The sequence below is a fragment of the Thamnophis sirtalis genome, unplaced genomic scaffold, assembly GCF_051295495.1.
Source record: "Thamnophis sirtalis isolate CommonGarterSnake01/CBP01778 unplaced genomic scaffold, rThaSir2_p1.2 scaffold_6, whole genome shotgun sequence".
Taxonomy (NCBI): domain Eukaryota; kingdom Metazoa; phylum Chordata; class Lepidosauria; order Squamata; family Natricidae; genus Thamnophis; species Thamnophis sirtalis.
This window is the reverse complement of record NW_028261386.1, coordinates 118128645-118271829: the sequence shown is the minus strand read 5'-3', so window position 1 is coordinate 118271829 and position 143185 is coordinate 118128645. Positions and strand designations below refer to the sequence as shown.

The following is a 143185-nucleotide window of genomic DNA, read 5'->3' as shown; positions in this document are numbered from 1 at the left end:
GGTTAAAGTCTTGGATTAAGATTGAGGAGAGATTTATTTCAGTCGACAGCGAAGAAACCTTGATGAGTGATTTTGGGCCAGGCACTCTTTCTCAGCCAACCTACTTCACAGGATTGCAGCTCAGAATAGAAGATGGATTCAGAGCAGGGGTGGGATTCAGCTAGTTCGCACCTATTCGGGAGAAACGGTTGTTAACTTTCTAAGCTGTTTGGAAAATCGGTTGTTGGAAGAAATCTCATTTTGTTTTTTTCCACTTTACAGGGCTAATCCTGTAAGGAAGGCAGGAAGGAAGGAAGGAAACATTCTGGTGTTATTTCTAGCCTAATCTTTATTGCCCTGCTTACAGAAACTGACCCTCTGGTTAACCCTTATTGCATTGTAACAGCTAAGGCGAAGCACCCATCGACATGAGTGGTATTGAGGAGTGATGTTGAGTTGGCTACACCCACACAGTCACATGACCACTGAGCCCCGCCTACCCAGCTGGTCATTAGGGCAAATAACCGGTTGTTAAATTATTTGAATCCCACCACTGAGTCAGAGCCCCACATAAGACACCTTGTAGTCCTGAAGAAAAGCAAGGATTTATTTAAAATGTAACTTTTTTCTAATACTGCACAGTAGAAGTGTAGAGAATCATATGGTTATAAGAAGATTTTAAAAATTATCAATAAATAAATATTTCTGGCTTTGTTAGCCACATGAGTGATGTGCTTAAAGATTTGTATATCTAAGATGCAGGATAAAATTTCAAAACCTAAAAGGGAAAAGAAAGTTGCGGTTAACTATTTGAATACATTACTTTTATTATATTTATTGTCTTTGTAGCTCAACTCCATCCAGTCACCCTTCCGGGAATAAGCAGCACCAGATTGTAAAGAGGGAGTTCTTTATAGGGCCATATTTAATGGTACTGTGACACAAAGTTACTGGTTTATAGAAGCTTTTGTAAATTTATGATAATTAAAATAATATTTCTCTCACCCCCCCTTTTTTTGTTTCCAAAACAGAAGCAGAGCACATGATGGCCTTAGTTCTGCTAATTTCCACTCTTGCCTTCAGCTTCGCAAATGGAATAAAACTACAAGATTTCAGTTGGCAGTTTAAAAAAATACCAAAGATTGTGAAGGAAAAGACGTTCTTCCTTGACACTCCTAAATATGAAGCCAGTGCCAAATTAGAACTGAGCGGAGTGTGTGGGATTGAATGCCAAAGGACATTGCCAGTGCCACATGGGTCTGATCTGAAGGAGCTGCTTTCCTATGAGACAGTCTTTGAGAATGGCACGAGGACCTTGACAGAAGTGGAGGTTCTTGGAATGGAGCCCGATGCAGTTGTAAACATTACTAAGATGCCAACAAGAAGGAAGAGACAAATCTATGGCACAGACAGCAGATTCAGCATTTCAGACACTCAATTTCTGACCAACTATCCTTTTAACACCGCCGTAAAGATCTCCACGGGCTGCAGCGGCATCCTTATTTCTCCAAAGCATGTACTAACTGCGGCCCATTGCGTGCATGACGGTAAAGATTATATTAAAGGCAGCAAGAAACTGAGAGTGGGGCTGTTGAAGCTGAAATCCAAAGGCAGCGGCAAGAGACACAGGGGGGCCAAGAGGAGTAAGAGGGACTTGCCAGAAGTCAAAGAGGATGAGGTTGACTCCAAACTCCAGAAAAGGAGATCTGGCAGTAGAGCTGGGAGAAAACAACAAAAGACACCTGCGTTGAATGAGAGGAAGTCAGAGCGTAAGCCCTCCTTCCAGTGGACCAGAGTTAAAAGTACTCAGATCCCCAAAGGCTGGACAACGGATGTGACAAGAGATGTTGCGGTTGATTATGACTATGCTGTTTTGGAACTCAGGCGTCCCCACAAGAAGAAATACATGGAACTTGGCATCAGCCCGAATAGCAAGATGATTCCTGGAAATATGATCCACTTTTCTGGATACGATGCAGATCGAGCTGGCCAACTGGTTTATCGCTTTTGCAGCATATCTGATGAATCCAATGATCTCTTCTATCAGTATTGTGATGCTGAGCCTGGTTCTACTGGTTCAGGAATCTACCTCCGCCTTAAAGAACCGAACAAGAAGAAATGGAAACGCAAAATTATTGCCATTTACTCTGGTCATCAGTGGGTGGATGTTAACGGAGAACAACAGGATTACAATGTTGCAGTTCGAATTACACCCCTCAAATATGCTCAGATTTGCCTCTGGCTAGGGAACAATGACTCCTGTGCACAGGGCTAATGATAATGCAGGATCACCTAATATCTAGTAGTGTTAGGCATTGGAAAGTCATACATTGACTTGCTTTGATTGTATTTGAACACGACGCCAGAAATTAGATTTTTTTTTTGTATTGAGGAACAAAAAGAAACAAACACCTCAGCATTTATGAGAATTTCTCTGCTAGGTTAATTAAGTTAACCATAGACATGAGGTGCACTTAAATCCCAGGTTGCGTATGTATGTACCGTATTTTTCAGAGTATACGACGCACTGGAATATAAGACATACCAAGGTTTTGAAGGGGCAAATTTAAAAAAAAAGTTTTTGCACTCTGCAGAGCTCCCAAAAATAGTCCATTTTTTTCAAAAATGGGCCTGTTTTTTGTCAAAAAAACATAGTCTTTAGGCGGCCCGTTTTTCGCTCATTTTTGCCCTCCCCAGCTCCCAGGAGCACTCTGGAAGCCTCCTAAAAGCTATGCATGGCCATTTTTGCAAAGAGGGCGGAGTTTCCAGAGGCCAAAAATGTTGTATCCAGTGTATAAGATGCACCCAGATTTTCACCCCCTTTTTTTGAGGGGAAAAAAATCCATCTTATACTCTGAATATGGTATATATCTCTCTGTGTGTGCACACAAATATAGGTAGGTTTAAATCATTCATAGTAAAAAACAAATATTCTTTGCTTTTTCAGTTTGTTACCCAGGTAACAATTTAAAGATAAGTTTCTACTCTGGAAACTGGTATTATTAAAACGTTTATTATTTTATTTCCAACATATTAACTTATCTCAGGGTTCTGCTCAAGTAAGCATCACACATTCATTAATAAAACATAGAGGTAAGACAAGAGGAAAACAAAATAATCCTCACACTTTGATGGTCCTACCAAATTAGTATTTATGAAAATGGAAAGCCATTTTCTTGAATTCTAAACCAATAAAATGAAGCTTAATCAAAGAGCACATTCCCAATTTGAAGAAAAGAGAACCATGTAAGTTAAATGCCTTGAAATCATATTTAGAAAATAAACAAAACTGGGAGTATTAAAATTGTATTTGTTTTATTCAGCCACTACAAATCCCTGCTTTTTAAAATGGTTATTAAGGTGCAATAGTGACAAGTATGCATTGTAATTTTTAAAACTATCGAACGCTAAATGTATCATCCTATCAGACGTAGGAGATAACAATAGCCCAAGAAGCCATATATATGCTCCTAAGCGTAAGGGTAGCTTGACAAAGAAGAGAATGGCTCTACAGCAGTGTTTCTCAACCTTGTCAACTTGAAGATGTCTGGACTTCAACTCCCAGAATCCCCCAGCCAGCGAATGCTGGCTGGGGGATTCTGGGAGTTGAAGTCCAGACATCTTCAAGTTGACAAGGTTGAGAAACACTGCTCTACAGTCTAAAATTTAAACAGATGTAATTGTCACATATATTGAAGTGTAAATAAAAGGTAACATGAGATGCACAGGTTGTACTGTTTCCCAACCTCAACAACATGGAGATTCCTAAAATTCTTAGCAGTGGTTATGCTGACCGAGGATTTCTAGGAGTTGAAGTCTGCTCACCTTAAAGTTGCTAAGATGGAAAAAAACCGTGTATTAGGATTTATTAGTGAACCTTTCTTTCTTCAATAGCAATAGCAATAGCAGTTAGACTTATATACCGCTTCATAGGGCTTTCAGCCCTCTCTAAGCGGTTTACAGAGTCAGCATATTGCCCCCAACAACAATCCGGGTCCTCATTTTACCCACCTCGGAAGGATGGAAGGCTGAGTCAACCCTGAGCCGGTGAGATTTGAACAGCCGAACTGCAGAACTGCAGTCAGCTGAAGTAGCCTGCAGTGCTGCATTTAACCATTGCGCCACCTAGGCCGCATTGTGGCCGCATTGTGGAAACAGTTCTTCAGACTTCCACCACAACTACCAAAGCCAATAATTATTTGTTAATTAATCATGACCTAATGTTTACAGAATTCGTAGGTTAACATTTATGTAAATATATTACTGATTTCTTATGTAGCAAGAATTCTGATGGGTTCTTTTACTAGAAAAGGATTTAAAGTCGGCTTGTTATTTAAAATGTACACATTTCAGTAGCTTTTCATAATAACCTCTCCTGTGCTTTCCCGCTTCAAGGGTTGTTGTGTATGTGAAGGCCATTTGGAGAAAAATCATCAGAACTCTATTTAATACGTAAGACTAAGGTGAAATATTCCTGGCCATATGTAATCTTGGTTTTATTAATATTACAATAATTTCATTTTAATTTGAATTAATCAACATTTTTGTAAAAAAAATGTAATAAGAAACACAGTTTTAAAATATATGTATAAATGTGAAAAGCACTAAATTCGTAAAAGCCCTTCAGTTTGAATAAAATATTCCCAAATTCCTTTTTTTTTGCTATAGCTTTTGAAAAAGTATTAAATGTAGACATGCAAATACATTTCATTATATCTCTGAACTCTGCATTTGAAAATATTTCATATCAGATTATTATAATCAACAAGCCTTATTCAGAAGTATTCTTACTTTGAATTATTTTTATGAAATAATGTACTTAATATTATAATATCCATAAGAAATGAAATATATAGAAGGTATTTGTACATCATGATGTTATCAAAAGACTTCAAGATATAAAACATACTGAAAGTATCTTACAATTGCAAGATTGTATTTTAAAAACAAAAACTAAATTTTATTTATCTGGAAAATGGGTTCGAGCTGCTGTTATATTCAACAAAATATTAAGCACAATTCACAGGCAATGGATATTCCAATTCCATAATATCACAGGTTTCCTGCCATTGGCTTAAGATCCCAAGCAATCATAGGACATCTCTCTTCAAAGAGCTATATGTTCTATGTCAGAAAGTATGAATTGGTATTAAATTGGTAGTATGAAAGTAAGAAAGTGAAAGTTACATGTTATACTGCTGGGAATGCTGATCGCTGGATTCACTGAATTGAACAATCGGAGATGAATTGGGAGGAAAATTATATAATATTTTGAATCGATGGGAACCAGAGGAAGAAAAATTCTAAGTATCATAAGCAATAGCAATAGCACTTAGACTTATATACTCCTTCACAGTGCTTTATAGCCCTCTCTTTGTGGTTTGCAGAGCCAGCATATTGCCCCCAACAATCTGCCCCCAACCCAGATCATTTTACCCACCTCAGAAGGATGGAAGGCGGAGTCAACCTTGAGCCAGTGAGAATTGAACTGCAGCCAGCAGTCAGCAGAGGTAGCTTGCAGTACTTCATTCTAACCACTGCGCCACCACAGTGTGAATGGGAATAAAGAAAAATGCACGCCCATTTAGAGACCCAAGAATGGGTTACTATTTATACAATATCTCTTTAATATGGGATTTAAGCAGAAGCCAGCTCATAGGTACCCAGGGCAAAATAATAAATAAATATAAAAGCATTATTTGATGACAAGAACAGAAAATTAGTGAAGGACAATGTAAGAATGATAAACAGAGATGTGCAGACTACTGCACAAACACAAATTGATAGCTTTTGGACAATATATGAATAGAGTGAAACATGCATACATAATATTGTTTGCTGTAATTGGAATCTGATATGCTTTGGATAGTATCCAAATTCCACCCCACCCCGAGATTTGGATAGCTCAACCCTGTAAACTTTTTGCAAGGTATAGAAATTTAGTTGTTTTCTATATCTTGTCCCGGTATGTGGGGAAAGACCTAGGACGGGGGTGTCAAACTCAAGACCCGTGGGCTGCATCTGGGCCACAATGTGGTTGCATCCGGCCCATGGGGCCATCCTGGAAAATGTAAGGGGCCATCTTGTGTTTTTTGACCCAGTCTATCCAATGCAAAGAGGAAATATTGGGCCCACGTCACTTCCGCCCGGTCTACCCAATGCGAAGATGAAATATCGGGCCACCGTGGTGTCAGCCCGGTCTACCCAATGCAAAGAGGAAACATGCCAGCGGTTCGGGGAATGGCGTCAAGCTAGCCATGCCCACCCAGTTGGCCACACCCACCCAGTGACCACCAAGCCACCCGACGTCAACCGCAACCCTGATGTGGCCCTCAATGAAATTGAGTTTGACACCCCTGACCTAGGAAGATGGAGAGAACAGGTGCTGCCTAGGGAACAGTCAGATAAGAGGCAGCATAGCCCACAGTTGTACAGAGGGAGGAGTAAGAGACTCAGAAGGCAACTTCCCTAGGTTCTTGGACTACAAAGATGATATTGTACATTCAAACTCTCAAAATATCTGGTTGTGTCTCTTGTTTTGTCTACCCAATAAAGATGACAGGCCCCTGGTTCACGTAGATAGATGACCTCCCCTATTAGTAATGTATCTTTTCTGTTTATCATTGGGCATCTACAGTTGTTTATTGGGTTTTTGTTTCTGTTAATCCTTATGAGTAACCCAAAGTTACACAGTTAAATAAATCTTACAGACATATAAATAAACTGTAATTTTAATCCCTCACAGAGAGAACTTCCCTTAGTCCTTTACACAAGAGACTAAGGGGGGGAGGGGGCAAAATCTCAGACAGGAGCTAAGAGAAAAAGGGTATTTAAAAGCATAGGCAATCCAGAGTGTCTTTGGCATTATTTTTCCGTCTGATCTAAAAAGAACTTTTAAAAAGAAATCACACACTCGGAGCAGAATATTGTTTTAATGTACAGGGAAAAGGATGGGATGCCAACGTATATTCAAATGCCACTCCTCTTGATCAGGTTTTCCAATAATTTAAAAAAGTTCCATAGCATGAAAAAGTTTCAAGATCTCTGCTTCAGATAATCTGTTCAGCAGAGAATATGCATCGCTTCTGCAAATTTGCTGAGCAAGGAATTGTATCTCCTGCTGCCAGTGAAAGCCACCAGGATACAGGAATATCTTAGACCAATGTTAAAATTGGATGTTTACAAGTGACAACTAAAAAAAAAAACCCACTGCACTTTCAATTGAAGAACTGCTGCCTCCAATTGGAAATGGCAAGTTCCATAAATATTCCACAAATATAGGTTGAGAAGATGACATTACAAGACCTTTCCTACATCAAGAGTAACATACTAATGACAGGGATAAAATAACATAAAAGAAAAAAAATACCATATACAAAAACTTTGTACATTTTTCAGACATCAAGGCATTCATTCCAACAAGGTTAGTAAAGTGTAGATCACTGTTGCCACTTCAAAGTAATCCATCTTCCCATTTTATCAAATCCTATAATTAGAACAAGGGCAAGGTTAGGTGAAAAGTTCTCCATCTAATTCATTTGAGGTTCAAAAATGAGTTTGTGAGTAGTCTCGAGTGTGCCTTTCCTTATCTTTACTATAGTTATTATGTGGCTGTGGTGGTTGCAATTAAACTTCCTGTTCCTTGTGGATACACGTTTTAACCCACAAACAAAGAACAAGAGACATATTCAGAAAATGATCATCTCCACAACTTATTATATACTATAAAGCCTCTTCATCAATGAAGCACTGTCAGTGCTTGGCTGGATGTCATAATGTTAGTGTTATAAAATTACAAAATTCTACAATTAAAATGATCATTATTGCCAATTTCTCTTGGTATACAATATATTATCACAGTGCAATTTAAAATCCACATGAAAAGGTAGTCTTTCAATCCATGTTATGGACAATATACCGGTAAACATATATTACAGGTAAGCATATACTACTACAATATACTGGTAAGCATATACTACTAACTATACTACATAATATACCGGTAGGCATATACTACAAGCCATTTGGAGGACAATCGATTAACTTTCTGCTTCTTGTGCCATTCCTAAGAATTCAAAAAAGAATGGCTAGTTGCGTACATTTAGACAATGAAAAATTTTACAGAACTATATTTTTCATTTTGGTTTGTTAACAAATATGAAACTCAGTACAGTATGGAATACATAGATATTCAACAGGGTAGTTTTTCTCCCTAGTTTTACATAAATGTAAGAAAGCTGGATGAATTGCATGCTAAAAGTATGGGATTATTTCCCAGACATAATCTCAATCTTGAGTTTTTTTCCAGCAAATAAATAAATCACTGGGATGGGAAAGTAAAGAGGTTATATAAATACAGTGTGACTGTAGCAAGGTATATTCTGAAGCCTGTGAGACATTTATTCTAAGGTTAATAGCTATAAATCTGATCTGTGCTGAGCTTAACAAAATTATATTAAAGATAAATTCAATAAAAAAATAGCAAAAACACAAATCTGTCTCTGTTTAATTTCTATTTTCTATATTTTCTCAGCAAGAATTGTTTTTGTTTGGAAAAATGAGTTCTTACTTGATATATAGGTTGGGCCTTCAACTGGTTGACATGGTTATCCTCCGGCTCATCCAGGGGGACAAGTTCATTGATGAGGCAGGCGCGGGTGTGAGAAGAAGGCTTCTGGAGCCGTTGCATATCAGCCATGGACTGTTTGGAAAGGTCCGTGGCTCTGGCCTCGTCCAGGGCCTGCTGCAAGGTTATCTCAGCCTGTGCTAACAAACAGCGCTTCAGGCGGGAGTCTTTGACGCCGCAGACAAATTGTTCAATGAGTGAGTCGTTGAGATCGATGAATTCACACTGGATTGCCGCCCTCCGAAGAGACTGGAGAAATTGATTCACAGTCTCAGACTCTTTTTGTCTGAATGCGTAGGGGTGGGCGATCCGTGAGGGTGTCAGAGCGTAGTGGTTCCGGAGCTTGGTCATCAGAGTCTCCCAACTAAGCTGGTACACCGGCAGGGCTCTGGCTGAGGCGAACATCGCCGGGCCACAACAGCTCAAGAAGAAACTGCATTTCTCGTCGGGCGGCAAGTTATGGTTCTTGGAGGCAATAAAGAAACATTCGAACTGTTCCAGGAACCTGTCCCACGATTCACCGGAGGTTCCGAACGGAGCGAAGGGAGGCACGGATGCCATAGTGCTGTTTTGTGAGGCACGAGAGGCAGCAAGAAGGGAGAAAAAAAATTCTGCGATCTTCTTGGCTATGCAATCTCTCGCTTCGACCTAGATGGCTGTTCAGCAAGACCGCCGTGATCCCATCCTCATTGCCAGTTTAGAAGTTTGGACGAAGGATGAGGCAGGAGGCAGTCTGAGGTAACCAACAGCTCTTTATTCTAGGTAACAACACAGATAACTATGTACATAGGCAGTTCCACCTTCCCTGCTTGACAGCTATTTATATGGAGCTGTCAAGCAGGGAAACCAATAGAAGCGCCCCTAGCAGCCCGCGCTTAGCCAAGCCGCGTCTTAACCAATCAGGACGTGTCTTGGCTGTTGCTAGCCGCTAGGTCATAAGTTGAGGACCTACAAATACTTAACAGGACACAACTTTGCAAATAACAATTGAGAAAATGGTATGGTGACATTTACAGAGGGTTCTTGTCACATAGCAAGCAAAGCTTTCTCAGAAGCAAAGGGAATATAATTCTGTTTCCAGATAAATCTGGTATTCACACTTGAGATCTCATTTCATAAATGAGATTTTGCAACTGCTATTAAGTATGCCCTTAAACATCTCAATATACTGGATATGATGGAAAATCAACATTAAGCAGGAAAATAGAATGGCAGGACGAAATTTCAGTAGGGAGATGCCTAGTGGTCATATTCTATGCCCAGTGGCAGATTAAAAAAAAAAAGATGATAAATCTCACTTTAGAAATAAGACTGGATAAATTTTATCCACCTAACTGGCCGTAATGTACATCAAATAGGAGTCTTTTTTTCACTGTTATAAATATACAGTAATTGCTTTTGATTAATGTCTATGTAACACTGCTGCTCTAAATAAGATAAATGAAGGTGCGAGCCTAATTTTGTATTTTGAAATCACAAATTAGAGTGAGCTCCAAATAGGACAGGAGGAAGGATGGTTTTCATAAACATTATCTTCTTTTCTTCAGTAGTCACACTTAGAGCCAAGGTGGCGCAGTGGTTAAATGCAGCACTGCAGGCTACTGCTAGATCAGCAGTTCAGCGGTTCAAATCTCACCGGCTCAGGGTTGACTCAGCCTTCCATCCTTCCGAGGTGGGTAAAATGAGGACCCGGATTGTTGGGGGCAATATGCTGACTCTCTGTAAACCGCTTAGAGAGGGCTGAAAGCCCTATGAAGCGGTATATAAGTCCACTGCTATTGCTATTGCTATATTCCTACATGCACCAAAGATATGCACAGGTTGTGAAAATACTCTGCCAAAAAATGTAGGATTTTGCCTCTGCAGTTAAGGAAACTCTTCTCTATATTGCATCACACGGCAGTTCATGATTGCTAAATAGCATCCTTATTGTTATTGCTATGACAACAAGGCCGACACATCCTAAGAGTAGCCCTGCAAGGAAGCACAGGTTGCCTTGGCAACAGGAATACATTTCTTTGCCTCCTTTTTTCTCACTTTCCTCCAGGCCATCTCAATGAGGACAAAACACTATTTTCATGGCAGTCATGATGAGGAGTGCCAGCCAGGATCACACAGCTACAATGACTAATTGAAGATGGCCTGAAGGCCTCAGAGAGGACAAGAGGATAACACAGGCCTCGGTAATGTTGAAAGATTAAACAGCAGAGGAATGAAAGAAGATGGGGGGAAAAGAGGATGGGAAAGGGAGTATTATATTTATTTCAGGTGTGGCCAACTGAAATTATACAGAGGTTGACCAGAATGGCATTAGGGCAGACTATGCGATCTACACCGATCTTTCTTCAGCCGCCCATGGCCATTCTCCAAAACTGGTTTCCTGCAGCTGGCTCACTCCAATTGTCAGGCCAGCCAGGGGATATTCTGGGACTGCTTTAATCCTTACTTTTGTTGAGAGGTTTTATGTTTGCAAATGTTCTTTGCAGTCCTGGCTCTCGTCTCTTCTCTTTCCTCAATCCACTAAAGTAGCAGCATCCTTCCCAACAACCAATTGCCATCTACAAAATGGAAGATAAGGAATTGCCTCGAGATGCCTGAAAAACTACAGAGGGGAGCGTTGCAGTCTTCAAACAATCTGAAAAATTATTTTAGGATATATAACTTTAAAGGAAAATACTGGGGGGCTGGAAATCAGCACACATTCAAAGCACTGCGGTCTGTTTATTCTAATGAAGTACACTTCTAGGGTTCATCTAGAGCCGAGGTGGCGCAGTGGTTAGGGTGCAGTACTGCAGGCCACTTCAGCTGACTGTTATCTGCAGTTCAGCGGTTCTAATCTCACCGGCTCAAGGTTGACTCAGCCTTCCATCCTTCCGAGGTGGGTGAAATGAGGACCCAGACTGTGGGGGAGATATGCTGACTCTGTAAAACCGCTTAGAGAGGGCTGAAAGCCCTATGAAGCGGTATATAAGTCTAACTGCTATTGCTATCTGAAAACCGGCACAAGCAAGCCTCACATAAATATTTATGTGTTGCCTAAATTCAAATGAAGACTGTATCAAGCTCAATAGAAGGTAATTGTGTTCTAGTTCTGTTATTGGAAGGAAGTAGTAAAAAAAAAAGCAAACCTTTAGTATGAGCAATGGTTGTAGTTCAGAACACAAATTACATCGTTTTGGATTTGGCAGTCATAGTCCGGGAATAAAACAAAAATCAGATGCATAGAATCTAGCAATGTATGTGTGCATGCTACACATTTTTGTTGTTCAGTCACTAAGTCATGCCTAACTCTGTGGGACCCCATGGACCAAAGTACTCCAGGTCAAACCAAAACCAAACAGTTAGACTTATATACCGCTTCATAGGGCTTTCAGCCCTCTCTAAGCCGTTTACAGAGTCAGCATATTGCCCCCAACAATCCGGGTCCTCATTTTACCCACCTTGGAAGGATGGAAGGCTGAGTCAACCTTTGAGCCGGTGAGATTTGAACCGCCGAACTGCAGAACTGCAGTCAGCTGAAGTAGCCTGCAGTGCTGCATTTAACCACTGCGCCACCTCGGTCCTCCTGTCCTCCACTATCTGAGTCTGCTGAAGCTCATGCCCACTGCATTGATTACACTATCTAGTTTCGAGTTTCATTTTATTTATATGCTGCCCTATTCCCAGCGGGACTCAGGGCGGCGCACAAACCCAAGAGGGGAAGGGAAACACAAAAACTACACAAAAAGTACAAGGCATGTAAAAACAACCAACAGCCACACGATTCGAGAGGGGAAGGGAACTCATCGACCCCAGGCCTGCCGACACAGCCAGGTTTTAACAGCTTTTCGGAAGGCCTGGAGAGAGGTGAGGGTCCGAATCTCTGCGGGGAGCTTGTTCCAAAGGGCCGGAGCCGCCACAGAGAAGGCCCTCCCCCGGGTAGTGGCCAGATGACATTGGCTAGTAGACGGAACCCGGAGGAGGCCCAACCTGTGTGATCTAATGGGTCTTTGGGAGGTAATTGGCAGCAGGCGGTCTCTCAAGTACCCAGGTCCAATACCATGAAGGGCTTCATCTAACCATCTCATCCTCTGCTGTCCCCCCTTCTCCTTTCATCCTTCAATCTTTCCCAGCACCAGGGTCTATTCCAATGAGTCCTCTCTTCTCATTTGGTGGCCAAAGTATTTTGAGTTTTAGCTTCTGTATCTATTCTTCCAAAGAACAGTCAGGATTGATTTCCCTTAGGATTGACATGGGTAATGTAATCACAATGATTTATAGCTGCCATTTACTTATGCAGGTAATATATAAAAGAGGATATACAATAAATCAGACCTCTGTGGCTAAGTATGTTGGGAAGACTGCAGCAGTTTACATGATGGATAGAAAGCTTGTTTCTTAATGTAATTTTTAAGAGTCAAAATGGATCGGACTACAGTATTAGTCATTATTACCAGCAGTATGTTCTAACGTAGTTTCTTTCAACCTGGAGCTGTAGATAAGATGATGATCATCGTCATTCCTGTTGATGGAAATTTTGTGTGTTGATTTTTGCATCTTTGGGGAATGCTGGATTATGATAAGTGGGTCTAGTGATATAATGCTACATTTATTATCTTTAACATAGGGCCAGGATGGCAAATCCAGGTAGCATGGAGCCAAGGTGGCGCAGTGGTTAGGGTGCAGTACTGCAGGCCACTTCAGCTGACTGTTATCTGCAGTTCAGTGGTTCAAATCTCACCGGCTCAAGGTTGACTCAGCCTTCCATCCTTCCGAGGTGGGTGAAATGAGGACCCAGACTGCGGGGGCGATATGCTGACTCAATTTGCTAAAAATCTGTAAAACCGCTTAGAGAGGGCTGCAAGCCCTATGAAGCGGTATATAAGTCTAATAAATAAATAAATAATAAATGGTTGCCACTGAAAGACATATGGGGTGCAATTTCACATACTCCTCTGTTTTAGCTTCTATAGTATTCCATCAAAGGGCTTGTGTCAATAAAATAAAGTTCTGTCTAATAAGAGAGCTGTATTTTGCACAAAAGGGACGAAAATAGCACATAATGCCTCGCAAAGCTCCCCATCACTAAATTGTGACTCACATCAGAGATAATTAATCTGTACGCATCTAGTGAAAGTGACTCAGATGTCAGCACTGCTCAACCTAAAGTGGAAAGGACAGCCTTTAATTTCAACAAGTTACAGCGGAGACATCATTGCAAGCACATGACAGTTTACTAAATGGACCTTGTGTCTGCTCCTCTAACCACATCAGTTGCTGACTGCTGTTTTGGGCTGAAATTATACAGTGTTTAACAGCTGGGTGCAGCCATGTACTTTATCTGTATCATGACCACATTGAGTAGTTTCTGCAGCTGGTAGGTGGTTTAGAATGACATCTGCAGAAATGGTACCTTCAGTTCATTTTGGAGTCTATTTGTCCAGCTAAATTTGGATACTAACTTTACAGCTGAAGATGAAACCAGAAACAAGAGAGTACTTGACAGGCCTTATACATACGTACATTATATGTATGTACCGGTATGTATGTTGTACTGCGTGTATGTATATTATATGCCATCAAGTTTTTTTTAACTCCTAGTGACCACATAGATTTTCTCCATCTATTTAAATCCATCCATTATTACTAAACAGGGCTCCAGTTTAATTTTATTCATTAAAAGTATTAAAAGTATGCTGAATAATTTTATTTTAACCAACAACATATCCTCTTTCAGAATAGCCAAATACAAGAACTACCAGCATAGCGCTCATAAGAACTAATAAAGGACAATTTTGAAGTGTATCTGCAACTGTAGTCTGACCCTTTATAAACTGTGTGACTGAAGCAAGAGAGTTCTTCACATCTATTTCTAAAACATCACACGCCTATTTTAAGATGTCATATTGCACATATTTAGATACTAATTGATGTCATATAATAACCCATTTCAGCAAGTTTTGTTTTTTGAGCATTTAAATATACTTTCTCAAGAATATTGTTGGAGTCGTAATTGTATACTTGTTAAAATGCTTCTTTCTCAGGATAGTTACCATTTCTTATTGAAATTATTTATCAATTTATGACAGTCCTTTTAGGTTCAAGGAGGATATGTTGTTGTACACCCAGGGGTGGGTTTCTCGCCCCATTCCAACCGGTTCGGTTGGAATGGGGCCGGCGGCGTCCTCGTGCGCGCGTGGGGTGCACGCATGCGTACTAGCGTCTGCGCGATGCTCCAGCTGCTCCTGGACGATCGCGCAGGCGCTGTATGCGTCCTGCGCATGCGTGGAAGCGCAGAACTCGTCAAAACCAGGTAAGGACCGCGGAAGTAAGTTACTTACTTCCGGGTTCGGCGACCAACCGGTTTGCAGGGACCGCCGCGAACCGGTTGAAACCCACCCCTGTGTACACCTCATTTATGGACACAGTTCCAGTTCCAGTCTAAAATAATGGGGGCAATGGAAGTACATTTTCAGAGTAATTAAATGTTTTTCGGTGACGTTGCCCATAGTTTTCTATTAGTTTTTGGCAGTACCTGCCTTTAAAGCCAACAGAGATTTCATAGCACACTTCTGCTGACTGCCTACAATTTGACAGTTCAAATCTCACCAGGCTCAAAGTTGACTCAGCCTTCCATCCTTCAGAGGTGGGTAAAATGAGGACACAAATTGTTTGGGGGCAATATGCTCACTCTATAAACTGCTTAGAGGGCTGTCAAGCACTATAAAGCGGTATATAAATCTAAGTGCTATTCCTAAGTGCTATTTGCCAGCAGCCACAGCTTCTAGTTCCCTTGGCTGGGTGTCACAATGGTGCGGTTTCTTTCACAGCATCTTTGATGCCTCTTAAGGTCCCTTCCCAAACTACAATACACTATAGAAAAATTGTTAAGGCACACAGTTATCATCCATTCTGATAACGTTCCCCACCCACCTCATCTGGGCCCTGATAATCAACAGACTCAATGTTGGTGGACTCAGTGTGACCCAATTATCTCCAGGATGCAGATATGGTCTTGCCAAGAAACATTGAGGGCAGGGCAGGACATGTGAAACTTCTCTAGTTGTTGTGCCTTTGGTTCAGAGTCCAGGACTCAACATCCATATAGGAGAACAGGGAGAATCACATCTCTGTAGACTTTCTGCTTGGTGGAGATATACAGTAGATGTTATATTGATTGAACATACCAGTGCTTGGCTGGCCTTGCTGATACTGCAGTCATTTCTTTGTCCAAAAATGCATTGCTTGAGGTGATGCTTCCCAAATATTTGAAATTATTTGTCAGTTGGTTTTCATCATCAATGATTTTCAGTTTTATGGGCTTGGTATTTGGCAAAGGCTGGCAGTTCTTATTCGGAATGATAGGCCAAAGATCAGAGTAGCACCTGAGAATCTGTTCTTCATAAATGCAGATCATTGTCTTTGTGTGCCAGGAGTGCCATAGCCTTACTGGGATTTGAATTTGGGCTATTTTACATGTTAGGCAGTTATATTAACCTCTAGGCCACAAGCTCTCCTTCCTTATCGGCTGAGCCAAGGGAATGATTAGGGTTTTTTGTCAAAGCACCTGGTATGCCCAAATATGGGAGGGAGCATAGCCCAAGTTCAAATCCCAGTAAGGGTATGGCTAGCTGATGAGAGCTAAATAGCTTGAAATAGATCTATACTAGTCTCCCTTCATTTATTTATCAGCAAAAAAATGTAATACAAAAATGGTTTCGGCCTAGAAGGCTCCTAGGGTAGAGCTATATATATATAACACAAAATGTGTAACAAAGGCAACAGTAATAAAAAAAAATATTGGGTTTCTGTTGTGATGGACTCTTGTGACAAGCCGATTGACAGATAATGGAAGCTGTTAGCTTCCTCCCATAATTGGGCTTACCAGGGGTTGTGACACTAAATATATATATAGCCCAGGTTCAAATCCCAGTAAGGGTATGGCTAGCTGATGAGAGCTAAATAGCTTGAAATAGATCTATACTAGTCTCCCTTTATTTATTTATCAGCACAAATAAACACACACACACACACACACATGTATGTGTGTGTGTGTGTGTGTGTGTGTGTGTGTATATATATATATATATATATATATATAAATGATTCATATATATATATATGAATGATTTATTATTAAACTGGTGTTAAAATAGTTGAATGTCTAAATTGACTTATTAATTTAGAATAGTTTGTACTTCATCACATGGAAAGTTGATCTTGTCGAAAATACTCAAGCAGCACTCAAGACTATTTTAAAAACAGAAGTATGTGTAAAATTGGAATATAGGGAACACACCACATTCAAACACAATTCTGTACAAAGTAACCCTAATTAAAACTGTGATAAGACAAATTTGTATATTCTTTTCCTTGAATAACAATAATAAAAGGCTGGAGCAAATGTGCAGTTCAGCCGTGCCTTTGAAATTTCTCTGAACACAAGTTATGGAGAATTTTATTTCAGGTAACAGATGATAGCCACCATGTCTTTTCCCAAAAAAACCCAGCAAATGTTAAGCTTGTAAAGTACCATGTTGGCAAATTTCATGTTTTATTTGACAAATTTTAAAAATATCACAAAACAAAAGTTAATATTTTTAGTTGGTGGCTAACTAAAAACAAAATATATATATATATGAAAACCGCTCAAAAATTACAGAGCAACTAAAAACTAAACCATAATGTTAACCTATGGACAAAAATGTCCTCAAGATCCAAAATAAAATAAAAAATATCCCCAGTAAATAGAAGCTGCAATACTATATGAAGTCTTCCCTCAAAGCACTTAAAAATCCTTGTTGGCTGAAACAATTTAATGTGTTGTTAAGAACTGAATTTAGAAAGGAAAAACTGCTTTTACCTCTTTATTGACTATGCAGTTTTGATTTTGCTTATTGCTTTTGATTAATCAATAAACTTTGATTACATCTTATAGAAAGGATGAGTGTTTTTATGCTTGCTTTATTGTAAGTTCCAAGTTGCATGCTGTTTTCAAAGATATTTTTTTTTAAAAAAAGACGCACAAAGTTAACTCGCGTGTACAGTATTTCTCTGGATTGTAACAAATTAAATTCCCTTAACTTTTTTGAGTTAGTTTGGCAACAAGACATTCTGAAACATTTCAGAATAGTCAAATATGGTAAAAAAAAAAAGTGACAACACAATCAGATACTCAACACCATATTCAATTGTCATAATTAATAAGGCCTGAGACAAAAGAGTAGATTGTTAACTTCAAATTTACAAATGAGAAATGTCATTGAATTCAACAGAGCTTAGAATAATTATGCATAGGTTGCATTTCCTTTCGGTACTCTTATTTTTATAAAAAATTCAAGTCGGCAAACATACCTTATACTTCTTCCTCCTCTTATATTCCCCACAACAACCCAGTGAAGTGGGTTTGATTGATTGATTGATTGATTGATTGATTGAGAGAGAGAGAGAGAAAGAGAGCCTTCCATACAACAGAACGGGTGATCCAAACATCGTATCCTATTTTATCTGATTTTCCATATGCTAGAGAATAGGTATCTCTCTGCATAATTGATTCTTACTTACAACCACAGAAATTCTGTCTGAAAGTATCTTGAGTCTATGCAGCTCCATTTCACAGCATGTTCCCGACTGTCACCAATTAGCGATATAATTATCGTACCAGTGATGTGATATGGTAAACAAAAGCAGGACATGGAGGCGCGTGGTGTATTTCTTTACATTTACCATACCATACTGTTATCCAGCAGGGGGCAGCCTAGGATATAAAAGCTTATGTTTCAGTTTAACATTATCTTAAAACATTTTGAACCTATAACAAAACCAGTGACCAACTCAACTTTGTAAGCATTAGGGGTTTTTTAAACAGGAATATCACACGTGAAAACTCATCAAATATTCATTTTATTTCCAGTTTTAATACTAATTCTTTGAATAGAAGTTATAATGCAATGGAAAGAGGCTGTTTCTAAAAATCGGTGCTGCACTGTTTAAAAAAAAGGACCTTCATAACCTTTTTTTTTTTTTGAAATAGTACATGAAAAAAGATCTCCACTTAACACTTTTCTCAAAATTAAAATTTTGGTATGCTAAGAAGCTTCCTTCTTAAGCCTTTGCAGTTAATTCAAATAATGAACTTGAACATGCCCAGACTTGATCAACAGGATTTAAAATTAAGGCTCCAAAATTATTACTCTTCCCTTTCGTTTGTGGAGACGGAGACGGCTATAAATACAGGGCTATTAAAAATCTCAAAATCAAGAGTAAATTGTATTCATGAATACATGGCAACGAAGCAATCTGGAATTAAAGCATCTTTCTTTTGAATATAACTTCATGTACAATGTTGAAGTTCTTAAGTATCTAAGTTAAGATAATATAATCCTCCCAGCTAATTAAAATCTAACCTCCTTCCTAAAGAGGAATCTGGAATTTGAGTGTATCATAAGCACTATTCTGAGAGATTTTTGTTATATGGACTGAAGAAGTATACAGGTAGTCCTCGATATACAACAGTTCATTTAGTGACCCTTCAAAGTTACAACAGGACTGAAAAAAGTGACTAATGACCATTTTTCAGAGTTACAACCTTTGTAGACTCCCCAGGATTATGTGATGAAAATTCAGATTCTTGGCAACTGGTTCATACTTATGACCATTGCTGTGTCTCAGTCAGTGGTGGGTTTCAAAAATTGTTCAAACTTACTCTGTGGGTGTGGCCTCCTTTGTGGGAGTGGCTTGCCGCCCATGTGACTGGATATGAAGATGCCGACGACACTTGTCAGAACCACCTTAAATTACCTCACACACAGCACTGGCATGCATACGAATATGATGTAAACTTGTTTTTTAGAAGGCATCTTTGGTTTGCGTTAAAACAACTTCAACACACGCAATGTTCTGATTGCACCACAAACGCAGTAGTCATCCTTACCTTTCACAGAGGCACTGAGTTTTATAAATATGAGCATGATAGTGTAGAATAATCGTATCCAAGGACCAGTGGTGGGTTTCAAAAAATTTTGGAACCTCTTCTGTAGGTGTGGCCTGCTTTCCGGGTCCACTGGTGGAACCTCTTCTAACCGGTTCGGTAGATTTGATGAACCGGTTCTACCGAATAGGTGCGAACTGGTAGGAACCCACCTCTGGTCTCATACTGGCATATTCTACATCAAAGACACCCCAAAACAGTGTATGTAGTGTAGAAAGTTAGCACCCACCCCTCTCCGAGAAGAATGAAATATTCTAGAAAATATTAAAAAGGAAGAATATTTCCCTTAAAAGAGAAATAGAAATCTTAAGGGACATAGAAACTCCCAGCAGATATTTTGATGCCAGCTTATCTACAAGACAAGACAAGACAAAAGGCTGGGCCATCTTATCTACAAAAGACATTCAGCTCCAGGGTGATAGGGTTAACCCACACTCAAGATCCAAACCAGGACAAAGCCATTAAGCCATAATAGGAATTGCCTAACCCCAACCCTTCATTACATCACCCAGCAAGATTCAACGAAGCCTGGGACTCAAGACAACCTACAAAGTTATCCCTGCATGGCCCCATGGGAGCCTGACAACCAATCAGAATACATTTCTTTCACAGGAACAGGAAGCAAGTTCAAAGCCCAAGAGAGGATATAAATCAATCTCTCTCTCTTCCATGTGCGCAATTGCCCAGGACCTCAAACCATGCGGTCGTGTCCACCATTAAACCATCTTTCCAAATAGCCTCCCTGTTTTCAGTGTCTTTCTCCCCACTTGGAACTGAAGACAGATGGACATCTCTTCCAATAGTAGCATAATCAACATTGCATCTAACATTCATCAGCGTTATCCTTTCATGAATTTGTCTTATATTTTTAAGTTGTCAAACTTGGTGGCAGTACTATAGTAAGGGACTCTGTGACTTAACTAAGCACTGTGCCTGTTATAAATTTCCATTATCAACTTTACTGGGTTATCTCTCACAGTATGAAAAATAAAATGCAGTCTGAGTGTTATTAAAAAACTCTGTATCTGCTTTATTAAACTATAATTTTACATTCATCTATTACAGTGTTTCTCAACCTTGGCAACTTGAAGATGTCCGGACTTCAACTCCCAGAATTCCCCAGCCAGCGAATGCATTCACTGGATGGGGAATTCTGGGAGTTGAAGTCCAGACATCTTCAAGTTACCAAGGTTGAGAAACACTGATCTATTATCTTATTCATAATCCTTCTGATTTTTGTTATATGACTCAACCAGGTACACTGATACTACAATTCCCAGAATATGGCCAACATGACCAAAGACAGGAAATTTCAGGAAATGGCAGTTCCAAAACCTCACTCTAGTTGAGAAAAGGGTTCCTAGCTTTCTGACAATTTTAGTTCTGCCATTTAGAACCTTTTTCAAATCTGCAATATGTCTTTTGAGATGAAATCGCTGTTAAACGTGTTTCAACAGTTAAAAAAAACACATATTGCAATGCCAGTTAATCGACATCAATACTAAATATCTTCCCAGTATACTTTTTGTATTGATTAATATTGCTGTGCATACTTTTTTAGAACCAAGTTCACTGATTGAAGAAATTGCTATTGAATAACAATACAGAGCACTTATATTTCAGCTTGTTGAAGTGAATTTGCACATTTCAGGGAATTTATGTAGATGAATTTTAAAATGCTAATGAATTCCACAGAGGGTGGGTTTGACACAACTTAATTTTAAAACAAAATAACAAGATCATTTCGTTTTGTAGAAAAGTTAAAAAGAATTGTAAATTATCACTGTTGTATACTGGTTTAGGTTTCCACCACTGGCATTGGCTGGATAGTGATAAGCTTCATTTTTTAATGACCAAGATCTAGAAAACAAGATTTCTTGACATTTCACCAGCAATTGTGTCTGGCATCATCAGAACGAAGAATAGAAGAAAATGAACAGGTTTGACTGGGCCCTTGTTTTTAATAGCCAGGTGTACTGACCTTTGATTGGCTTTTAGCTGAGCTAGTTTCTGATTGGTGCAGGTTGGTGTCCCTGCTTAGATGTCTAACAGATCTCTTTGCCTCTGAAGATACCACAATTGCTGGCAAAACATCAAGAAACCCGTTCTCTAGATCAGTGTTTCTCAACCTTGGCAACTTGAAGATGTCTGGACTTCAAGTCCCAGAATTCCCGAGCCAGCGAATGCTGGCTGGGGAATTCTGGGAGTTGAAGTCCAGACATCTTCAAGTTGCCAAGGTTGAGAAACACTGCTCTAGATCACGATCGTTAAACTCTGTAAACCAATCCTAGTGCAGTTTTACTCTACTATCATCATAAACTGGATAATTTAAAAAAAAATAGAGACCACTTGATTTTGAATTTACTTTGATCAAGGTGTTTTATTGCATCTCAGAGGGTATACATGCATTGGGTTTTTCCTCAAACCAAAATACAAAGCAAATCCATTTGAAATTCTCTCTCTAACTCTCTGTTGTTACAGGTTATGTTATCCCCACAATATACAACCACTTTTTAAAAATGGTACCACATGTTGATTAAATATTAATTTGAAAGACTTAGATGAACATCTTTCCAACCTAATATGCTTTAACAAAGAACTGCCAAGCCACTTGTAACACTGATCAACAGTGACCTTATTAAGAAGTCAAAAATCTTAAGCTAAGCCATCAGCACACACAGTATGAGAGAACAAACTAAAACGATAAAAGAACACTTTTGTTTACGGTAAAGGGCATAATTCAGGTTCAGTGTGACCTCTAATCACAAACAGTACAGAAAATACATAAGTGCTGTAGGAGGATGAAAAACACTAATCTAAGATATGTACAGAGAAGAACAAAACTGACAGGTGTACATAAAAGCAAAAGGTTAAAAAAATCATGATTTGCCCCTGGAAACAATGGGCAACTGAAGTAGCCTGACAAATCTAAGAGAGTTTGCTTTTGTTATGTTTGATTTTTCTGAATTGTATGCCAAGAAACTTACCCTTTACTTGTTTTCAGTGCATTTTAAATATCAATGATAAATATGATGGTTTTTAAATGAAAATAGAAGACAAATGCTTTTTAAAGAAATCTGATAAAGTATTTTTATGTGGGGGATTTTTTTTAACAACCTTTGTCAAGTAACTTGATAGAAGATTATTAATATGAATTTCATTCATATTAGTAGATAGAATGCCAGGAAATTAAAATGTACCCCACAACAAATTTGATAATAAATTCTTGCTTTGGAAAAAAATATTACATTGCACACACTTTATAAAAAAAAAGGGATCGACAGTGTTCTTCTTGCTACCTGATATAACCACAATATTGTTTTGTATAACAGATATGCAAAGGGAACTGGATTTGAAGAGAAAATTTAGAGGGTCGCCAAGGGTATTTACATTAAGACCTCCAGAAACACAGACACATCGCTCCAAATGGCTCACACCACACAACAGCTGCATAATCTGTTCCTAATGGATTGGTTCAGAAAAGCACTAAGAAGGCATCAGAAACATACATCCAATGTTTAAGTTGAGAAACACATAAATTATAACCCAAGTACACAAACAGAGAGAGAGAGAGAGAGAGAGAAGGGATAACAACTAAAATAGTACACATTCCTATGATCACTTTCACAGCTGTGCTACACGTTTTGGAAGTAGGAGAGAAGTCTTGAGTAAGCACTGGGTTTGGTACTGGTGGCTCACTTGGAAATTCTGAGCAACAAAATTCTTGTTTGCAGATTTCAAATTTGCATCTTCACTTATCCTTTCACAAAACTACAATCATGAAAAGAGGCGGGGGGGGAGAAGTGTTACAAAGTTTAAAGGACAGGCATTCAAAATTCAGTTTCATAATCTGATTTATATGCCAGACGACAGATGATACAACCTTCCTTTCCCTCAGCTATCTAATGCTCTGTTTTTTTTCTCCCCAAGATGCAAAATAATTGGAAACACATTTTCTTCCACATCTATTCTATAGAAAGGCATTTAATACATATTTCATTCTCTGCCTTTGGCACATATACATACACACAGAGAGCAACAGACCTGTAACATTTGATTCAAGATACTAATCTAGTGCTTAAATTCAACTCTTGAAATGGAGACATGGTTAGGAGAAATAGGGATGTTTGATAACAAGTACGCCAGAGGGGGTATTCTGCCGGTTCTGACCGATTCGCCCGAACTGGAAATCACGGTTGACTCCGCCCACCTACCCCGGCTCTACGGCATCCCATTTAGGCCCCTTTTTTGGGCAAAGGGCATGCGCGGACGGCGGAGCACATGGGCAGATGTGCACACGCTCACTCACATTTGCAAACAGGTAGGGAAGGTTAAGTGAATACCACCCCTGAAGTATGCATAGTGTACATGAATGTCTGTGTTTTGTGTGTAAGAGCCAGGGAAGGGAAAGATACTGCTGCTTTTAAGGTTCATAGTTTTCACTGCCTAGTGCAAACTTCGTCACTTGCTCAGGATTTATAGGAAGTCTTCTTCTCTCCAGCATAAGCATTCTGTGAGGCTGAATGGGCTGACAAAAGAGATGCAATACAATACAATAGCAGAGTTGGAAGGGACCTCGGAGGTCTTCTAGTCCAACCCTCTGCCTAGGCAGGAAACCCTATACCGTTCCAGACAAATGGCTATCCAACATCTTCTTAAAGACTTGCAGTGTTGGGGCATTCACAACTTCTGGAGGCAAGCTGTTCCACTGATTAATTGTTTAACTATCAGGAAATTTTCCTTTAGTTCTAAGTTGCTTCTCTCCTTGATTAGTTTCCACCCATTGCTTCTTGTTCTACACTCAGGTGCCTTGGAGAATAGTTTGACTCTCTCTTCTTTGTGGCAACCCCTGAGATATTGGAACACTGCTATCATGTCTCCCCTAGTCCTTCTTTTTATTAAACTAAACATACCCAGTTCCTGCAACTGTTCTGTATACATTTTAGCCTCCAGTCCCCTAATCATCTTTGTTGCTCTTCTCTGCATTCTTTCTAGAGTCTCCATATCTTTTCTACATCGTGGCAACCAGATCCTCCAAGTGAGCTTCCTTGACGGAGTGTGAACACGAACCTGGGTGGTTTCTGTCTTAGTTCAACCCTTCAACCACTACATCATGTGAGCTGTTTGTTCAGCAAGCTCTGCACTGAATTAACATAATTCAAATCAAAATAAAATTCTTAGCATCCCCAGTGAAATATAAAGGAGAATGCAAGCCTGAATATATTCGAGGGGAGGATTGAAGAAGAAAACCATACCTTAAATAGCTCATAAGAAATCTTTGATGTTAAGATCTGCTAGTGGGTCCTTTGATGGAGGCTTCTTGGGACTCTGGGTGGCGGGTGTTGGACTTGGAGAAACCTTAATAGTTTTCATTATTCCAGAGAGATAAGAGCACAAAAGAAAAAATATATACAAGTATTACAATCCATCTCTAACCAAAATTAATATGCACTTCACAAATATGGCCTTCTGCTATGTCCCATTGAATGAATACGAGAACAATTGTGATGTTCAATATATAAATTAATAAATAAAAACTGAAATAAAATCGCTTGATCATGTTTATCATATCTCTTTGAGGAAGGTGAGAGGTTTAGAAGTATGAAATATAAACAAATACATTTGAACTTTCACTGGGAGCAGGAATCATTTCTGGACCAGTGGCATACTTTTAATAGTTAAAGCAGCTTAAGAAGTAGGTTTTTTTTAAATTAAAAAAAAGTATTAAAAATTAAAAACTAAACAATTACACAAAATCCACATTGCAACTTTGAAAAGTCTTGATAGCATAAACTGAAAACAATAACATGTCACACTAGAATGCCTTCCAGAAATAAAAAGGAAATGAATTAGAACATTGTCCTATATGACTTAACAAAAACAAAATTTCTGTTTTCTCCAAAACCAGGCAAGTTCTCACTTGTGCACCAGGTCCTGCAGCTGCTCCAAATGGTGGCCTCATCATTGGTTGTCCATACATAAGAGGCTGCTGTGGCATCATCCCAACACCAGCTCCAGGAGGCTGCTGGAAATGATTTGAGAAGAAATAATGTCTAAGAGATGCCATTTTATTTTTTAACAAAAACCCTCTTGATAAAATAGGCATGTTTCGTTGGTGTGCGCGCGCACATATTTTAGGTGTCTTTTCAGATGTCAACCCATTTCCACCTATATGCATTCCCACCTAATGTACTCAGAGTAGAGTACATTAACTTAAGATGTCAGCTGGAAATTCCAGCAACTGGGCTGTGAACATTGCATCAGAAGAATACATCATTCAGTACACAATACATTGCATACATTTTTTCCCCAGAAAGAGATAACATATAATGCACATTTTTTCCTGGGGAAAGAAGCATATATTTTGGGCACAATGTTCAGAAAATAAGCTTCTGGAGATAAATCCTTAAAATGTAGTTGGGAAAAAGAATACTATTTTCCAGGAAGAACTACAGTGGTATCTTCAGTACAGAGGTGGGTTCCTACCAGTTCGCACCTATTCGGTAGAACCGGTTCATCAAATCTACCGAATCAGTTAGAAGAGGTTCCACCAGTGGACCCGGAAAGCAGGCCACACCTACAGAAGAGGTTCCAAAATTTTTTGAAACCCACCACTAGTCCTTGGATAAGATTATTCTACACTATCATGCTCATATTTATAAAACTCAGTGCCTCTGTGAAAGGTAAGGATGACTACTGCGTTTGTGGTGCAATCAGAACATTGCGTGTGTTGAAGTTGTTTTAACGCAAACCAAAGATGCCTTCTAAAAAACAAGTTTACATCATATTCTTATGCATGCCAGTGCTGTGTGTGAGGTAATTTAAGGTGGTTCTGACAAGTGTCGTCGGCATCTTCATATCTGGTCACATGGGTGGCAAGCCACTCCCACAAAGGAGGCCTCACCCACAGAGTAGGTTCGAACAATTTTTGAAACCCACCACTGCTTCAGAAGTTATTCAAATTGCATTTTTCCAGATAAGATTACTGAGATTTTTTAAAGGCCAGTATAAAGGAGGAAGAAGTCACTTGGAGAAGTGGAAAGTAGTACTTCCCCCCTCCCATCATTCTTTGAGTCAATCCTTACCATCCCAAATCCTGGTCCCGTTTGTGGAGAAGCGGCACCTGATGTAGGAGGGCCAGCACCTGCTGGAGGCACAGATCCTGTCTAGAGATTGGAACATTAGAGATAAATCACTAACTGGTTAAATTTTATACATATAAAAACAGTTTAAAAGCCCTCATATATTTAATTGTTGAATGGCACAATTTTCAGCATTTATTAGGGAACTCTAGACTGCCACCATTAAGGCAGTATCAAATCAGTTAACTGCAGTCATTGTATCCTATTGCAAATACTTCATTTAATAAATTACACAGGTCTGCAAAAAAAATTTTTTTTGAGAGCTGTTTTGGTTATTCCACGTAATCTTTATGTTTTTTGGTGCGCTTGTCATTGGACATCACGTTTCCTGACAATTTAGGTAACTATGTTAAATAAGGCAATACCTCAAAATAAATGGAAATAGACTTGTAAAATAAAAGTTTTATTACAATATTTTCATGAAAATCCTTTTTTGAAGTGAAATGAGCTCACCTACACACACTAAACTCAATTCTTCTTCCTTGTGAGACTTCTCTTGGTGCATTTACGCTTGTGAGAAGGCATCTGGAATGTCTCTCTGAAGCATCCAACGGTAGTCTGCCATCATTGTAATGCTTCATTTCCCTTGGTATCTCCTTTCCATCTCTTTAATGTCTTGGTGGAATCGTTCACCTTGTTCCTCACTCACAGCTCCTAAATTTTCAGGAAAGTAGTAGAGGTGGGACTGGAGGAAATGCACTTTCAGACTCATCAGGCAACCTAAAGCTTGAAATTCTTTAGGCATTCTTCCGAAGAACTTTTTGTAGTGAGGATCTTTGTCATTGCCTAAAAATTTCTGTACGACTTCTTTAAATACAATCCACCCTTCTTTTTGAGGATCCGTCATGGCACTGACAAAATCTGATCAACTATAAGCCTTCTAATGTCTGGACCGACGAACACACCTTCCTTCAATTTTGCCTCCGACAGGCATGGAAACTTGATGACCAAGTATTTGAAGCATTCTCCATCTCTTGGAAGTGATTTTATGAATTGCTTCATCAAACCCAATTTTATGTGGAGAGGTGGTAGAAGAACTTTATGGGAAGGTAGCAAAGTTTCTCCGAGGACATTTTTTTCACCGACTGTTAGCACCCTCGGCTGCCAACTCTTCTTGGTCCAGTGATTTTGACGGTCTCGACTGTCCCATAGACACAGAAAACAAGGGTATTTGGTATACTCAGCTTGTTGCCCGAGCAGCATGCACAAGACCTTCAAGTCCCCACACACTTGCCAACCATGGTCTTCATATTTAAGTTTGCAAAGAACCAATTCCAAGTTCTCGTAGGTTTCCTTCAAGTGTACGGAATGACCTACAGGTATGGAAGCGTAAAAACCATTGTGGAGTAAAACTGCTTTGAGACTTCTTTTTGAAGAATCTATAAAAAGACGCCATTGCTCTGAATCATATTGGATTTTAAATTGACCCATCAGACCTTCGACATCGATGCAATAAACCAACTTGTCTTCCTGGGCAAAGTAAGGAATGAACTCCTTTTCACGATGTCTGAACCATGAAGATGACACTCATGGCAACAATAAATTCCTGCTTTTCAGCCTTGATCCGAGTAACTCAGTGGCATCTTTGGGAAGATTCAAGTCTCTTATCAAATCAGTCATCTCCTCCTAAGAAAACAATTTTGGTCTTGTATCATCTTCAAAGTCAGAACTTGATTCATCATCTGGTTCAGGTATGACTTCACCTTCATTGGAGCTAGGTATCTCTTCCAAGATAGCAGGGGGCTTGGGTACTGGTATATCTGTGCCATGGAGGATGGGACGAATTGCTGAGTGAAGATTGGGGTATGAAATGGAATGCTTCCATTTGGAATTAAATCCTTTCACATCACAGGAACAAAAGTAACAGTCATCACTATGGTTCGTTTGCTCTCACCATACCATAGGAATCCCATAACGGAAAATTTTTTTCTTACCCTTGAACCAGTTTCGGAGGTCCTCAACACACTGTTTGCACACTTTATTGAAGCGCCCAAACTTTATCTTGATCTCCAATTTTTAATCCAAAGTATGCAAAGTATACTTTTTTCACAAAGTTTGTAATATTTTGCTGTTGCTTCAACACTGTATATTCACCACAGATGAAACAGAAACTGTCTGGCGAATTAATACACTTTCACAGAGCCATAACGTAACGGTTGAAGAATGACAAGCTAACATGAATTGCGATGAAAAAGTATGAACAGCCTAGAACCAAGAACCGGATGATGATTCGTGCACAAGTGTGGCATGCAGGAGAGAGCAGCTCTGTGTCTGTACATGAGACGTCATGGTGCTGGCCATGCCCCCTGCCCTGACCGGAGATGCTGCTATCTGCCCTGTGTATCCCTCCCACTGGATTCGTCAGGAAAGATTAACCCCTTCTACCATTAGAAGCACAGACTTAAAACTCACTTAGCTTATGTATATATTGCTGACCATCAGATTTACAGTGCTATATTTTTTTTACATAACTCGGACAAACCCTTTAAGGTTTTTTTGGCATTTTATATCTTAAACGCACTTATGTGAATTAATTAATAGTAATTTGGCCTTTAAATTTGGTTAAAAACCAAATTTTTATAATATAAAAAAATACCAAATTGTTTTAAAAAATGATAAATTTGAAGACAATTTTGCATGTTGTGGCAAATCATGACATCTAGGAGTTTTTTCAATATTTTCTTTGTTTTCAGCACACCAAAATACATGGAAATTAGATGAAAATAATCAAACAGCTTTTTCGTCGCAGACCTGTGTTATGTGATGCAAAAAGCTAGACTTATTAGACATACAAAAATGTTGAAAACGACAAACACAGGAGGTTGGTTTTTTAATGGAATCAAACTGTTTTTGATTATTCCAATGCCTTTTGTGTGGAGCTACATTTGAACAATGTCCTGAAGATGTACCTGAGGTTGAAAAATGTGGCAAAAAGGCAGCTATTCAGCAGAGGGTAAAATGACTGTACCTTTTCCTTATGAATGAATATAATAAAATATCTAAAATAAATATTCTTGCCCCCCTGTTTCACTGCACCGAAAGAAAAAAATACCTGGAAATACCTATCAAGCAGAAAATAACTTGATCTACAGATGCAATGGTTATTTGCAAATTAGTAACACAAGTTTAGGTTGACTGTAAAAATAAAGAAATTTTGCATTAGTTTGGTAGTAGCCAGGTCTCTCTCAGTTAGTACAACTTCATAACAAAAGGCTACTTACATAAAAAACAATCGCCCAACCTTTCTGGTAGGAAAAAAAAAACTTGCATTTAGTGTATTGTTTTCCTTGCCTGGAAAGATCATTACACTGTACAATCTTTAATATTCTATAGTCTTTTGTTAAAATGTTTCCTATTGGAATGTCACTATTGCATTATTATTATTAGCTTGTAAGAAGAATGTAACTCTGAAAATAAATGCTTAACCAAAACTATACGAAAACTGCAAAACAAACTCAAAACATATCATTTGAGAAACGAGGAAGTGTTCCACTGCTGTAAGATAACAGTGCAACATATAACAATAATAGGATGGGACTCCCATTTCCTTAAAAACGTATCAGAACTACAGTTTTGGAATAGACAAATGATGCTGATAATTTTGGATGTCAAAACTTTAGTATCTGGCTGTATTTTGACATACTAACTGTGTCCCAATAGTTTAGTGCTGTGGCCCGGCAGGAGGTGTTGGAGCTGCCGCCAGACTCCGACAGCGAGGGGTCTTATGAGTCGGCCCTGGAGGAGGCGGAGGACCCTGGACAGGGTGCCGACTTCGAGCAGGGCGAGGAGAGACTGGTTGGCCACCAGGTGGCGGCGGAGCCTTGGCTCAGAGGGAGTGTTCAGGAAAACACTTGTGAGTTGTTTCGGGATGCACGCCGTCAAAGGGCTACTCGGCGGCAAGAACAACTGTGTAATGATAGGAGATGATTGCGCTTAGCTGATGCTGATTAAGATCCTCTCCTGATTATAAAAGAGACTGTTTGTGCCACCCCCTTTTGCAGAAGTCAACGTTCACGATTCAGAGAAACCAACTTGGAGAAGTGGTTTGCTGTGAGAGCTTGTTTGCATTGCCTAGGTTTGTAGTAATTGCTGCCAGAGTGCTTATCTCTTTGTTTATTTTGGGCTTGCAGCCAACGAGAGTCTGGACTGATTAAAAGAAACCTTTTTAGTTATGTGGCTTTTGGCTTTCGTTCCTGGACGGAGGAGGGGGGTCAGAACAGTTTAGCAATCATGTTCACATGGAATTTTGTACATCTATGAAATATGCAGTTATCTCCACGTACCAAGGAGCCACTTGGAGGAACTCCAGATGACCATGTTGCAGGTGCTACTTTTGGTTGCCAGTTGGCTCCTCCTGTTAACCTCTTCTCTCCTGCATTCCACTGAAGGTCTCCCCTAAGATTTAGATTGTGGTCGTAAGTTGAGTATATCTGTAATTTACACTAGTTTTTAGGAAAGTGAAGAAATTGTGGCGGTATTACATTATGTTGTAAAATCTGATATTTTGGATTGCAAAAAAAAAATTAACTGTTTTGCAAAATCATTTTACCTTTTGCAATTTTAAATGTATAATAACGATTAATCACCAGCGCCACCATCAAAAGGCTATATAGGGACTATATAAAAATACCGACTACAGTATTATGCTAGAAAGTACAGAAGGGAAATAAACAACTATCTGGGACTTTGAATTAACCAGCTACTTACTTCTTTGTTGTGGTAATTCCAAGATCTGCAAAAGAAACCAAAAATTTTGTTTCGTATGATAGTAGACTGTAAGAAATAACATGTTTGTCTACCAAATCGCTAGGCAGCTCATGTTTAGCTGACTTAGGCAGCATTCAAGTCAGTTATCTAAAATTATAATAAACTATATAATGTTATACTTAATTTAATACATAATTACATTATATCTCTGAAAATTTTCTTATTCAGTCACTGATGTCACATCTCTACCTGATCTAGACCTCAACTGAAGGATGAAATTCAGCAGGTTCTGGAGAACCAGTAGCAGAAATTTTGAGTAGTTCGGAGAACCGGTAAATACCACCTCTGGCTGGCGCCAGAGTGGGGAGGGAATGGAGATTTTGCAGTATCCTTCCCCTGCCACACACACCCAAGCCACGCCCACAGAACTGGTAGTAAAAAAGTGAATTTCACCAGTGCCTCAACTTGCATGATTACTTTTTTTGATTACTTTACTTGGTTACAATTGTCTTGATAACTTTCCTAACTATAAAAATATGTTTTGTTAAAGAATGTCCATTAACTGGACTGAGCAACATAAAAACATGATGCGCCTGGCCTCAAAAGTTCAGAAAAGGAGAAAAGGAACTTTCTGTAACAACCTAAATTGTAACACAACTGCACTGTCCTCCCACATAAGAGAAGAAATACACCTTTCAAAATATAGTAACTGAACTCAGGAACTGGTTCAAGGTTCAAGGTTCATTTTATTTATATGCCGCCCTATTCCTGGCGGGACTCAGGGCGGCGCACAAACCCAAGGAGGGGAAGGGAAACACAAGAACTACAACAAAAAGTACAGGGAATTTAAAACAACCAACAGCCACACGATTCGAGAGGGGAAGGGAACTCATCGACCCCAGGCCTGCCGACACAGCCAGGTTTTAACGACTTTCGGAAGGCCTGGAGAGAGATGAGGGTCCGAATCTCTGTGGGGAGCTCGTTACAAAGGGCCGGACCCACCACAGAGAAGGCCCTCCCCCGGGTAGTAGCCAGATGACATTGGCTAGTAGACGGAACCCGGAGGACGCCTAATCTGTGTGATCTAATGGGTCTTTGGGAAGTACTTGGCAGCAGGCAGTCTCTCAAGTACCCAGGTCCAATACCATGAAGGGCTTTATAAATGACGACTAGCACCTTGAAGCGTATCTGGAGACCAATCGGTAACCAGTGCAGCTCGCGGAGGATAGGTGTAACGTGGGTGTACCGAGGTGCACCCACAATCGCTCGCGCGGCTGCATTCTGGACGAGCTGGAGTCTCCGAATGCTCTTCAAGGGCTGCCCCATGTAGAGCGCATAAAAAACTGATGCATAAAAAGTCTAAAAAAGAAAATCACTGTCAAAACCTAATAGTTTCTCTGACTTACTTCCTACTAAGTTTGCAAGAGAGGAGTCAAGATCACTTCCAATTGGTTTGGTTGCAGCTGAAGCAGAACCAGTAGCTGTGCCTCCACTGGATAAAGTCTGACCAGTTTGCATTGTAGTGGGCATAAGAAGATCACCTAAGCCATCAAACACTGAAGATTTAAGAAAATCAATAGATTAGGGAAAATGCTTGTTCAGACAATTAAGCTTTCACGTAATAATAAACAGAAGCTTAAATGAAGAATTCACAACCTTTTAAAAACATACAAAAACCACTACTGATCTTTGAACCATCACACAAATTTAATGCCAATGTAATGCCAATGTAAGGCATGCATGCTTTTTGACCAACACACTGAAATAAATGAATTCCAAACATACTACAATAATACAAAGCATTAGACAACACTAATTTTTAAAACTATGAAAACAGTCCATGTTGCTGTACCGCACACTTTTATGTTTTTAACACCAATATATGGAAGAATTGATTTACATATTATTGTGTCCACAAATCTAATGAGAATGTTACCATTTTCTGGAACAGTAAAAAAAAAAAAAAGGCAGTTTGACATTACTTTCATCCAGTATGGCCCCTAAAATCAATTCAGGTTTTCATGTTCCATTTCTGGGTTTTTCCCATAACACTTGAACCAGTTTTTAATATCTGATTCCAAAGGAATATTAATTTATTAGCCAATTAGCTATTTAAGACTTACATCAGGTTTGTCTGAAGTGGGAGTATTGTAGCTAATTATTATTTACTGATTTACAGATTTGGAAGGGAATCATAATAAAGAATTGTCTCTTATGTAAGGATTATTTCTATTAAACTATTGACATAACAAAGGAAGCTAGAAAGCAAAATACTACAATACTACCCTTTGGAACGAACTCCCCGCAGAGATTCGGACCCTCACCTCTCTCCAGGCCTTCCGAAAAGCCGTCAAAACCTGGCTGTGCCGGCAGGCCTGGGGTTGATGAGTTCCCCTCCCCTCTCGACCTGTGTGGCTGTGTGATTCTTGGCTATTTTAATTACTTGTATTGTACTCTGTGTTCCCTTTCCCCCTTTGAGTTGTTCGCCGCCCTGAGTCCCTCCCGGAAAAGGGCGGCATATAAATAAAACAAATCTCAAATCTCTCTCTCTACAACTTACTAATGAATGCTTTCTAGGAAGAAGTTCAGGGAGAGAGAAAAATTGAGCAGGTAGAGAGAAAGTAAAGTGAAAGACAAAGGTTTGGGGCAAGCATTGTTTTTGCTGAGAAATTCAAAAAAATTCCAGTGGGTGGGAATTCTTTTTCAGTAGAAAGAGTACTGACTATGTACTTTCAAGTTTGTGTCACTATTAGCAACCACAGATTTTTCTCTAGGATGATCTGCCCCAGACTGGACCTTTGGGTTTTGGAAAAGGCACAGATGATAGGAAATGCTTGTAAAATAGGGGGAGGGAGGCCATGGCATCCTGTGAACATACCTATATGGGCAGAAATAAACCATCATCTCCTCCAACTGTCACTAGGAGGGGAAGCTATTACTAAATGGGGGCATGTTTACAGTATCTATTGCGAGTGACAAATATTATTCTTGGCTGTATTAATATTGCCATGGGACAAGGTGAGGGCCTTTCTTCTTACTTACTGTGGGTAAAGTCATTACTACTCTGCCGAGCCGAGGTGGCGCAATGGTTAAATGCAGCACTGCAGGCTACTTCAGCTGACCGCAGTTCTGCAGTTCGGCTGTTCAAATCTCACCAGCTCAGGGTTGACTCAGCCTTCCATCCTTCCGAGGTGGGTAAAATGAGGACCCGGATTGTTGTTGGGGGCAATATGCTGACTCTGTAAAACCGCTTAGAGAGGGCTGAAAGCCCTATGAAGCGGTATATAAGTCTAACTGCTATTGCTATTGCTGCTAATAGAAGCACCACAGTAGTCATGTGTTATTTACCATGCAATTCATATCAGGCTGTCTGGCTTTGAGATGGATTTCACAAAAAAACTCAATAATGCTCTACACAAAACACATTCATGTCTTCTAATTTACCATCAAGTTATATGGACAAATATGGATAAGATACGGGGTGGACATCAACTCCCAGAATTCCAGAGCCAGGAAGACATTGGCATTGAAGGTTCAAATGACAACCATGTAATCATGGGGCACTTGTGGCTTTAAGTGCAAATGGGTTGCAAAGCACCCAGATTGTGATTACACGATTGCAAGGAAGGATGCTGGAACAGTTGCTGACCAAATGGCGTGGCACGACATAACCGCGAACGTCAAAAGCGCGCCAACAACACCGCGGCGCTAAAACCGCGATGTCAAAAGCGCGCCCACAACAGCGCGCCGACAGAAGCGCGATTTAACTTACGGTAAGGTTTAGGGTTAGGTTTAGGGTTAGGGTTAGGGTTAGGTTTAGGGTAGGTTTAGCGTTAGGTTTAGGGTTAGGGTTATTTTTAGGGTTATGTTACAGCACGCTTCTGTCGGCGCGCTGTTGTCGTGCGGTTTTGTCACCGCGCTTTAGTCACACACGCTTTAGTCTACCGCGGTTTTGTGGTGGAACCACCAAATGGTCATAATACCAAAAAATACCAAAAAAACAACCCATGCCGTCCCTCTGTATCTAATGAAACAGAACTACCTAGTCCAGGCCAACATTACATAGTCAGTAACGCCAATTCATAACAGATACAGTATGCATGCTAATGTTAGTAAGCAGAGTTGCACTATGCTCCGGCAAGCATAAACTATAAAGCAAAGTACTACTAACTACTATTCGGTTTCTTTACTTTCTTTCTGTTGCAGAACTCACCCAAAAGGCAAATTTGTAGCAAGGCCCCAGCATGGAAGTAGACAATGAAAGAGACACAAACAGAAACGACAGAGCAGTAATGAAAAGTCAAGAAGCTTTGTGTCAAAGGACAAAATATCCTGGAACCTCCTTTATTTTTTAATATCTGGTACCATGCATGCTTGGGGAAAGGCTCTGGAGAATGGCAGCGCCACACAGCCATATGCTGAGTGTTCAGGAATAAGGTATCTGCAATTTCAGGAGTTTCTTTTAAATGGGCATGCATATAAAGCACATGCAAAAATACAGAATATATGCGCTTCGGTTTGATGTGTGCTGAAATCCTACGGGAGAGAACTGAGCAGAAGGAACTATTCTGAAAATTGTATATTAAAAGTAGTAGACTACATATTCAACTGTTTCTGAATGCTTTCATTTAAAACAACAATAACATCAAATACTTTGGACATTTGGGAGAATTGCAGTAACATATCTTGGAGACGAAAGCTGCGCAGAAGAATCCTTTCACTCACCTGAGGGATCGAAGGAACTGCTAGCAGGGGAAGAAGGAACTGCTCCAAAGGCTGCTTCAAAATTGGGCTGCAATATATTAGCCTGAGCAGGTGTGATGGGGGAAGGTGATGGAGACGGAGCAATAAAAGAACCTCCAAAGCCTTTTTAAAAAAAATTAAAGAGAAAGAAATTAATTGTTAGCCTAACAACTAAGGACTAATCCACGGGCCTGAAAAACATTATAATTGGCTTTGACAAACACAAAGTTCCTTTCCTCTTCTTGATGACATTAATATTGTTGTTCCCACAGTGAAACTAAAAGGCACCAAGTATGAATGCAGAAAAGTATAGAGGTGTTTTTTTTTAAAGCAAAAATCTGCCTGTAAAGATATAAAGTGTGGCAATGAGCAGCAGTTGGGAAGTTAAAATGTGGATTCACGCCAGGTAAGGAGTTTGCCCTGCGGAATTCTGCTCTTCTACAGATCACTGAAAAACAAATCAATGAGAAAGTTTTATTTAAAGAAAACATGTTCTGTGTGAAAGTGTCGATTCCTAAAATAAACAACGTACAACAGAAGTATAGCATGCATAGGAATGAATGAAAAGGTTAGTGAACTGTTCAATAGAGAGTAAAGCCATGGATGTGTGATGTTCCCCTTGTTACATAATCTATTGTATATGTATACAAGTATCTAAGGAATGCCTGTGATTGGTCTAGTGTTGTCAGGGTCATGTACAGTAGTTTGGTAAGCAAATATGTTGCAAACCTAAATGATTAACAACAAACATTAGATACTTGTATAATACAATAAGGCTGTGGTCCCCAACCTTTACAGCTTGGCGGCCAAGTGGCGGGAAAGGCAACTGGCCCACAACTTGCGCTAGTTGAGCTGCACACGAATGAGCACTGGCCTGCTGCTGACGCAAATCAAACTGCGCAGATATGTATCCGCCCACCGCTAATGCAAGTTGAGCTGCATGGGTGAACACCAGGGGTGGGTTCCTGAATCGGTTAGTACCGGTTTGCTGCATGTAGGAGCGTTGCTTGCACATGCAGATTTGACTAAAAATTGCACTGTGCATATGCAGAACCATGCCGGCAATGGCAGAAGACACCGGAGAACCAGTTCGGGGGCATGTCAGGACTGGGTTACTGCCGATTCTGCGACCCAGGCCTGACTACTACTACCAGTTCAGCCAAACCGGGTCAAACTGGCAGCAACCTACCTTTGGTGCACACCAGCCCACTGCTCATACAAATTCAGCTGTGCAGGTGTGCACCAGCCTGCCACTTGTGCAAGTCAAGCTGCTCATGCGTGGGCTCGCTGCTCGCTCAGCCTGGTTCTGAACGGGCCATGCCCCAGAGGTTGGGAACCCTGCAATAAGGAGTGTGGACCTGAAAATTAATGTACTAATGTGAAGGCATCAGTGTTTTACAGACAAAATGGAATGAATAATTACAACTGATATATAAGTGGCAAAACATAAAGCAGACATATGAATTGTGTATCTTAGTAAATATTTTCTAACCATGAGAAAATGGGAAACATTTTTAGCAATAGAAAAGTAGTGGGTAGCACGTATTTTACAAATGAATGGAAGCAAAAAAAGTGAAAAGGCTATTCATAAAAGTTCGCTTCTGCTAATTTTTTAAGGGTTGGGAATGTCAAAAGAAATGAAAACACTAATTGGAAATTGTTTACTTAGAAGTAAATGTGCTAAAACAAGAAGAAATAGGGCCAAGAATGGATGGTGAAAGAATATAGATTGAACACAAATGAAAGGTTTGAAAGGAGTACTTAAAAGCTTAGTGATACACAAACATTGAATGAGTATCAAATTAAAAACATATAGGAACAGTGATTGTTGAAAAGGGGAAAACAGAGAATATTGTGATGGAGTTAATAAGAATTTCAGAAAAATAAATGGAAGAATTTATTACATTTTACTCATCCCCTACCCCTTCTCTGAAGTTTACAAAATGTTGCCTTAACAACATTTTAAAAAGCAGATTAGCTTTTTTTAAAAAAGTAAGATTTGTATCTGTGTAGGAGAAAGGTTGCATGTTTACATTTATTCTTTAAAAATTAATCTCAGGAAGACACAACAGATCAGCAATTAATGTCATTCTTTTCCCCTACGTGTTGTAAACAGTTGGCGGATTTGGCATAGATTAGACCAACAACCCATTTTGACAACTGCTATTTCAATTTGTATGAACTACTTTTCCTTCCTGCTACAAATTGCAGAAGGAATAACCCCAAGGAACAGGAGGAAGAGCTGCAACCAAGACAACACTGAGATAAAAGAAATCTGAGTCAGGCTAGAAATGTAATCTGAGTAAACATTCCAGGCAAGACTCTTCCTACTTCTCAGAAAGATAAAGGGAAAAGGGAAGCAAATTCAGACTTATAAGACTCTGCACTCTTGTAATGAAAACAACATTAGCATGCATGACTTTAGTTTTATAATTTGGTGTACCTAGGGCTGACAGAACAGAAAACATTATACACATTAGCATGCACTATCAAGTTTTGACCATATTGAAGGGGAAAAAAAACTACCAAGCGTATTTTCTGAACTGTGTATCTCAAATAAAATAAAAGGTTAATTAATTTGTAGCTGCTTATCAGAACATATGCTTTCTAATAAACTTGTATCTCTTTTATATCTTCTCTTCTGGGTGTTCGTTGGATATTCAAAGCAGTAACAACAATGACAAATTTATGGAGCTAGAAATGGAATTTCTTTTGAAGTCTGAGTGAATTTCCATTCCTTGTCTTGTTAAGGACCCTAGCTCCAGACATTCAGGAAAACAAACAGAAAGCCATTCTGAACTAACATAAGAAATACCATGTCATATAATTTAATTGGTTCATGCACCCTGGACTGAAAGGGTCTCATTTAGCAGCAATTTGTGCCTTCTTTCCTGGCTTGCCTTCTTTCAAATCTAGAACACAGTTGTATACCATAAGAATTAGATTGCTACGAATTACATAACATTACTTAGTAGTGATTATAGTATAGACCAATGTGTGTCTACATTGAATGGTAGCATATAAATTCATAGGTAAACAGGGGAAACACATGAGCGTCTCAATATCTTAATTATGACTAAGGATATTTTCTGCAAGCAGCAGTGACTAGTATTTAAAATGATCATGTAAAGTCAAATTAATATAGCTTCCTGGAGTGATGGGTTTTACAGAATATTTATAGTTTGGAAGAATAGTAGCCTTAGTGATAGTTCATTGGCTATTCTTTTTGTCACAGTACAGAAAAGATGCAGTAAAAACATGCACACCCTTTATCAAAAAATGCCACAATTATATTTCATTACCAGCTAATAGGTCAGCAGAAGCAGAAGCACTAGAAGCAGTTGAAACTGCAGGTTGGGGCTCTGAAGGGCCACTTCCAAAAGGATCTATTGATTTTTTCCATAAGGCAGCAATAAAAGATAATAGGATTTAAAGATATTGTAAATATATAACTATGTAATACTTAGAGTGAGAATGCAACTATGAATATGACATAATTTCCAAGACCATAGAGGAATGATTGGTAAAACATATGAAACAATCTCAGGAATAGTTGTATCTGAGTAGGAGGAATGGCAGAACCTGGGAGCGGAGTCAAAACAAGAATTAGCCTGGAGTTTCTATCTTGACTAAGTCTGTTGTGGCTACATAGAGATTCCAGGCTGATTCTTCTTTTGACTCCGTCCCCAGTTTCTGCCACTCCTTGCTCTACAAGTTGTTCTAAAACCAGAAGAAACCAAAAAGGGACCCAAACAGACTATTTTACAAGTATGACAGTTGATGATAAATGATGGTAGTGTTAAGATTTTCCACAGGAAGATGACCCCAAGAAAACGGCTAGCTTTCTAAGAGCATGTTCTCTTCCTCATTTCTCCAAACCATTTTAACACTAGTTTTGTAATCCTATGTAGATCTATGCATGGAAACTTCAAGGGATACATGAGCCTGTAAGTATCCCCTGTCCAATGTCCAATAGAATTTTGTAGAAGGATATCATTCAATTCCTGTGTTGCTGCAAAATATTGGATCTCCCTTCCCACGTAAACCATGCAGAAAATAAATAAATTGTGTTGTCACTTCCCTAGTATCAGTTCACATTTTCTTAAGATCTTGTATGCACTCATCTGGCCATCTGTAAAATATGTCTGAGCAGAAAAGGGGTAGCTGCAAAATTCCAAGCCAACTTTCTTCTATTGCATTTTAAAGTGTATTGATAGCTCTGATGATGAAAGGAATAGCATGCCGGCACTTTTGCAAAGAGGTGATTTTCTCAGTAGCTGTAACCATAGTTACACGAGGGTGTGGTTGTGCAGTGAGAAGGAAAGATATATTGTAGTCTAAACAAGTCTTACACAGAGGCATCACAAATAGGACACTAAAGGTTGATGGGAAGTAGGCTGGAAACAGATACTCTTAATGAAATAAGAAAGGATGGAAAATATTGATATCTTGTCATTTGTAAAGCGGCCACTTAAGAAATCAAAAACAAAAAGTACTGTGAACAATCTGGTGCTTTGCCATTGCCAAAAAATAAATAAATGAATGCAGACAGTGGGGATGTACAAAGCATTTGAATAAAGTGTTCATAGCACACACTTCACAGGGAAGAAAATCAATGGAAGTTTCTGTTTGTTAAGACATCTGCAAATAGATTTTTGAAGCAGGCACAAAAGATGTGACTCCGGAATTCAACAGAAACCCTTTATTTTCTCTTTTCTAATGCACTGTTTTCTTCTTTTCCTCTTCTACATCTTACCTATCCATCCATCATCGAAGGTTTTCTGTGCACACATGAGCAAGACAACCTCTGCTTGTTCCCACAAACATGCAGTCCCACAAGAATACTCTTTAATGCCTCTCTTTCTTTGGCATTTTGCAGCTTTCCTTCTCTTGATCACATTTCAGGAGAACCTGCAGACTGAGCTGCCTGTTTGCCTGCCTTCCCATCTGCCTTTGGCAGACATATAAGGGGCATCAGAGCCAGGAGAGAGAGAGAGAGACTAACTGCTACGAAGCATATGGGATACGGATTCATTTGATTGAGATGGAGGCTGTACCAAAAAAAAAGGCAATATATCAACAGTATTTTCAGGAGAAAAATTTCACAGTATTTTTATTTTTGGTATCTGAAATGAATCAAATTTATCTGTGAAATTTAATGAGTGTGCTATCTAATAACACGTTTCATATCTATTGCTATTCTGTAAATCTGGGGGCTTTCCAAATTTATACCGTGACCCGTCAAAACCGCGGTCCACAAAAGCGCGATTGACGAAAGCGCGCATTTGACGTCACCACAGCGCGACGAAAAAAATTAAAAATTGAAATAAAAATAAAATTAAAGCAAGACGGTTCACATAAAGGTAAGGGTTAGGTTTAGGGTTAGGTTAAGGGTTAGGGTTAGGTTTAGAGCGTTAGGGTTACGTTTAGCGTTAGGTTAAGGGTTAGCATTAGGTTAAGGGTTAGGTTTAGGGTTAGATTTAGGGTTAGGTTAAGGGTTAGGGTTAGGGTTAGGTTTGGGGGGGTTAGGGTAAGGTTTTCGCTTTATTTTTACATTTTTCGATCACAGCGCGATGTTTTCGTCGCGCTGTGATGACGTCAAATGCGCGCTTTCGTCGACCGCGATTTTGTCGTCCGCGGTTTTGTGGTGGAACCAATTTATACTGTTTCCAATCATTAAAAAAATGTATCTTCTGTAAGGTAAACATTCTGCCTGGTTGTATATCATCACTGCTGCTAATGAAAGTTATCGTCATCTGTGCTTTTTCCCCCTTTGAGCATCGAATGTTTTCTTGAGTAATATTGCAAATTGTGAAGAACCTTTTGCCTTTCGATAAAAACTTTTTGCCTTTTGATAAACAGCAGTAACAGTTTGTGCTTTATGCTTGACCAGAGTTATATAGTCCCCTTCATGGTTTGTAATTAAAAGACAGCAGATGCTATCTATTAAAATAATTTCAGTGTACATCCCAGAAGCAAAGGTAGCATTTTACAACTTTCAGGTCACATCTGGCATTTTTTGGGGTGTCCCTATCAAGCCTATGTGAGGTCAATTGGAAATTAGAAATCAAAACTAAATAAGTGTATACCACACACACAATACAACTGCATTACTTTTATTTTGAAAGTGACTATTTTTTCAATTTACATATGTATGTCAATGCATGCATGTGGTCCTATTTGTCTCCCCCCTCCCCCCGCATAAGAACCCCTGTTTCTCATATGGCGACTTGGGAAAATTAATTTCCCACCCCTGACATAGAGAAATAATTGCTAAGCATCACAAGAGTAGCCTCAAGACTTATCTGAACAGATAGATACCGATAGATAATAGATAGATGATAGATAGATAGATAGATAGATAGATAGATAGATAGATAGATAAATAGATAGATAGACAGATAGATAGATAGATAGAGACAGACAGACAGACACTTTACTCCATCCCCAATCTACAAATAGATAACAGGTAGCTGTCAAGAGAAATATACATGCTATAGAGAAGCATAATTGTAAAACTGAAAATTGTATACTGTAGGAGGAAGAATGCAATAGTTACTTGAACAAGAAAGGAATTCCATGCGTGGAAATAACGACAGACGACAATAAAAAAAACACCTCAACTGCATTTTATAACACTCAGTTAAAAAGCAAACGAAGCACACCACACTGCAATAAAAGTAACTGTTGTGAAATGTTGAATTGCTGGCAAAGAAAAGTGAAATGAACCCTGAAATGAAATGGGAAGTATTTGAATGCTGAGGAACAACAATACCCACCACAAAACAGGTCAATCACACCTGAAGAGTCCACTTTAGCCGGGGAAGCAGTGGGCAGGGACGATGGTGCTGCAAATGCATCCACTGGAGTAAGCATGATAATATTTAGTATCAGCAAATTAGGAATGATGAGGCCATTACCTTGATTCCATGACAACACAGTGTGTGTGTGTGTTGCAATTGTAATGATAAATAAATAAAGGGAGACTAGTATAGATCTATTTCAAGCTATTTAGCTCTCATCAGCTAGCTATACCCTTACTGGGAATCAAACCTGGGCTGTATTACATATCAGGCAGTTATATTAGCCAGTAAGCCACAGGCTCTCTTCCTTTATCAGCTAGGCCAGGGAAATAGGTATGTGGTATGCCCAAATATGGGAAGAAGCACACTGCTTTCTTTCTCTGTCTATCGGCTCATCACAAGAGACCATCACGACAGAAAGCCCTTGTTTTTACTGTTGCCTTTTTACATTTGTGTTGCATTTGTGCTGATAAATAATATATATATATATGAATGAAATATTTGGAAAAACTAAATCCCCTTTACATTTTTTCACAGAGTATCCACTATAAAAGCAGCATGTTTAAAAATTAGATTGAAAAGAAAAACTGTTCTTTGGCCATTTTTTATTTATCTTTGACACATGCAGCGACTGCACATGGTAATACATATGTATTTTATTATATAAATATATATTAGCCTTAGTTTTATATTATTGCATGTATAAACTCAAGAGCTGTTTTTTTTCTGTTTTCTCATTTCATTCATGCTATAGGAATTCCGGTTAACTCGAAATATGATCAAATTTTATAGCCAGATATGTTTAACTATTTAGATTTCCTGGATTCTGGATAGCATGAAAAACATCCTGATCATGGAAGCTTCATGATCCTTCTTTAAATAGATAAGCTGTGGAGGACAGTATTATGTCCCTAGACCCTAGAGCCTGAAAATGCTTATTATTAAAGCAGGTAATTGTCACTTAGAACTACATCTCAAGGTAAATCTATCAATAGGGAAGGCGCTATAAGACTATGTATCTCATAAAGCTTCTTTTCCTGGGTTATGATTATAAACAAACTCTCCAGGTGGCTTTTGACTCTGTCCATTTTTCAGTAATAATTTGAACAGGAAGTTGGAATGTGAACTGCACACAGAAGTCTGTAAACAGGATTGGCACTACAAATTTAGCAGAAAGTTGCACACATTGCCTTCCTAAATTAAAATAATTATGTTTTCATGTTTTATTATCAAGATCTTATGAGGATGATTAACAGTCTCATGTTCTAAGAATCTAAGTCAAATGCTGGTGTGGGAATTTGGGGCAAGGCTTATACAATCTAAAATTTGGGAGAGGGAGTTGTCTCTCTTTAAATATAATGGCGTAAATGTTTTCAAAGGCAGCGGCCCCCAACCTTTTGGGGGACAGGGCGGTTTTCCCGTGGACCAGGAAGGAGTGGTTCTGCACACTGCCTGAATCCCACTCCTGTATGGATGGGGACTTCACTCACTTGTACAGACTGGTTCCTAGTGGGCCGCGGACCAATGTTGGTCTGCGAATCAGGGGTTGACTATCCCTGCCCAAAGGTAATCTAAAATGACTCAGGGAATATTCAAGAGATCAGCTCAGTTTTGACTTTATTAACTTTTCAGCAGTTTAAAACTGATCATGTTTCACAGGTATTTTGGAAGGCAAGTGACAAGCCGCACGAGAATAACTTAGGTCTAAGGAGAAAGCGCCTACCTGATAAGAGATCACCAGTGAGAGAATTCTCGGGCCCAGGAGAAGCTCCAGTAGTTGCAGAAGAAAAAGTATCTTGCAGAAGCCAAAGAAAAATGAATTGTAAATTACATGAAGATTGGAGATAGCTATGTGTATGATTGAGAAAAGAAATGCTCAGCAATCAAATAAAATGGAAATTTTAAAACACAAGCTTGCATTATTATAGGGCTGTACTTTTATATATATTTACCTGTCCCAAATAGGTCTATGCCAGGAGCTGCATCTGACTTAGGTGGCGCAGGAACCTCAGCAGGTGTGGAGTCAAACAAATCTAGATGAAGAATACATTGTGTCTTACTAATTTTGTATCTTCACGTTGTGAATTTTGTTTCTTTTCAAAAAATAAAAATAACGTAGTTTAATTTTTTTTTTAAATGACTGTTTCCATAGACTGAAAACCTAGTTCATCCCAAAAATGTATCAGCAAGAAAGAAAGAATTAAGTAAGTTACCACCAAAGATATCTAGAGCAGGAGCAGAGGTGGTGGTAGTGGTGGTAGGAGCAGATGTAGTAGCAGTAGTGACAGTAGCAGTAGTAGCAGCAGTTGTAGCAGGGACTGGAGGGGCCACAGCAGCAACTGGAGTAGGACTGGTTGCGGAAGTAGCTGCACTAGTTGTAGGGGTAACTACAGGAACGCCGGTCTCAGCTGGCTTCATAGCAAAGAGATCCAGCTCAGGAGCAGCCTCTGCATTGCCTTCTGATGGGGCAAAGGGGTCTTGTAAAAGGAAACGGTAGAATACACACATATATAAAGGATCAGCCGGGAAGGAGATAGGAAAAGCCACACACTGTGTGAATTAAATCACACACACACACTTATCATCATTTATACATACATGCAAAACAGAGGTCAAAACAGTAGTGGGTTCCCACTGATTTGGGCTGGTTCAGCCGAACCAGTAGTGGTTTGGCGGCCTGGGTCGCTGGAATCAGCAGTGACCCAGGCCTGCCACGCCCCCAAACCGGTTTTCCAGGCGGCGCCATAGGTGCGGCCATCTTGTTTTTTGCATCTGCACATGTGCAGAACAATTTTTATTGTACTGCGCATGCAGCACACATCAAGCACACGGGCCGCAAGGCCACGAGCAAACCGGCAGTAGTGACTGCTGGAACCAACCCCTGTACCAAAGGCACAGCTTTGTTAATTGTTAACTGTTGATTCTCTAACATCTGTACTAATAGGTGCTCATGTGCCCACATGCATTTTCTCTCTCACTTAAACTAAGGTGCTTTGAAAAGATCTGTTCCTAACTGGAGAACCATTCTATCAGCTACATGCAAGATTCGGCATTGCTAACATTTTTCAATTAAAAAAGGCTTTGGCGAAATCATGTAGGAATGCTTTCTTGACACAATTTTGTTCGATTAGAACTTTTGTCCAAATACCTGGGGGAAATGTATTTTGTTTTTGTTTTTTTTAAAGGAAAAAATCCCTCCCCCCCCATCCTTAAGTGACAAACATACTGCCATGAAGTTTATTTTAATTAGTATGACACACACAACGATGACAGACGAGCTAATGAGATGGAACCCACCATTTCCTGAGCATGCATCAAGAGCTGCTGCTACGGGGGTTGGGGTAGCTGGTGCTGCTGCCCCTTCAGGTGCTGCAGGGGCGTCACCAGGAGAAGCTGCAAAGGCATCTTGAGTGCAGGTTTAGAAACAGAAATTAAGAAGAATATAAAAAAAGAAGAAAATATAGTAAAAGAACCAAGTTAAATAGCACACAAAAAAAAAATCCCTTAAACAAAATGCGGGTTCGTAGGGTGAAGGTTGCGTTTGTTTTGCGCAACGACCAACAGTTTTCAAACTAAACTCAACCCACGTAATTATTATTAGGTCACGATGATTGCGACAGTCTGCAAGTACACACAAGGTAAGCAGAAAAGCTAATGGCAGGAAATGCTCCTTGTATAAGGGTCTTGAGCAGTATTCATACGTAACCTCCAAGGGGGGGGAGGACCCCTAATGAATAACATCAAAATCATTCAATAACCAATACACTTAACACAGTAACTTTTCCTGTTCTGTCGAATTGCTTTATATATTCTCTAAGATGGGGGAAGTAAGTTAAAAAGAAGTTCCTACGGATTTTACTCCACTAGTGGTTGCCCACTTTAGGGAGTGGGGCTCATATCTGTTTCAAGGCCAAAACTTTCTGAAGACATTTCTGTGGTCATGTAGCTAGCACGAATGACCTATCATGGCGTGCTGTTACCTTTCCATCGAAGTGGTACCTATTTATCTACTTGCATTTGCATGCTTTTGAACTGCTAAGCTGACAAGAGCTAGTGTGAGGATTGGAGCTTACCCTGTCACATCACACTTGGATCTTGAACTTAGTCTGCCAGCTTTCCAGCCAACAAGCCCAGTGTCTTAACCACAGGGCCACTGTGCTGCCCTCAGGGGAAGTGAAGTAGACTAAAAAATGTTATTTGCACTACAACTCCTCTTAACTCGGACTAACTGTAATTACATCCATAGCATTCTAATAATTCAGGTAACATTATTGGCCTTATTTAATTGCATAAGTGATACACAAAGCAATTCACACCCTTGCAAGGTATTGGTCAAGCTTGGGGTGTGTGCAAAAAGAACTTGTCTCCCTAAGATGTCACTGTATTGGTTGTAGGAAGTCATCCAATTGCCTACTTTTTCTTGCACACATCAAAGGTATAATTTTATCTCCTTTTTAGCATTTCACAAGAGAGTGTGATTAAGACTCTGGATCAAGACCCAGTCTCCTTTTCAGGAACACCCTAGGAAGGGTGTGGGATGGTGGTGGTGGAAACCTTCTGCTTGATACAATATAACTGAAAATAACCAAAATCGGGGCATCTTTTCTAATTCTTGCTTGTGTCAATAAACCCTAGTTCAAACTAATTCCCAGTTAAGATACTGAGGCAAAGTATGATTGGTTCACCACTTAGCAAACAGGAATTTATGGCTTGATAATGGCTAATTTTGGGTCAGGGATGTTAGAAAGTAGCAATAGCAATAGCAGTTAGACTTATATACCGCTTCATAGGGCTTTCAGCCCTCTCTATGCGGTTTGCAGAGTCAGCATATCGCCCCCAACAACAATCCGGGTCCTCATTTTACCCACCTCGGAAGGATGGAAGGCTGAGTCAACCCTGAGCCGGTGAGATTTGAACAGCCGAACTGCAGAACTGCAGTCAGCTGAAGTAGCCTGCAGTGCTGCATTTAACCACTGCGCCACCTCGGCTTTTCTACAATATATTAGGGTGGAACTACTTTTCCAGTGTTGTTAATACAACTGATTCTTTTGGTAGGACTACCTTCTTGCCACTAGTGCTTTCTTTTCACCTCCTTCAAGAGTATTTTTGTCATCAGAGCAAAATTCTCACAGTGGGCATAGCAGGGCAGTTCAAGTAGCTTAAACCACAGAAGGACCTGATTGCTGTTTCCTCAGGTATCTCACAGTTCTCACACATCAAGGCAATTTTAAGGATAAGCTTAGCTTTACTACATCATGAGAACATTATCAATGACCAGTTCTAGTCACTTTGAATAAGGGTATTGATTCTGATTTTTTTCTCTCTGACATCCTCAGGGATAAAAATTCACTAGCCTGTTTATGCGGTGCTAAACTATCCTTTAGAGTTAATCGCAACATGCCCCCTTTTTTTATCAACTAGCAGAGAAAAATATAGACTGCAATTCACTTGGGCTACATGGCTGAGAAAATAATGCATTTGCACTTGCTGCAATTAGAGACATCTAGAAATGTCAATTGAGTCGTGGGAAACAGAAAAAGACTAGGTCTGGTTTTCTAAATCCAAATCTAGAAAAATCTCCTGCCTCCAAGTAACGTTAAAGCTATTAAAAAAGTAGAAGCTACGCTATACCAATTTCCCCACTCTCTATTAATTGCGTAGAGTACCACGAACCCTGCCGACTCCAGCAGCTTTAAATAAGATTAAGCAAAATGATCAGAAGAAACGGGGAAAGACCGAAGTAGCCACGATGGTGGGGAGTTTGAAAAGACAATTCAGAATTAAAACAGGACGCTGTTGGTTTCGCTGCCATGCAATTTCCCACTAGAAAGATCAAACTTACAATTTCTCTAGAAACAGGAAGACTCACATGCTTATTAAGACACAGACAATTTAATGTTAAAAATATTCACCCTCGAAAATAAAAATCCTCCTGCCCTATTCTAAAAAGCTGACATAAACATGCATCTGATCTGCAACAGAACAAGTTAAAGCTGCCTAAAATCTATTAAAGAGCAAAGTAATAAGAAAAAAAAAAGCAACAGGAAATGGAGTCTGCCAAATTCTCGTGCTGAACTTGAATTCTAATAAATGAAGCTTTTAAGCAATTTTGTTTTGCTTAACACGTTACAGAAAACTGTATGGCAGTTGTCCAATAACGGAGAACATTTCAATTTCAAGAACTCTACTTAGCTAAGGTAAACAGGAAGCTTTACCCTAAAGTCACACTGAAATGCTGAAAGCAGATACTGAAAATGGGATAAAATTTCACAGCTGTTATATTGGAAACATTTTGTTTACCTGAAGAATCACTAAATCAATTGTTATGTTTGTTTTACAGTACGTACTTTTACTCCTGAAAAACTTTTATCTCGTCAAATTGTATTATTCTACAGACTATAATTTATCAAATAAGGCAAGACAAGGGCCAACTTCTCCTCCCCAGTTTGGCATAACATGATTAATAAAGATAAGTGCAGCAATACCAATAGATCTATTTCCCCCATTCAGAGAAAGAAACCTGTACAACAAGGGTGTCAAACTTGCAGACTGCGGGCCAGATGCGTTACATGCTGGCCACGCCTACCCCCAGTTTAGTGAAGGGGGAATAGTCATATGTCACATGACAACGTGACGCTGTGAGTTTGACACCCCTACCATACAATATTTATAGCTAGCTTAATTATCCAAAGTTCAATTTGCTTCAGAGGGTATAATTAATACAGGGGTATCAAACACGTGGCCCAGATGCGTCACGTGCTGGGTACGCCTCTGCCCGGTTTATCGAAGGGAGGAAAAGTCCCAATATGTCATGTGATGCTGCCGTGATGCCGTGAGTTTGACACCCCCGAGGTATTACATTTGGAGTACTAATTGGCGCTTCCAAGTCAGGTTGAATACAGCTTCAGAACAAGGGACCACCCATAAGATTATAAGAGAGCAGAAAAAAAGATTAAACTCTTCTACAGGTCTCAAACCCATTGCTATGTGCAAGGAAAGAGATTTATGCTACTTAATATAACACATTTATGATAGATAAATTCATTCCACCCACGTTCCTATGAAGATTACTTCCCAGAATCAGTTTTGCAGGAGGTAACGTGCACGCCGGGTCTCTTTTCAAGAATTTTTATTAATTCTGTAGGTGAAGTGAAGAAAGTTACCCAAATCGATAAGTGTTTCCTCCATCCTCCCCGTGTTTCAGTCGAGAAAGTGGTAGCGAATAAGTGAGCTAACTAACCTCCAAAGAGATCCACCTCAGCAGCCGCGGCCGCAGGAGCAGCACCGGTGGTAGTTGCAGAAGTAGTGGCTGTGTCAGCAGTTGCAACAGGAGGAGCTAGGATGGGTTCTGGTGCAAATGGATCTGAAATCTGTGGTTCAGAGGTAACACTGGAAAATCCAGCCAAACTGTCTACATGCGTCCATACAGGAAGATCAAACAGGAACAGTAAGCAGAAAAGGCCAAAATAACACTAGATTGCACAGTAAAATAAATTGAAGAGAGACAGGCCTAGTCTAATTGAATATTTAAACATTTCAGCTGGAAAAACTGCTTAGAAATCAAGCATTACTCACCCTCTCCCAGGAGGTCTGTAACATGTCCATTAAAAGACAGCATTATAAAGAAATAAAGAGGGTTAAGAAAGTCAACATGCATGCTTCCTAGCAGACACTCTCTGCCAATTTTGGGCTATTTCGAATCAGCAGGACTCTCCTCTAAGTCCAGATATGTCACAGGTATTGGCATGCAATACCTTTTACATGATGCTGTCACTTTTCCTTTTCCAAAGCACCTAGAAACAAAGACTTAAGTGACTAAGGCTTATCTCAACCCATCTCTGGCACAGCCTTATTCAACTACAAACTATTGTTGACGGCAAGAGTTAACTTGATATGCTTGGCAAATACTGTAGTTATTAGTTTTTTGAACACCCTGAACCTGAAACTGCTTGAAGAAATGGCACAACACTTCACAATCTAACTGGTAACAAAATCCGCAGAGATATGTGCTTTTAAATATTGATTTTAGAAATCACAGAAGCAAGGCAGTTTAAAAAGTTTAGAATTAAACATCTCTGAGTGAATGCAAATTAACAATTCTAATAGTGGATTTATAATTTGCTTGTAATGAGCAATGACACCAAAGTATGTTTTTATTACACAGGTTTCCTGAATTTTATAAAAGCGCGTCATCCATCCACTGATAAATAGAAAAAGACTTTCCCCACCTTTGAAGCTGCAGAGGTGAGCAAAAATTGCCTTAATAGCTGTTCTATCATTCTTAACCCTTCCAGGTCAAGAGTGAAAAAAAATGGTAAGCTTATTTGTCAATTTGGAAGGGAGACCCAAAATGCAATCAAGCAAATATAGTGAAGCAAGGGAGGCAGCTTGGGATTTACAGAAACCGTCTCATTGCCCATTCTGTGCTTCCAACAATTGTTGTCTGGAAAACTCTCCTTGTTCCAGAAATTATCCAATTGATGTTAACTAAGACTGTGCCTAGGAAGAAGATACTCATCAGTAACAAGAGCAGCCAGAGCCTTAATTCTGGTATAGGATTTGTGATGACATTGCCCAAATATGCCAATCTTGTTCTGGGTAGTATGTATGGCCCATCTCCAGAGAAAGATATTATTTGATGGTTTGATAGGCAGCCCAGAATATTCCATATCATGCTAACTGAGTAAACAGGGGAAAGAAGAAGATAGACTCCAGTCCTTGGGTAGACAATGTCAGGTTCTGGTCAGACTTGGCAATGTTTCTCAGCAATACATACTTCTCACTCACAAGCAGAGTCTTGAGGAAAAGAGTTCTGTCTGGGCAGGAAACCAGAGGTGGTATTCAGCCGGTTTGAACCGGTTCAGGCGAAGGGCCCACCCTTCCACCCCGGCTCTATGCCATCCTATTTAGCCATATTTCCAAGCCGTGTGCGCAAGCAAAGCGCATGCACGGAAGGCGTGCACGCTCACAGCAAACTGGTGATAAGCCTATGTGAAACCCACCTCTGCAGGTGACATGATTCACCCCTGTTAGTGGCATCTAGAACCTGACTCTTTTACTTTGGAATTTTCCTGAGCTAAAATGGGAAAGAAATTGAGGATTAGTCCCCTTGTCTTGCCTGTCCAGATATGGACAATAGGAAACAAGTCCTGTCTTTTTATGCCAACTCACCTGGAGCTAGTCATTGACTCACCTAGAAAGCATATGACTTTCATCTGAAGAACACCTGATATCCATAGTGTATGAGATTTCCTGAAATTGCTATACGATTCATTTGCAATCCTCTTCAAACCCTGCCCTCCTCTCTCATAACCTTCACCTGTAGCCTAAGCCAATGCTGCTCCTTCTACACCCAGTCATACAGGTAGTCCTCGAGTTATGACCGCAATTGAGCCCAACATTTATGTTGCTAAGTGAGACAGTTGTTAAGTGAAATTTGCCTCCTTTTGCAACCTTTCTCTCCACAGTTGTTAAGTGAATCACTGCCGTTAAGTTAGTAACATGGTTGTTAAGTGAATCTGGATTTCCCATTGACTTTGCTTGCCACAAGGTCGCAAAAGGAGATCATGTGACCTGGGGACACTGAAACTGTCATAAATATGAGTCAGTTGCCAAGCATCTGAATTTTGATCATGTGACAATGGGGAATGCTGCAATGGTTGTAAGTGTGAAAAATGGTCATGAGTCATTTTTGTCAGCGCCGTGGTAACTTTAAACGGTCACTAAATGAACTGTTGGAAGCCGAGGATTACCTGTATTTGCAGTTGGGTCAAAAGGGGAAGCTAATGGTATATACACATGCGGCTGTGTAAAAGCAATGTTGTGGCCAGCAACTCACATGGACAAACATTGGATACACTCTCTCTTGCAGGTCACATTCTAATGGCCTAGAACAGTGGTTCTCAACCTGTGGGCCGGGACCCCTTTGGGGGGTCGAACGACCCTTTCACAGGGGTCGCCTAAGACCATCGGAAAACACATGTTTTCAAAAAAATACAGAAAACATAAAATAATTTTATGGCTGGGGGCCACCACAACATGAGGAACTGTATTAAAGGGTCGCGGCATTAGGAAGGTTGAGACCCTACTGGCCTAGAAGAAAGCTACGGCTATTTCTCAAAAATATTTTCTGAAACAAAACAGATTTTGTTTGTGTGCGTATTCTGAAAAAAATGTCCTTCTATCCATCTGTTGTACAAGTTTAGTCCTGCCAACTGGTTGCATAATCATGTTCTTCTGTCTGGCTCAAGGTTGAATTCACGATGCCTTTAAAAGGTAAGTGAATTTTCATCTTTAGTGGCCCTCCAAAATTCCGTGTTGTAATCGACAGGACAAACATAGGCCCAAGCTCAGCAAACCAGCATAGGTTTTGGTTGGCTGGTTGATTTGATGGCTCTGATGTCTATGTGTGATTGCATGCACATGTCCTCCATTCATGCTCTTATGTACTAAAGATACACAGTTCTTTAATGCATTTTGCTGCCAAGCTACATTTGAACTTGTTGGTTGGCTTGATTGCTGCAGTTCTGCCTCTCAGGCACTTTAAGGGAAAAAAATCTTGCTAAGTGAGGGTGAGTAGATTATTGCTTCTGTGCTACTGCTTACCTCAATATTACCCCCATTTGTTATTATCAGTTGATGGATTTTGTGCATTATGATCATGAAAATCTTTTGGCAGTAATTAGCTAATTCATCACGTATCACTATCATCAATAGCAATTTCCCTAAATTACAGTTTTTAAACATTAAATGCAGTGCTGTCCTTTAGAAACTATGGAAAAGCCACATTTTTTATCAATCCTGACAAAAAGCCCTGGTTCTCTCTAAAAATAGCTTTACAGAACAAATACAGAAAGTTAATTGTTCTGTTAAACTATCCCAGTTTGAGCAGTACTTGTTTCTAGTGAAAATACTGCATTTTCTATCATTGCCAAAATAATAAAAAAAAATAGATTCTGCAGGAATATAATCCCTTCCTTCACTGTTGGAGCAGTGTTGATGTAGGTATAGGATTAAAAATAAATTTCCCCTCATCCTTCCTGGAAAGACTCTTGAGACAATTCAGATATATGCGGATGTACTAAACAATTCTTGCTTTGATACGGCAAACTGGGGAAGGAAAAAGATAGCGAAAACAATACTTCATTAAGTCCCAGAAAGGAAAGATCTATCTGCCTTGTTCCCTAGGATGGGACATAGATGGGATTTCTCTTTATATTTGACCTCCTGAGAGAGCCGATGCATAGAAGAAAGCATGCAGCTGACAATACATTTATTTTCTTTCCCTTTTTCTAGCACTGCCAACACACATATTAAACAAATGCAATGACATTAAGATTACCTCTAGGATAGAACTAGCTTTACCACTATGAAGATTTGGGAACCAATTGAAGTAGCAAAAGAGAGAGCAACCTAATTGTTTATATGTATACATTACATGCAGGGGTGGGCTTCAAAAATTTCAGCAATGGGGAAAGGATAGAGCTGACGTCGCATGCGATCTTGGAGCTCCAAAATCACAGTCTCTATTTCTACCGCTGGGCGGTCCTTTTGGACCTAAACCGTCCCGAAGAGACGGTTATAGAGAAGAGTACGTCCTGCTGATCTTAGGGACACCGCAAAATCTCTGATTGATCTAGGAGAAGCTCTTTTTCCTAATGACAGAAACCCAGCCCTGAAGCTGCTGAAGTTGGGACAGCTCCGGAACGGAAAGAAAATGGAAGAGAATAGTGTATCAGATTGGTGAGGAAATTTTATTATTAGAAAAGAGACTACCCAAAGAAAATTAAAAGTAAATTAAAATTGAAGACAAAAGAAAACAAGCGGCGAAATTAAGCTACATTAAACTTAGTGTGTTATCCTTTTTTTAATTCTTTTTACGAATGGAAGTTCTGCAAATGTTTCCTATTTTTTAAATTGGAAGGCTCAGTTTTTCTTCTACTTTTTATTTTTTACTTTTTCTATATATACTTTTCTACAACGTTTGATTGGATTGTTTTTTTATTAAGAATTTTTCTCCATAAGTCTATTTAAAAAGGGCTGTAATAGCAGAGAAAAAAAGTAACACTGCCACTTTAAGACTGGAGGCTGAATCATTGTATTTTCTTTCTGCTCTTTGATCAACGGAGTTCCTTTCAGCTTGTTTATTGAGAGTGATAGTGGAAAGAGCACGGTTTGTTTATTCAGCTGCTGTTTTGGAGTTTTTGCAATGAAGGCAAAGTTTGACTTGAAAGATTATAATGAACTTGTTTGGAATACAATAAAAGCCTCAAATGCTATAGTGGCAGTGTTTATAAGTTGGAAGGATGGCTCAACATGAAAAAGAAACATTAATATTGCAAATGATTATGTTTAAAATTCAAAAGATATTAATAATAACAGAGAAAATTGAGATGAGAATGAATGATGCAGAACAAAGAACAACAAAAAGAGATGGAAAAATTGAGAATATTTATCAAAAAAAGAAAGTTGAGGACAGAGTTCCAAAAATTGAAGGAAAAAAGGAACAAAGAGATAAGAAAATTGTGGATACTGACAGCATACTGACTGTGGTTGGAAATAGTAAGAGTAGATTATGGAAAGGGGAAATAGGTGGACTGGAACTCTACTTTAGACATCAAAGTACAGAAGAAGAAAAAAGAGAAAATTTCATGGAAGGAGAAAAATCTTGACTGAAACATTGGTGATAACCAAAGATAAGTTGATGAAAGGAACAGATGGAGGGTTTCGAGTGCTCATAAGATATACAATGAGCAACAAGCTGTGAAAAGAAGTCCATAAAAGACTCACTAAGAAAACAACCAGAATATTAATTCCACAAATGACAAGAGATATAAAACTGCACTACTACTGGAAAGATACAGGTTGATGTAATGAAAGTTTATAATAAAAATTAAGTCCAACTTAGTTAAATTTAGAGATTATATATAGTCATATAAATGAGTAATATTGATAATAATACATATATTGGTACTAGTTTGAGGATATGAAATTTTATACAAACTGCAAATGAGGTCTACGAGAGGAGACTTAAAAGTATTTGTTATTAAATATAATCAATTTTTTATTTAGAATATGTTAGAAAGATGAAATGTTATTGAATGGAATGCTATTATATAGTTTTACCTCAAATTTAGGCTATTTCATACAAAAGGATGTAAAATCAATTTATAGTCAAATGAATGTTTAATAATTATAATAATTTTTATATACTAAACTGGATTGATGATATGAGAATTTGTTTGAAATGAGTTGATAATTTGTGGTTTTACATACATTTGAAAGTGAGGACTATGGAAGTGATGCACAAAAACTTTACAACCAAACGACATGCTATACGTGATTGAAGAAAGTTCTATATGTTATTTGTTGTCTGTTTTTGTCTGACCAAAAAAGAAAAAGATTCTTAAAAAAAAAAAGAAATGATATACAAAGATTTTGGGGTTTGCAGAAATACTACCCCAAGAAAATAGAAGTTAAAAGCTGGAAGAGACACCTGCAGCAATAGAAAAAGAAAGGAAGAGAGGAAGAGAGGAAAAGGAGGGAAGGAAGAGAGAAGGTGAGGAGAGGAAGATGGAAGGGGAAGAAGAGAAGAAGAAAGGGGAAGAAGGGGAAGAGGTAGAGAGAAGTAGGGGAGAGATAAGGGAAGAAGGAAGGGAAAGGAGAGGAGGAAAGAAGAAAGTAGAGAAGGGAGAGAGGGAGAGAATGGAAGAAATGAGAGGAGAGGAGGAGGGAAGGAAGATAATGAGGAGGACAGGACAATGGAAGGGAGAAGGAGAGAAGGAGAGAGGGTAGGAAGGGGAAGAGGAAGAGAGGAGGAGGGGAGAGGTAAGGGAAGAAGGAAGGGAAAAGAGGAAGGAAGGAAGTAGAGAAGGTAGGAAGGGAGAAAAGGAAAGGAGAAGAAGGTGGTGTCAAAATAGGCAAGGGATGGTAAACAAAACAACCCAAATGGAATATTACAATTCTATAAATGGAATGACAAATGTATTAGAATTATGAATGTAAAAAAAGAAGAATGTATATATAGAGAACAAAAAATAAAAAAAACTTTTTTTAAAAAAATTCAGCAACGGGTTCTCTGCCCGGTTGCTGGGTGGATGTGGCCATAGTGAGCATGTCCTAGTCGGTCTCCAACACCACAGTGGAGGGGGGGGGAAGAGATGGGACGTTTTTGTCTTCCTCAGGCTCCAGAGGCTTTCCTCAAGCCTCTGGGAAGGCGAAAACTGTCTCCCCTGTGCCCGGAGGATGTTTCTGGCCTTCCGAAACTTTCAGGAGGCCCATTTTTCCCCACTTCCTGAGCCTCTGCACTTACCCCACATCCAAAATGGGTTGTGTGGAGACTCCTGTGAGGGTGGGAGGGGCAGGGCAGGGCAAGTCAAGGATGGGATTTGGTGGTTCTTCAAACCAGCCATAACGTTAGCTACAGGTTCTCCCAAACCCGGGTGAACCCATAGCAGCCCACCCGATTACATGTGACCTTATAACCTAAAGGCCAAAAAGCAATCCTTGTTGAGTTGTCCAAGTCTCTTTTTTTCTGTTAGAGAATAATGGCAGGTGTATGCCACATAACCTGGAGTGCCACTCTTGGGTATAGTGAAAGACAGCATTAGAAAAGTTAACCCATAATACCTGTGATTGTTTGCTACAACAGACAAGGTTGCACTTTTGCAAATTGTTAGAAAGTTTTAATGCCACTCGTCAAGAAAAACATTATATAATTTAAATTGCTATTTTTAAATTACTAAAATCTGTGTGTCCTGTTGGTTTTATACTCTCAATAGATATTAAAAAATGCTCTGACTTCCAACAGTACCCACTGTAGTTTCCAATCTCCTGTATTTAAAATGGCAATTTAAAACATTCAAATTTTAAATGTCAAATTCCTTCTGTAGAAGGAGAAAATTAAACCCAACAGAATTAAGATAATAGTGCTTTGATTATAGGCCAATGAAATGTAAAATGAGAATCACATTTCAGAATTTCTTTAGATTCAACCATAGGCTGATTCCTGAAACAAAACCTCCAGGATACATTTGTTTGAAACATACAACGGAATAACGTCAGTACAAATTGTATTCAAAAATATTATTCTGAAATTAAAATATGCTGTAAAGGTGAAACTTTAAAATTCTTTATAATGGCATTCCAGTTCAGGCAAATAAGCAGGAAAAAAATGCTTTAAAAAGTGGAAAAAAAGAGCTTCCGACGATCGCACGGATCAGCTGTGAGCTGCACGATTGTCAGAAGCTCCCCTGCCCCACTTTTTAAAGCATTTTTTTCACCCGAATTGGCAGGAAAAAAATGCTTTAAAAAGTGAAAAAAAATTGGCCACACCCACCCAGTCACATGAGATACCCGCCAAGCCACGCCCTCAGAACCAATGGGGGGGGAATTAGATTTCACCACTGGTGGTAAGTAGGAATGTAGTCTGACACATCTGGAGGTCTGAATGACCGAGAAAGTCCAATTTACAAAATTGCTCTAATCAGCACAAATAGTCTTAGACATATGAAGATGGATTAAGAAAGCATGGTCAGCATTCCAGCTTTATTCTGAAATTAACTTTTAGAGAACTAAAATCATAAAGGTTTTACCTCCCCATGAAGTTGTTCCACTAGTGGGGGCTGCTGAAGCTGCTTGTGCAGTGCCAGATGTGAAGTCTGGTTGAAGATCTAGAAGATCACTGGAGGGCTTGGAAGCACTGTTGAAAGAGAGAAATATCAAAAAGGATTTGAATAAATGTCACAAAACTAATTTTGAAATCCAATGAATTCATGTGCAAGAATTAAAACAAAAATAATGGCATATTCAAGAACATAATTAGAACTGTACAAATTGTTGTGATCTTATATCACAATGTTTTCCAGATAAGTTAGGCTTCAAAAGTCACAATTTCTAGATCGATAAAGCTTATTTACTCATTATTAATCCACATGCCACAAAATTTTCAGGCAAAAAGAATTTGTGGGACATTTTGTAGGAATAAGGTACTGTTGCGATCTTTTTTCCCCCCCTGAAAAAGAAACCTTAAGTTTTGAGGATGATTATGATTTGTACATTGAAGTTGCACATACATGTTTTGGCTTTTGTCTGCAATGCATTTATAAGTATAAGTATACTCTTTATTGTCATTGTACTTAAATACAACGAAATTGGTTCTAACCTCATTGGTGCAAAATTATAACAGAAACAAAGAAAGAAAGAAGAAGAAAAAAAACTAGCGTGTGCATGGAGTGATTGTGGTTGTATTTAAAAGTCTCACAGCCCAAGGATAGAAACTATCTTAAAACCTGTTTGTTCGGCTGGCTATACTTTGATGTCTTTATAAAAACTTTGTCTTCTATCATCGAAGAAATTTAACAGAAACACAAGAATAAACACACTTTAGAACATCTTGTAAGTAGCAACCACAATGGAGTCCAAAATTTCAGTTGTTAAGTGAGATATTTGTTAAGTGAGTTTTGTCCCATTTTATGACCTTTCTTGCCACAGTTGCTAAGTGAGCTAACTGCTCATTGCAGTTGTTAACATAGTAACACTTGTTATGTGAATCTGCTTTCCCCATTGACTTTGTTTGTCAGAAGGTCACAAGTGGTAACACATGACCTCGGGACACTGCAATGGTCATAAATATGAGCCAGTTGCCAAGTGTCTGAATTTAGATTACGTGATCATGGGGATGATGTAAAAGGTCATTACTATGAAAAATGGTTATAAGTCACTTTTATCAATGCCCTTGTAATTTTGAATGGTTACTAAACTGTTTTAAATCGAGGAATACCTGTGCCAATTATTTTAAAAGTAAGTATTGCATTTGCAACCAAACTAACCTGATTGGAGCCGTCGTTGAAGATGTTGCAAAAAGATCAACTGGTGGAGATGTATCAATACTTTTTGCTGGGGTAGAATTGGGAGATGTAACCGTTGTGGCTGGAGAAGACTGGAAAAAGAACAGTTGGTTAGGACATACCACATTTATTTTATTCATTTAATAAAATCTATATGGCCATCCACCCACTCTCAGTGACTCTGGGAAGTTTACAAAAAAATAAAAAAATAACATAAACTAGATCTATTTGATTTCCTGTTAAATGGAAAGCTAAAGAAACATTCATCATGCAATCATCATAAAATAAGTCTTTCTAAAATAGTAACCATTTCTGTTAATTACTGGTATTTGGTACTCCCTACTCCCCTTTTCCAGGTTGATACCAGGAATACTGCATCTGTTTAGCATTGTTTAACAAAAAATATGCAATTTTATATGTCACATTGTACTTACATATCATTAAGCTGACTTAGTTACATCTGCCTTTTAAATTTATTTAAAGAATAAATGTGAATTGGGAGGGGGGAGAAGTTCACTAAATACTCCTTCTAATATTATATCTTTAGTAATTTCTTGTGAAGCAGGTTGAAAGCAGGTTGAAAGCAGGATGAAGACCAGTAAAAGAGATGAGTTAAAAGTCTGTAGGATACAAGGAAGGCACATTCTTTAGATCCACTTCCCAGCAAGCTAATACTTAGCTTTCCTTCCTCAGATGGAAGGAAAGCCTGCATATATATGCAGATTTTAACAGTGAACAAAAAAGCTAATGTATCCCTATTTTTATAGGAAGGTTCCAAGCTTGCACAGGCTCTCTCAAAAATTCCAGTAATATCACAAAATGAAGTCTGAATTAAATGAATACTATTTAATCAGTATGTCTAAACTTCAAAACTTCATAAACTTCTAAACCTGAGGGTAGAACAAGAAGCAATGGGTGGAAACTAATCAAGGAGAGAAGCAACTTAGAACTGAGGAGAAATTTCCTGACAGTTAGAACAATTAATCGCTGGAATAGCTTGCCTCCAGAAGTTGTGAATGCCCCAACACTGGAAGTCTTTAAGAAGATGTTGGATAGCCATTTGTCTGAAACAGTATAGGATTTCCTGCCTAAGCAGGGGATTGGACTAGAAGACGTCCAAGGTCCCTTCCAACTCTGCTATTGTATTGTAAATTAGCTTTATAAAACCCATCCCATTTTAAAATTGTTTCATTATTTTGGATAGCCCTTAAGGAACAGAGGACATAGGATAATATTAAAGAATCAAGAGCCAAAACAGGAATTACAGCATGAAAAGCATTTCAAAAAGGCTGCTCTGAACACATCCTTGAATTTTCGCTCACAACTCAGCATTATCTGGGGAGCAATGATTAAGTAAGATCTCAAATTTACTGGCCAGCACAAAAATTGGCATCTTGTCAAGATCCACGTAGGAAAAGATACTAGCAGTATATCTTTCTATCAAGAATGCTCCTTTGCTGTAAGAGTTCACATACATTTTACCCATTAAAAGAAAAACAGTACATTCCTGACGGAGGGTGAGTTTGCATAGAGTATAAATCTCTGTACAATAAATGCCTTATTTAAAGGCTTCAAAACTAAGTCCATTTTAAAAGTTGGCTTTATCATAGTAGCTATTATAAAATTCAAGTCCGGCTGAGATCTTTTCTGGAAAAAAAATGTATTCAGTGTATACATTAAAAGTTGGATAATCCCATGGATTTTATAAAAGTGATATTAATATACAGGGCGGGGCATAACCTTTTCCTAGGGGGTCACAGCAACACTTGTAATAACAACACAAATAATTCATACACCATTCGAAAGCCCATCAAAAACTGAGTTTATTGACACGATTTAATAGTCAGTATGACCACCATTAGCCCTTCGAACAGCATTCAAACGAGGTGCCTCTCGAAAGGCAATGCATTTTATTCTGTCAATGATCCTTTGTTCTTCCGAATCGAATTTTCCAGCCATTCTTAAAGCAAATTTAACATTTAATAGCTCATTCAATTCAGTTTTTTATGGGCTTTAAAATGAGGTGTCGCGGAAGTTGTAAACTGCTGTCGATCTTGCTGTGACCCCCTAGGAAAAGGTTATGCCCCGCCCTAGAATTGCAAAATAATGACTGTTTGAAGATTTGTTGTGTTCTTATCCACCTCGTTTGAATGCTGTTCGAAGGGCTAATGGTGGTCATACTGACTATTAAATCGTGTCAATAAACTCAGTTTTTGATGGGCTTTCGAATGGTGTATGAATTATTTGTGTTGTTATTACAAGTGTTGCTGTGACCCCCTAGGAAAAGGTTATGCCCCGCCCTGTAAAATATTTTGGACAGAAATTTGCATGCAGTTAATTATGAAGGCAGTGACAACTCTGAAATGTAGACTGTTTACTATGACAGTTTGTCAGGCAACTGATGGACAGCAATAGGATCTTTGATTCTGGAATGTTGAATAAAACATAGTAAGACAGGCTTTTGTGCCCTATATTACCTATGGTGAGTACCATAGATCTTTCATCTAATTTCAGAAGTCTCTTTTTTCAGGATATGGTAGTAACCTTCAACCATCATATCAGAGCTATAAAACACTAACTTTTGCTTTGCCTTTAGGAAAGAAATTAAAATACTTTCATTTAAACCTTTGAAATGCTGATTATTCTTGTTGAATTTTTTGTTTGTATTGGATTTCAACTCTTTAAAATTATTCAGCTTTTGTTTTGTCTGTTACTGAGACCACTCTAGGGATTTCAATACTAAATATACTTCTGCATCTATATTTGTCTGTTAGGAAAATTGCACAGTGTTGATAAAAGACAGCACAGGTTTTTTTATACAAAGACTCTGCTATGAAATCATCATAAAATCTATTAGTGGGAAGGCAGTCTTAGATTTAATCCTGAGAAGTATTTCCAACCTTATTTAAAAATTCTACTGCCAAAGCAGCCTCCGCCAGCAACCTCAAAGCTGTCAAATTCGAAATCTATAGTAACTAGGCAATGTCCAAGAAACCACTAGGTTTCACATTTTTGCTTCACAGCAGGAACATTTTCCATTCAATTATTTTCAAAGTTAAATCATGCATGAAACCTCATGTAGAATGAATTTTTAAAAACCCTTTAAAAATATAACCTTCAACGTGTCCAATAGGATGTCAGAAGAACTTATGAGCATGGAAGTTACTTAAAAAAGGGTACATTTGTAACGTGAAAAAACAAATCACGAGCGTTATTACAAAATAGCTGTCAGGAAGAACAATTACAAAAACCACAGAAAAATATATCCATTGCTCAAAGTCATCCACCTATTCTAGCCCAGTGATTTTCTTTGGATTGGGTTCGAAATTGTCACGCATAAGGCAAAGAAAAGCTAATTTCCCCCCTTCGCCTGACAAAGAAGCAACTCTGTTCTGTGATGACTACAGAACACAACTCTATGACCGCTGTAGTCCAAGTCCTGCTTCACACTAAACCAAATCCCAATATGGATTGGCACGTTGTGAGAACGTGTTCGCTACACAATAATATGTGCACATCCAAGGCAGATTTCTTAGTTGTATCATGTGCACTTCTGATGCAGTTAGTAATACTCATTTCACCAGCTACTTATTTTCAATTTCCTAAAACACAGCAGGCTAAATTCTTAGGTTATGCTGTTGAAAGACAAGACAGCATAGTGTGATTAAATCCATCATTATACATTTTCCCCTTTAAAACATGATTGCTGGTTGTAAATTCACTCGTCATGCAGTCCTTGTAACTTACTTTTGAGAGTGTCGGAGAAGGTGTGCAAGGGTGCTGCATATGATCAGGAGGGTACATTGCTCTACACATGCCTAACACAGTGTGAATGCAGAGGGGATGTAGATGAAGCACTGGTGGAGTGAGATCTACAGATCTAAGAGCCGAGGTGGCGCAGTGGTTAAATGCAGCACTGCAGGCTACTTCAGCTGACTGCAGTTCTGCAGTTCGGCTGTTCAAATCTCACCGGCTCAGGGTTGACTCAGCCTTCCATCCTTCCGAGGTGGGTAAAATGAGGAGCCGGATTGTTGTTGGGGGCGATATGCTGACTCTGTAAACCGCTTAGAGAGGGCTGAAAGCCCTATGAAGCGGTATATAAGTCTAACTGCTATTGCTATTGCTATACACCAGCAACTTGCAATCTTCCCAACTGGCTTCCCCACTGACTTTCTGGAGAAGCTGGCATGGAAGGTTGCATATGATGGTCCCATGATTTCAGGTGCTTAGCAATCTGATGTAAGTGCCATCTTGTAATTTCATGACTGTGGGTAGGCCAAGATGCCCAGAACCTTGCCGACTAATTGTAATCACCATTCATTCAGTGCTGTTGTAACCTGGAACTCATGCTGACCAAAAGATCATGAATCAAAGACTACCTATATTACTTAAGGTTTGGATTCAGGGAAGCTATTCTCCCTTTGGTGCCACTGAAATCACATCTATATCACTGGGGCTAAAGGACAACTGATTTCCTATGGATACATGTTTGATTCTGTAGTGTAATCCTCTGGAAAGAAGTCACGGTGGAAAGAGATCAACTTGCGTAATATTTTTCACATAGAAATGAAAGGTAATATAGGTGTGTAGGATGTAAAATAGAAGAGATCAAATATCAATTTTATACATTCTTATGAAACACAAGACATTTCCAGTTTACATACTTAATTGAAGATTCAACTACTAATATCAATTTTTAGATTACCTTGCCCAAGGGAGAACCAGCACCAGATCTAGAAGAATTAAATTAAGAAAATATGATTCAGAAACGGACTTTATTTGGTAATTGTAAACTTACAGAAAAATCTGGCAGACTGCATAAATATGATTTTAAACAATTGTAATTGCCTGTGCAATTGCCTGAGTCCCCTTCGGGGGAAAAGGGCAGCATATAAATATAATAAAATCAAAAATCAATCAAAATCAATTGTAAAACAAATGTTTCATTTTAAAAACAGATGTGAAAACATATTAACAATAGGGACAACTTGTTCCTTCCTAAACCGTTTTTCATTGCTCTTTTTTTTAAATGGAAGAAAAGATTTAAAATGTTCTGTAATAATTTCACTTTAAATCAAATATAACATGGTTAAAATGTGAAATTAATTGATCTGTTTGGATTTCATGGCAAATCACGATATAAGTTAAAGTGCCCATGAAAATGATAAAAAGACAAAAGGAATAGGACAAATAGAAATTGTTGATAATTATTGCACGTCAAATCAGAAAAAGGTGAGTTAAATATGTATTTTGAACCTTAATCTCATCCCTGCTCTTTTGTTAAAAAATATTGCCCTAACTGAAACAGTGAGGCAAGGTCATCACAACACTTTTAAGTTATTTTGTTTAACTGCAAATGGTGATGGTAAGATATACCGTATTCTCAGAATTTATTAGCGAGGTTTTCATTTTTAATTATACGTTTTGTTACAAGTAGAGCTACGGTTTTTTTTTTTTAAAGTCCCTTACATGTACAGATTCATTCCTAGTAACTTCATCAACAAGAAGCATTTTTGGCAACAGTACAGAATGAGTTTGCTGCTGCTGTTTTCCCCCCCAGTTTTTTTAGTTCTTACTCTTACCTTCCTGTTGCTTTAATCCAGTGGTAGTCAACCTGGTCCCTACCGCCCACTTGTGGGCGTTCCAGCTTTCATGGTGGGCGGTAGGGGTTTTGTCTGATACTGAAGCACTTTCCTTTTTTTAATTTAATTGACTTCCCTACTTTATAAATCACTATTACTATGGAACCAGTGGGTGGTTAGAAAATTTTACTACTAACAGAGATACAAAAGTGGGTGGTAGGTCTAAAAATGTTGACTATCCCTGCTTTAGTCTATCGTCCAAATATTAATTTAGCTTAGCTAACACTATCTATCTTGATATGGCTATATTTTAAAGTAAATTAATAATTTTGTAGCTATAAGCTGTATAAAAATATATTTTTCAATTCTGTGAATTGTGTAGTTTTATATAATATTATACATGTAGTACTATATATATTCATATCTATATAATTTAATCTTATATTTCTAAACTGTCCATCCCTTCTATATGTATATCTAAACCTTGCCCTAAATCCAACCCATAAATTAGATTCTTATCACCTCCAAACAAAAATAAATCAATACTTGTTACCCAAATCTTTAAAATATATATATATATTTAACTTCCCTTTGATTTTGAATAGTTTGGTTAAAAAGATTAAATGTGGGTTCTTATCACATCCTGAAAGCATTACAGGAGATTAATCTTTTTATGATTTACTGCAAGGAGCTAAATAGAATCAGTGAGGCGGTAAGTCATGTAACGATTTACCTAACAGTATGAGTTTACAGTTAATTATCTATTTAGAACAGAAATTATATTTTCATAAATACTATAAACATGAAAATTACCATTGTGCTTCACAGGCATTTCATTTTCCAGAGATCCAAAACAGCATGCCAATTACTGGTAAGAAACTAATATTCATAAAATATAAGCTTTCATTAAAGAGACTGATCCAAAATACACACAGGCATACACATTACTGTGTTAAGTTTACTTACCCATCACTAAATGGCAAAAGATCCATTATGCAAATAAAAAAGAGGGATACAGAAAAACAAGATCAGTTAATGCCAGTCTATTTTAATTTCTTCCAATCACTACTAACGTTGGATGATAAAATGTAGACCATTAAAAAAAGTCTGCTTAGAGTAGAACACAAGAAATGTTATATGTTAGCTTAAAAAGTGGTTATTTGTACTATGTATATTCAGGAGGAAATTCTGTTGAGTTCTCTTGGCCTTACTTAATTAGGATTACAATCTTGGTTAAACTGAACTGGGCTGTATTAGGCTACCTATAATATTCAGACATATTCTACTTTTACAACAATTTCTGTGCAACACAAAGGCCAGATCTTGGATATCCCATTTTGAATTAACATTATGTAACTGATTTTGGAATTTGCAAAAAATGCAGAGATGAAAAGGAAGCAACATTCTGTATTAATTTTTGTATAATCTCATAAACGCATCTAGTTTCTTTACTGTACCAAGTGACAGAGCAAAGTTCATAGTGCACTGTGTGATTGAAGGAACCTAGTGATACAAGCTACAAATTTCTATCTGTTTTACTCATTTATAATAATTGTAAATATTTACAGTTGTAATCTGTTGTGGCTCGGTAGGAGCCTTTGGAGCTGCTATCAGTTTGACACAGAAATCTCCTGTGAGTGGTTTCAGGATGCTCACAGGAGAAGATAACAAGCAGCTGTGACTCGTTAAGGATCTCCTCCTGTGGATAAAAGACTGATGGTGCCACGCCTTAGTTGCAGAAGTCAACGTTCTCCGTCCGTGTGTAACCATTGAGAGAAGCCTTTAGCTAAGTGTCTGGATTCACGCAACTCTGTTTGGTATTTAGTTTGAGTGAAGACTTTTTGTAAGAGCCGTTTATCTATGTTTATTTTGGGCTTGCAGCCAGCTTGAGCCGGGACTGATAAAGACATTCCTTTGCAAGCTGTGTGTGGCTGTCGTTTCTGAACGAGCAAAGAGGGGGGTCAGAACAGTAATCCTACATGGTCAAATATATTACATGTATTAGCACACATCTACTCTGTTTCTCTCCATTACAGCTTCTTTCATCAGCTGGAAACATGACTGTTATGCCATTTTTGCTGTCCAGGAAAAACCAATTAATATACGGTATTTCATACCAATAGGTAAGCAATAGTCTCACAATACATATATGTACCACCCATTCTGAAAGGAAGACTGGGGACGATGTGTTCGTATGAAGAAGTATGTGTATAGATCAGTGATGGCTAACCTTTTCTGGACTGAGTGTCCAAAGTGCGTGTGCGCAAATGCATGCAGGTGCTCCCAAACCCCCAAAATGCAATGCACACATGTCCCCTGCACATGCCCCCCACCCCCTATGCATGTGCCCAACACTCTCCATGCACCCCCGCACATGCATACATGGTCCTCCACACGTGCCCCACCCGCCACACGGCAGAGACCCGATGACCAGCTGGCCAACAGGAGGTGTGCGTGCATGTGCAGTGGAGCTGAACTGGGGTGACAGCTCGTGTGCCCACAGAGAGGGCGCTGCGTGCCACCTGTGGCACGCATGCCATACATTCGCCATCATGGGTATAGACAATAGAGAAGCTCTATGTTGCTAATATTCCTTCAATAAGTGGCAAGCAATAAAGTTATCACTAGGCAATGAGAAGTTCAGGAACAGAGAGATACATGTGACTTATTACAACAACCAGTTGAGATGCTGTTTTGTGTTTACTATAGCATAATGAACGCTCAATGCTTTTTCTAATAAGGAGCCAAAAACTTCACCAAGCAATGCTCAAACTTATACACGGATTCTCTCCCCACTACCTCTTTAGATCAATCTATAAAATCTCTTCATACTTGTTCCCAGGTTTCTTTCCTTCCAAAGTATTTAGATGCTGTTCAAGAGTCTCCATAAGACTACTGGGAGCCTAAAAATATAATGAAAAGATATATTTTAAACCAAGCAGCATTAGAAAAAGCAACTGATAAAGAGCTCAAGGGGTATTTCCAGAGTTTTCTTCTTCTTCTTCTTTGAATCAATTATTTGCATGGATATGCTATTTATTTGTTAGTTCGTTAAATTTATTTGTCATCCATCCCACTTAATGCATAAAAGAACTGTGCAAAAGACAACTTCCATGCTACTATAGGTTGTACATTATGCCAAAGTACATTTTTTGAAAGAAGACGTTATTAGTTTGAAAACAAATTGAAACCAGAATGGGTATATATTAAACATTATTAATAGCACAAATGTTAATCTCTACAAAAGTTATTTGCATACTTAAATACATATTCAATAAAAAATCTGGCAATTTGTTCTCTGTAGAATTAGATCGGTAACACAGCAGGGACCTATACACTAAAATGGACACAAAACTTGAGGTCTTCATACTAGACCCTTCCTCCCTGTAATGTTAACCAATGCCTACCACACTTCCACTTTCTTCTCATGCCTAATAATATAAAGGAGAGGCATAAGACACAAAACACATTACATATTAGAGGTTCTGAATGCTGAAGGTTAGTGGTCAGAATTCGGTTTCTCATAAAACCTAGTTCGTCCTTCAAAGTTTATGTTACTAGCCTGAATTTTTCTTAAAAGCAACTCATAACTTTCTTCAGAATTATTTCTTCAGACCTGCTCAGGGCATGTTTTAATTTTTTTAAAGAATCATAAAGTCCTCTAGTCAGCCAATGTAAAAATGTATTTTTTTAAAAATCCATACATTAATATTACAATTATGATTACATTCAATTTAAGTAATCTCTCCCTTAATGTTCATAGTACTGTTTTAATCTATTCATGCCCCTGCTGTTATTAAAATGAGAAAAGACTCCGTGCAGTAAGAACAAAGAGTATGTTTGGCATTTCCAGATGAAGTAATACTTATATGAACAGATTTCCAGTGATCAGAATTTTTTTTTCCTAGGTATAAGGTAAATTACACATTATGTTTCATCAAGGCAACAAGTACATCAATTGTACAGGCCTTAAATGACTCTTCATTTTCATCACTTAGGTTAACAATACTATGAGTTTTTAAATAGTAGATTAAATTTAAACCATTGAAAAATTAATTGGGTATAACAATATTGAAATATTGTTGTTGTTGATTGCGAAGTTATGTCCGACCCACCACGACCCCAAGGACAACGTTGTCCATGGGGTTTTCATGGCAAAGATACTGGAGTGGGTTGCCATTTCTTTCTCCAGTGGATCACATTTTGTCAGAAAGATTATAGCTAGAATTAAATTAGCAACATTGCTTCTGAACCTGTTTAATTTATAACAAATTACCTTCAAGTTGCAACACAGCTGGACATACACCACAGATTTAATGCAAACTTTTCTAACCTTATCTAAACTTCAACTTGCAAAATATACTTTGGAAGAAGACCAGGGTATCATCTACATTCACAACAAAATCCTGGAGTATAGATAAAATTCTTCTAAAATATATGTAGAATGTGTTGTCCTGTCTCAAGAAAAGTTTCTTTTTTAAAAAAAAAAAAAAAGAAAGAAAAGTTTCTTAATTTAAGTGTAAAGTGCCTTACAGATACCAATGGATTCAAACTGATTGTACTTACCGGTAATGACCTATTTTCTCTATGAAAACTTTTTTTAATCATTTTTCCCAGGGATATGGAATGAACTGGACTTACAAGCTGTAAGTCACTAGTGGAAATCACATGATCTGTAATACTAGTTTTTAAGGACTGTGCCAGGACCTTTCTAGAACCATTACTTATAAAGACATCATTAAAATAAAATTTTAATTTAAAATAAAATTGTCCAATTAAATCAACAAATGTTCAACTTTTCTGTCAATTTTTTATCCATTATCTGAGATGGTTGCCATGTGCTATATAAATGGCTTTTAAATTCAGAATTGGCAAAAGGTTTAACGGCCAACACATCCCTTTTTTCCAAATGTTAAAGAAATATATTTCACATCCTCCTCTATAATGATATGCATTACATATTTTTTTTCTTTAATGTATTGTCATAATGGATCACTGAAGAATCCTGTTCTTCATCATAAGACAGAAAAGCTATCAAGTATTATAGTCTACTACCATTTCTGAAAATCTAAGGGTACTGAATACAAAATCATGAAATGTATCAGAATTAGGAAATATGCCTCTAATCTTACCAAAACAGATAATGAAGACTTTGATTCATAATGTGTTGATAAACCACCAATTTTTTGACCACACACGTTTATTAGTTTATATAAACAGTTAGAACATATCTATTTAACAGTAAAATAAATATATAAATGAATATAAATAAAATATAAAAACAAAAGTAGCCTTTATACTACTTCAAAGCATAATCAGAAATTTCCATGTGTGAATCCATAGGAAGCTTGGTGTGTGGAATTTATATGAATTGATGAAGCCAAGTTTTCCTCAAGTGGATATTGATGCTTGAGGATGTCATGGATACATTCATGTTTTCTCTTGGCAACAATATAGAACTGGTTTGCCACTGCCTCTGTTTATCTGGTTTTTTTTTTAATTTTCCAATCTCATCTTAATCTGTTACTCTGGGATTCCATGGTGTTCTCCCATCCAAGCTTGATTTTTGAGATCAGTCAAGGTCAGCTAAGTGCTGCCATCTAGCTGGCCATTTTGGAAAATACTTTTGTAATTAAATGATTACACTACGCCTTTCTGTATTCAATAAGTCAAAACATTACTTGCAAACAGATAAGGGATCTTTTTGCATTTTTATTTTGCTTTTTGCCTTTTTCCACCTTTTTCAACTTACTTTCTCCCTGCTTGTTTACTTTTTACTCATGTTACTGAAATTTAATAAATTACCTTAAAAAGAGAACATCAAGGCTACTAATTTATTCAGTTCCAATTGAAAGATCCTCAGTTAACTAGGTGGAGCAGACTTTTAGGGAAAATAAATGATTATGCTATTTTTTTTTTATAACAATAGATCATCAACTCTGCAATATGATTATACTTGTATTCAAAAGTCACGTTCTGTTCATATTTCATTCATTTATACAGAAACCATTTTTAATTCTGAATGTTTCAATATCTGTGGTTATGAAAGCTCAGAAAAACTTTTAAGAAACTTCAAACACGGATGGTTTATATTCTAAATCAGGGCTGTCAAACTCATGGCACGCGGGCCAGATGTGTCATGCACTGGCCACGCCCACCCTTGCTTTAGCGAAGGGGAAAAAAGTTGTGATATGTCACGTAATGACACCGTGACAACACGAGTTTGAGACCCCTGTTCTAAATCATGTACAAAGACTTTCAAAATTGCTCATACCACTAATAGTATCCTATTTTATTCACTACCAGCTTGGTAGTAGGAGCACACATCTGGGTGAGTGGGCGGGACTTCACGACGACGCCACTACCGGTTCACTTGAACCGGTGCGAACTGGCAGAATACCATCTCTGGATCATACACTACTTAACAGCATGAATGTTAAGATATCCAAAAGAAAGCGTGACAAAAGTAGTTTAAATTAAAACCAAATGCTTTCAAACTCCAAGTTGTTTTAAACTACTGCTTTAGCTGCCTGCCAACAGGCAAGCATTAAGTTATGGCATTGGCTTTTATGAGTGAGGAACATTCTACCGTGTCCTCAATGGATGATGATGGGAAAGTCTGCAAATTCTCCATTATTGAATAGAATACCAATAGCAGTCTTAAAAAGACCATTGTGTTGAATTAAACTCCTGAACAATTCCGTTGTCGACTAAAATACTGGAAGATATATAAAATATATAAAACTGTAAAATACAAATATCCTTATTCATGATTTAAGGAATTTACAAAATCTCTTGGTTTCAATTTAAACAAGATTACAATTCCAACACTCACTTTCTAACTATGATTGGGCATTATCATGAAAAAGCACAAAAGAAAAATTATAACCAAAGCAAGACAAAACAAGACACTTCATGTTCATTTGAAGCTACAGTAATCATATATTCTGCCCCCAAAAAAAACGTAAGCAAAAAGGAGAATGGTAGCTGGATTTATTTATTGTACTTCAAACAATTTCCAGTACCTTACTGTGAAAAAGCTAATTATTATTTTGATAGCTGTGCAATATTAGGTCAGTGTAATTTTATTTCTATCTACCTGTAATTAGAAAAAAAATGTTTCATTTATATGAAAAATATTAAATTGTTATAGATAGGATGCCATCATAATGCTTGCAAGTACATCATCCTTATGCAGAAATTACTTTTATTTTTGTTCAGCAACATAAGTTTTTAAAATGTTGCTGAAATATATTTGCAATAAATAACATTACCAATGCAATAATAAATAATGACTGCACTCATGTACAAAGTAGAAATATGAATAAAAGTTTTCATTTATTTGTATCAAAGTATTTTACATCTAATAATTTAGAAGCAATTGGTTTTATTATGGGAGCCCTAAACCAGGGGTGTCAAACTCAATTTGATTGAGGGCCGCATCAGGGTTGTGTTTGACCTTGGAGGCCCGAGGTGGGCATGGCCAGGATGAATGTGGCCAGCTTGATGTCACTCCTGTCGGGGGTATCCGTGGTCGCTGTAGCGCTGTGCCAGCAAAAACAGGCTCCACGGCTCCATTTTCTGCTGCCATTGCCTCCTGAAACAGAGCCCGGGAGCCCACTTTCACTGGCAGAAGCACCATGGGCCAGTCCTTTGCTGTTTCCAGGGTGGCCCCGTGGGCCAGATCTAAGTACCTCACGGCCAGATCTGGCCCCCGGGCCTTGAGTTTGATATTCCTGCCCTAAAGCTGTCTCTTCCTTGGAAAGAAAAAAATTAAGCGATGTTATGGACCAAGTCAAAGCACTGGTACAAATCCTAAAGAACTTCCTCTGTCAAGTGTACTATTTGAACTCTCAGACCTTCCAAAGGTGCTTTCTTTCAAAAAGCTACTGGAATTTATTCTTTTGCTTGAAACGGTTTCACTTCTCATCCAAGAACCTTCCTGAGTTCTAAAAGCTTCTTCAGTTCTGGTTTCTGTTGTGGCCCAGTAGACGCCATTGGAGCTGCCACCAGACTCCGACAGTGAGGGGCCCTATGAGTCGGCTCTGGAGGATGTGGAGGGCCCTGGACAGGGTTCTGACTCTGAGCAGGGCGCAGAGAGGCTGGTTGGCCACCAGGAAGCGCCTGAGCCTTGGACCAGTGGGAAGGAGACAAGGGAGTGTGATCCGGACATCATGCATTGGAGCAGTGGGGAGGAGACAAGGGAGTTGTTCCTGGATGCCCGGCAACGGAGAGCTAATAGGCGTAAGGAACAGTTACGCAGTTACAGGAGATAATTGCACTCAGCTGGTGGTAATTAGGCTCCTCTCAAGACTATAAAAGGAATGATTGTGAACACGCCCTTTGCAGGAGTCAACGTATCCACTGGATAACTCTTGTGGCTAGCTTGGCAGGCTGGATTGCTGCCAACGTCTTGTCTGTGCTGGATTGCTGCCAAAGTCTAGACTGTGCTGGGTTGCTGTCTGTGTGTTAATAAATCCTTTGAAGTATCTTTGTCTCGGCATGCTTTGGAGTAGGACGAGGGGGGTCAGAACAGGTTTCATAACTGAAGAAGCTTCTTGGATGAGAAGCAAAACGTCTTCAAGTAAAACAAGAAAGCCCAGTTGCCTTTTGAAAGAAAGCATCTTTGGGACAACTATGACATGAATGACTGAGAATCTCCATGGACATTGCACTCTCAGAGTTTGGGAACAAACTGTACCTCTAGAAAAGGGGGGGGGAATGGAAGCTTTCTTCATTAAGTACAATATCTCTAAATACCCTAAAAATGGAAATTTCCTAAATAAATGGCCTAAAATTGGAAATCCTAATCTAGAAACAAAGCTATGATCAAAATGGTTGCCATTTTCTGGAAGCATATCTTTAAAGTAGTTAACACTTTTAGGTTGCTTGCTAAATGAACACATTTTTTTTTGTAACCTTTAACTACTTTCAAGCTGAATGCAACTTACTTGCGTGAGATCGGGAATATCGCCTTTGTCAATTCCAACTTGCTGTAGATCAAGAAAGAAATGAAAATAAAATTGTTTCAAGTTTCACATTTGCGATCACAAACCAAACAGCAATATAAATCATCAAGCAACAACAGGTGAACTGAATTGTTAAGTGTAACATAGTTAATTATCATCTGACAGAGAGAAACTTCTAGAAGCTTTCACGACTGAACACAGACTTTTGAGATAAGCCAGGTCAAAAAAATAGGCACGATGGGGCTTTAACAAATGCAACTCTGTTGTTGTAGACCAGGAGTGTCAAACTCATGATGACACATTGTCATTGCGTGACACATCGCAACTTTCCCTCCCTTCCTTAAAACAGGGGTGGGCGTGGCCAGCGTGTGACACATCTGGTCCACAGGTTTGACACCCCTGTTGTAGACTGTAGTAATCAAATTTTATTTAAGTGATGTTAATCAATCAATCAATTAAGCAAATAAACAAGTGTATTTTCAAGTTTATCTCTGTCCCATCTTATAGTAAACAATCGCAAGGTTTTTAGTTATTTTTTAAAATACATCTATTAGGCTTATTTTACGTCACTCAGAATCACCCTGGAGTTTGGCAGCTTTAACAAATACAACAAAATCAAGATGATTTTTTTTTCTTGCTTTAATCTATGGATTGTGTAATATTGTTAATTCTTTTACACATTCTCCAAGTATATATTTATTTTATCTTTTTACAATTTGAGGCATAGGTCTCTGGGACTTCTTTGTACATACCATGGAGCATTCCACCGAAAAACATTCAAACATTGGATGTTGAAAACCAACCACCTGGTGATTACTTCCATTAATTGACTGTCATTTATTTCCGTTTTAGGAATGTTCACTACTAGTTAAATCACAAATCAATGTACTATCATTTTAAATGTGTAACTGACATTAAATATAATCGTTATCTCTTCCATCTTCTGGTCTTTTTCACAAAATTCAGTACATTGCAGAATATTTGCAATCTTTACAGCCTACTGTTCTTTCTATGAATGTTTCACTTACCTCTGCAACTTTAAGAAATTCCGATACTCTCGTCATCCTAGTAAGAAACCGCTTATAAATTTCAAGGGCATCTTTGCACTGTCCTTTCTTCATTTCAAAAAACTTCTCTGGAAGAGATATATTTGACAATCTCAATCTCTAGTATTCTTCATAAGCAGAACATCTGAAGACTTGACATTTCACTATGAAGAAAAATCTTCATAAGTGATATTATTAAAAAGATGGCAGAAAGCAATTATGGCCAGATTTGTCTTTTTGTCGTATTCCACCCTGCAAACGATCCCAATTTCAAGTTTTATTTTATAGTATTCCCTAACCTTAATTCTTTTTATTTCTTTAAACTGAAATCCCAGGAAAATGTGTTTCTAAGACAAAATGAATAATGAATTCAAAAAAACCTTAGCTAACTGAGTGTGTTTGTAACCATTTGCCTGGTACAACTCCCCCCCTCCCCCTGATAGGAGCTATCAAAAACATGACAAGATATCTGTGCCAAATAGGAAGTTTGCTTCATTAATACATTGCCAAAAGCGTATGCTGAAGTGCTTATCTAAGCATCACTAAATACAGAATTTGGACAAAACCAGATGTTTGTAATAAAAAGCAAGCCTTCAATCCTTAAAATAGCAAAACAAGACTCTGGCCTTGAATTTGCTACCTGAATTGTTGAGGCTTAATCTTCCATAATAAGAAGAGCTGTGGTGGCGCAGTGGTTAGAGTGCAGTACTGCAGGCTACTTCTGCTGCCTGCCAGCTGCCTGCAATATGGCAGTTCAAGTCTCACAAGGCTCAAGGTTGACTCAGCCTGCCGTCCTTCAGGGCTGGATAAAATGAGGACCCAAATTGTTGGGTACAATATGCTGACTCTATAAACCGCTTAGAGAGGGCTGTAAAGCACGATGAAGCAGTATATAAGTACTATTGTTATAATGACGCTGGCAACTGGTGCTGGTTCTTATTAATTTAAATTGCATAACTAAAGTGCTTGAGCACAGAAATGTTTCACATCAGTGGTGTAATCCTCTGACCTCTTCTACCGTTTCGCTGAGTATGCTATCGAAGCTTTGTGTGCGCATGCGCACCTGATGTGCGCCCGGGCAGCACTAAAAAAGGAACATTTTGAAGCCTTCCAAGTCTGCAAAGGTAAGTAGAACAGTGAGGGGGAGGGGAAATCCGCTGTGCCACGCAATTTAGATTAGCTAGAAAGCAGGAAATCTGACAATTCTAGTTAATATAAATCATGCATCACAGCTGATTGTTGCCCAGCTGATCATCGGAAATACTGGTTCGCCTGAACCGGTAGCATTTTTTTACTACCAGTTCGGGTGAATCAGTCTGAACCAGTAGCATTTCACCCCTGTTCCATACCTGTGATTAGTTAGTTAGTTAGTCAGTCAGTCAGATTACAGTATTTCTGAAGGGAAAAAATGGTTTAGCCTCCTTTTGAAAGAATCTGACCAAAAATAATCTGGCTACAATCATAGGTCCAGAAAAGAATCACATACCTAATAAATTAATGACTCCATCATTGTAACAAGCAAAAAGCTTGATGAGATCTTTGAACAGAAGCATAAATGCAGCATTTATGACTCCATTTGTCAGTTCATTTGGATGAACCTGTATAAGAAAAGCCCATGATTTATTACAGACATACAACATTCAGACTAGCTTTTCTTTCTGCACAATGTAAAACATTAGCAGATATATTTATTGTTCAGATTAAGGAGTCTAAACAGAAGTCTAAACAGAAAGTATGCTTCTGAAGATGCAGTAAATTCAGCAATGCTAAACTACAAGAATGAACAGCTCAGGTTAGGCTGCTAGAACTAATGAAATTTAGATAAACCCAATAAGAAATTGAATATTAATGCACATCCTTTTGAAGTTTGTGTAACACTAATGGTGAAATGATGACACTTGGTTGTGACTTTCAATGAAGCGCAAAAAGGTAATTCAATCTTCAGCCTTCAGCCATTTATTTATTTTCTGCAGCTTGACAAAATACAATCACTTTCCTTTTACAAATTAAATGTTTCATGGTTGTTTTAATATTCCAAGTAAGAAGTGTTTTTCTGTAACCATAAAAGTTTAAGGAAAATATAAGCCCATACATCAAATTCAAGAAGTGCATCTATTTGTCCTTGTAATATTGGCATGCCCTTCAATAGTTTTTCCGGGGGCATCGTCCTCATTACACCATCAGCCCTGAGGAAACAAAAGCAAAACCAACTTATACATCTTATTGTATAACAAATACTTTGAGGCAATCTGCAACACTTTTTTAAAATGTTATATTCAATTCTGGATGAAGTAGTCAAATCATCTGCTACTGTCATCTGAAATTATCATTAATATTGATAGACTCCGGGAAATAAAGAAAAAAATATTGTATCTAAATATTTATTATTATCATCAACTAGTAATTGTTAATTTTCAACCAATGCTGTGTAAATATCATTGTACTGAAACAATATAACATATTAAGGTTTGTAAAAACGTAAGGAAAAAAAGGGAAAGCTTAGTCAAATATATTAATGGCAACTCAAATGCCACAAGAGGAGTGAATTTGAATTTGAATGGATTTGTATGCCGCCCAATCCCGAAGGACTCCTGATTAACCTGATTAATAAATCTTCAAAATCTGTGGCCAAGCTCTTGGCATCTGCCAAAAACTGAAAACGTCATTACCGACATTAGCTGGTGGCTAAATATCCCCATAAGTCTATAGCAAGAATAAACATTATAATAAATATTACTTCAGGGCAATATGTACCTTCAAAAGGATTCCCGTGTTAATTCATTTTAAAACAGATGGATAAGATAAAAAAATGTTTGTGCAATAGCAGGCAATCCAATTTTCATTATCTAAATTATTACTTATGAAGATGGGACTTTTAGCTTTCCCAATTTCAGCTCAATTGTTAGCCCCAACTTATATTTGACCTCTCTTAATGTCTTTGTAATGGATCACCTCTTGTTTTAGGTAAAAGTCATGTATTTTTCAAGCATTAAAAACTAGAATCTGGGTATGAAGCTTAAATTTGTTCCTTATTCCCATGAGAAACTGAATTCTGGATAATCCTAGCTTGAGAAATGTAGGGTAGAGATCTTTTTAAATTTTCATGGGCAAAAAACATATTAATTTTGTTTGTCCTCTTACTACCAAAACATTAGCTTTTTTGGAACAAGAATTTGGGTTGTTTAAAATAGCAAAATGACTACTTAATCACCTAAATATATATTTTAACCTCCCGATTTAGACCATTTAGACCATTAGCATTTTATGAAATGTCTATCAAATTTTAATACTTTAACTTAGCATAATTTAGTTTCAAATAATCCTCAATCTGCAGTTCAATTTTATAGAAAATTGAAGTATATCATTATCCATTATCCTTCTAGCTTATTTTAGTCTACAATTAATATTGGTAATTTTCAAGAAAATTTGAATAAAAAGAATGAGTATCCTGTATACCAGATGGGATAGTTACCAAGGGATGGCTGTCCAACTTCAATAGATTGGAAGTAATATATGACAGAATGCATGTTTTAAATTTGTTTCATGATTGTCCCATTTGACGTATTTGATGTTGGGAACAGTAAGGAAGTTTAATATGTGAATGTTATTTGAACTATATGCTGAAAAACTAGAATTTGTTTCCTAAAATTTCTGGATTTATTGTGCACCATGGATAGCCAATATAGTGTTTTATTTTAATGGAGACAACATTAAATCAATTTAAAATCATGGACCGATATTGACTTATTTTCCATTTATGAATTAACTTTGTATTATTTGTAGGGAAAGGCTGACTAACATTATTCTATCTGATCAGGATTTAATTTGCTATTAAAAAACTGAGTTGGTTCTTCCATATTTTAGTCCTTTTCTTTCTTCTTTGCATCAAGATGTCTTTATTTTTTTTATATGTTAAAGTAATACTTTAAAAAAACATATACGCAACCTCTGGAGTGTCTAGAGGTATAATCTGCTGCTTGGCAACAGAAATTTCTCCAACATGAAAGACTTTAATGAGTCCCTCTGTTTTGCCTGGGAGTCAGATGGAAAATACTATTCCCCCCCCCCCTATGAAAGTACTTGTACGTAGCCACATAAGCCTGGAAGTTAGAAAGGGAGAATCCATCTTATAAGTAAAAGTTTAAGCATTTGCTACAGCACACCAAATTAAAAGCTGGGAAGCTGCAATGATAATTGAATTTGAATAGGTGGTTAAAAAAGAAGAAGTAATATTATACCTAATACAAACTCTTGAGATTTTGATGTTGGCATAAACAATGGTTTTAAACAAAAGCCGTTAGCCATTTTTAATAGGCCATTAGCACTGGGAAATGCACAAATGTGGTTGTAGAATCTTAGTTAAAAAGAAGTCCTGTATGAAATATGGCCACAAACCATAAGGGAATGAACCATAGGTGGTATTCAGCAGGTTCTGACCAGTTCTGGAGAACCGGTAGCAGAAATTTTGAGTAATTCAGAGAACCGTAAATACCACCTCTGACTGGCCATCTATTTTCTGCCTTCCAAGTCCCAGCTGATCAGGAGGGAATGGAGATTTTACAGTATCCTTCCCCAAGCCACGCCCACAGAACCAGTAGTAAAAAAAATTGAATCCCACCACTGGAATGAACCCTTCAGTGATCTATTTCATACACACATAGATACTTTCTGATTGCATCAGGAACTATAGTGCAATGTTCTCTACAAGAACTGAGTGCAAATCTGGCCTGCAGGAGTCCCTGACAAAGGTCATCTCTTAAACTAGGCTGATAGTCAAGTTCCTTCAAAGCCAATTTAGCTACAGGCACTGTTTCACTGATACTCTTCCCCCAAAGACATGCCCTTAAGTGAGAACGCAGTCCTATTTCACAAAGATCTGATAATGCATGCATGATTCCCTCACAAGGCAAAAAAAGGCACAATGGATGTTTATTGCCACAGTTCTATTACTTCCTGATGGGTGCCCCGATGGCCATAAAACCCAAGCAGTAACTTAGTTCAAAAGGCTAAAACTTGAGAGGAATAAGACCAAGTACTAGAGGAGGAAGAAATCAAAGATGTTACTACTGAGTGGCCACAAATGCAAATGCAATTGAGGTATGAGTAAGATGTCAAGACTTATGGTTTTTATAAAGAGCAAACAACCTTTGTTCAAATACTGTTTTTTTTGGGGGGGGGGTTTCAAAAGTTTTATTTCTTTTAAAACAAATATTTCATCATTCCTCAATCAGTAAGACATCGGAGTACAATTTTTTGTGTGTCAAAATAGTTCTAGTTTACCACCAAATTCTTGTCTAGCCTAATGTATACCCCTCCCTCCCTCCCCCCTCCCCCCCAGCCCCCCTCCTCCTTCCCCCCCCGACTTCCCAGAACCCGTACACGGTATGGATTTTTAACAAACACAGTCTAAAATCTATTGAGAAAAAAGAAATAAAGAAATTAATGACATCTCTACATTGATCTTAGCTTCTTCTTGCTGAGCTAACTTTAAACAATTTAAATCATTTCTGATCTTAAGCATAGGCTAACTGGAATTTCTTGGTCCCGTATTTATTTTGTATATAGTCAATCCATTTTTTCCAGTCTCGTTTATATCTCTCATTTGAATGTTCAAATACTGTTAACGGTAAATGAGAAATTAATTAAAAAATTATATTATTTTTTCTTAAGCCTAAAAATGAAAGATGAATAGGTGAAAAGTGCCCAATGATAGTTTGGGCAAAAATTTTTGGGACATAATATAGAATTAAATAATTGTGGGAAAGAAACTATAAATTGACGATGGCAACTACGTATAAAGAAAACTTGTATAAAATGTTTTATAGGGGACACTTTCCACCAGCAGGGCTAGCAAAAATGTTTTAAAATATGTCCACCAAGTACCGGGCACATACTACCATATGTGGTGGACATGTCCAAAAGCAAAAAAAACCCAAACATCTGGACGAAAGTGCACATGTGATTAGAAAAAATGTTAAGGCAACACATGGATTATAAGCAGAAGTATTTCTGTTAGGCATAATACCAGAAAAATATGACAAAGGGAATGTATATTTGATATTACAGGTTTTGACAGCAGTCAGAATTGCATTTGCACAATATTGGAAAAAAACAAGGAAACACCAACAGAAGAAGACATAATTAAAAAAATATTAGACTCTGCAATGTAATGGATAGTTTAACACTGAACATAAAGAAAAATAAGACAGAAAGTACTTTCAAATTTGGGACTTCTTTTATCAATGGTTGGAAAATAGAGGTAGAAATTAGGATGTTAAAAAGTATTATTATGTAAACAAATTGACTCAGACAGTATGATGTCCACTAAGCACATATTGTATGTAAAGAGAAGATAAATAAATATATTATATATTTAAAAAAAGATGTTACTACTGAAACTATCAGAAGAAAACTGATGGAAAGAGAAGGAATTCAATTTTTAAACAGAACATGATGTGAGAGAAGGCAAAAATCTTAGCAAAATGTTGAACTCTTTAGACATTCTATTGGATAAACACACAAAAAACCTGTGTTATACTTAACAAATGGCATACTTAACTTGCATGCCAGAATGCTTTTTAACATTTTTTTTCAGTTTTATTCCTTTTTAATCATTCACACAAATGTAATAACAGGTGATTATTAGAAATAATTACATCAACAATGCATCAATTTGTTGTGTTGTATAGTAGTATAATATAGTATAGGACATTGTCAGAAGTATTTACATAAATATTCAAGTTATGTTATGTTATGTTATGTTATGTTATGTTAGGTTAGGTTAGGTTAGGTTAGGTTAGGTTAGGTTAGGTTAGGTTAGGATAGGATAGTTTAGGATACCACCAGAAACAATAACAGCAACATTCAATTAATTACACCGCAACATCAATATTGATACTAAATAAAGACAGCTTACCCCTTTTTTACTCTTGCAAAATCAAATGCCATTTGTCTGTATGAAAATGCTTTTTCATTCAGATATCTACTGTAGCGCCTGATAAAAGTTGACATATCGTATCCTAGAAAAAGAAACCATAATATGGAAAATTTTGATTTATTAATTTATTACAGTGAGTGAGAAAAGCTGATAGTTAATGATGCAAAGCTATTGGATATTTCTGTCATTATTCCAACCACTCTAAAAGTCTAAGTAAAAGAAGGCCCACTTTTACAGTAATTGCCTAGCTATTAACACCAAACCAATATTAGTTATTACTAATGTATTAGTATAATATATATAGCTTTTTTATTCTTTCTCAATCAATGAACATTTCCCCAAATCTCTTCTTTAAATACAGGTCACATTAATAAACCCCAAAGGGAGATCAGAGAGTCTCTTGTAAATTTCAAGGTACAACTAGTTTTGAATTACAGGCAATACTTGTTACAGTAATCACTGGTACACATTTTGATCTAAAGAACTGTTAAACTAGAAAACCATGGCTGGACCATTGTGTTCTGGTTGCTGATAAAATAAAGACAAGCTGCAGTATATGTTTGATAGGGCTACGATGAAAGAGTGAGAGGACAATTCCTCTATCAGCAATAGCAATAGTTAGGCTTATATACCGCTTCATAGGGCTTTCAGCCCTCTCTAAGCGGTTTACAGAGTCAGCATATTGTCCCCAACAACAATCTGGGTCCTCTATCAATATCCCTGTAAGATTTTACTTAGCTCTGCAATGTGCTCATGAAATTGCGCTGCAGAGAGAGAGAGAGAGGCTTACATACAGTATAGCAGAATTATGCAATCTTTGCATTCCAGGATTTAATTCATAGAATCCTATATGGAGTTATTTTGTTGATAGCCTTGGGGAAAGAGTACACTACTAAAATTTCAGGAATCAACAACTACTTTCATCTTAGAACAGGGGTGTCAAACTTGCATCATCACATTGTTGTTACGTGACATATCCCAACTTTCCCCCCTTTGCTAAAACAGGGATGAGTGTTTCACTCTGTCTTAGAATATTTCCCCTTTTTCATTTTTTCTTTACATTCTCTCTTTTCTAATTAACCTGGCTGTGAGATATTTAAACTTTTCCGTATTAAGAGAACAAGGCACCTACATTCCTTCTAAGATACTCACATCAACAAACGTCAAGTGACAGCCTGCCAAACCATATTTCAGAGGAATTAACAGATGTAAGGCTGCCTACAGTTATTTTTTTAACAAAACATGTTTACCAGGAATTGGAAACTTACACTAAAACTGCCTAGATCTGACATGATAGCAAAGAATCAGTATAACAATCCTTTGCAGAATATTGAGCCTGGTATAAGTTTCTTGCTGCTTATTAAACAAAAATGGCCATTCATTATCAAGCATCCAGCTTTATATTTTATTTTTATCCTCATTCGATATCAGAGAACCATATCTGGAACATAAACACATACAAATAAATTTACTTATATTAACTGCATAATCTTTATTAAATTAAAACCTGTTTCCCGGAATGTAGGTTTTTATTCACACACACTTCACACTAAGGACTAGTTTTCTGCTTGTTGATTTTCTTAAGAAAAATGCTATTTAAAAAAAAATAAAGTGGCATTGTTTCACTTTAACTGTGACTTAAAGTAACAATGAGGCAGTATCTCAAAGTGCTTAGAAAGGTTATTTTGGTGTGTTTAGAAAAGTACACAGAAATGTAGATTAAGAGCAAAGATAAATGTAACCTTTACTGTTTAGGTTTGTGATATTTGCTTTCATCTAAATATGTAAGACTAAACAACTATGAAAAAAATGTTGTATTTCTGCTCATGTTATTTTCTGTAAATAAGCTAACATACTAAACTTGATAAAGAGAATCATTTTTCTTACCATGTGATCCACTTTTGTCCAAAAAATTGCTGAGATTGAATAGTGTGTTTCTAGATGCCAAATATTGAATAAATCTCTAAGAGGGAGAAAAACAATAAAATTAATTATATTACTCTTCCTTTCTCATGACAGATCCCTAAACATGTTTCATTTCTGCTAAAAACAATGCAATATTTCATTACATAATTTATATCTAATTTGTACATATCTCTAGTTATGTGTGTCAGCTTTTATACAAGTACCTAGACACAGAGAAGGTAAAGGTGCTTGTTGTTCCCGACTCAAGGGGGCGGTGTTAATCTCCGTTTCAAAGAACCAGTGCTGTCCGAAGACGTCTCTGTGGTCAAGTGGCCGGCATGACTAAACGCCAATGACGCACGGAACACTGTTATCTTCCCACCAAATGTGGCCCCTATTTTTCTACTTGCATTTTTACATGCTTTCGAACTGCTAGGTTGGCAGAAGCTGGGACAAGTAACAGGAGCTCACTCTGTTCTGTAGCACCACCTTTACCTTTAGACACAGATGGCTGTTCACAAATCTGAATATGCACTAAATCCTTCCATATTAAAAAAAAATTAAACCATTCATGTTGTATTTAGACATACCAACGTTAGAAATCAATTATTTGCACATAAGACAAGCTTTAATCTAAAAATTAACAGACAACTGCATTTTACATACAACCAGTAAATACCTCTGATCCAGGGGTGGGTTCCTAATTTCTTCTATAGAAGTTCTAATTTCTTCTATAGAAGAGGTTCCACAAATCTACAGTGCCGTTTAGAGCCAGTTCCAGCTCCCTCCCCCCACCCGTCTGCACATCATCAAGATGAAGAGTGAGAGGAGGAATTCTGGGAGCTGAAGTCCACAGGTCTTAAAGCTATCAAGTTTGAACACCCCTGGGTTTTTTTTTCTAAAGAGTTAGGGATGCAACAGTCTTGTAACTTGACAGCTTTAAGACTTGCGTGCTTCAAATGCCAGAGTTTCTGAGCCAACATTTTGGTTGTTAAGCAAGAGTGTTGTTAAGTGAGTTTCACCACATTTTACAAGTCGGCCACACCCACCTAGTCACATGGCCGGCAAGCCACTCCCACCCGGTCACATGGCCGGCAAGCCATTCCCACCTAGTCACATAGCCAGCAAGCCACTCCCATAAAGCAGGCCACACCTACAGAAGAGGTTCTAAAAAAATTTGAAACCCACCACTGCTCTGATCATATGTAAAATGCAGTTAACATATTGCTTCTTTAACAAAACTGACACAAGATTACTGCTATACTGCTAACATATACTAAAGAAGCCATGTCTCCTTGGGTCATCGTTTCAAAGTTATTTCTTTACCTAAATAGAAAAACAGAATTGTGAACAGCAGGTAAAAAAGTAGTGGAAGCAAGAGCAATTTCTCACTTCCTGTCGGCTTTCCCATTGACTTTCCTTGTGGAAATTTGGCAAGGAGCACCAGAAATCTCCTTCCTTTCCCTTTCCAGCAGGCAGTAAAGGAAGCAGGCTGGGTGGGACAGGGAAGGAGGGATTGTGAGACTAGTTAAGAAACTGTCATGCAACACTGAAAATGAAGATCAGGTTGAAGGATGCAGCAGCAGCCAACAGCCACAACTTTCCAACTTTCATTACCTTGGGAGTCATTGAGCCCAAATTTTGGACAGATTCTATAAATTAGCTCATTAGAGGTGCATTGATTCAAAAATGGTTTCCCTATGTCCACCATTTCTCCCAGTTAAAATTCATGACAGGTTAAAGTTCACAACAACATTTGGCAAAGCAGAGAACAACCTACTCATCTGCCTGGAATCTACACTGTATAACGGACATTAATTCAATTGAGCGAGTCCACAGGTATTTCATGAGAAGAGTACTCCACTCCTCTGCTTGCAATAGAATACCTTATGCCACTAGGCTTAAAATTTTGGACCTGGACAACCTAGAACTACGCCGCCTACGGTCTGACCTAAGCTTAGTACACAAAATTGTCTGCTACAACATCCTACCTGTCAAAGATTACTTCAGCTTTAACTGCAATAATACATGGGCAAGCAATAGATACAAACTCACAGTAAACCACTCCAAACGCGATTGCAGAAAATATGACTTCAGCAGCAGAGTTGTCAATGCCTGGAATGCACTATCTGACTCTGTTGTTACATCCTCAAAACCCCCAAACTTTAACCTTAAACTGTCTACCGTGGACCTCACTCAGGGGTGGGTTTCAACCGGTTCGCGGCGGTCCCCGCGAACCGGTTGGTCGGCGAACCCGGAAGTAAGTAACTTCTGGGAACGGCGAAGGGCCCACCCACCCGCCCGTGCTCCTTACGGGTCTTTGAAGGCTTCTGCGCTTCCACGCAGGCGCATGGTACATACAGCACCTGCACGATTCTCCACGAGCAGCTGGAGCAGCGCGCAGGTGCTAAGACGCATGCGTGAACTGCGCGCATGCACGAGGACGCCGCCGGCCCCGTTCCAACCGAACCGGTTGGAACGGGATAAGCAACCCACTACTGACCTCATTCTATTCCTAAGAGGTCTGTAAGGGGGGATGCATAAGTACACCAGCGTGCCCTACCGTCCCTATCCTACTGTTCTCATTTATTTGTACTCATTTCTTATGTATATATGTATACCTGATTATACTTATATGTTTATATGTTATATTCATACTTAGACTTGTTTTCCCATACATGCTTGACAAATCAAAATTAAATAAATAAATACTTCTTGGTAAAATAAAATAAAAAAGTGGGATAGACAGAGTCCCCACCAGATGGAGTCATAACTGGTTGACGAATCACACTCAGCGTCTAGTCCCTAATGGAACTACATCTTTATGGAGGGAAGCAAGCAGTGGGGTACCTCAAGTTGCCTTTTTTGCCCCCGAACTCTTTAATATCTTTGTGTTCTGAGAGTTTTAGTGGTATATAGATTATATTAAGGAAAGTATTGTTTTCCATTTGAATTTCAATTCAGGAAAACTTAAGATCACGTTTTACTCTTACAGTGCATGAAATTATTCTGGATAAACAATAAAATAATACTGCATAGTGTGAATAAAAGGGTAGAGACCTCACTCTATATGCTAGGTTTCTAAAAGAGCAAATAACGTGACCAATGTAGAGAAATACCAGTTCACATAAAACTAAGTTCTCACTCTCCTCCAGTTTTAGATAAACAAATTGTTTTCTTTACTAGGCAAAAACTGATTGTGTATGGCAGTGGTTCCCAAACTTGGCAACTTTAAGACTTGTGGACTTCAACTCCCAGAATTCTCCAGCCAGCAGAGCTTAAAGTTGGCAAGTTTGGGAACCACTGGTGTATGGGATATCAGCAGATATTTATTAAAACTGATAAGGGAGGCTCCGTAAATAAAAAAAACTTTAAAAATAAGATTTGAAGCAAATACTTTGCCACGCGTTCAAAGTAAAAAAATAAAATAAAATGAAATCTCAGTTCGTAAATACACACATGTAGTGTAAGAAAATTTTAAAGGTTGCCTCTTTTTAAAAATTATGAAAATATGTGTTGATCAAAGCACTTTTCTTTGTATATCAGAGAAGTATAATCTTATTTTTACATAACAACACTAAACTCTTTCAGAGGTTTCAAACATTGCATAACCAAAGGCCTAACAGTTACATACCTAAATCCTGAATTTCTATACCTTCTAATATCTATTTCAAATGATTCCCAATCTCCAGGCATATCTATTAGATGCATGAAATGCTGAGGTAGAATTATCTCCTTCAGTAAGCAGAGTGGATCATTTACTCTCTGAAACTTTCATACAGAAAACCCCATATAACCTACATATTTTATACTGCCTTAACTGTGTATCAGATAAGTTGACTGCTTGCTACAACTTTTTCTTTTTTAGAGTCTATGAGACAAACACAGGCTTTCTTAACAATCCTTTGCTTTAGCTTTGAGGACTAAAATGCTTACCTCATTGCCATGAACCATTAGATGATGTGTTGTAACTAAGGCTTTGAAGACAACAACCCAACTAGTGTTTGTCGCTCTCTCAAAGAGGGTATCAGCCATTTGTGGAATGTTGACATTTGTCTCATTTGTGGCCTGGATTAGATCTACAATATTTGGAGAAGGAGAGAATAATAACAGTAAATATAGAAAGAAGATGTACTGGTTAAAGAGAGTATAGTTACAAATCATTGACCAAAATCATTACACTATACAGTAGTAATTTCACTTTAAAAAAAAGATGAAGGTTAAATTATTATTCGGTGCATAATGCTTAGAAAAGCCAATAGAAGGTAAAATGGAAAACAGTTTCTTACTGGATGATCAAACATTATTGCTATTACCAAAGTTTATTTTGTGAGAGTTTGTTTTTGCAGTGAATGAATAACAACAGGAGAAGAAACAGGAAATAAGCAAATGATAAATATGTGGCCCAAGTCCATTTTGGATTTGGCTCAATTAAAATTATAGCCATATTTGTGTATATGTATAAATGTTTTGCTGTTTTAATATTTTCAAACTCACACCATTTCCATATCAGAAGAAAACTGTAACCAATTAATGAAACCACATTTTTTGCTACTTTAGCAAAGTAGCCTGAAAATATTAAATGAGTAACCTGTACAAGGCACATCTTTTTTACGTTATTCTCTCATATCCATTTCTCCTACAACAGTTCATGCGACAACAGCTGTAGCAGAAGAAAATTCATTAATTGAGACTTTTCAGCCATTTCTACTTTAGACCAATATATGAAGAGTTGGTTTAGAATCAGTTCAGACATTTATCTTTTCAGTATCTCAAGTTTAGTAAAGCAAAACTTTTAGAACGAGAGAGAGAAACGGGGGAGAAGGAGGGAGGGAAAGAGAGAGAGGGAGAGAGAACCTATGTTTTAATATATGACTGGATATTATACTATCAATCAAGTTTAGAACTGAATAATTATTGTTGCCCAAATCAACTGTCCTTTTAGGCAACATGTAATAGATAGATGTCACATTACAAACACAAAACAAGCACACAGAAAACGGCAGGTATTATCTCGATTTAAATATGTCTACCTAGTCATGGTATATTTTATTGATTTAATGACAAACGTTTTTTCTTTCTTATAAGCCTGTCTAGAAGCTCAGTGACCTAATCATGACATGCTATAATAGAGCAGATTAATGTGAAGCAATTTATATTATTGCAGATTTATTCTTATCACTATGCTCATATCGATTCCTATGATGATCATATTTCTTCCTGTTACATTTCAGTAAGAATTGCTATTATTTATAGATTTTAATCTTGGGACTGGGAAAAGTCAACGCTGCCAACTCACCATGGCTTACTCCCCGTGGGACAATTCAACAATTCAATTTAATTATTTTATTTAATTGTTGTTTGTTTGTTTATTGGATTCCTATAAAAAAATCCAATAAATCCAACAAATAAACAAACAACAATTATTTACAATAGTTTAAAAATATTTTAATTTTTGTCATTCACATTTCATTTTGTCTCTCCTTTGGCATCCTTTCTTTAATGATTCTATCTCACTATTTCTTCAACATTACTGTAACTCTTGTCCCTTGGCGAGTTGGCCAAGGTTAGTTGTCATAGACCTTCCACAGTAGTGCTGTATATGCTTGGAAAATTATTCTAGAGAAGTTCTTTGCTGAGCATAGCACTCATCTGCTATTACAGTAAATAAAACAGCCTGATTGTTTTTGAGCCTGAAAAAAGATGTGGCTGCTTTAAGAGTTATATTAACTTTTAATGTAAACCATCCTTCCAACAATCACAGTCACCTTTAGACTAGCATGGATACCTGGGGAAAAAAAAGGAGTTATTTTAATAAATAGTAAAGAGATAATATAAAGTCAAAAATACTTCTTCTAAATCATTTTCAAAGAATGCACTAATACACAGCAATAATTTTTAATTCTTTGAAAACCTATTAATAAATTCTGTGTTTAAAATCAAATGAGAAAGAGATGTATGTGTACTGTATACATAAGATGGCGCATCTCTCTATACAAAGAGGTTCATGAGGCAGGGAGTTAAAATTGTTTCAATAATACTGTAAGAGAGCAGGCAGCAATAAAATCATTGCTAAATAATCATTGTTATTGCTAAATAGAAAATGCACAAATAATCACGACATAGAGAAGGTTATGTGATATACTGTTAAATGCTTCATCAGGGCACACTCACAACTCTAAATGTAATGTAGCAGTAGTAAAGTTACTACAATAGTATATGATCAATGATTCCTGGATATGTTGAATCAGAAGGAATGAAAAACAGAGAGAATTGCTTTCATTTCCCAACATTTGTCATCTAAGGTGGCACTTTCATTCCGATCATAAGGATGAATTCAAGAGAATTGTAATTATCACGTCATAGAATTCTACATCAATTTATATTTATATTTGGGGGGGGGGAACCTACTTGAAAAATATGCTCTTACTTCATACAGGTAGTTGTCAACTTTGGACCACAATTGGTACCAGAATTTCTGTTGCTAAGGAAATTGTTGTTAAGTGAGTCACCCCCAATTTTACAACCTTTTCTGCCAGAATTGTTAAGCAATTCTCTTTAGTTGTTAAGTGAATCACTGCAATCATTAAATGAATTAATTTCCACCACTGACTTTCCTTGTCAGAAGCTATTTGGGAAGGTCACAAATGGTGACCACATGACCCCAACAGTCTTTAGTACGTGCCAATTGCTAAGCACAATCAACTTCTGGTACCCGCATGAATACAGCCATTCAACTTCCTGAGGAAACCGCGTATACTGTGATTGGAAAAAAAAATACATGCAGACTAGTAATCTGCAAACACAAACACCTCCTGATTTGGTAAATGTATTTATATCACTTTTATCTGAGGAATACAAAATCTTAAGGGACATTTTAGTTTGACTCAATGGGCGATTTGTGATTTATACAGCTGCCTATCTCAAATACATAACTCAATCGTGCTTCCCGTCACTTTAGTCAGTACAAACAAGCCAATCATTACGTTAAACAAATAAAAATGAATGTGATGTCAAGAAATAATGATGGCCAAAAATCATGGGGGGATTCAATAAGAAGACTGAGACACTGGATTGGGGGCATGTTAGTGATAAGAATCCTTCTATGTCCCAAAATATGGTACTGCCAGGCCCCTCCAAAGAGACCAAGCAAATGTGACGAGGCATTTTTACTTCAGCCTCTTCCTGGCTGGCTGGCTAGCTTATCACAATCTCCAACTGTGAACAAAAAGCTGTATCTGGCTTGTTCAGCTGGGAGGGGATTTAAGCAATGATGCTGCAACTTCTCAGTTGCTAGGAGGAACTATGGCATCTGGCTCTGTGCTCTATACCCTGGCATTTTGATCTCACTCCTGAAAATGGACCATGAAAGACACAATAGCAATAGCAATAGCAGTTAGACTTATATACCGCTTCATAGGGCTTTCAGCCCTCTCTAAGCAGTTTACAGAGTCAGCATATTGCCCCCACAGTCTGGGTCCTCATTTAACCCACCTCGGAAGGATGGAAGGCTGAGTCAACCTTGAGCCGGTGAGATTAGAACCGCTGAACTGCAGATAACAGTCAGCTGAAGTGGCCTGCAGTACTGCACCCTAACCACTGCGCCACCTTGGCTCCTGTCGAGCTGTCACTTGTCTCAAGGTGGCTATGTTTGGGAAACAAAGTTGCAAACCCAGTACAATTTTGTCAGGACGCAATTAATATAGAATACATTATATAGTTTTAATAGTATTCTCACAAATAGAACAGATGCCTAATTTTTGTTATAACACCACATCAGTGGTTATATTGCTTTCTCAATATAAGAATGCCTATGTCATACCCAACTATTCTTTTGTTAATGATCATCTCTCATAACTTTCTCCCATCAACCCTTAACCTTCCCTCACCCAACAACAACTATATGCCTATTTAAAACTTCATACAACTGATGGAAATCAAGATAGAGCATCACAAAGGCTTTTTTTTTGTTTTAGCTTATTTTTTCATAGCATTTATGAATAGATTTAGAGTGAATCCACTGTTTTTTTCTCCAATTGTCAGTAATCAGGTTGAATTGACATCTTTTCTTAACTCCAAAGTTGTATCACAAATTAAATAATGGTATAAGAATAATGCAATGTTTTTCTCATTTTCCCTGAGAACCACTCAATTTGAAAATTTAAAGCAGCCAACTCCAACACCAACATATACTGTTTTACAAGCAGTATATTTCCTACATGTTTACTCCAACCTTTCTGACTCAGGGAACCGGGAGTGGTGGTGGAGGGGAGAGGGGATGGTTTCATGTAAGTGTGTGCTGCTTTCACAAATATAGCTTCACGGATGTGCGTGAACACATGTGCACTCGCCCACCACTTCCGTGGCCCAGTTCCAAACAGGCCAAAGCCCGACACTGCGTTGCAACCCTGGAGTTGGGGACCACTGGTCTAAAGAGAGTTCAATATGATTTGCAACACTTTGGTAACTGATCAAAATCATGGAGGTGAAGCATTTAGGTTTTCAGTTAAAACCAGGAAGGTTCGTGGGAATGATTAAATTGCCTTGCCTAGTTAAAAATAATACAACCTGGTAGGGTCCGATTCTGGCCTTCTTTTTCATGTATGAAAGCAAGTATGGGTATATCCACAGGGATATATATATTCACTGTTTCCATTTTTCAAAGGAGGAACAAGCCTGCAAATTACATATCCATCACCTTATTAAGCACCATTAGCAAGATTAATACTAGTTTAACATTTATATTGGAAACCAAGGGACTGGTTGGAACAAGAAAATCTCCTAGCAGAGGAACAGAGTAACTTTAATTGACGAGTATCTCAGAGTCAGGCTTCACAGATTTAATGTCTGCATTTGATTTTTTTTTTCTTCCATTCAATCGTGTCTGATTTTTGGAAGATTTGCCGGGACAAGTCCTTGCAAATTTTTTGGCAAGATTTCCTATGGAGCCTTTCTGTAAATTCACTCCACAGGAGCGCAACCAGTTTTGCGTTTTTAAGAGCAGTTTCCCATTCTGTCTCAAATACTGGGTGGAATATAGAATACAGCTATCCATAGTCAACCTTTGATTAAATCTAGATTATAGAAATTCCTTCTATCAATTGACTTAACACCTTTAATACTTTGATGACAATAAAAATAGTAAGAAAGAAACAAAAAGACTAGATCACATGCTCTCCAACAACCAATGCCCAGATAAGCAGGGATTAATACCAAGCAAACTATCAAGCAGAAAACAATATCCTAATGAATATGAGAAAACCATACCCCCCCTCCCCCACCAACACTGGCAGGGCAACCTACTGTACATAAAGAGGAAGCAATTCCACATAACAGAAACAACAGAATAAAATATTTAATACTTTTAACAGAAATAACAAAATATCAGAGTTGGAAGGGATCTTGTGGGTCATCTAGTCCAACCCTACATCCAAGCAGGAGACCCTACACCATTTCTGACAGATTGGCAGTCCAGTCTCTACTCAGTCAGATTGTCACACTGATATTACCTAGTTGAATAATGAAATATCTGCAAGGAAACAAACCAAGGTGAAGAGAGTATCAAGGACTCCACAGTGCCATGAATGACATATATTGTTTTATACTCTAATTATACTTTTTAATTTTATAATAACATATGATTACAAGAAATCCTCATTCCACAACCACAATTGGAACGGGCAATTTGGTTGTTAAACGAAACGGTCTTTAAGTGAAGACACAAGTTTGCTTATAGATAGATTTCAGCTTTCCTTTGCTTTATAGAAGATTATAAATACAAGAATTGGTTACTATTTTCATCACCATCATTACCACAAACAGCCACTAAATGAGGACTGCCTGTATTATGATAAATATAACTCACAGGTACAGATTTAATTTGTATTTCATAACTTTTGTCTTATAAAGTTCAATATTTTATTGTTTTGAGTTCCATAGTAACTCCATACTGACAGACAGGGGTGGGTTGCTAATCCCGTTCCAACCGGTTCGGTTGGAACGGGGCCGGCGGCGTCCTCGTGCACACGCGCAGTTCACGCATGCATCTTAGTGCCTGTGCGATGCTGCAGCTGCTCGCGGAGACTCGCGCAGGCGCCGTATGTGCCATCCAGCTGCTCGCGGAGAATCGCGCAGGCGCTGTATGTGCCATGCGCCTGCGTGGAAGCGCAGAAGCCTTCAAAGACCGGTAAGGAGCGCGGGCGGGCGGGTGGGCCCTTCGCTGTTCCCGGAAGTTACTTACTTCCGGGTTCGCCGACCAACCGGTTTGCGGGGACCGCTGCGAACCGGTTGAAACCCACCCCTGCTGACAGAGAACAAAAAGCTATTTTACTACATTATAGTTGATGTCCATAAAATTTACAAATATAGATTATTCTTATGGCCATTAACCCTATACCAAATGTCATAATATGTTTTTATTTTTGGTTGGTTAAAGATCAAAATATAGTTTACTAATAGATAATAAAGAAAATAATGGTGGACATCCCTCCATCCTGGTCCTCCTTGACCTCTCAGCGGCTTTCGATACCATCGACCATGGTATCCTTCTGCGACGACTGCGGGAGGTGGGAGTGGGAGGCACCGTGCTACGGTGGTTCTCCTCCTACCTCTCGGACAGGTCGCAGTCGGTGTTAGTGGGAGGGGAGAGATCGTCCCCAAGGCCCCTAAATTATGGGGTGCCGCAGGGTTCGGTCTTATCCCCCCTACTATTCAACATCTACATGAAACCGCTGGGAGAGATCATCCGCAGGCACGGGATTAGATACCATCAATATGCGGACGATACTCAACTGTATCTGTCCGCCCCGTGCCAAATCAATGAAGCGGTTGACGTGATGGGCCGGGGTCTTGAAGCCGTTATGGACTGGATGAGGGTTAACAAGCTTGTGCTCAACCCAGAAAAGACCGAGTGGCTGTTGTGTTTCCCTCCCAAAGATTTGGCCAATATTCCAACACTCAGGCTGGGGGGTCAAATTCTACACCCCTCAGAGAGGGTCCGCAACTTGGGAGTCCTCCTGGATCCACAGCTGTCATTCGACCACCATTTAACGGCTGTGACCAGGGGGGCATTCGCCCAGGTACGCCTGGTGCGCCAGTTGCGACCCTACCTGAACCGGGAGGCCCTCACAACAGTCACTCGGGCCCTTGTGATCTCTAGGCTGGAATACTGCAATGTGCTCTACATGGGGCTGCCCTTGAGGAGCATCCGGCGACTTCAGCTAGTGCAGAACGCAGCCGCGCGAGTGATTGCGGGTGCACCCAGATTCACCCGCATAACACCTATCCTCCGCGAGCTGCGCTGGCTACCTGTCGATCTCCGGATGCGCTTCAAGGTGCTATTAATCACCCATAAAGCCCTACATGGCAGTGGATCTGGATACTTGAGAGACCGCCTTCTGCCAATTACCTCCCTACGACCTATAAGATCCCATAGATTAGGCCTCCTCCGCATCCCATCGGCCAGCCAGTGTCGGCTGGCAACTACAAGGAGGAGGGCCTTCTCAGCAGTAGCCCCTACCCTTTGGAACGAGCTCCCCGTGGAGATTCGTACCCTCTCCACCGTCCAGGCCTTCCGCATAGCCTTGAAGAACTGGCTCGCCCGTCAGGCCTGGGGATAAGAATCGCTACCCCGCCCGAATGATGAATGGATGTTGCTTACTATTTTATTATATGTTGTTGTCTTAATGTTGTATTCCCCTCTCCCTGGTTTTCTGTGAGCCGCCCTGAGTCCCCTCAGGGAAAAGGGCGGCCTACAAATGCTAATAAAACCAAACCAAACAAATATTGTTGACCGCATATTTGAACAGATAATATCCTAATTTCCTTTCTTCTTCAGTTTGGCTTCTTTTCTGGCAGAGCAAACAGAAATTTCCAGACTCTAAAAGTTTTAACAATAGCAATAACGATTATACTTATATACAATTCCACAGTGCTTTTACAGCCCTCTCTAAGTGGTTTAGAGTAGGCATATTGCCCCCAACAATCTGGGTCCTCATTTTACCCACCTTGGAAAGATGGAAGGCTGAGTCAACCTTGAGCCTGATGAGATGTGAACTGCCAAATTGCAGGCAACCAGCAGTCCGCAGAAGTAGCCTGCAGTACTGCACTCCAACCACTGCGCCACCGTGGCGGTTGTCTTTAAATGCTGAAACTCACTTCATCTGACCCCATCAGAGCTACAATATATCCACTACAGTGGTGGGATTCAAATAATTTACCAACCAGTTCTCTGCCCTAATGTCCAGCTGGGTAAACGGGGCTCGGTGGTCATGTGATCATGTGGGCGTGGCCAAGTCAATGTCCCTCAGGATGATGGGCACTTCACCTTAGTTGTTACAATGGTAATAAGGGTTAACTGGAGAGGCAGTTTCTGTAAGCAGGGCAATAAAGATTAGGCTAGAAATAACACCAGAATGTTTCCTTCCTGCCTTCCTTACAGGATTAGCCCTGTAAAGTGGGGAAAAACAAGAGATTTCTTCCAATAACCGGTTCTCCGAACTGCTTAGAAAGTTACCAACCGGTTCTCCCGAATAGGTGCGAACTGGCTGAATCCCACCCCTGATCCACTACAAGCTTTTTCATATATTTACCAGAAGGTTGCAAATTACATATAGAATATAATCATGAATGGGAGGCATAACAGAATTGACCATCAGTACAATTCTCCACATGATCCAGAACCAGTAAATGCAGCTTCTGGATAATTCTGACAGCTGTGCACACTTTTCTTCTCAATTTTAAACTCTCCATACATCCTGGCAAATGCTTGAAAGGAATTTATTTTGCTATCTCTTGTTGCTTACTGTTTGTGTTGCTTCTTTTTTACTCATTATTTATTTATATAATATTTTTTTAATGGAATACCTACTGATGCTATTAAAAAATAAACAGAACGTGCAGGGGGGGGGGGAAAGAGATGGAAACTATAGAAATAAATGTATGTAAATTAAATTAAATGAAGATGCAGATACTCCTCGACTTACAAAAATTCCTTCAGTGACCGTCTGAATTTACAACGGCACTGAAAAAGTGACTTACGACCATTTTTCTCACTCACGACCATTGCAGCATCCCCAGGTGACCAAAATGCAGATGCTTTGGGAACTGACTCACATTTATGACTGTTGTAGTGTCCCAGCGAGATGTGATCATTTTTTGCGATCTTCTGACAAGCAAAGTCAATGGGAAAACCAGATTCACTTAACAATCATGTTACTAATTGAAGATTTACTTAGCAACGGTGACAAGAAAGGTCATAAATGAAGCAAAATTCACTTAACAAATGTCTCATTTAGCAACGAACATTTTGGGCTCAATTGTGGTCGTAAGTCAAGAACTATTCGCATGTAGAAAATTAGTGGGAAATGTGGAGTTTGAGAAAGCACAGTCTTCTATATCATAGCACTTTTAATTAAAATTCAATTTGCAATTACATTTGCTCTAATTTAAATACTAACCAGCAACAATTGGGGGGGGGGGTTCAGATCAGACAGATCACAGAAATCCACTGCAATACTATGAATCAGTGTTGCCGAGCAAACAAGGGATAACTGAATGTTGAAGGAGTAAATATTCTATTAATAGCTTTCTACTTTAGGAATATATATGCTTTAGGCATTTATGCTGCACAAACATTTCTTTCAAATCATGTTTAGGTTACACTCCAGAAGTGGTATATTTACATAATGTTTCATAATGAAACGGTGCTTCCATTTATAGTGGAAGTATTTGTAATCATTCTATTTTTAATCAAAATAGAGATATAACAACTTCTGGCAAAATAATTAAGCACTAGCTATTAAGCAGTGATTTACCTTTCATTTGAAAATCAATGTATCTTTTAATGAGGAGAGTTATATTCTAGGCAAAATCAGAGGGCGTATTATCTTTAAAAGCTGTTTGGATACACACTTTTCAGACATTTTTTTAGAGTAGAACCATTAATAGAACAGCCAATAATGGGCACCCGCTTTGAATTAAATTTTGCTACTGATTTAGTGATGATAGCCTTAATTTCCTACAAGTTCAGACTATGTAAAAATCGATCATATGTCAGTATGTGAGTCTACTTGCAGAGGAAGAATATTGTACTTCATAGTAGGGAGATAAGTGGCTCCAAAATGTACTAAATAAAAATAGATTTAAAAAGAATGTTAACTGAACCACACCGTTTTTAATTAAATAATTAGCTATGGAAACTGCATTTTTATAATTGAAAATTGTGATTTTATTTATTTATGAGCTATGGTGGCGCAGTACTGCAGGCTACTTCTGCTGCCTGCACTTTGGCAGTTCAGGCTCAAGGTTGACTCAGCCTTTCATCCTTCCGAGGTGGGTAAAATGAGGACCCAGTTTATAGACCCAGCAATATGCTGACTCTATAAACTGCTTAGAGAGGGCTGTAAAGCAATGTAAAGTGGTATATAAGTGCAACTGCTATTGCTATTGCTTTATTAAATTTATTTGCCACAAGGGTAACTCTTGATTATTATTTGTTAATATTTGAAGGTGTTATAAGACTCTGTAATTTAATTCAGAGTTCTCAACAAAAGCATCATTCAATGATGACAGTCAACCTCGCTCATCATATTAATGAAGCTCAGCTAAAGGATAGATGATCTGATGCTCAGCATCCTTGGCCAGTGTAGTCAATATCAAGATACAGTGGGAAATATAAGTGTCTATCGAACACATGGATTAGTTCTCTCAAACTACCCTACAATAACTTAACAAGTGGAAGAGTTTCCCTAATGGTTCTATGTTAAAAAATACCTTATGTTCTATATTGAAACAAAAAGGAGGAAACAGACAAAAAAGTACCCCTAGTATTTTGAGAATATTTTCCCCCAGAAAATTTTATATTGCTAGATTACCACTGCGTAAAGAGGAACCAAGTCCCACACAGGTATTTTTCTGAAGAGGAGGCATGGAAACAGATGTTAGAAGCATATAGATCACACACTAGGCTCACTCTATATCACCCCAATTTTCAAAGCTTATTTCCCTATGTTCAATAGAAAGCCATTTACTGAACTTCACATAAGCAGGAAATCTGACAAAGCAGTTTTATACTTCATGTAGCAATAGCAATAGCATTTAGACTTACATACAGCTTCATAGTGCTTTACAGTCCTCTCTAAGCAGTTTACAGAGTCAGCATATTGCCCCCAACAATCTGGGTCCTCACTTTAGCAACTTCAGAAAGATGAAAGGCTGAGTCAACCTTGAGCCGGTCAGAATGAAACTGCTGGCATTGAGCAGCAAGTCAGCCTACAACACTGCACTCTAACTCCTGCATCGCCACAGCTTATATGTAAACTTATAAGTGCTACTGTATTTTTCGGAGTATAAGACGCACCAAGGTTTTGAAGAGGCAAATTTTTAAAAAAGTTTTCACACTCTGCAGACCTCCCAAAAACGGCCCGTTTTTCGTGAAAACCAGCCTGTTTTTCCCCCCCCCAAAAAAGGGGCATGAATAGCCTTTAGGAGGCTTGTAGAGTGCTCCGGGGGGGGGCTTTTTATGTCAAAAAAAGGGCATGGATAGCCTTTAGGAGGCTCATAGAGTTCTCCTGGGGGCTGCGGGGGGCAAAATTGAGCAAAAATCACCCTGTTTTTTGCTCATTTCTGCTCTCCCCAGCCCCCAGGAGCACTCTGAAAGTCTCCTAAAAGCTATGCACTGCCATTTTGGTGAAGGGGGCGAAGTTTCGGGAGGCAAAAAAGGCTGTATTCAGTGTATAAGGTGCACCCAGATTTTCAGCCTCTTTTTTTGAGGGGAAAAAGGTGGTCTTATACCCCCCAAAATGCAGTACTTTATTCAAGAAAACTTAAACAGAAGTCTACTGCCCACCTCTGTCTCAACAGGGAAATGTAAATTGTCTGGATTAGTAAACCTCAACCCCCTTATTCATATCCTGTACATGTATAGATATAAAGCCTGAATTTGTTTATGATTTCTCATTAGACGTAAAAAAATAGTAAAAGATAATATTTGGATTATTAGCCAAATAGAGAAGGAACGGGAATAATCAGATGCCTTAATTTTCCTTTCACTTGCAAGTCGTACGAGGATCAAACTCATTAAAAGGATGTAGGATCCAAAATAAGGGTTTAAAATTAGCATGGAAGACTGTAAGAAATGATCTCAGCAGTAGTGACTAAGTTCCAACTGAGAAAGCTTCTAGGTTAGCCTTTTTCCTTAGCATTTCCATTCAGATCCTAATCTGAACACTGTTTCCTTCTCATGAGTAGGAGTCAAAGCATCAAGTATATATCTCTGGGCTTTCACTGAACATTTTGCCATCGTACCCTAGTTTCGGAGGTAGATCTGGAGCAAGAAAACTGAATCTGGATTGCTTGCTCCTCTATTATGACTTTTTTGAGCAGGGAATCCCCTGGAGTCTTCAGCTACTGGCACAATTTGTTTCTCCCTGACCTTTAAATTAAAGCACACACTTCAATGAACAGCAGAATTCTTCTGAAATTTCAACCAGTTTGGTATTCTTCCTACTATGGTAGAAAGCTTGTTTGATAATATCCTTAAATAACCTTGATGTCTTGGTCCTATTTCATTGCAGGTCTACAGCTGTTCTCAGCAGTTTTGACCAAGGTTTGAGTCTCATATCAATCACAGGCTGTACACCCACAAGTAGTACAATTGCAGAAGCCAATGGACTGCTTCTATTTTTCCATAGTATAGCATTGAAGTGTAAAATCACACTGCAGAACAATGTTGTCTGCTACCATGTGATGTAATACAGCCACCCCACATTCACCACCGATCAGCAAGATCATGAAAATGGATTAATGGTTGAAAACTAGAAATTATAATGCAATACTAAATTCAGAACATTGACCTGAATGCAGTTACTGTACCAGCTGTCAAATCTACCCTATGCTGTGCTTTGGTGAACTGTGATCAGAGGTGGGTTCCTACCAGTTTGCACCTATTCGGTAGAACCAATACTAAAATTCAGAACATTGACCTGAAATGCAGTTACTGTACCAGCTGTCAAATCTACCCTATGCTGTGCTTTGGTGAACTGTGATCAGAGGTGGGTTCCTACCAGTTTGCACCTATTGGGTAGAACCAGTTCGTCAAATCCACCGAACCGGTTAGAAGAGGTTCCACCAGGGGACCCAGAAAGCAGGCCACACCTACAGAAGAGGTTCCAAAAATTTTTTGAAACCCACCACTGGTCCTTGGATATGATTATTCTAGACTAACATGCTCATATTTATAAAACTCAGTGCCTCTGTGAAAGGTAAGGGTGATTACTGCGTTTGTGATGCAATCAGAACATTGCGTGTGTTGAAGTTGTTTTAACACAAACCAAAGATGCCTTTTAAAAAACAAGTTTACATCATATTCTTATGCATGCCAGTGCTGTGTGTGAGGTAATTTAAGGTGGTTCTGACAAGTGTCGTCGGCATCTTCATATCCGGTCACATGGGTGGCAAACCATTCCCACAAAGGAGGCCACACCCACAGAGTAGGTTTGAACAATTTTTGAAACCCACCACTGACTGTGATCTAACACATGCAACCCAAAAGAAAAATATGAATATAAAGTACAATTATGAATATTTCAAAAATCATCATTGAATTGGAGAACCAATCTTCCCCAGAACCATACTACTGATGAAATTTATATTGAAGAATATTCTTGACTAGCAAGTTTATACTAAACATTATTATATTTAACTTTGAATCAAATTTCCTTTCACATTTTTGTTTCAAAAGGCCTTTAAATGGAAAGAATGGGAAGGCATGCATAATTGCAACAATAATCATTGTAGTACTACAGTAACTTATTTTCCAACCGCATTCAATGTGTAGTGCTCAATGGAACTGCATCTACATGGAGGGAACTATGCAGTGGGGTATCCCAAGGCTTTGTCTTAGGACCAGTACTCTTAAATATCTTCATCACTGATTTAGATGAGGGGATAGATGGGGAATTCAACAAATTTGCAGATGATACCAAACTAGCAGGAGTAACCAACACTCCAGAACATAGGCTTAAGATCCAGAAGGATCTTGACCGACTTCAGCATTGGGCCTTATCCAACAAAATGAAATTCAGTGGACAATCACATCAATATGAGCTAGCAGTGTGCTGTAGCTGCTAAAAAAAGCCAACACAGGCTACACTGAGAGAGAGAGAGAATAAAGATCACATGGAGTGTTAATACCACTTTATAATGCCTTGGTAAGACCACACTTGGAATACTGCATCGAGTTTTGGTCACCATGATGTTAAAGAGAGGTTGAGACTCCAGAAAGAGTACAGAGAGAGAAGAGCAATAAAGATGATAGGGGACTGGAGGCTAAAACATATAAAGAACGGTTGCTGGAATTGGGTATGTCTAGTTACTGAAAACAAGTACCAGAGGTGACATGATAGCAGTGTTTCAGTATCTAAGGGGCTGCCAGAAAGAAAAGGGAGTCAACCTATTTATTCTCCAAAGCACTTAAAAACAGGACAAGAAGCAATGGATGGAAACCAATCAAGAAGAGAAGCAAACTAGAACTAAGGAGAAATTTCCTGACAGCTAGACTTCCCTCGAGAACTTGTGGATGCTCCAACATTGAAAGTTTTAAAGAAGAGATTGGACAATCATTTGTTTGAAGTGGTATAGGGTTTCCTGCTTGAGCAAGGGGTTGGACTAGAAGACCTTCAAGGTCCCTTCCAACTCTCTTATTCTGTTAAATGGGAATTCACATATTCTTAAAGAAAACATACCCTTTGTTTTTATTTATCTAGGTCAGTGATGGCTAACATTTTTTGTCGTCGAGTGCCAAAAGTGCATGCGCACCCTCACTCATAAGGCAATGTGTGCTTGACACCCCCCGCCCCCCTGTGCATGCATGTACGATCCCCTGTGCTCCCCCCACCCCCACACATGCACACACAATCCCCCCTGCGCCCCATTTTGGGCCGAGTAGGCCTCCCTGCTGCCTCCTGGAACCAAAAACGTCCTCCCGCTGCCCCCTATGCATGCACATGCAACCCCCACCCCCATGCATGCATGCACATCTCCTGCACACACCCCGCCCCCTGTGCATGTGCGGCAGAGACCCGAAAATCAGCTGACATGTGCGCATGTGAGGTGGAGCTGAGCTGGGGGGATAGCTTGCGTGCCCGCAGAGAGGGTTTTGCGTGCCACCTGTGGCATGCGTGCCATAGGTTCGCCATCACGGATCTAGGTGGTCCCCATATTTTTTGAACATTTATTTATTGATCTGCAATTGCAAAAAGTATGAGAAATACCGCCAGAGAGCACAAGATGCATCATTCATGGTATGCAGGTACTTTATTCAAATCTGAATTGCACCAAAGGTTTTTGTTCTATTTCTCCTATTAAAAGAAATACTGTTCTGTTTAAATTATTTTAAAAATTTGTGTCAGTACCGTAGCTATGATTTCATCCGAACTCTGAATCACAAAGTAATCTTAAATGTGCTCTTCCCCATTTTTCTCTGTTCAGGTCTGCAGTCACACATGAAAAGTGAACACAAATGCATGGTATTATATAAGAGAAACAGCCAAGTTCACTTACCTTCTCATTGGTGACAAGTAGAAATGATCTCTAATAATAAGCAAGGGAAAAGGTGACTGCAAGAGTTTTTAGTAGTGCAAGATTCATTTAAATATCTAAGAGTGGAGGCAGACTTGATAGGCTGCCCCAGCTATAATAGAATCTTACAAGCATTATGATCTATAATGGTTTTTTTTAAAGACCCAATCACTTTCGTAATATTATTTCTAAGATTCTATTATACTTCTGTCAGCCTATCAGGTCTGCCTCCACCCTTAGCAATTTAAATGAATCACGCACTACTAAAAACTCTTGCGGTATATCATACATATGGTTTTCTTTTGTGGATTTCACTAATCGGGGAGCTACGGCTGCATCTAGCTCTTCACATGAATGCTTGCAATACTGAACTTCAATTGTTCATGGGGGGGGGGAAAAACCGAGCATTTTTAGCAAATGCACAGACAAATAACTAGCTTGGGGGGTTCTCCTTGATTTCAAACTGTCAGCAGAGGCACAGCAGGCCTCAATAAGAAGAAACGCCTATGGCTGACGAACCATTTCCAGCCCTATCTGAATAGGGATAGCTTAGCTTCAATAATTGATGCTATAATACATTCTGCACCACTGGGAAAAAAGACTCACGAACATTGACTTGAAAGCCCAAATTTGCAGTCTTCATAGAACTAGCTTGTTACTTAGAGGAGGGCTGAAAAGGATACATAATACAGGTTGCTGAACTGACGGGCTGGCTACCTGTGAGCTACCAAGGCTAGATAAAGGCTTAAGAAGCTTAGGATCCAAAAATATAAAATACTGCCTCTCCCAGTATTAACCAAGTAATGAGCTAAAATCAGGGGAGACCACAACCTGTGGCCTCAACTCTTAGATGTGGCTCAGAATGTCCTTCTGATATCCCAAATTCTATTTTACTGAGTAAGAAACATTGTTAGTCCAACTGTTTTAAAAAACAGTTAAAGGCATTTGCATATCCTGGCATTTTCAGAATAGCTATTGTCCCAAGATCAGACTATTTTTCCATTGAGCTGTGTTTTAAACCCTTATGCTACTATTATTTTTACTGTCTTGTTTTATAGAACTTTGCATTTATCCTGTTTTTTTTCCCTGCATTCTATTCCTAATAGTCTTGTCCTATCAATATTAAAATATTAGCCCACATTTAAGTATTATTATTCACTGCAATCAAATTGGCTGGAAAAGAGAGCTAGGGAAGTGTAAGTCCTAGATCAGCGATGGCTGACCTTTTTGCCATTGTGTGCCAAGGGGGGGATCGTGCCCGGGTGTGCCCACTCCCATAATTTCATGTGTGCTGGCCCCCGCGTATGTGCCCATGCCCCCCATAATATGCACGTGACCCCCGCCACCACCCCCTGTTTTTGGCACACAATGGCATGGTGGATCTGTTTTTCACCCTCCCCAGGCTCCAGAGGTTTTAAGTAGCCTGGGGAGGGTGAAAACGGCCTCCCCCACAGGCTTCAGGCGACTTCCCTGAAGCCTCCGGAGGACGAAAAACAGCCCTACGGGCAACATGGAAGTTCGAGGACAGACTTCCAGGTTGCCCCTAGGGCCGTTTGTCACCCTCCAGAGGCTTCAGGAGGCTTTTCTGAAGCCTTCAGATGAAGAAAAACGGCTCAACATGCAAATGGGAATGGTTAATGGAGGATTGGCTATGGCAGCCCGGCAGAGCAGCATGCAGAGCCCATTCCCCGGGGCTTTTCTTTCGGCTGGCAAGAGGAGGAGAGAGAAGCTGCTTCGGCCACTGTCTTCCAGAAACCCCGCTGGGACTGAAAAAGCGCCCTTTTGGCCAGGAAGGGATCAGCTGCGGTCATGGAACTGCGGGGTCTTTTCAAATGCGTAAGCTGAGCAGAAGGAATGGCCCTTCCCCAAAGATGGTCTCACCCATTCCAGGCCAACTTGTGTAAGACAAACAGGCAGGTGGGCAGGCGTGCGACTCTGCCCGGGAAAATGTAGAAGGCACCGAATCAGCTCTGCCTGAAGGCACATGCCAGCCAAAATCTTCCAGGAGGCTTCTGCTGATGGGGGGGGGGGGCTCCAGGCCTTCTCGCCTTCAGGCAGAGTTGATTTCGCACCTTCTACGTTTTCCTGGGCAGAGTCACACACCCGCCAGCTTGCCTGTCCTGTCTTACACAAGTGGGACAGCGAAGCCTCCCCCTCTTCCCTGAGCAGGCGGCAGGCGGCAGCTGTAAGAGGCGTGAAGAGGACGCAGGCAGGCCATGACTTGAGGCCCGATTCGTGCCGCAGAGATGAAATGCCAGTCTTCAGGTTGCAAAGGTGAGAGGTGGTCACCCACCTTTGCTCAACTTTGCACTGGGGCACCCAATGAGCCAAATAATTAAGCATGAATGGCTGGGCTCCTCCTCCCTTTCCCCGCTGCATTGGCTGCGAGTGTGAGGGAGTTGCTGTGGGCAGACTCGAGCTTTGCTCTCAAGGAAGGAGGCAGAGATGAGCCCGGGGCTCGCTTCCCTGCCTACTTCCTCTGAGAGCTGCGGGTGGCATGTTGCCGCCTGTTGCAGGTGCTCAGCCTCGACCCTGGCCTCCCCGCCGCCTCCAAGTCCGTGCAACCTCCCCCCAGCCCACCAACCTAGGGACGCTCCCAATTCTGCTGGGTGGCCGCTCCTTCATGCCCCATTGCCGGCTGCAGTTGGGCTTTTGGTGGGCCCGCTTTCTCCTGGCGCCCCTTCCCGGCTGGGAGATGCTCCAAGATAGCCCCGCCACCCTAGACAAGCACTGGGTCGGTCGGCAGCCCGCGCACCATCGCCACGTGACCTTTATAAGCGGAAATTAACTAAATTCTTTTAAACTTTCCATTTCAATGAGAATTTTTCTAAAACGTCTTAAATTCTCATTGAAATGGAAAGTTTAAAAGAAGGTAGTTAATTTCTGTTTATAAATCAGCAGCTGGCCAAGAAAGCATCCCCGGGAGCTGAGCTGGCTGAGTGTGGCTTCGGAGGCTGAAAGGGAAGCTGCAACACCCACCAGGCGCCCCTTCCCCTTCTTGTCGGACTTTTGGAGCTTTCCACCCACTTGCTTCGGCCGCCCAAGGTTGACAGAACATGCCTGAGGGCGCTTCACCTCACTGTGATCAAGGGATGTTGTTGCCTTGGTAGGACATCTTCCCCTCGAGGCCACACCTGTAGTGCGGGAAGGAGGCAAAGCAACCTTTCTGGGCTCGTCTGAAGAAGTCTGTTCTCCTCCCCCGGTTTTGCAAGGCGTTTGTCAAAGAGAAGGAAGCAAGGGCTTCTTCCAACAGCTGAGTCCGGCAAAGGAAATGAGTGGGCGGGGCAAGCATGGTGCAGACAGATGGGCGGGGGGAGTGAGAGGGGGGGGCAGGCCATGGGAGGGGATGTTCCAGTATGGGGCCTCCGGAAGCCTCGGTACGGGAAGGCATGCTAAATTCTATGACCCGGTAAGCGGGTACCGGTGCGTACCGACTGAAACCCACCTCTGCTCTGCCAGTAAAAATTGAGCTCTCAGGCTCTGTTTTCAGCTGGGATGGCCTCTGCCAGTGAAAACAGAGCTCCCCCATGCTCATTTTTGCTGGCAGAAGGCTGCAGGGGGTCATCCTGGGCAAAAATGGGGCCCAGGGGGACTGTGCACAGCCCCCCAAGCTCCATTTTTGCTGGCAGAGGGCTAGCAAAACAAACTAAAATCAAAACAAAACAAAAGGGAAAATGTTTCCCCCTTTTGCATTTGAGCATTCAAGAAGGGACAGGAAAGGAGAAAGGGAAAGAGGAAAGACAAAGAAAAATAAAGAAAGATGGGACGAGAGCAAGGAAGGAAAATAAGGAAAGAGGGGAAGAAGAAAGGAGAATGAAGAGGGAAGGAAAAAGAAGAAAAGGAAGGAAGGAAGGAAGGAAGGAAGGAAGGAAGGAAGGAAGGAAGGAAGGAAGGAAGGGTCCGTTGGCCACTAACAGTCCTGCTTCCCTTTCGCCATCCCCTTGTCTCCTCCTTCCAACCTCTCCTGGTGGTCTCCCATCCTACTGCTGAGGATGCTTTGGTTACAAAGCTGGGTCTACTTGCATGGAGAAGGAGTGGGTCTCCCTTTGACCCATACATTTTGCTCTCCCACACACACCATGAGCAACCTGGCCAAGGAGAGTGAGAACAGCAGCAGCAGCCTCGAGCAGATAAGTGCAGCAGAGCACCCCTCCTCAGGGAAGTGGGGTTGGGTTGGGCTGTGGAGTCCCTGTGCCCTGGGAGCTCAAGGGCCTGGCTGGCACTTGCCCTCTGCTACCTACGGCTCTGGACAGCCTGCACCACTGTCTGCATGGCCTGAGAGGGACAGCAAGGCTCCTCTGGAGGACAAGGGTTTGGCCATCTCCCTGGTCTCGCCTTCCTCTGCTGGAGACAATGGATCCGCCCCCAGCCCCGCCTGGGCCACCGGAGGCGCTCCCAACATGAGTGACTTCGAGCTGGCCATGTCCACTCCCCACCCCCGTGGTCAAACACTACCCTGATGCGTCCCCCAATGACACCTCTGTCCTATATAATATATATCCAACAAATAAACTTAAATAGCCCCTCCCCCCAAGTCAACAATAAGCAAATAACACTTCTTCATTGTAAACCACCCAGTGAATGCTATAAAGTGCTATGGGTGGTGATGGTACAGAAGCCTAAATGCTATTGCTAAATGCTATTGTTTCTTCTGACATGAAAACCTAATACACTTAGTCAGAACTTGTACAAATTTATTACTTAAATGCTGCTTTGAGCTTATATTAGAGATACCTTGAGAAACAATACTAATGATATGAGAAATGTCTACAAGAATCAGGAAGCAATCATAATATATCTAATATGCTACCTAACATCTCTGATACTTTGCTTTCAAAGGACCCTAATTAATTTTCAAATGTATTTCCTTGATCATAAAAACATTACCTATTTCTTCTTTGGATAATTCCTTTTACAGGCAATTCCTTTGACCAGAGTAGTTAAAACTCCTGTTAAATATTAAACTGTATTTCAATTGCAGTCTCTTTACTTTCTTTTAAATTTCAATAGCAATACACACTTCAGTCTTATAAACTATTACGTACAGAAACATACAGCTTTATATCACTGTTTTCTACAATTAAAAAAATTGGTACAGCTAAACCAATAAACTGGGCTTAGAAGGAAGAGAACAAGCCATGATATTAAGCAATGGCCTGCAGTGATTCAATATGCTGCCTCGACCTAATTTTCATGTCCATTATTTCCAATTTGTCTGGCTTCATATGCCTCACCAAGTTTTTTAACCATGCTTCATATGCAACCATATAGAATGCCTGATAATTCATTAAGCCATATAATTGCAGTTATATTTAGCAACCTGTCCAAACACAGGTGTATTGGATGTAATGCAGTTAATGTAAAAATTTAAAGCACAAATTTGTAACTAAGGCTTATTTTGTGGCTTACCTGTTAAGCAATGGCTTTAAATGTCATTTGAATGCAATCTAAGAACTAGTTTGGGGAGGAGGGGAGTGTCTTTGTGTCTTGAAGTCCTAACAACTGCCTGGACTATTATTCCATTTTTACAACTAGTTTGGGGGGGAGTGTCTTTGTGTCTTGAAGTCCTAACAACTGCCTGGACTATTATTCCATTTTTACAATAATGGGGAAGAACTGCACATCACAGGAAACCAAATAAATCACATGATAAGAGTATTGCATGTACATTAGGTAATGATAAACGTGACCCGTCAAAACCACGGTCCACAAAAGCGCGCTCGACGAAAGCGCGCATTTGACGTCATCATAGCGCGACGAAAAAAATTAAAAATTGAAATAAAAATAAAATTAAAGCAAGCCGATTCACATAAAGGTAAGGGTTAGGTTTAGGGTTAGGGTTAGGGTTAGGTTAAGGGTTAGGGTTAGGTTTAGAGCGTTAGGGTTATGTTTAGCGTTAGGTTAAGGGTTAGCGTTAGGTTTAGCGTTAGGTTAAGGGTTAGGTTTAGGGTTAGATTTAGGCTTAGGTTAAGGGTTAGGTTTAGGGTTAGGTTTAGGGTTAGGTTTAGGGGGGTTAGGGTAAGGTTTTCGCTTTATTTTTACATTTATCGATCACAGCGCGATGTTTTCGTCGCACTGTGATGACGTCAAATGCGCGCTTTCGTCGAGCGCGATTTTGTCCTCCGCGGTTTTGTGGTGGAACCATGATAAATTATAGTAAATTAAGGCCTCATGGAAAGGACAATATAAGAACAGAATTCCAAAGCACAAACCTATACAGTTCACTGCTTACTGAACACAATTATATAAACATCTGAACATTCCAAGAAGGCCCCACATCCATTTGCACTACACAGGTGACCCTGGGGACACAGATAAATCTCCAGGTGGCCTCAACCACTCTCTAAAAGAATGCAAATGTCCAGCTGTCTGCAAGGAGTATAAATTCTTCCATTCCCACCATCCAGTCAGAGCTGAAGAAGCTTCTTGGATCAGAAGTGAACTGTCTTCAAAGAAAAACCAGAAAGTCCAGTTGCCTCTTGAAAAAGCACCTTTGGGACAACCATAACGTGGATGACTGATAATCTCTATAGATGTCTGAACCAACACAACATATATTATTGGTAATTAAGCAAAACTGTATAGTTCCACTTAGAACTCAACAATCTGGCTCGGATGACAATACTACTTTATTCTGTGCTTAACCTTAGTATGTCATTTAACTATGGGACATGAAACTGAATACCTCTAGCTTCTCCTTATCTTAGCTTTGGTTCTGAGTATCATTTCTGCCTGGGGATGCATCTAATGAGAGTTACCCAAAAATAAGCCTACTTTTTCTTCCACCAAATAGAGTCTCTGGGACTAGCCAGTGAAGATATGGATTTGTATTTTTCACAAATAGCAATAGCAGTTAGACTTATATACCGCTTCATAGGGCTTTCAGCCCTCTCTAAGCGGTTTACAGAATCAGCATATTGCCCCCAACAATCCGGGTCCTCATTTTACCCACCTCGGAAGGATGGAAGGCTGAATCAACCCTGAGCTGGTGAGATTCGAACTGCAGAACTGCAGTCAGCTGAAGTAGCCTGCAGTGCTGCATTTTAACCACTGCGCCACCTCGGCTCTTATAGAAATGAGATACAGGAAGTTATGACTGGCTAACTACTTCAAAGTTACCATGGATATTGACCATGGAGTTACTAACTTCCTTACGATTAACATTTAAGACAACATAAGCTATGGGCAAAATCATAGTTTTAGACTGTCTCCATTCTGGGAGAGGCTGAGCCTAGAACGTTGGAAGCAAATTTTATATGGATTAAGAGTTGGCTTTCAGTTTCATCATTAACACTTTGAGGCACGTCAAAGTAAACCTCTTAGGCAAGCCTACAAAGCAAGAAAGTGTTGTCTATTTTTTTAAGTAGTAAATTTACATCCTCACCCCTAAAAAACAAGCTGCTGAGCACTTCCAACCCTTGCTGCCATCTCCTGCAGTCCAATGGCTTTACTAGCCACAGAACAACTGATTCTGATTTATTAAAATGGCCCCTTGCCCTTGCCAAGTGGTGCAAGCCTGATCTTATAGAATACTTAAATGACCATGGTCTGCAAATGCGATCTTGTCAGATAATTTGTTGCTGGAAAGTGTTGCAAATACAAATTTACCAATTCACATTTTTATCGACAACAGAGAATATAGCAATAGCAGTAGACTTATATACCGCTTCATAGGCCTTTCAGGCCTCTCTAAGCGGTTTACAGAGAGTCAGCATATTGCCCCCAACAATCTGGGTCCTCATTTTACCCACCTCGGAAGGATGGAAGGCTGAGTCAACCCTGAGCCGGTGAGATTTGAACCGCTGACCTGCTGATCTAGCAGTAGCCTGCAGTGCTGCATTTAACCACTGCGCCACCTTGGCTCTATAACCAAGCCATCATTGTCTAATAAAATCAAAACATTGGAAACAAGACAGCTATCCTGAATATACTTATTAGGAAGTTGGCTTCAATGAACCAAATGACAAAATAATCAAATGTTTATTTGGATGTAATTAGTCAGATCAGTTAACCAAAGTTTTTTTTTTGAGAGATATGCATTAGACTAAAATAATAAAAGCAATAAAAGCAACATCAATGATCAACCTAAGGATACAATGTAAAAAAATGTAACACAATCTTTCCCATCTGTTTAAAAATGCAAAATGTCTTTCCTTTGGGCAAAATAAACCAACAAACAAAAAATTGGGAAGCACTTCCAAAGATGATGCACTACAACGAAGAGGTGTTTCCTCTTCTACCTGAATATGCAGTGCAATTTGATGAAGATATTTGCAAAGGAATCTTGGCAGGTAGCCTAAGGATCTGGTCAGATATACAGAGGAGAAGATCTTCCATTAGATTCTGGCCTCAAACTATCTCAGATTTTAAATGCATACATTAATATTTTGAGTTGGATACAGAAAAGGGTTTGGAACCAAGCAGCTAATGAAGCATCTAACCATGGCAGTTATTTTGGACAAACTAAAGTTTGAAAACATTTCATACATCTCATTCAGAACTCAAAACAACAGAATCTATCTGCTCTTCTCATTGTAATAATGGATCCAGGAGCACTTCCATAAAATAGAACGAGATTCCTTCCAGAAAAGGCTCAACTAGAGAATGAACCACCCACCACTTGTAATTCCTTCTCTGGACTGACCTTCAATTTATCAATTCGCATCCAGTCCATTATTCTGCTCAGATATCGATATCCACCTGGGTTAGATGAGAAGGAGAAATGAAATTGGGTGGCCATCCTCATTTAACATTTTCACTTCTATTTCCAAATAAAGTTTACCTACAACTGCGGGAGAAAGTGAACCATGGGGCTTATCAGGGCTCAGTATAAATTGCCAAGAAATATAAAACAGTAAACTTTTTGGTAATGGATGTTCAAGTAGAAATTGCATTACTATAAATAAAACACTCTATTCTCATTCCAGACAGTTCATCCAGACATATACCATGCTCAAGGTTACTGAAGATTTATGGGAGGCCCAAGTGAAACCTAATGGTTGTATCTACTCTTTCAGCAATGTCACCTAGCCTGACTAAATCATTTTTTCCAAGAGTATTTAGAGTTTGTCACTAACCAGTCATCTAACAATCCGTCCTTAAGAAAAGGATGATACTAATTACTCTGATGTTCTCCTCTACTTCTGAATCCAAAGATTTCTTCAAGGATGTTCCAATGCCGCCTCTTTTCAGGATGGCAATACAATCTCACTTCAAAACAAGGAATAGATTCTCTTGGTTCCTATTAGCCATTCAGGGGTGGGTTCTTGCTGGCTTTACTACTGGTTTGCCCATGCACGCGCTTTGCACTGAATGTGTGCTGCGTGTGCATGCGCAGTTCAATTAAAATTGTTCTGCACATGCACAAAACTAAAAAAAAACCAAGATGGTGGCGGCGATGGCGGTGACTGGGGAAACGGTTCTGGGGCACGGCAGGCCTGGGTCGCTGCCAGTTCCAGCAACCCAGGCCACCATACCATTACTGGTTCAGCCGAACTGGGCCACACCGGTAGGAACCCACCTCTGTAGCAATTTCATCCTTACTAAATTCTAGCAAGCTAAAGGATGGCCTCAAGGAGCCAAGGTGGCGCAGTGGTTAAATGCAGCACTGCAGGCTACTGCTAGATCAGCAGGTCAGCGGTTCAAATCTCACCGGCTCAGGGTTGACTCAGCCTTCCATCCTTCCGAGGTGGGTAAAATGAGGACCCAGATTGTTGGGGGCAATATGCTGACTCTCTGTAAACCGCTTAGAGAGGCCTGAAAGGCCTATGAAGCGGTATATAAGTCTACTGCTATTGCTATTGCTATTGCTATCATACATGCAAGAGGTAAGGTAAACATATCCAAGGGTATTTTCCAAAACTTTAAACCTCAACCGAACTCAAGCAGAGCAGACAATGAATATCTCCGTTCTAATGGAATTCCATCAACAATGGCGTGTTAAATAGGAGCCATTTTTAGCTTGAAGGATTTTGCAAATTATTACAGTTAACCATTGAGAATATGGCCAAGTCCCTTTCCGGAATAAATCATAATAAATATTTCAGTATATAAAAGAGCTTCACCAGATGACACTGCAAAATGCTGTGGAACTGAATCACGCTCATTATAACGGAACAGACTTCACAAAGAGCTCTAATTCAGTGTTTTTCTTTTATGTGTCATCAATTGAACCCTAGAGTTTTAATAGAAATTTTATGAGAAATTAAGGAACCCCCTCCCCAAAAGAAAAATTGCCAAATGTGGGTTCCAGATTTTCTAAGGTATAGCAGAAAGGGCAATGCTTGTAAGTCCTGGGGTAGTATGGATGGGCATTTGCATTCATGACAACTCATTCCTTTGCTGTTCGATCAGGGATTTGGGGAAAATATTCTTTTTTGACTAAAAGATTCTGCAGCCTGAAAATGTTTGAAACCAATTGCTTTAACCCATGTTCACTCAGGTTCAGTAGCTGCATGCCTGTTGACTTTATTGCCAAGAACCTACCTTAATCTGTCAAGGAAAAAAGATGCCTGTTCAATTACCTGAGTAAATGTCATATTGAAATACTAATCATACCAACTGGAGAATCCCACAGGGCTCTAGCAGTGTATTTAAAACCACTAGAGTTGATTACTTTCAAAGAAGCAGATGCAGAGGTTCAAAATCTGAGGCTTCAGTGCCACAGACAGACCTGATATCTTGGAATGATGTCTAAAATATGTTATCAGATTAATATTTTTAATACGACATAAGGGATTCAATGTTATTCAATGGAAGGCTGAAGAGTCACCATATTAACCATATTTTATTTCAATTACATGAAATCAGCTTCATTTCTGTAGGCTGTTCAAAACTACCTGTGGCTAATATTTGGAAAGTATTTATGGCATTTGCTCAAATGCTGTAGAAAAATCCCACTGCATATGCATATTGTCCCAGGTGTGACCTATAGCCACACTGAGGAATGGGTTGCTATGCTGAATATATTCTATTAGAAACACATTATTAGAATCTATTTCTGAAATTTCATTGAATACTGAATCAAACCTGCTTTTCATTACATCTCCTGATACATTAACAGTTCATATCTCAGATGATCAAAATGGCTCTACTCCTTTCCAGAAAACAAAGAAACATGATTATCATAATTAATTATGTTTAACAATTGCCATACTGTATTTTGAACTTACTGGCTAGTGACAGATTTCTCCTTTAGCTAGGTATTGTTACCTATTTTATGGCACCAAATAAGCCATTCATAAAACACTAACCCCAATGGCTTAATTATTTTGTCTGCAAATCTTAACTTCAGAAAAGGGAACTAGTACACCCTGGAAAATTTCTGCAAAAGTCCCAGACGCTTTTACCACATGTTCATTTATTTTGCACTTATGCCTTCCCAAGTACCAGCATTTTATTACTACAGGTGGTCCTCGACTTATCATACTTCATTTAGTGTCTGTTTAAAGTTACAACAGCACTGAAAGATGTGACTTACGACAATTGGAATGTGACTTATGACAACTTTTCAGTTACGAACTTTGAAGAATGCCCCTGATCATGTGATCAAAATTAAGATGCTGGCAATGACCGTTGCAGTATCCCGGCATCATTTGATCACCTTTTGCAACCTTCTGACAAGCAAAGCCAATGGGGAAGCCAGATTCATTTAACAGCTGTGTTACTAACTTAACAACTGCAGTGATTCACGTAACAACTGTGGCAAGAAACTGTTGTAAAATGGGGCAAAACTCAGTTAACAAATGTCTCACTTAGCAACAGAAATTTTTGGCTCAATTGTGGTTGCAAGTTGAGCATTACCTGTAAATGACAATTAAAAGTTTTAGTATTGTTTTATAGCAATAGCAATAGCAGTTAGACTAATATACCGCTTCATAGGGCTTTTAGCCCTCTCTAAGCGGTTTACAGAATCAGCATATCGCCCCCACAGTCTGGGTCCTCATTTCACCCACCTCGGAAGGATGGAAGGCTGAGTCAACCTTGAGCCGGTGAGATTTGAACCGCCGAACTGCAGAACTGCAGTCAGCTGAAGTAGCCTGCAGTACTGCACTCTACCCACTGCGCCACCTCGGCTCTTCTTGGTTTCATTCTGAAACCAAGAAACCGGGACACCCATAAATGGAAATACAGTGCCGCAAACTACCATACAGGTGAGCCTTGCTTTTGTTTATTTATTTTTAAAGATACAACCTCAATTTTTTACCATCACTATATGTATACAATATACATTTCTGTCATTTTAATCTTGCTTCTGTGCTTTATGGATATACCAATCATTTTTAGAGAAAGATCAGAAAGAATTGGATATTCAGATGCTAAAATGTAAAACTGGTCATTAATAGCAAAGCACCAAGTGATTTTGGCTGCACAAGTAGAAGACATTAATGTTACCCCCCCCCCAACTAATTTCCCTTGAACTTCAGTTATAAAGAGAAAGGAATTCAGGGCACCTTAAGCCTTTTTCTAATCCACCCTACACTTCACTAGTGATAAATATAATGCAAATAAGCTTTTCCATTAAGCTCTCCAAAGTCATAAAATGGGGCAAAGCTCACTTAACAAATGTCTCACTTAGCAACAGGAAATTTGGACTCATGTCCAAATTTCAAAAACTAACTGTATCTATTGCAGTATTTTGCTCCCTTCCAAAAACTTAACATGCTTCACAATGACATTAGTGCATTACTAAAATGTTAGCAATCTAATTCAGTATATTTTTGAATAAAATACACAAAGTAGAAATAACAATGGACTGATAACAAACTTTACTGAATTATCCTTCTTTGAAATGATTATTTTGATTATTAAATGAAACATGTGGAGAATCAGAGCCTCTATGCATGACTGCTTAGGATTATATAGATTATTAACTTAATATATTAAGTTACAACATATTAATTACCTTGCTATGGAAACATAGTAAGAAACAACAACTTCAGGGGTTGCTGTGAGTTCACTACCTTATAATTCTGTGACCCTAAAAAAAGCTGCAACAAGATAAGAAAAAAACAGCACAACTTGCTGTTTCAGAACCTCCTGCCTTGAGTATGACCTGCAAAATCCCAATATACCATACAGTTGTGCAATTGTAATGTGTCATGCGAAATAAAGAGTATAAAATATAAAAGAAATAATTATAATAACAATTCCATTTCCAATCCATTTAAGATTTGAAGTTAAATCCGATTGAGATAATATACACATACTGGAGTGTAACTCTGGCCTAATATTCAAGCACATTCTTTCCTATAAGGCCAGAAGGATTTCAAGGAAGTGTAAGCAGATTTCAGGCTTGACTAACTCAACAAACCATGTAATTTTTTTTTCTTTTAGAATGAGTTCACACATCACATTAAGCCAAAAAGAAACGGCATCACATTTTCGTATAATTGGCAAACTGGAACACTCATATTCAACACAAAAATCTACTCCTTCTTGAATAGTGCTATGTGGAGGGTGGCCATTTTGTTTCTTCTTCAAAGGGACAATGTGATGTGAAAAATTATTTTACTCCACCATGATTTGATTTCTTAACACTAATTTGTTTGGTGAGACCAGAAAAAGTAAATTTTTCAATTAAAAGGAGCCCCAGAATACTGGGCGGTAGATATTGTTTGCTGTGACTTTCCACATGATACCCTATTTTGCAAAGATTTGTAGGAAAAGGAAAGATACTATATTTTCATAACAAATCTGCCATTGCCATGTATTTCTGTAGACTTGATCACCTTGAGATTATGGAAAGATTGATCATAAATGGACAAAAATGTTACAAAAACTATGCACGTGGCTGTATCTTCTCATTCCTACTAGTACTGGTTCAGCTCCACAACTTGCAAACACAAAATCATATATAGCATTGACTTCCCATCAAGGAGAAAAGAACTAGTGACCCACTAAATTATTATAAAACCTATGACTCATGGGCACAGATGGTAACAGCTGTAACTCAATAGTATCTGGAATGCTATAGAATAGATTGATGCTCCAGACTTAACATGAAGTGAGAACTCACTTTGATATATCCTAGAAGACCAAGGTAAAATGTCAAAAGGAATTAAAACTCACTACAAAATTTGGTACATACATTCAGTAGTCCTCTTTTAAGGATCACAATTGGGACCAGGAACCTGGTCATTAGGTGAGGTGGTTGCTTAGTGAAATCACAACTGCACTTACAATCTTACTTCAGCTTTCTTTGCTTTACAAAGCCGCTAAGGTCATGGGTGCAAGGATTGGTCCTAAAGTTATTTTTCATCGTTCCAACAACATACAGTCCCTAAACAAGGCCTACCTGTACTGCCAATATAACCATGACCAACATATAATACAAGCAACAGTTTGCTTGTTGAAGGACTCAGTTTTCGATTCTGAATAATGAAGATATCCACTTGAATTATGCCTTTTCTAGTTCAACACTCCAAATACACAATGAATCATTACAGAGGTTACAATGATGAAGAACTATGTACTTGAGAGACCGCCTACTGCCAATCACCTCCACTAGACCGATAAGATCGCATAGATCAGGCCTCCTCCAAATTCCATCAGCCAGCCAGTGTAGACTGGCAACTACTCGGAGGAGAGCCTTCTCGGTGGCTGCTCCGACCCTCTGGAACAAACTCCCTGTGGAGATCCAGACCCTCACCACCCTCCAGACCTTCCGCGCCGCACTTAAAACCTGGCTATCCCGGCTGGCCTGGGGTTAAAGATTCTAACCCCTACTCGAATTGTATGACTGTTGAGTTCTTAAATGATGTCATGCTTTTATGTTGTAAATTGTTTGTCCTTCCCCCACCCCTTTTGAACTGTGAGCCGCCCTGAGTCCCCCCAGGGAAAAAGGCGGCATACAAATAAAGTGAACTGAACTGAACTGAACTATTCAATACCACTAAGTTCAGAATTCTACTTGTAAATTGTTTTTGTATTGCTAGTTAAGCCAAACACTAATTCTGGACTGAATTCAGGTAACCAAAGCAAGCAAGAATATTTCACTGTTTTCCAGATTCAAATCCATCTCCTGCTATTCAAAAATGAAGAAAATGGTCAAACAGAACTTCAGAACTTATGCAACAACAAATGCATTTTCCCAAGAGGCCCTCACACAGGGCTTCGTCAAGACAGTAGATTAGTGTCCGAGAAGTATTGAACTGTATGCTTAAATATGCATGCACAAGACCACGCTATATATAAAAAGATGCTTACAATCCAGGTGTTTCTTCTTGGGGCCCATCACTTCATGTGTGGTTGCTTTGCAGACTGCTCTGGCTACAGCTGATCCTGTAACGCTGTACTGAGCAGCCGCGATGCGATCTGTCAGCGTCTGACCCGACATCTTCAACTAATTCTAGGACTGCTGCCACTTCTATAAAAAAAAAAGAAGGGGGGAGGAAAACAATTGAGGGGAGGAGAAAAAGAAAAGATAAGACGATTTGTCCATTAAAAGTAGATTCCCTCTAAAGCCCTCAGTTCACTCCTTCCCCCAACCCCCCATCTTTTCTGTTGTGTAACTGTTTGCACTGAAATGATGTTTTAGAGATGGGGGAATAAAGAGGGAATATGACTCAGGAGATTAAAGACGTTAAGGTGTGTGTGTGGGGGGGGTGGAATTCCTTTTCCTTCAGTGAACTGCATCCCTTGACCAATATGACGGGCCCGGTACTGAAAGCTACCACCTCCCTCTCCGTTATTTATGTTGGAGGGAGGGCTCGAGCAAAGGCTCCCCCCCACCCGTGTCTCCAAAGCGCAGGCCTTCCCGACTGAGCCTCAAGAGGGCTCCCAGGATGAATTTAATAGCTCGTCTCCCATTCGGCCACTTATCCACCCCGGCTTCCTCTTGCAGCCTATTTCCACTGCAGCATCGGGTCCCCCCCCCCTCCGCCCCACTCCCGCTCTCCCTGCGTTTCCACTCCGCTGTCTGAGGAGAGATTATATCATTGCGCCATATTATGCCCTCTCGGAGCCTTTTCCCACCCTCGGTGCACAGGCAGCAGCAGTAGTAGCGGCTTCCTCCTCTAAGACGAGACAACCCGCAGGCCGCTCCATTCTTCCATAGCTCGGCCAGCCCCACCCCGACATCGCACCCCCCCAAAAAAACCCTATTCCTTCGGCTCCCTTTCCTTACCCCAAACCCTGGTTTTTCCTGCTCTGCAATGCAATGCCCCCCCCCTCCCGCAGCAGCACCACCACTTCCAATGCGCAGGGAACGACGATATCAGCTAGCAGCCGCGTCTGGTTATCCGGACACAGCGGCACCCATCACCCCAACCCTCACCCAATGCTGAAGATTGTTAAATGCCTGCCAGGCCTTCCTTGCGCCCCCCCCCTCCAACACCTCCCCCCCTCCCCACTCCCGGGAACGCAGAAGAACCCAAGGCGGCGAACCTGTCAACACGCTCCCGTCCTCCCGGCGCGCGCCGCCGTGTCTCTCTTCCTCTCCCTTTGCTTAGCTCTCGGGTCGCGAGTAGGCCCCCGCCGCTGCCGCCGCCGCCGATCCTACCGCCGCAACCTTTTTTGCCCCCGCCCGGCTGGCAGCAGCTGCGACGAGAAGCCCTCCTCCTCCTCCTCCTCTTCCCCCCAGTTCGCACCGGGCGCTTTGCTCCTCCAGCGCGCGGGAAGGCGCGCCTAGAGCGCACTTGGCCTCTCCCTCAGGTGCAAGGAGGCTGGCGAGGGTGAGGGCGGGTGGAGGGAGAGGAGGATTGGCCGAGAGGAAGATGCGCTAAGGCTGCTGCGGAAGCTCCGGCGGAGCGCAGCTTCTTTTTTTCCACGCCCAGGAGGAGCCGCCGCTATTTCTAGCTTAATCTCCGCTTGCTCTCGCCTGGCAGCCTAATCTCTGGCGCGCGCGCGGCTGCATGCGTTCCCTGGGGTGGCCCGAGAGCAAGAACAGGGCGAATGCCTGGCAGGCGTCAAACCCAATAACACACCTCTTGTCTTTCCTCCCCGGTTCACTCTTTTCGGCTGGTTCTTTCGCGCAACCTCGCGGGTTTGGGGCGCTTTTTTTTCCCCTCCCTCTCCCCAGAATCAGGTGATCCGGGAGCGGACGAACCGAATAGCCCTCCAGGGGCCGTAAAACCGGAGAAAGTCCCTCGTATGCCCAAAGGGGACGCCCGTCACCGCCGGGATTTCCCCCCGTTGCTCGTCGGGGAAGGAACGGGGCGCTTAACCACGTGAGGAACAACGTTTTTAACCCGGGTCTGGCTGGGTTTCTCAGCAGAGACGGTCCTTCCTTCCCCGTTAACTTAGTTCTGCCCTTGGCTTGTTTTATTGCACCGGGAGTGTGCGTACCTTAGATCCTATTTCACGCGTCAGATGGGGATGCGTGTAAAATAATCCTTTTTACTTGGTTGCAAAATGTGAGAGCCGACCTTGTTCATCCGTGTTTCTGTTTCTGTTATGCGTCCTGTCTTCAAGTTCTTTCGACCTCAGCTTCTACGTTAATATAACAGTTGCATATTATTTACTGGTGCGGCTTAGTAGATAACCAATAAAGCCTCACCTCTAAATGCGATTGCTCGAAAATTGAGAGCTAATACCAAGTTTAGGGTGTGTAGTTCAAGGCAGGTCTCTAATGTTAAGTATCTCCGTTCTTCAGTGCCACTGTAATTCCAGCTATTGAAGTCGTTAATCAAACTGGATCATTGTTTTGGCGGACATCCTCTTTTTTCCTTCACCTTTCTTGACTTGTAGTCACACTGAAACTGTAAATGAATTCACAGGACTCTAGGTTCCCATAAGCCCTCAAGAGTAAAATATGGCTAAAGAGTTTATGCTCCAGTGTATTCTGGAAACCCAGCCAATTATATATAACTTCTGTAAAGCCTTATTTCGTTTATTAAAAGGGATGCAAATTACCAAAAAAAACCATTTGTTTTTAGAGTTTAAATTTTTTTTCTGTGAATGTGGTATGTAGGAAATGTTGATTTTTCTTATTAATCATATTGTTATTTAGACCAAAATCAGTATGATGCTACTTCCATGAGTTTATTATCTTGGCCACTGTTTACAACAGCCATCTTCAAATCATTTTATATTGGATAATATAATCCTATATAATATAATCCTATAATCATAAGGATAATTTATGTAGAATAATGCTCGATAATAAATAAATGCAATGAACACTTCCTATTTAACCCTAACATGAAATCCTCCAGATACTGTATCTTATTTTGGGGTGTGTAGCCTCCATATACATATTTCATATATTTCCATATACAGTAGAACCTCTGGTCACAACCATAATTCATTCATTGCAACCCGATTTAGTCATGACACAAACCTAATTTGGGAAATTTGGCACTTAACCAAAAAAAAATGGCACGAATGGGAAAATTGGCCACGTGGAGGCGGGGGGGGGGTGGATTGTGAATTTTTGGATCGGAACCCAATTTGGTTGTGGTCAGACGCATTCATGACCAGAGGTTCTACTGTACTTTATAGTTGCATTATATTTTGAGGCTCACAATGTGGATCATTGTGATAGATTATTGATGAGTGCAAAACAGGTAGCTGGGCTCACATGACACATGAAGCCTCAAAGATAATTGTATTGTGTGAAAAAGCTGTTGTGGTTTGTAAATCAGTGTTACAGTTCAACATAATATGCAAGTGTTGAGTCAACTGGCACTTAGGCAATATTCTGGGATTTAAAAAATGAATGTTAACTTGACCATATCCCAATCATCTAATAAAAATGTCAATCTTTATTTCACATTTGAATTTCTTCAAAACTATAAGGTAGGTATCTCAAAGTTGGCGATCTGTCAATTTTTAATTCATTAATAAAGCTTAAAGCTTAATTTCTTGCCATTGTTATTTGAAAAGTCTGTTCAAGTGAGCATCACTATTCTAAAGGTTCTGCAGTGTCTCAAATGTTCCGCAGTAAGGACTGGTGAAAGTAACTAACATAGTATCTCTCTCCTTTAGCGTTTTTTTTTCTTATGGGTCCAGTAGTCTAGTTGGATTCCTACTTCCAATTTAGATTTTTATTATTGATTGTAATGTTTTAGAAATAAACTCAAATATATGTTATATATACATTATTTATGAACAAACTTGCAATGTAATCTTCAGAAGAAAAGCTCACCAAATAAACTTTTTCCAATGGCTTTCTACCTTATCCTTTTAGCTATAGCTACCATATTTGGGCTACAAAAATACAGACATCCACAAGATAGCAGTAAAGAAATACAGAAATATCTAACATTACACGCACGTGAGATATACTGTACATTATAGTTTGTTTTCTGGATCTCATGTACTTGACAACCTCCCCAATATTTACACTGCCCTCTGTCTTATGGGTTTTCTTTTCCTCCCAATCAAGCCCTTAGCTCTTTATGTCAACTGCATGAACCAATGGCTCTCCCAATCATAAATTTCTGTCACTGAAACTGCATTGTGAGAACCATGCATGTATAGCCAGAAAAATGTATGAACCTACAACTACAACTATAAATATATAATTCTGCCCAAAAGCTGAAGAGAATATGCATTTACACAATCAGGAAATCAGATCTTTAGGAACACTTTGGCATGTAAAATCTATCTTCTATGATTGATTTCCCCCTGTAAATATAGCTATATTTGCCACTGTAATCATTTCTGCCTGGGTAACTTAAATATTTTAAACTGACCACTGCTTTTATAATAGGTATTGCGATTAAAGTCTCTGAGTTTGTCAGCTGAAAGCCGACAGCCTGGGTTCAAGGCTCAAATGGCATGCGGTGGGATTAGCTCCTGTTATGTGCCTCAGCTCTTGCCCACCTAGCAGTTTGAAAGTGTGCAAATGCAAGTAGATAAATAGATACCACTTAGGTGGGAAGGTAACTGTGTTCTGTGCTCCTGGGTATATCTCATGTTGGCCACATGATCACAGAAATGTCTTTGCTGGCTCCCTAAGGTAAGAAATGAACATGAGCATCAACCTCTAGTGTTGGATAAGACTGGACAGGGGAAACAAGGCCTTGGGTATAGCTTGAATATATACCCTGACTTTTGGGAAGATAGTAAAGAAAAGATTTCTTTCTTACTGGAGAAATGTTATGAGAGCACACATTGAACAACATAATTTTATTAGCAACTATACATGAAGGTTCAACAGATCTCACGTCAAATGTCTTTCAAGCTGTTTTCTCCTGCTATGAAAATGGAATGGATTTGGAGAGGTCAAACTCATATTGATTCCAAAATGTAGATTTGTATCCTGAATCTATTACTAGATTTCATTCTGACATTTCAATCTTCAAAGGGTTCATTGCCTTGAAAGGCACAAGTATTCACCCTAAAGAGAATGCTGACACAATGTTCCACTCTACTTGGCTAGAAACTGAAGTTGTATTTGTTTTATTTTGGGTTTACAAATGTTATGTGACCAGAACATTAGACAAGCAGTTATTTGCACTATAAAGGACAAGATAGTTATTCCCTTTTTCCTTGACATTTATGGTAGTATATGGATTTATAATTAATGGGTTTAGTATTAATTAGATTCCTGTTCTATTTCTGCTAAGAAAGTATCCATTCATGTAATTGTTGCTACCGGCAATAGCCTGATCCTCTGCTCTATGCTTGACTGTTGCGTTTATATAGGATTCTCACCACAGCATTAATTACTGAAGTTATTAATTACTGAGTTAATAGCATTAATTACTGAAATATATAAAAACCTAACAAATATTGTTCAGTGGGCTTTTAAAGTATGGGAACGATAAGGACATCTACAGCAGGCCCAAGTTGAACTATATCATTAGAGGCATTGCTTGACCTCTGTTTCAAATATGCAATACCTATTAAAGTGTAGCTAATAGATTGACAAAAATTGGTAGAAATGACTTTGGCAGAATTAAACATTAAGGAGCATTTGTATAATGTAGTTGAGATTGGGCTTTTTTTTTTTTTTATTTCATCTTTGTCGTGTACACCTAAAGTGATTTTAGACAAGCTATTCTCCCCAATCCTCCATCAGATCTGTAATACAAATAAAAATAATAATGATTTATTTTATGCTTTCTAGGAATGTTTTGAAGTTCTGTACAAATAATTTTGAATATAACTAAAGCTGAGAATAAAGTAGATTTCTTTTATAAAGAAGAATTATGTCTAGTTTAATGAAAAGAAGGACTAGGTATGACATGATAGCAGTATTCCAATATCTAAGGGGTTGCCACAAAGAAAAGTGCAAACTTATTACTAATATTATTAATCAGACCTTGAGAAATATCTGCCATAGATTGCTGGAAGGGAAATCGGACAAAGAAATTGGGAGACCTAGAATTTCAGGATTTGTCTGGATAAACCAGAACCAACTGGTCCGAGAAGCTATTTGTGATGCTCATGTTCGTTCGGGAGGTGGGGGCAGAGTGGGGGAGCATGAGATGGAGAGGAGATTAAGCCAAAGAAAGATGCATGGACTTCATTTCCCAGAATTCCCTTCGGAGTTAAAATCCACCCATCTTAAAGGGGCTGAGGCTGAGAAGCACTGTTCTAGAAGCTAAGCTTCTAAACATTAATGTGGACTTTGATTTTCATGAGGGCCTTTGGCAAGTGACCATGCACCATCAAACAGGATTGTAAGTACTTTTGGGGATTGGATATAACTTTGTGGCTTTGAATTGATTTATGTAAATACATACCACGTATGCAGTGGCAAAATTCTGTGCTGCTGCAATGTCCATAAGAAAAAAATTGGCTACAGTATAGTACCATCTTGTACCAATTATCTGGACATACCTTTAACAATCTTTGGACCATAATGTTATTATCTACTTTTAATTATATTTTAATGTTAGTATTTTTAATATATTGTAAAGACAAATGTATATTGCTGGTCTTTGACCGTAATAAAGATCTTACTTACTTACTGTAAATAAACTGTATCTTGTTCTTTTACCATGGATATTTTAACTGTGAATTATGTTGTAGTAAGCCCTCATGAATCTTTTGGAAGCATACAAAAGTAATAAATATATTTATATAACAAATACAATAACTGTACAACTGGATATCATTGGAAGTAAATACATTGCAGAATGAGAAACATAACATGCACAATATCAAAAATATTATTTGATCCTCCAGGTCTCTTCAAACTGCAGATTAGTGAACAAAATATGAATTATTTGTATCAAATAAGCATTTTAAGGTTAGAAAATTAAAGAGCATAGATAAGTATAGCCGCAAGATTTGACTAGGAAGACATAGAATTCTATCTATGGAATAGATATAATGTACATAATTTGTATGAGAAAAATGTAAGGAGAAGAATAGGTCAGAGTGTGAAAACGTCAAGAAAAATCTTACAACTTCAAAGAAGAAAATCTCCTATGGCTTTTAAAACAAACTGCTATTGCCAGCTAGGGAATGCTTTAGACAATAAAAAGACTGCACAATGAAGATTTTAAATGCCAAACAAGAAAAGGATCTCAAGTATGTTAACAAATAGTGGAAAAGACTAGAGAAGTTACAAAAAAAAATATCACTAAGGTGAAAGATTACACAACTATAACCCTGAAGTAATGGAAACCAGTGAGGGGAAAGAAGATTGTAAAACTATATCAAAACCCTAAACAGATTTATAAAATGACAACATTTGCAGAGAGAGAATATATGACAAATAAAATTGTGTATGTTAGACAATAGATCTGCGAATTAGAAAGTACCAGATTCAGATGGTCAGTGAATTGTTTATAGCAGTGGTCCCCAACCCCCGGTCCACGGACCAATGCCGGGCCATAGAGTACCTGGCACCAGGCCGCGCAGCGACCGGGGGCCATGATCGCTGCAGCGGCCGGGGGCCATGATCGCTGCAGCGCAAAGGCTCCTGGGCCGTGTGCAAAAGCTCCTGGGCCGTGCGCAAAAGCTCCTGGGCCGTGCGCAAAGGCTCCAGGGAAGAGAGCCCCGCGCAGGTACGCACGCCCTCCCACCCCTGCGCGCGCTCAGCGGGCCACGGTAAAATTATCAAAGGCTGACTGGTCCGCGACGATAAAAAGGTTGGGGACCACTGGTTTATAGCTTCAAAAGAGAAAGTTTTAACAGTTCTATGTCAACAAATAGAGAACAAGAGTGTCCTAGAAATTGGAAAAGATCAGTATGATGAGAAGTGCAAACAAAACATGTAAATTAGCTTAGTATTTTTTCCACATGCAAACAGTTTTAAACTCTTACAAATAAGAATAGAGCCATATGGAAAAAGAAATGCCAAATGCCAGGCAGATTTCATAAAAGATAGAGCTTGAGATCAGACAGTTATGACAACAAAAACAGACTAATAAAAAAGCAAGAAAATTGAAAGGACATTTAGTTAACTTTATTGAGACATTTGCTTGTGTAGATCATGCCTAAATGTGTTCCACATTAGGATTAATGGGTACATGTCTGATTATTCTAACAAGAAATATTTATTAGGAAGGGAGCCATGGTGCCGCAATGTAGTATTGCAGGTTGACTCTGCCTATAATCTGGAATTTGATCCTGACCAATTCAAGGTTAAATCAGTCTTCCAGGACCCAGATTGTTGGGGGCAATATGCTAACTCTGTAAACTGCTTAGAGAGGGCTATGAAAAGCACTATGAGTGATATATAAGTCTTGCTATTGCTACTGCTGTTATTATAAACAAAACAACATCGTAAGAATTTAATTTGAAGAAATGGAGTGGTTCAGAATATAAATGGGAGTAAGATAAGGACACATATCATTTCTAATTTATAAAATAAATATTTAAAAAGACAATCTTGAAAGGGTGACAGCTGGAATCCATACTAGAGATCAAAATATTAAAAAAAATTAGATGTGCAGACAATAATATTTTGTTTGCTAAATGTGAAGAATACTTAGAAAAGTCCATTATGAAATTGAAGTCATTAATGAAAGTAAAATGAAATATGTGTGACAAATGTCAGGGCTGTCTGTCATCCTATTACATACTCGCCCAGAAATTCGTGCTGTTGTTTTAGTTAGTAAATGTAGAGATAAAACATTTTGTGAAACATCCAGCCCCGCGGAAATTGTGAATGTTGCGGTTTTGTTTTTAAAGTGTTGTCTTTGTCTAGTCTTCCCCCTTCCCTTGTCTATTGTGAGCCGCCCGGAGTCCTTCGGGAGTGGGCGGCATACAAGACAAATAAAACTAAACTAAACTATTTTTTTTCACAGCCACTACTTTTCTTATAAGAAAGAGGAGCTGCTACAGTGTAGGCAAGGAAGAGGAAAAGTTGCTGACACTTAAAGGACTTACATGAGAGAAAGGCAAAAATAAGGGTGGAAGTCTTGAGATGGGATAGGCAGTTTTTCAGTGCTACAGATTTGTATGATCTGGGGCTGGGTCCAGAAAAAGACTACTGAAGTGGTTTAGAAGGGTCTCAAGATTCCTTCCACAAATATTTCTTTCTAATGCAGATGGGTTTCATGGGATGTTAAAGACCAACAAGCTTGTGAGAAACTACCAGCCAAACATATTCACTTAGCCCTAAATATAACGGAATAGCAGTCCACATATTTCATTAACATTAGGGATCTGTGTAAATCCTAAAGAGTGATACATACGTTTAGAAAGCTTGGAGGGATGCATATAAATAAAGCTTTTGTTTTATAATTGTCTTGCCCCTTCACTAATACTTATTACATTAGAGGAAGATGAAAGAGTACAAGAAAGGAATACAGTATGGCTTCTTTAGCTGTGGTAAGGAAATGCTGCTTTATTTTTTGAAAAATGAAACAAGCAAGTGAGAAGAGAAACCAATAACTTCCTTTATTTTTGCTAAAAAGAAAAGGGGAAAAAAATTACAGGAACATATTGTGTACTATCGGTTGGATGGATTCCATGAACCAGTGAGGGCCTCATGACACTGGGTTAATGTTAAATATTAGAAACACAAAGATACTGTCAATCTGCATGCTTAGTGTACTTGTAATTGATAGTGAAGATATTAATTTTTATCTGGAAAAAAAAATTAACTGGTTTTTTTTTTTTTACCCAGAATGGATAGGCATTTCCTGCCATATAAAATGAACCTACAGATCCAGGCCACCATTCTTTTGGTGGAATCATGTTAAATAGATATAGTTCATTATTAATATAAGTAGTAATTAACATTAATCATGTATATTCTATCTATGTGTATCCAGGGTGTGTGTGCGTTTGTGTGTATCTCTGTCTGTGTATTGCATAGAGAAGGAAGGGAAGGTATATTAAAATCCTGATTTCAACTGCAACGTCTCTTTGATAAAATTTGGCTCATGCTTCAATGTTAAATTACAGATAAATATGTTAAAGTTCAGTGTATTCAACCATTTTGAGTTACAAGTGATGCAAAGACAGCTTGAATTATTTACTTTCCCAGTTGAGTGGAAAGACAAGCAGTAACATCACTGCAATGTTCTAGTAAGAGACCCACCTGTCAGCTCAAAATGCTGTCTCACTCATCTGTCATTTCTTTAAACTACCAGCTTTCATACTAGAACATACAATTATTAAGCCACTAAACAGCAAGACAATACATTTCAGTCTTGTTATACGTATTGAATGACAAATGCTATTTTATACTTTAGTTGGGGGAAGGGCCTTTTCTCTCCTAAGTGAAATATATTCCTTGCAGACTTTATAATGCTTGCTTGTGGAAAGATGTTATATTTCTTTAAGATTATGTTGATGTTGATTATATCTCATCTGAGATTAGATATTAGAATTAGAAATGTAAACCTAAACATGTAAGCAAAAAAAAGCTTACATAGAGATTGGATTTTGAAAATGAATGAAGTTGCAGACTGAGAACAGAGCAGCATGTTCCTTAAAAAAAAAGCAGGGGGGGGGGAGAGGAAAAGTTCTGGTGTGTTTCCTGTACACCAGACCTTTAATAAATGTGGTATAATAATTAACTTGCACATTGCTACAAATCAAACATTGCTTAAGAAGTAGTTCAAAGCTCATATTTTCTTAAAATAATCGAGTTTTCATGGTTTCTCAAATTGGGATGTAGCTTATATGTAAGGGAAGAAATATTAGCCAATTTCCAATGTAAGTGGGAACCATTTTTGCTAAAGCTTGTAAAAATTGTTAAATTGCTCAGCTGAGGATTTAGTTTTGTCAGGGAAAAATGTAAGTCTGGGGAAGGGAGTCTAAGGGATTATCTGCACTATCCCTCTCAGTTCTGCTTGTCCTGTGCTCATGCCAGCTGGACCTCAAGCAAACTTTAAGAGGGCCCGTCTGGAGTCAGATACTCTGACCACAGCTTGCAAAGTATTCATTTAGGACTGTAGGCTACTACATCTTCACATTGCTCAATTCCCCTGCTGTTGTAGTCTCCCTATCAATTGCTTTTGATGGGTAGACTTATATTGTTGTGTGTTTCTTTTTTCCGTCGTATTCAGTTCCCAGAGACTGCCTGGACAACTCAAGTTTGCTTGGCAATGTTTTTCAGAACTGGTTTGCCACTTTATTCTTCCTAGGGCTGAGAGAAAGTGACTGGTCCAAGCCTATCCAGCTGCTGGTTTTGTGCCCAAGGATCAGTGGTGGGTTTCAAAAATTGTTCGAACCTACTCTGTGGGTGTGGCCTCCTTTGTGGGAGTGGCTTGCCGCCCATGTGACCGGATGGGAGTGGTTTGCCACCCATGTGACCGGATATGAAGATGCCGACGACACTTGTCAGAACCACCTTAAATTACCTCACACACAGCACTGGCATGCATAAGAATATGATGTAAACTTGTTTTTTAAATCTTTGGTTTGCGTTAAAACAACTTCAACAAACGCAATGTTCTGATTGCACCACAAACGCAGTAGTCATCCTTATCTTTCACAGAGGCACTGAGTTTTATAAATATGAGCATGATAGTGTAGTGTAGAATAATCATATCCAAGGACCAGTGGTGGGTTTCAAAAAATATTTGGAACCTCTTCTGTAGGTGTGGCCTGCTTTCCGGGCCCACTGGTGGAACCTCTTCTAACCAGTTCGATAGATTTGACGAACCGGTTCTACCGAATAGGTGCGAACTGGTAGGAACCCACCTCTGCCAAGGATGTATACATATACATACATATAAAGTACATGTATATCTGTATGTATGTATATAGCCTTACATGTGGATTACCACAATGCACTCTACATGGGCCTGATTTCAGAAGCGATAGCTGGTCTTAATGTCATGAGCAATTCAGATTTGAACTCATTATACCTACACTTAGCACATGTGCTATGCAAGCTACAGTGGTTACTAGTGAGCTTCCGGGTACAATTCATGGTGCTGGCTGCCACCTATAAATCCCTTCAAAGCATAAAAGCCTGGCATCCTGAAGCTCTCAGATAGACTGAGGACTTATCCATTTTGTGTGTGGTGTGTTTTTGTTTGCGGTCTATAGTTTCGTCTATTATATTTAGCTTTATGTCATGCTATTGTGTCTTTTTTAAGGCATTGTGTTGGTTTTGTGCAGCTTTCACAGTCCATGCTGATCAATCAATTAAATAAATAAATAAAAACAAATAAGCAAATTAAAGAATCAAATGAACAACTACTACTTTTGAAATGAAAATTACGTTTTGTATTTTCTATGCTTTTCCTGAGTAACACTGGTTCAACCTTTTGCTACAGCAGAGGTGTCAAACTTGCGACCCGCGGGCTGGATGCGTCACGCACTAGCCACACCTACCCCCAGTTTAGCAAAGGGGGAAAAGTAGTGATACATCACATAACAACAATATGATGTCATGAGTTGACACCCCTGTGCAGAGGTGGGTTCCTAGCAGTTCGCACCTATTCGGTAGAACCGGTTCGTCAAATCTACCGAACCGGTTAGAAGAGGTTCCACCAGTGGACCCAGAAAGCAGGCCACACCTACAGAAGAGGTTCCAAAAAATTTTGAAACCCACCATTGCCCCTGTGCTATATTCATGAGAAAGCAAGTCTTTCTAATGAATATATTTACAACGTTTGCATTGTTGTTCCGACCATTCAGTAACCATTTGAATGTATAGTCCCAGAAATGATGGTTGTTGCAACACTCCTGTGGTCATCTGATCGAAATTTGGATGCTTGGCCGCTCACCTGAACTTTGACCACAGGGGCATCAAATCAACTCCTGCCACAAACCTATCTTCCCCGTCCTCTTTGCCCTTTTGGTCGCCTTGCACTACTCTCATCCTGCTGTCCTGCCAGCCCTCCCATTATGTTAGCAATAGCAATAGCAGTTAGACTTATATACTGCTTCATAGGGCTTTCAGCCCTCTCTAAGCGGTTTACAGAGTCAGCATATCGCCCCCAACAACAATCAAGGTTCTCATTTTACCCACCTTTGAAGGATGGAAGGCTGAGTCAACTCTGAGCCGGTGAGATTTGAACAGCCGAACTGCAGTCAGCTGAAGTAGCCTGCAGTGCTGCATTTAACCACTGCGCCACCTCGGCTCTGTTCTTGCTAAGCCTGCCTCCCTGTCAGCCGTACTGGCTCTAAACCCAAACCTCTTTGTTCACTCCATAAAAGAAAGACATAGTTTCCCCACCCACATCCATATTCTTCCTTCGTTTTATTAAAAAAAACCCAATAAATCCAATTATAGGAGCAGGTTGTGCTAATCACTCTCAGGGAGTGGCTTCTCTATTGAAACTGCTATTGTGAGCCACGGTGGCGCAGTGGTTAGAGTGCAGTACTGCAGGCTCTTTCTGCCGACTGTCTGCAATTTGGCAGTTCAAATCTCACCAAGCTCAAGGTTGACTCAGCCTTCCATCCTTCCGAGGTGGGTAAAATGAGGATCCAGATTGTTGGAGGGCAATATGCTGACTCTGTAAACAGTTTAGAGAGGGCTGTAAAGCACTGTAAAGCAGTGTATAAGTCTAAGTGCTGTTGCTATTGCTATTATTGATGGCCAATGGATGAATTCAGGTTATTACTATTGCTCAGACTTCTAAACATTGTGAGACTCCATGGAATTCAAATCCAGCAGCTTCGCCCCAGAACTGAATATTTGCCTAATGTGTAAGCCTACTACAAATACAATTAGATTCACATTTCTCTTTCTGGTTGTGAAAAATACAGTGATGGTGTGAGAAAATGCCAAGGGAAACATATTGTTTCTCAATAATATCCATTAATGTTGTTGTTGTTTAAACCATTTAGTTGTATGTCCAACTCTTGGCAACTTTATGTTCTCCATGCTACTCTGTCAAGCACGGCGTCTTTCAATTGTTGAATGTTCAACTTTATAGCAGATTTGAAGTTATCAAGCCAGCGTGTTTTTTGCTTGCCCCTTCTTCTTATTCCATTAACCATTCCTGGCATCATTGCCTTCTCCAATGAACTTGCCTGCATGACATGGCCAAAGTAAATCAGACATAATTTTAGCAAAGTAATTCAGTCATGATTTTAGCTTCTAGTGCTGTGTCTGGGCTTATCCATTAATATAGCATAGTTACATAATTATCATGCAAAAGAAGATATTTATCATGATTATTATTTCTGAAGTCAGAATCATTCTGCCATTCCACCATATTGGAACACATTTTTGTAGCCTTTCTGATGATAATGCATTTGTAATAAGTAACTTTGCATCCAATATACTGCCAGTCACTGCCACCTGTATAAATCTGCTGATGAAAAATACCGTATTTATCGGCGTATAACACGCAGTTTTAAAACTAAAATTGGAAGCTTAAACCCTGCCTGCGTGTTATACGCCGATCTCAGCCTGGCGGCAGTGTCACACAGACTGTGGAAGGAGGGGGAGGAGGAGGGAACCAAAGAGAGCTTTTACCGAGTCTGCGCCCCACAGCCAGGACCGTCCTTGCGCCTCCAGCCGCGTTTCTTCCTGCAAAGCCATTCGGGCAACCCGAGAGTTCCGCTTGACGCCAGAAGGGCTTTGCAGGAAGAAACGCGGCGTTTCTTGTGTGTGTGTGTGTGTGTGTGTGTGTGTGTGTGTCTGTCTGTCTCCGCCATCCCCAACCTCTACACCTTGCAGGACTGCTGCGCCTTTGAAAAGCCGGGGTGGGGGGGAGAGGGGGACGGGAACGACGCCTAACCCCCACCCACACAACCCGGTCCCCGGGAATGCCGCTCCCGCCGTTCAGAAACCGAGGGGGAGAAAAGTTCAAAAGCCGCCGGAGCCAGCTGGAAAAGGAGCGACTTTCCCCATTAGCCGGCGCCCTCCGCCAATCCGCAACGGCCTCGCAAATTAAAAACCGAAGGAAGGCGGCGAGCTCAGCCAAGCGCGGCCAGGCAGCCAGCGGCGCGCACCGGCTTCCCCGCGCAGGGAACTTCTCCGGCGGCTGGGGGGAGGCCGTCAAGCGGAACTCTCGGGTTGCCCGAAGGGCTTTGCAGGAAGAAACGCGGCGTTTCTTCCTGCAAAGCCCTTCTGGCGTCAAGCGGAACTCTCGGCAACCCGAGAGTTCCGCTTGACGGCCTCCCCCCAGCCGCCGGAGAAGTTCCCTGCGCGAGGAAGCCGGTGCGCGCCGCTGGCTGCCTGGCCGCGCTTGGCTGAGCTCGCCGCCTTCCTTCGGTTTTTAATTTGCGAGGCCGTTGCGGATTGGCGGAGGGCGCCGGCTAATGGGGAAAGTCGCTCCTTTTCCAGCTGGCTCCGGCGGCTTTTGAACTTTTCTCCCCCTCGGTTTCTGAACGGCGGGAGCGGCATTCCCGGGGACCGGGTTGTGTGGGTGGGGGTTAGGCGTCGTTCCCGTCCCCCTCTCCCCCCCACCCCGGCTTCTCAAAGGCGCAGCAGTCCTGCAAGGTGTAGAGGTTGGGGATGGCGGAGACAGACAGACAGACACACACACACACACACACACACACACACACACACACAAGAAACGCGGCGTTTCTTCCTGCAAAGCCCTTCTCGGGTTGCCCGAAGGGCTTTGCGGGGAAGAAACGCGGCTGGAGGCGCAAGGACGGTCCTGGCTGTGGGGCGCAGACTCGGTAAAAGCCTCTCTTTGGTTCCCTCCTCCTCCTCCTCCTCCTCCTCCTCCTCCTCCTCCTCCTCCTCCTCCTCCTCCTCCTCCTTCTTTCTGGAGCCCCTTCCTCAAAGATTTGGTACCAAAGCAATGGCGGTGAGGAAGTTGTGTCTTTTGGATTTTGCACTGTTGTCTTTTCAATGGTTCTCAGACTGGTTGAACCTTTAGCAGCTGGGGTGATATTCTTTACTGTTAAGGTTACAATTGGATGTGTTGGACAAATCTTAAAAGATGAAACTTTTATTAAAACGTTTGACTTAACTAAAAACGTCTTCCTTTTTCTTCTTCTTCTTAAATATGATTTATTTATTTATTTTTACTTCAGAAGTTTGATGACCGTTGTACAAACTAATCCAACCTAAATGTAGAGGAGGAGAAGAAGGGGGGGGGATTTAAAAAGAGCAGAGGAAAAAGAAAAGAAAGCATGAAGAAAACATAAAGAAAGGGATGGGAGGGAGGGAAGGAAGGAAGGCACTTTATGTTGAAACAGAAAATATTATATAAGGAAGAAAATGGAAATAACTTTTTGCTCAAAGAGGTGTTTTTTCATTTCATATTTGCCTTTTAAGAGGAGTTAATGTTATAATTCATGTTCTAATGTTATAAATTTTAATCCAACATTAAGTTCCGAGCTTCCAAGTCATTTATTTTTAATGAAAAAAATTTTTACTCAAATTTTTGTGTTAAAATGGGGGATGCGTGTTATACGCCGGTGCGTGTTATACGCCGATAAATACGGTAAATCTAACACTGTACCCTTACGTTACAGAAAAAGAGGGGAAACTAACATAAAGAATTGGAAATGTGGAAGAAAGGATGGCACATTCTACCACATTTGGTGGTCCTGTACTGAGGCCACGAAATACTGGAAAAGGATTAAAAAATGGCTAAAAGAGGTTACCGGGGCAAACATGGAATGGAGACCCGAGAATCTTCTACTAAGCATTAAACCAGAAAACATGAGCAGTTCAATATGGCATTTGAGCCTACATATAATTGTGGCCGCAAGAATAACTTATGCACAATTTGGGAAATCCACTACCATACCATCGGAAGATGCTATAATTAAAAAGATCTATGAATGTGCAGAAATGGACAGAATGACGGGTTGGCTGAGGGACAAAGGAGAAATGGAACATTACCTTAGCTGGAACTATATGTATATGTGGGCGACAAGGAGAACAGCAGGAACTTAAAATGGGGAAAGTTAAAAGTGAACATGGGTATTGTAATAGATCCCTGAATTTTGTAATGAGAAGATGTGGCTTAGAGACCTAACAATGAGGAAGGAAAGAAAAAGGTTGGGCTGTCAATGACTGTCACCGCGGGGGGGGGGGAGGGGGGTTTGTATGTTTAAAATTGTATTTGTATTTGTATGTTTTACTCTTAAAAAAATGTATAACTAATAAAGATTACTTTAAAAAAAAAAGAATTGCAACGTTTATTATTTGATTTAGAACATGCTTGACAGCCAGTGTCGCAATGCTAAAGGAGAATATCATTAACAGTGAAGGCAAAGAAGACTAATATGCTAAGTAATTTGAGGGTGATGCATCTTTGCCAGGGGAAAGGGCAGATTCTCCTGTTTCAGCAAAGTTGCCTATCGCTTTAAATTCAAATATTGGCATACTTATGCAGCTGCATTTGGATGCTTTCCCAACAGAGAAGTTGCTGCTGTGGAAGAGTTTCAAGTTCAAATACTATAGAATTGTAAATATATGTCTGGAGTTGGGGGGGGGGGGAGACTAAAAAATTTAGATTTCACAAAAGCTTTTTAAGTAACTTCTAGAGGCTTGAGCATTTTGTCAATGAAAGTCACAACACATACTTATAAAATGTACACACACCGGATCACAATCCATACAAAGCAGTTATTGAAAAGATATTTATTTATTACATAGTTTATATCCTGTTTGATCCCACAAATTCTGGGTGTCTTATTAAGTTTAGAATACCAAAGTGTTCCCAAGATTTCAATTTCTTCATACCATAATTATTTTTCAATCAGAGGAGTGCTCATAATTTTATGCTAACACGATTAGTCCTAATAAAAGTATCCTTTTATTATTCTGTATTTATTGCTATTATTACTGTAGCCACATACACAGCAGCCTAGATGTCTTCAATGGATATTGATTATAGTTTGCAGATCAATAACTGACTTCACTCACTGGCTTAGCTACCTCCTTTCTCACCATACCAATTCCCATTTGGCTGCCCAGTTCATCCGAGAGTACATTTTGTGAACCACTTGCAATTTGATTTTATTAAATGTTCCCACTGAGAAGTCAGTTTCCTTCTGCCAATGTTGCCTTTAAAGTGATTTTAAGTGGTTGTGACCATCTGGATGGACTCAAGCAATTTAGAAAGGAAGTCACAGTATTTTTTAAGATAATCAACTTTTGTAGGCAAAATGTGAGTGAGTTTTTTCAGTGTTCCCATCAGTTTTATTCATAATTTTTATTCAATGGAGAATTGCAGAAATTCATATATGGATAAGGTAAAGTTAAAGGGTTCCTCTCACACATACGTGCTAGTCATTCCTGACTCTAGGGAGTGGTGCTCATCTCCATTTCAAAGTTGAAGAGCTAGCACCCTCTGAAGAAGTCTAGGGTCATGTGGTTGGCAGGACCAAATACCAAAGGTGCAGGGAACAGTGTTACCAAAGATGGTTCCTATTTTTCTACTTGCATTTTTACATGCTTTCAAACTGCTAGGTTGGCAGAAGCTGGGACAAGGAGCCGAGGTGGCGCAGTGGTTAAATGCAGCACTGCAGGCTATTCAGCTGACTACAGTTCTGCAGTTCGGCTGTTCAAATCTCACCGGCTCAGGGTTTACTCAGCCTTCCATCCTTCCGATGTGGGTAAAATGAGGACCCGGATTGTTGTTGGGGGCAATATGCTGACTCTGTAAACCGCTTAGAGAGGGCTGAAAGCCCTATGAAGCGGTGTATAAGTCTAACTGCTATTGCTATTGCTAACGGGAGCTCACTCTGTTACGTGGCACTAGTGATTCAAATCACAGAACTGCCAACATTTCTGATCTACAAGCTCAGAGTCTTAGCCACTGAACCACTGTGTTCCTTAGCCTATACAGATACTCTGCCCTAAAATAACTATTCACTGATTTACTAGTATTGTACCTTGCTTCCATTATATAGTGTTTATGGGATTTCTAAGTGGTCTATTATGGAGACAGTGACCAGTTCCAAATATATTTAACAGCAAGGTGCCCTTCCTTCGTAAATTTCACTCCTACCTTTTTCTGTAACTCATTTCCCCCTTGATCCTCCTCCTCCTCTCTGTACTTGAAAAGCTCTAATCTTGTAGATATAGGAGATAGTTTTATTTAGTCAATAGATGGCGCTAAATATCCATATAGGAAACCATATCCTCTTCAGTAGAACTGAATAGTTTAAAATAGAAATATGTGTTTTTGATCAAATGTTACCATCATTTAGAAATATAGCACAATAGCATTCTCCTGATAGAGTTGGAATATTCCAGTCTGGAATAAGTTATTTATTTTATGTTCTTATTTTAGTATCTTCATATTGATTAGACTATATTATGCATTTGTAGTTTCTAACTATTAAGTGTCCTTTTCAGTATAATGCATGGAGACCAGTGAGAGACATTATGGAAATTTGAACTTTTATATGGACTTCAATTATGATTACTAATGTTTTGTTAACCGTTTAAATTATGTGTTATGATACATATAAAGTATGCTCCTGTTTTTATTTTTAATTTCACTTTGAAACTTCTTCATTGAGAGATATTTGAAATTCTGAAAAAAATCAATAATGTTATGTTGTAGTAAGAGACATCCAAGATGTTTCTCTCTACATATACAATCTTATTTTTGTAGTTATAGCAGAAAACTCTATTTCTCTAATGCAAAGTTTGGTATTTTGATTACTCTAGAAACTGGGATAAATGTATCAGATATATGTCATTGGGACTATTTCTGTTCAATGCATCAAAATATATTGCAAAATATCAAGTCATTCATTGTTTTAACCCTTCCACAAAAAGCTTGTCCTGGCATTTGCCAAGTAAGGAACACAACACTGAGGACAAAAAAAACCCCATGTTTATTGCATTATTGGGTGCTTGCTTGCAAGAAAGGACTTTGAACAATGGACCTGTAAATAGTTTTATAGAAATCTGAAGGCTATACAGTCAGAAGTCCTAGGGAATCTAATTTAGATTTTCCGGGAAACTGTCAAGGTCTTTGTCAACTTACCTGAGGTGGGTTTCTTGCTAGGCAAGATGGGCCTTCCAGAAGGAGAGCAGAGTTGAGGAAGTTCATGATTAAAGGAGATGGAATGTTGAGGTCATCAATGGATAAAAGAGAGGATGCAAATTTGGAGTATCTCTATGTTGCAATTCTATTGTAAGGGTTGGGTTGCCCTTGGGCTGTAGTGTGACAGGGTGAGGAGACCTTTACTCTTTGGTTTGATGGGATTCCAGGGTGCATTATCTGGAGCAGGATAGTTCAGTTTGAGTCTGATGGGATTAGGCAAAGAGAAGAATTGGGTTGGCCCTGGCCAAATGCAAAAGAACGCAGGTGGTGAGAAGGAAGGGAGGGGGTGCATTTTCCATTTTGTTTCCTAGATTCATTTTCTCCACTACAAGGCCCATTAATGAGAAGATTTTACACTTTATCCCATTGATTAATTATAGAGCAGGGCTACTTTTTCACACTGCATTATTAGAGCCGAGGTGGCGCAGTGGTTAAATGCAGCACTGCAGGCTACTTCAGCTGACTGCAGTTCTGCAGTTCGGCTGTTCAAATCTCACCGGCTCAGGGTTGACTCAGCCTTCCATCCTTACGAGGTGGGTAAAATGAGGACCCGGATTGTTGTTGGGGGCAATATGCTGACTCTGTAAACCACTTAGAGAGGGCTGAAAGCCCTATGAAGCGGTATATAAGTCTAACTGCTATTGCTATTGCTATTATCCAGGGCAATAATGTTTATGTAATGGCTGTTTCATATTTAGACACTTTCAAATGAAACCTAATTCTATCTCTTCTTTACCACTTCCGTGTGTTACAAATTCCTAGTTTTAGTAAGGCGCAATAACTAATGAATCTGAAGTTTTTATGTGCCCCCTGGTATAATCCCATTTATAAAAGGCAAAACGTGAGAAACCAGACTATGCCTTAATTATTCCAAGGAAAAGTGGGCTGACTCTGAGATAATATCTGATTTGCTGGCTGGACCCCAAAATCCAGAAATGGAACATTATCCTTGATTCAGCAAAGCAGCAGTCAGTATTCTGAAAAAGGCTGGTTTTCCTTTGCACGTTTTACATTTTTTGCATAAGATTTTATTGACAATAAGTGTTTGAACCTTGTGCTTTGATATGGCCTATAGGCTATTCAATAAACCTATCATATCATATCACTTGCACGTTCTGTAAAAAGAAAGGAAATGGTGATGAAGAAAGATGCAAAGATTTCAAGAGTGAGTAGTAATAAGTAACATGTGTAGCTAGGTGACTGTACTAATTTTATTTGGAAACTTGAGCGTTTAATTGTTACTTCCCTTTCCCAAAATAGTCCATTTTTAATCTAGAGATTTGGCTTCACTGGTTTTAGAAGGAAGTTTCTTATTAAAACCTTCCAAAAGCATGATAATTAAAAAAATAATGGACTGCGCAGAAATGGTTAAATTAACTCTCAAACTGCAAGATAAAGAAGAAAAAAGAATACTATACACTATGGGACAAATGGTATCAGAGGTTAGAGAATAGGAATAACGAATGAAAGTAGAATATATGTACCTAAATATTAGGTTATAGGAATTATAAATGTAAAGAGGAAATTGCTAATGAAAAATGAATGGAAAGTATGTAAGATGCTAAACAAAAGGGGATATACTGATGTCTTAGGAATGGGAAGAATGGATGTTGAGTTTGACTTTTTATGTTTTGTTTTGTAAAAAGCTTAATAAAAATTATGTATTAAAATTAAAATAAAACAAATTGTAACAGGAAAAAAAACCCCTTTTCCTGCATGAGTACAATACTATCTTTTATATTTCAAGATTAAACAAGGTTTGTTAATGCTTATGTTTGGAGTTCTTTGGGCAGATCGATTCAAAGCACCTTCCGTTCTAATTCTCCTAGAGTTGGGCTGAAGGGAAGAAGTTCTGGCAGAAAGGCTGAAGCCTGGGAAGCTTTTGGAAGGAGGGGTTTCAAACAATCCTATTTTATAACGCCTTCCGTGTCTAAAACAACTGTTTGCCTAAGCCTAGCCTTTCTCAGGACAATAAAATGCAAACTTTGATGGATTTATTTCCCTTCGAGACAACAGGGGGGGGGGGTGTCTCTGTAACTTTTTGTTCAGCGACATGATAAGGATCAATGTAAAGGTGACTTATCTCAAGGTCAACTCCTGTAGGCTTCATTAAAAAACAGTGATGGAAGTGAATTGCCACTCTATTCTTCTGGGAGGATTTTGTTTAAACCCCCCCCCCTTTCCCATTTCCCTAATAATCTTTTATCCATTTTATTAGCCAGTTCTGAGGATGTGATTTTTGATAACAGTGAGGTCCTGCCAGTTGCTGAACTCTCCTCCTGGAAATTCTTATTCTCACCTAATATAGCAATAGCAATAGCAATTAGACTTATATACCGCTTCATAGGGCTTTCAGCCCTCTCTAAGCGGTTTACAGAGTCAGCATATCACCCCCACAGTCTGGGTCCTCATTTCACTCACCTCGGAAGGATGGAAGGCTGAGTCAACCTTGAGCCGGTGAGATTAGAACCGCTGAACTGCAGATAACAGTCAGCTGAAGTGGCCTGCAGCACTGCACCCTAACCACTGCGCCACCTCGGCTCATAATATGTGATTATTATAGTATCAAAAAATAATTCGGTATCCTTGCCCTTATCTTTTACCTCTTTCCTTCCTTCTCTTTCTCCCCAACAATTGTGAGGCTTGTACAGAAAAAAAAAGACCAATTCTTTGAATCATACTCTGTAGGTATGGAAAAAATAGCTTATGGGAGAATATTTTTGCTTATTTTTTAAAGGGACACGACAGTCTTTGTTTAAATTCTTTATCAGTTTTTTTTTAAATGAAATTGTTTAATGCCCAATGCTCAACTTGATGGCCTTCTTAGATTATTAAAAAGCTAGCTGGTTTTAATTGTTCTAATCATTTTATAAAGAGATTATTTTTTGAAGGAGGGGGAAGGGAGATAAGCGTATTCATGTTTTCCCAATAATCTATGGGTCAATATTGAGTTACACAGTCCCAAAGACAGGTAATTGTGTTAATTTTTTTGTAGCAAACACACTAGAATCTCGTGAACCTTAAAGCCCAACCAATTTATTTCACAAATCAATGAAGACAGAAAAATATTGGAATCCAGATGCAACCATGGTGGCTGCACGTTTTATCGTTGTATTTTTGATGCATTTTCAGAAGTGTGAAATGTGGTCCATGTAGAATTTGCAACATAACCTTATCAAGATGTGCTCAAAATAATCCCATCAGAACCCGAGATGCTTCATCTTCACTTTCTCATCCTCCACCAGTGAGTAATTCATACCTTTCTTCCTTTGGGATTCTTTTTCTCCACCTTCATTTCTTCTCCCTGGACTTGCCCTCGTTTTTCTGAGCTTTTCTTCGGTCTGTTTTGAAGTCAAAGATCTCAGTAGCAGACAGCTGCTTTTCTATCTTTGTCTCTCAATCTCTCTCTCTCTCTCTCTCTCTCTCTCTCTCTCTCTCTCTCTCTCTCTCTCTCTCTCTCTCTCTCTCTCTCTCTCTCTCACACACACACACACACACTCTCTCTCTCTCTCTCACACACACACACACACACACACTGTTCAATAGCTCAATTAAGCCACATTCATCAACATAATTATAGTACAGATTGCACAGCTTTTCACCATAGTTCATATTCAGAAGTTGGACAAAAATATCTTTATGTATGCATGCAATTAGATACATCCACACCACTTATATACTGCAAACACAGACACATCCTTTAGTATCCCATTATGCAAAATTATCTTTCTTCTTCTCTGCAGCACCAATCTTCCTTCATGTGGTATGAACTTACAGTGGAGAACATTTAGGAAGAGGAATCTCTGACCTTATCTTTCCTGGATTATGGTCACGTAATAATTAAGCAACACAGAACTACTTTGTATGCTAATTTCTCTGTAGAAGCTTAGCTATCACTTAGCACAGTTACAAAATACAAGTCATTTTCTCCCCCTGGAGATGAAAAGAGAAGCATTTATCTCATCATTATTGCTATTGGCCATGGAAGTTCCGTAGACAATAGACAGTGGCCATTAATTACCAGCCTTCCTCCCTTTTTATTTACAGGTCCTAAACTAGATTTATTGGGGTGGACTGTTTAACTCTCTGAAGATCTAAATGGCATAGTCAACTAC

The 143185-nt window shown here is 39.3% G+C and overlaps 2 protein-coding genes across 2 annotated transcripts; one reads left to right on the top strand and one right to left on the bottom strand.

Annotated features, from left to right (window-relative positions):
• The first annotated feature begins 1021 nt into the window (after positions 1–1021).
• Positions 1022–2620, top strand: PRSS35 (serine protease 35). Its single transcript, XM_014053570.2, has one exon. It carries the CDS (start codon positions 1022–1024, stop codon positions 2252–2254), a length of 1233 nt encoding a protein of 410 aa, XP_013909045.2. The 3' UTR covers positions 2255–2620.
• A 19307-nt stretch (positions 2621–21927) lies between these two features.
• On the bottom strand, positions 21928–120571 carry SNAP91 (synaptosome associated protein 91). The gene is made up of 30 exons (XM_087718811.1): positions 120220–120571; positions 119041–119200; positions 88192–88334; positions 84238–84313; positions 82330–82432; positions 77506–77599; positions 76900–77011; positions 75396–75502; positions 74350–74391; positions 68231–68301; positions 66365–66370; positions 64522–64549; positions 59799–59908; positions 58563–58669; positions 50545–50559; positions 50210–50380; positions 46267–46374; positions 45183–45446; positions 44922–45002; positions 44693–44764; positions 42946–43029; positions 39469–39552; positions 36149–36289; positions 32830–32979; positions 31424–31448; positions 31000–31111; positions 26660–26740; positions 25495–25599; positions 24830–24932; positions 21928–23345 (listed from the first exon to the last, which is right to left on the bottom strand). Exons 2-29 carry the CDS (start codon positions 119168–119170, stop codon positions 24840–24842), a joined length of 2715 nt encoding a protein of 904 aa, XP_087574937.1. The 5' UTR covers positions 119171–119200; positions 120220–120571; the 3' UTR covers positions 21928–23345; positions 24830–24839.
• Between the last annotated feature and the right edge of the window lie 22614 nt (positions 120572–143185).

What these genes read in the sequence shown, in the direction of transcription:
- SNAP91 (XM_087718811.1), bottom strand. Translation starts at nt 119,170, where the DNA reads ATGTCGGGTCAGACGCTGACAGATCGCATCGCGGCTGCTCAGTACAGC. An exon ending in CGGGACCAGGATTTGGGATG is followed by an intron (nt 25,600 to 26,659) that starts GTAAGGATTGAC and finishes AATCATTTCCAG; the next exon opens with CAGCCTCCTGGAGCTGGTGT. An exon ending in CTGCAGGACCTGGTGCACAA is followed by an intron (nt 24,933 to 25,494) that starts GTGAGAACTTGC and finishes AAAACTATTAAG; the next exon opens with GTTTCTCCAAGTCCAACACC.
- PRSS35 (XM_014053570.2), top strand. Translation starts at nt 1,022, where the DNA reads ATGATGGCCTTAGTTCTGCTAATTTCCACTCTTGCCTTCAGCTTCGCA.